We start from the raw sequence: 142,076 nt of genomic DNA, 5'->3' as shown, positions 1-142,076 counted from the left end.
AAAATAAGGAGTTTCTGAATTAAATGTTGATTGAGGATACTTATTAAAATATTCAAAGAAAATAGTTTGGCAGGCTGTAAAATGCCCGTAGAAGGTAACTTGTTCCTGATTCTTGCAAATGCATGAAATGCATAATCAGCTGGGAAAAAGGAAGCAGCTCCTGAGTGGAGCCCCCTAGTGGCCGGGATGTTAGCGACTGGGACGGACTTGGACCTTTCTATTTCCAGGTTCCCACAGACGTTCCAGTTCTGGACGGAGACACGAAGATTCTTGGCTGAATGATGGGGGTTTCTGGCGTGAACCGCCATTGCCAACCTGAAGCTCCCCTTCCAGGCAAAGGTATGAGGTCCGTCATGCGCTCTCCTTAAAGTCCATCAAGAAGAACCACTTGAAGCTTCCTCATCTTTCAGGCGCTCAACTCTGCTGTTCATTCCCACCTGAACGACGGAAGTTGAGGGCATTTGAAGGCAGGTGAAGATGCTACTTCCTGTCACTAGATCGCTTATATACTGCTCAAAAAAATAAAGGGAACACTTGAACAACACAATGTAACTCCAAGTCAATCACACTTGTGTGAAATCATAGTGTCCACTCAGGAAGCAACACAGATTCATTTCGACTTGTTTTAAGGACATGACATCAAAGTTGGATCAGCCTGGAGTTTGTTTTTACACTTTAATTTTGAGTGTGATTCCTGATCCAGACCTCCATGGGTTGATACGATTGATTTCCATTGATCATTTTTGTGTGATTTTGTCGTCAGCACATTCAACTGTGTAAAGAGCAAAGTATTTCATAAGAATATAGAATATAGAATATAGAAATAGAATATCATTTAGATCTAGGATGTGTTTTTTAAGTGTTCCCTTTATGTTTTTGAGCAGTGTAGTTTGGTTGGCGGCTGAGGATTGTTTTTTTGTCAGTGTTATTATGGGATGACCCGGGGTAGCATGGTGCTGCAGCGGCTAGCGCCCGACAGCAAGAAGGTTCGATTCCTTTCTGTGTGGAGTCTCCACATTCTCTCTTCTGGTTCCTCCAGCAGTGCAAGGAGTTCATTGTTGATGTATGAATGAAAGCGAATGGTTGTAGGTCTGAAAGGGTGAGTGGTTGTTTGCGTCCTTATCGATCGATAAGGATAAGCGGAGAAAAAGCGAATGAACAAATGAAGAGCGACCTCTGATTCCCATCAAACTAAAGCTGCGAAAAAAACTCATCCAGAGCGAGAAGAACGGTAGCTGAGAACCCAGAGCTACCGCATCTAACCGAAACAGTCTCATCATCGTGCATCCAATCAGGACTCAGAGATCCTGAGCTGTTCCCCCAGGTGTTGGCGAGAGACCCGCTCGACAATCGGCCTCAGCGCCCGGAGCACCGCGATGCATCCGCTCCAGGATGCGATGTATGCTGCCGAAGCCGGGCCGGTCCGAGGGGACGGAGCTCCAGCAGAGCCTCATCAGGTTGTAGAGCTCCAGGGGGCAGTTTTCGGGGCAGGACAGGATGTGACCGTCCCTCACATAGTAAATGACCTCCTCGTGGCCCATTCCGTAGTAGGGCTGCATGCCGTGAGAGAAGATCTCCCACAGCACCACGCCGTAGGCCCACACATCAGACTCGCTGGTGTAGCGGTTGTAGAAGATGGACTCGGGCGGCATCCACCGGATGGGAATGGCGTCATTCTCATTCGCCTTGTAGTAATCGGCGGAATAGATGTTCCTGGAGAGGCCGAAGTCGGCGATCTTCACCACCATCTCCTCCCCGACCAGGCAGTTGCGCGTGGCGAGGTCCCGGTGGACAAACTTGCGCTCGGACAGGTAGGCCATCCCGGCGGCGATCTGCTTGGAGATGGACAGCTGCTCGGGGCAGGAGAGAGGCCCCATCTCCGTCTCGGAGGAGAAGCTGCGGCCCGACAGGCTGGTTCGGCCGAGGGTCGGCGCCGACTGGCCGGGCGATCGGCGGCGGAGGAACTCATTCAGGTCGCCGTTGGCCATATACTCGAACATTAGGCACATGGGTTTGCCCACGGCACACACTCCTGTGGGGGAGAAGGAAAGGTCATACCATACCAGGCTGAGGTTCTTCTCATACAACTAGATCTGGGGTTCCACAACCAGTAACACCCAAAGAGCCATTCGGACCCGGTTTCCTCGGAAAAGAAAACATTGGGAGCCGCAATTACTTTTTGACGTGTAAAATAAAAGGTGCCGCTGTATATATTGCTTTTTATTACCTTTACACTTCGTATAAACAAGTGTGAAGTGTGTTGCTTCTGAAATTCCAAAAGTATTACAGAGAAAATTTTATTTTATTTATGTAATGAAGTCATTTTGAGCTTTGGGTTTTCAGAGCGTGTAGCGGAGCCTTGAATTACCTGAATTTCAAAAAATAAATCGGGAAAAAAAATTACTGTGTCCTTAAACAATAAAAAAGAAATATTTGCAAAATATCCTCATAAATATCTATTTTACCTGGTTTATGGGAATTCTGCTCCTGAACTTCTGCGCACAGCATCTGCAAATCGGGACTTTACCGACTGGCCGGTATATCGGCTTCCGCGAGTGTGACGTTATTTTGAGCGGCGAAAAATAATAAATATAATTTTATTTAATATTTCAAGATAACAATAATCTTCTAACTTAGAATTCAAAGTTATAAAAAGGAATTAAAACAAATGAAATACACTTCAATTAAATATTTATCATTTATTTTCCCAAGCCACTCGGTGCCGTAGTGTAAAGATGCTAGCAGGCAGCTAATGATAATGATAATGTTAATGATAATGTTGACAATAATAATAATAATATTAATGATGATTAGAATAATGATGATGATAATCATATATCCATGCTAATAATAATATATAATGAGAATAAAAAGACATGTCAAAGGGAGTTGAACACGTATATGTAGCTTTGTTTACTTGGATCCCTGTGTCTTGTTTACTTGTTTATAAATGCATTCCTTCAAGAGTCTCTTTCCTTCTCCCTTTTTATTTGAGTTGCTCCTCAGGAACGCGACCCTGTGCATGTTCCTTCAAGCCGCGGGGGAACGTCGGCGCCTACGTCCAAACCTGGAAGTGGCCAGAATGTTGCTTCTGTTTGTGGGAGATTCATAAAGTCAGGCTATTCAATGCTCTATGGTTTGCCTGAGGCAGGAAGCTGAGCAGTTAGTGAAATAAGTATGTTATTTCACCTTTATCTTTATTAAGCCGTAGTTACTTTGAGAAAAGAAGAAGAGCCTCATTTAAAAAGCAAATCCATGTGAAACTGCGCTTCAGTTCTTTTACCTTTTTTCATTTTATTTATCTACTAGCTGAAATGGCAGCGAGAGATTTGAACAATAACAAACCAAGATGACGCTTTTGGCAGGAGGATCAGGTTTGGAGGTCATGGACATTGTGGGGTGGTGTGTGTGTGTGTGTGTGTGTGTGTAGAGACGTCCATAAACAAGCGATAATTCAACAGAAGCCGACTTGTCTGAATGTTAGTACAAGGATTAAAGAAAACAAAATGCTTAACCCTTCAACAATCTGTTCAGCCATTCATTTGAACAAATCCTCACATGTTCCACATCAGTTGTGATAAAAAGAAAATGAATCATTAAAAATCTAAAAAAACGCCCTTCTATACTTTTTTGTAAAGTCACATGAAGAATTAAGCTAGATATCATCTGTATTGTTGGTGTTTATTATTTATTCTCCTTATGAATGACATTGATGAGGATTATGTTAATTTTTATGTTAAGTGAGCTTTTTTTGGAAATACCGTTAACTCATAAATTTTACATATCTCTACGGACACACACACACACCTACATATGAAATACATTTGTGTATCCATGAATGGATGCATTCATGTATGTATTTTTTATGCATGTAATGCTAGCGCTATATGTATGTATATATGGATGGATACATATATACATACATATGTATTGTGCATGCATACCCTGTACGTATGTATGTATGTACTTAATGCTACCGCCATATGTATGTATGTATGTATGGATGGATGAATGGATGGATGGATACATGTATGTATTGTGCATGCATACCCTGTACGTATGTATGTATGTACTTAATGCTACCGCCATATGTATGTATGTATGTATGGATGGATGAATGGATACATGTATGTATTGTGCATGCATACCCTGTATTCAAGATTCAAAGTGTTTATTGTCACATGTACAGTGTAGAAACGTGTTTCCCTGTACAGTGAAATTCCTAATTTGCAGTCCACAGTGCATTTGGATACATGCTGATAGGAAGAGTGTAAACATTATAAATATGATTATAGATATCAATATGAACAGTATGTATACATGCATGTATACATGTATGTATGCATGCATGCATGTATGAATTCTGTATGTAAGCACTGTATGTATGGATGGATGGATAGATGAATGGATAAGTACATGTATGTATTTTGTATGCATGCGAGTTATGTATGTATGAATGTATGAATTCTATGCATGTATCTATGCATACATATATGTATTACGTAAGCATGCACTGTATGTATGTTTATAAGTATCCATATCCATATCCTCCATGTGTTCCTGACAGATGCAGGATATTTCTGTGGCGCAGATCTGACAGACGAGTCCCACAGGGTATTCTTAGTCCTGAGGGTCAGGGAAATAATCCAATGAACTCCGGTTTCAGACACACCAAGGACCGAGCCACGCTTCGGTTTGAGATCGGTGAAACCGAACACAGCTCGTCAAAGGAGATACGGGAGCTCGATAGAGGAGGGGGTTTGATCAACATGTTGATTTGAAAATTTGCTTTTGAAAGCACACAGAATACAGGAATCTGTCAGTGTCTCAATGAAGGACCAAGTTTTGTGTTTCTTCTATTCCTGACTCCTGGTCTCAGATCTCCAGAAGTTGACTTCCAAATTCAGCTTTTTCCTCAGGAGGCTTTAAAGATGATTCTTTTATGTATTGGATTTCTTCTGGCTATCTGACGTAAACACCCTGATGTTGCTTTTGCACAATTGGCTGTTGCACAATGTCAAATCCAGCTAATGCGAAACACACACACACACACACACACACACACGCTAACCTAGGAGTCGCACGATGTTGGGATGGTCGAACTCGGCCATGAGCGCCGCCTCTCTCTGGAAGTCATTCTGCATGTCAGCCGACGCCTCCTCCTTCAGCATCTTCACCGCCACCATGGTGAAGGCCTCCAGGGGCAGCAGGGCAGGAGCTCTGTGGAACGCAGGCATGTTCAGAAATATGTTTTTGATTTCTCCCTCCCGTTTCAGGAACTTCGGCCAACATCAGACCTTCAGGGGAGGGTAGAACCTGGAGGAACCTAACTCAAACATGGGGAGAACGTGGATACTCCACACAAAGACTCCAACCGGAGAACGTCTAGCTTGGAGGTGGAGGTTCTGACCCCCTGCACCACATACCGCCCAGAGAGGGAACTAAAAAGCTGTAATTTAACCGAGGTTTTCAGCCCAAGCGGAATTAGCCAGTCAAACACACACACACACACTCACTGTATGTACATATAGATCCTTCCTGTGTTGCCTCCGAGGGGCAAAATAAAGTAAACATGTTGTTTCTCAGAGTTCTCAAACACAGAACGACACACATGGAAACATTTATTATCTCACCAATACACACACTCACAGCGTGGGATGGGAAGGACATTTACCACCCGCTTGGACTTCGTGCTCACCTGGAATATGAACCACGTGCACATGAATTAATATGAGCTCTCATTTCAAATCATCAGCTGAAATGATGTCAGCGTAAGCAACAGTACGAGGCTCAATCCAAAGACAAACACTGGTTTATGAACCAATTATGTTGCAGCAGAACTACCTACTTCGACTAACTGTCTTTAATATTTTGAATCATCTCCAGGTGTCACTTGTTCAGAAGGACCACCAACTACAGTGATCCCTCGCTATAACGCGGTTTACTTTTCACGGTTTCGCTAGTTCACGTATTTGCATGGTGCATTGTGTTCTGCATTCTGATTGGCTAAAAAGTCACTCCGCTTTTTCTCTACCTGTGCGTCAATAACGTCGCAGTTTAATATGTACACGTACGTAAAACAGCTTGCCGAATTTACATGACGTACGTGCAAATTCTCTTGCAATTTCGAGGTTCTCTGAAACCCATAATGTTGACAAAACGCTCTGGAGCGACAAAAGGGCCCAAAAGGCGGCGGAAGATGCTATTTATCGCAGTTAAGTTAAACTTCTGGACATGCTTCTGGAATTAATGAATCTGTTTGTTCCATAAAGAAGGAAGACAAAAACATAAGGACAACAGCGGCAATAAGTTTTGATAAGGATGTATAATAATTGTAAAAAAAAATAAAGGTTTCTACTTCACGGATTTTGCCTATCACGGGTTCTTTTTGGAACGTAACCCCCGTGAAAAACAAGGGTATACCGTACATCATGTTCTTCAATGCTCGCCTTTGAAAAAAATAAGGAACAGGTTTCCAGAAGCAAAGTGAGGAGGAGGAGGTTCATTATTTCTTTTCAGCTCTGTCCAAAATGGCTGTCCACGTGTAGAAGGTAAGCAGTTTGCTTCAGACTCCTGAACAGCCGGAAACGCGATTTGTCCAATCTGGTAGCCAGTTCAGTTCTGTTTTCATACTTTTTTTCTGATATCGAAGCGCAATTTTCAGTGCAAAGATCACGCAAAATTGGTCGTTGCCATAGCTGTACGAAAGGCTGACAGATCTGCCAAACAGACTGGTCTGTACTTTAGCTCCACGAAGGTTCATGTCCTGCTCCTCAACCCTCCGAAAGCAGTACAGGTCACAGTCAACTATCAACAGCTGGAGGAAGTGGACTTTGTCCACCTGGGTAGCACCATCAGCAAAGACCAGGATACCAACAAAGGCATTGACAAGGCCCAGAGGAGCTGTTCCAAACTCAAGAACGTTTGGAAATCAGAACAGAACTCAATGGGAACCAAGATCTCCAAGAGCAATGTTTGAATCCTGATGCTGTTTGGGTCTGAAACTTGGAGTTTTGTTAAGAGACATTCATAGTCGTGGCCTGTCCAATCTTCCGGCCAAACAACCTTCTGGACAAATAGACCTGATGTATCTGCATCATCCCAGAGATCAGGAGGAAACTCAGGTTGCGAGGACATGTACTTGGAATGAACGTGTGATCAGTTCGTCATTGGAGACCACGAGGGAAGAGCAGGCGTGAGCGTCCAAGAACAAAATGGTTTACATCCGTTACTTCACAGCTGAAAGAGGTGGGGATTGAAGGCCACGGGTTCAAGGGATGGACGAAGACCAGGAGAGGTGGAAGAGCCTCACTGCAACTTCATGCAACCTCATGTCCCACTGAGGTTCACAAGAAGATAAAAAATAACAATGGTGTGGGCTGTTTGAGTGATGAGGATTGTCATCTCCTGAAGGACATGCTCCTGTCACGAAGTGCTGGGGCGGACTCGAGCAGGGAACCACACTTCGGGGCAGAGATGGATGGGAAGCGCTTTTATTTGGTTGAAGTGGCCAGACGGGTTGCAGACTGGACAGTACGAAATGCAGACTGGACGGGTTGCAGACAGAACAGCAGAGGCTGGGCCTTACCAGTACGGGTTACAGACGGGACGAGTAAGGTAAGGATGAGGCCCAGGTCCCACAGTAGTCCGTGAGGACCACAATCCCCCGGCGCCAGGCAGAGAGTGCCGCTGCCCTTTATAGGGATCTTGATTAGCGGCATCTGCTGCAGCTGGCGCAGATTACAATGGGGATCAGCTGTGAACCCTGACAGCTCCTGAGATGCATCTCAAGCAGTTGGTGCCAACACAGGAGCAGCGTGGAAGTTGGGGGTTTGATTTTCAGGCCCAGGACATCAAACATCTGGGGCACTGGAGAACATCTTTACAAGGAATCATGGTACCTTCAACCAGCTAAGGAACGAAGCTCCGCCCTGGCCTCAGAGGCAAGTCTGAATGCAATCTAAAATACCACTTCAGATATTATTTAAAGAAGAATTAAAGATAAAATGTTTTAAGGTTTCTAATATTTTGTGTGTGTAAATGTAATATATACATATATATACATCTGTTCCTCTGACCTGTGGCGACCATGTTGAACCCCCAAACCCTCCCATCACCGTCTGCAATTATTATGTCAATGTACATTTAAACCTCGACTTAGGTTGAATTTGGTCCGTTAAAGAGCTTGTGATTCAATTTGCTGGTTCATCAAATGAATTTTCCCCATTAAAATAAAATCAAATGCTATTACTCCGTTACATTCCCTGGTTTTGTTACGTGTGTTTATATAAGATAAATGTCCAGTGGCCTCTTTGGGTAAAATTTTTTGAATTCCCATCGTCCGCTTCATCAAATCCCCGTAGTCAAATGCTCATTTGCTCGCTCCTAAGTCTGATCTCAGCTTGTATCACAAAGTTTCTCGTATCTCAGAGGACTTGAATATCAATGTTCTGGTAAGTCAAGGTTCCACAGCATATATCCTCCAAAGGATGCCCCCATTAGGATTACCTGGCCTGGAAGACCCGTCCGAATGCCCCCTCTCCGATGTCCCGGACATACTGGATGTTGTTCCTCGGGTACTCCAGGGCCAGCAGCTTGGAGTTGAGCAGCAGGGGAACCCGCTGGTACATGGGGTTCGGGTGCAGCCGGTCCAGGAGGAGCTCCGAGGGGAGAGCCGCCAACGCCGGGGCCTCCATGGCTCTGAAAACCAACGGGGGTCGGGTCAGGGGCCCCGACTAGACATGGTTCTTTTTGTCTCTCTTACCTCTTACTGTGTCTCCACTGTCTCCTGCGTCTACGGCAGGCGAGGACGATGATGGCGAGGAAAACCGCCGTGCCGGCGGATGTAAGGGCGATAACAATGACGAACATGGAATAAGCTGGAGAAGATGTTGTGGTGGTGGGAGGGAGCCTTGGGGGCGGGTGGGACCCTGATGACTCCACCCTCACCAGAGACACCGGGTCACCTGCACAGGAGAAACCAAGGTCCAGGTTTGATGGATTTTTGAAAACATCAGAACAAATTTCACCTCAAACGAGAGGACACACACAATTCTCTAATTTTCCATCACAAAACTCCAACCTGAGATCTTAGGATTCAAACAAGGATCTAAGATCAGCCTATTCTCTGGTGATTGGGTCAAGTCAAGTGGGCCGGACCATTAAAATAATGGCATACTCGGCAATAAATAACCAAAATATAATGTCTGTCCTCTGTTTTGGTGTAAAGAAGTACAAGGACATTAGGAAAATCTTGGAATTTAATGAACAATCCCTTTACAAAACATTTCATGAAACACCTCATATTTCCTTAGACAAAAGTGCAATTTACTTTTATCATTCACACGCATGCATTGCAATCACGTGATCATGCGATCCCACCGATTGTACAAAGGCATAAAACTTTAACAAGTAATCTGTATTGAAAAATATAATAATGCACTTTAAGATTAAATGAGACTTATAAAGAAAGGGATTTTTAAACCATTTACACATGTGCATATAAAATCTGAATTGAATCCTTTTAGGACAAGTATTCACCTGTCCTGTAAATGTGTAAATTTCATCCATGAAACATGCGTACACATACAATACATACTGAAAATATATGGGGTTGCATGAAAATTGAATTCCACCATAATCGTTTGTAGTGAAGCTGGTGACTAACTTTAAATTGCACATTTTCGCTAGTAATTAGCTAGCTGGCTTTTACCGCTACTTCACTGATTACTTAGCTATCATTTTTTTTTCTATTTTGATAACGACATTTTGGCTAGTGAGGGAGTAGCGGGGGGTTCGAGAACAGGGTAGAAAAAACGTCATAAGCAGCGGGTGGTGCATTGATAACGTCTGCTGGTCCGTCTCAGTGATGCAGATTGTCGTCTACTCTGACCAAAAATTCGGAAATTCGGAAAATTCTTGAATTGCATTTAATTAAAAATAAATAAATCCTTGTCTTTTATGCATTTTTTCACTTTCAAATTATCCTGCGGGCCCGGTCGAACCCCCTTGCGGGCCGGTTCCGGCCCGCGGGCCGTATGTTTGACACCCCTGATCTAAATCCTCCTCACCCCCAAAAAAGAACCTCCACGTCTTCATCTCTGCTACCTCCAGCTCTGCCTCCCGTCTTCTCCTTCTCCTCTCCGTCTCTAAACAATCTTTTCTCCACACGTTCTAAATTGCTTGCACACATTCCTCCACCTCCTCTCCACCCTCTCCATTACTCTAGATGCTTAAACTCTTCCACCTCAATTCATGTAGCCTCACAGTTCCTCTTGGATTTCTTTTCCTTGCCATGTCATACCGTCACTTCTTATGATGTTTCTCCACTTGCTCCTACTCCCACTAGAGATCAGAGTGTCATCTGCAAACAGCACGGTCCTTGGAGATTCCTGTCTTACCTCATCTGTTAGCCTCTCCATCACCACTGCAACCAAGAAGGGGTTCAGAGCTGCTCCCTGATGTAGTCCCACCTCCATCTTGAGCTTCTCTGACCTACCTACGTCACAGCTCACCACTGCATTTGGTTTCAAGAGTCTAATATTGTTTTTTCTCTGTCTGGTTGTGTTTGCTCATCCTGGTTCAAATGAAAATTGCAATGACTGTTGGCTGCATATGTTTGTATCTAACAGCTGAAAATTATCAGCAGGCAGTTCCCAGAATGCAACGCCCCGTCAGACACGGACAGGCTGGTCGGACCAAAACATGGAGCTCGCTCTCCAAATCTGGCTGGTCAAGCAGTTGTTCACTTCCACTTCGACTGACTGACTGACTCCGTACGTCGATGGCATCGTGCCGTCCATGTTCCCAATGCTGCAACAGGAAAATCGTGCTGACCATCAGCAGCCGTGTGGCGAACCACAGTGAACGGTGCGGCGTCACTGAGGGTGAGGAGTCGTAAAAACCCCTGCTGGAACGCCACCAAGGTTCAGGCAGTCGACTGATGTCATACCTCACAGCTCCTGCCACGGCACTGCTCACAGCAGCGTGACGACTGCCTGGCACCGGGAAGCAGTCTTCATTCAGAGCGACACGAGGCTGATCAGCGTAAATGGCGGAGCAGGCTTCAGAGAACGCTGACAGGATCTGGAACCGATGATGTGGTTCAAAACTATGTGTTGTTCTTGAGTCATGTTGGCCTCTTTAGCAGCCCTGCCTCCCTCTGCACACCAGACCCATCAGAACCCCATCTGAACGCACAACAGCACCAACGGACACAACCTCCAACCTCCTGAGCTATGATTGGTCAGCCGGTTTACAACTACACATCCAATGGTTTTACCGACTCTGGTCTGAAAAGGGCACATATGTCTTCTTTTACTTCTTTTAGCATAGAAGGCTACATCAGCCTAACATTGAGAAACAGCTATACATGTAGGTAATACAATATATTCAACAATAGATCCATCTAGAGCAGGGGCGCCCAATACGTCGATTGCGATCTACCAGTCGATCGCAAAGGCAGAGTGGCTAGATCGCATGGTATTAAAAAAATAGACATCGGCCTGTTATCCGTCCTCACTTTGGAACAGCCAGTCTGACCTCTGACCTTTTCTGGCACATGGATCATGCGCATACAACAGTGGTAAGTGCTGCAAAACTCAAGCAAGCCAGCAAGTTACCTATTTATCCAATTTACTTCTTTCAAACATAAGAAAAGGGATTCAAATGGGTCGCGGAGCTGGACCAAGTAAGAAGCCAAACACCTACCACCTACATAAGGAGTTAGAGGAGGATTTTTTTTTACTTTGTCATTTTCCAATGCTTCATATGCCAGTCTACCATCGCTATGCCGAAGAAGGGAAATGTGGAGCAGCATTTTTGGACTGTTCATAAAAACTATGACACCAACTTCCCTCCAAAAAGCGAGCTGAGGAGAAGAAGAGTGAAGGAACTACTGTCTGGACTATACATCCCCAGCTGATTCCATTCAGTACAAGTCATCAAAATAAGGTCATGACAAAAATATACATAGTTGTATTGTGCAATATGGGTTCATGCAGTTCATGCAAGGTACGCCAACATATATCGTACATATAAGCGTCTTTGTGTACCATGAAAAGCGCTATACAAATCGTATGTATTATTATTATTATTATATAAAGAATTCTCATAATATTATAAAGAAATATATTTTTACATATTTATAGATCATTTCGACTTGGACATTTTATAAATGCCCACTTTCACCTGATTGGTCCGAAAATTATTTTTCCAACGCAAATAATGTGTCTTCCTATGTCTATGTGGGCAGCGCGCCCATTCGATGGCAACGCATAGTGAATTAACCTGTGCGTCTGTGTATCAGAGTGATTAGTGATGGTTTGCGTAATACATTTTAATGATAAAAAAGTACTTGTATCTGTGTAAACAAACAGGCAGCTTTGTTTGCAGTGAAAGCAGTGAAAGCTTGCTATAAAGTTGCTGAACTCATCTCTAAAAACAGCCACACACCGTAGCAAAACATTAATACGACCTGCCGGCAAAATCATTGTAGAAAAAATGCTCGGCTCTGGCGTTGATAAAGAAATAGCCAGTTCTCTCAAATAATACCATTTTCAGACATATTAATGACATGTCTTTGGACATTGCAAAAAAGTTTTCTGGAAAAGTGGCACATCAGTGGGAAATTTGCATTGCAACTTGACGAATCTACAGATATTAGATATATTAGATTTCACACTAACTAAATTGAGACTGAGGTTTCATTCTAATTCGTTAAAAACTGTTTTTGACATATTTATTTGGTGGTTTTCCGTGGGATTTTTCTAATGTAAAATATGTGCCGGGGGCTCAGAAAAGGTTGGGAAACACCGTTCTAGAGGATTGCTTTCTCACACTGACTTACCTGTGAAGCGTTCACTTGCACCAGCAGCTGAGCCAAGAAAGCCGATGTGACCTACCTGGATCCACGAGTTCTTCTCCGCACAGCGGCACAGCGCAGTACTCCCAGCGTATGTTGGGGTTGGAGGTGTAGCACCAAGGCTTGTCGCTGATTCCTCCAGGGTTCCTGCAGTGGTTCTCTGACGCCCTCAGCTCTGGGATGACGTCCACAGATAGGCGGTGCTGGTGGGGAGCCTGGGGAGGTAAAATCATGTTGGAACCATTTTCACACAAAGTTCAAATCAAAGACCGAGAAATGAAATGGTGCTCTTATCAGAAAAAGAACTGATTGGAAACTTGACATGGTTAGCTTAGCCTGTGGCTAACCTCCAGATCTGGAGAAGGACTTATCTAAGGGAATCTGTTTCTTTCCCAGCATGTCAAACACAGAATGGATCAATGGGTTTTCACTTCTTTTTCATCTCATCAGGAGGAATCAAGATGGCGTTGAGAAGAATGAACCCTTTGTTTCGGGTCGCAGGGGCCATTTTAATAACTGCAAACTGCAGTGTTCTTGTAGCCCAGTGCCAACTCAAATATGGAACATCTGCTGTCTTCACCAGCAGATCCCAAGAGGTGTGAAGTTATGAATTGCAAAATAAAAAAAAGGCTCATTTTCCTGATCATTTCCCTGCACACCCAAATGCCGGTACTGATTTTCCTATGCGGCTTTTAGAGACGTATCCTTCCGCCGAGCCTCAAAGCAGTCTGACGACATCCTGGATCTGGGCTGGGCTATCACTCGTGACCTTTTTGGGGTAGAGAATGATTTGATTCACGATCCTACATTGATTTTACACGATGCCATCTTCCTCTGCGGCTGATATTTTTTCCTGAAGACGACAGCGTCAGTGGAAAATCTCGGGTAGCAGCTGCTTTTCCCGTGATGCCGGCGGAGCAGAGGAAAGGCTCCGCCTCCAGCTGTAAATCCATCAGTGTAATGATAGAAAGTGTCACAGATGATAATAATGCAGATTGAAAAGTATTTTTAGACGCAGAGGGGGAAATGTACAGCTGTTGTGTAGGTTTGCCATGAGTCGGCAGACAGCAGAACCTCATATCGGTTAAAGATGTGCAGGCGTGGGGCCCCATTGGCCCCTGCAGCTTCAGGCTCCCTTTGATTCCATACATGTTGGCTTAAAGCACACGAGTTCTCCTACATCTTGTTCCGAAATATGGGAGTCTTTTATTACCCTCATGAGGACTATGAGTTCTCTCCACCCGTTGTCCGCCCCGCAACAACATGGGGTCGATCTGCAGCTGATCCAGAGGCGACCACTGTTCTTCCTTGTGTTTGCTCTCATTTGCGTTTCATCAACATTTCATTTGATGAGAACTTAGAAAAGAAAAACCTTCTTAAGAAATCCCATCTACATAGGAGATGGGGATTTTACAGGTCCTTCCAGGCTGCAGCAATCGGGACTCACATTGGGGGTCAGAGAAGCAATTTCATTATTCATACATTCATTCATTCATTCATTATCATACATATTCATATATATTCATTGGACCAGGGACCTTCTTGCTGTGACGGAGAAGCACTAACCACTGCACTGTCATAGACAACCAATTCCTCTATTAAATTACAGATAAATGGTAAAAAAAAATTTAAAAAATACAGTTCAGATAATAATCATTATTATCATTGTTATATTTTGTTGTTATTGTTATTGTTGTTGTTGTTGTTGTTGTTGTTGCACACTATTATTATCAGTAGTAGTAGTAGAAGTAATATTTCATTAATTGATTTCTTATTATAACCAGGGACCTTCTTGCTGTGATGGAGAAGCACTAACCACTGCACTGTCATAGACAACCAATTCCTCTATTAAATTACAGATAAATGGTAAAAAGAATAAAAAAAAATACAGTTCAGATAATAATCATTATTATCATTGTTATATTTTGTTGTTATTGTTATTGTTATTGTTGTTGTTGTTGTTGTTGTTGTACACCATTATTATTAGTAGTAGTAGTAGAAGTAGTATTTCATTAATCGATTTCTTATCATAATTATTTCTCTTTTTTATCATTTCATTATTTTATTTATATTATTGTCTAAAGAACAGCTGTGTTTCAGATCCTGTTACTGACACTGTGTTTTCCTCAAATCCAAGTCTGGAATTATTTCTCTCCGTGAGAAAAACAAAACACTGGACTTTGAGTTCAGGATGAAAATGGCGCAATCAGCTCCGAGGGTCGGGGAGCCTTTCCAAGAGACATTTAGCTCAATCACACCATCATTACGCTAGCAGAGGAAATGAAGGCTTTGAAAAGGAACTGATATCCAATCACCGGAATGATCCCGTAAAGGGTCACGACCCCCTTTCGGACCCAACGTCCAATCATTTTGCAACCGACCAGCAGGTTTTCTTACTTCATGGACTTCGTCCCTCACGTCTGACCTTGTCCCTCCTAAAGCAGTGTCAGAGATGTCCTCCGACCCACCTCCACCCTTCACATCTAGAGTGACTCATCCCGAGGAAAACTACATCCACCTGTGGCTACGTGGTGTCTGCAGATAACTCACCGCAGACGGACAACACACACACACACACACACACACACACTCCTGGACAATGTTGTGCAAAGTAGAGGAGACGGTAAATCATGTTAAATGTTGCCTCAGATAAATTGTAATGTTTGTTAAGAGAAACAGGAACACACTTATCTGTGTGACTCAACATTGCTGCTTTTGTGTGTGTGTGTGTGTGTGTGTGTGTGTGTGCTTGTGTGTACGTGTGTGTGTGTTTGGTGCATCGCCAAACATGTTCCATGAGTTCTGTGAATGGAAATCCAAAGTTTAAATCACCATAGCATGAATGGAAACTATACATATGTAAGCATGGGTGGGTGTGTGTGTGTGTGTGTGTGTGTATGTCTGTGTGTGTGTGTGTGTATGCGTGTGTGAGTGGGTGAGTCTGTGCAGCATGTGCGTGTGAAAGCTAATTGCTTCCAGAGGCAGGATGTGACATGATGAGCCCCTCCTTCACTGCTGACCTAGCACACACACACACACACACACACACACACACACACACACACACACACACACACATACGTGCGCACACACAAACACAAAATCAAAAGTGTGTTGTAACACTTCAACCAAACAGACTCTCAATGAGACCCATAAAAACATAAAGGAGCATTTGGGCAGCGGGGTGTTTATGTGTGTGTGTGTGTGTGTGTGTGTGTGTGTATGCCTGTATGTGTGTGTGTGTGTGTGTGTTTGGTCTGTATGTGAGAAGGATTAGTTTTTCTGAAGTGGTGACAATCAAACTTCTAATTCATTATGAAGACTACCCTGCAGCCAGAGTCGCATCACCCAATTATTACATATCTGGAAAATTGTTTTGTTGTATATACCAACTATAAAAATATAAAAATAACAAGTTAACTGTGTTTTACTTAGAGATTCATTCATTCATTCACTACTTGTATATATATATATATATGTACATCTCGGGGTAATTATTCTGTCTTTAAACCAGGATAGCAGCCCCTCCAGGAGGATCCATCTGGAACCACATGCTCTTTAATGGCGTAGATTTGAATCCTCTCGAAGTCCAAAGCAAACTTTGGAAATAGAGGAGATCTTCTCTAATGTCTACCTCCTCTCTTACCTGAAGGTCCCAGGGCTGACAGGGAATTCCAGACCGCGTCACATTCATGCCACCCATGTAGAAACGCCCTCTATCGTTGTAACACGTCACTGTTGGAGCCAATCAGAACAGATCCAGGATCAATACGATAGCGTCCACGAGATGATTGAAGCAAGGTTGGTGTTCTGGACTGGATGGAGAAATAACTTCAGAACTTACCAGTGACTTCATCTGACTTTATGTCTGAAAGGTAGAAAAGAAGGAATCAAATGAGTGCAGTATATTGGGGGTTATGTAGTGACAGGGTGAGCAAGGGGGTGCGGGATTAAGCTGCACCCGTCAATCAAATGGCCATTCTTAAAAAAGGCATGCTAGCTAACAACGATGCTAATTCTTTCTAAATTTGCAAACATCACAAATTTTCATGGAAATCTACTTTATGTTGTCAGTATTAGCAAGTTGTTTCTTCTTCTCCCCAGGAAGATCAGGATCCTCGGAGCCTTACAGGTGAAAGTGATGCAAAATGGAGTCTTGTGTCGAAAGCCCTCTGGAGAACTCGAAATGTGGTGACCTCCAATGTGGACACGGGGTTCACGTGAAGCTAAAGGTTCTGGCGATCTCTCTGTTTCAGTCTTACCCAGGAATGGTACTTGAGTACAGGCCTCTGGGTCTGAGAGTAGACTGGGCAATGCCTGACATTTGGGCAACAGCGAAGCCGGACTTTGGGCTCCAGGTCTGTAGATCCCCGGCTGAAAGGAGCTGCTGCCATCCAGCGCCATCCACTCCTTGTGGCAGTACAGCTCCTTCACAGCCAGGCAGTGTTCCCTGGAGATGAAACAAAAAGACACAATTAGTCATTTTCAGTGGACCACCATGTCCGAAAAACCAGTGGGAGATACTGATGTCCTCTCCACGCAGCGGACAACTTCCCAACTGTATGACCACTTGCCAGAAATTTGGACTAAGATCAGGACAGAGGCAGAAGTTTGGTCACTGTGCACTAACTCATGTCTCTTTGAACAAAACCTACTTCTCCGAGCAGTCTAAATGTACATGTTTGCATTTACAAGGAACTGCTACTCGTCAGCTTCCATATAAGGACGTTTCCTACTGTTTATCATAGAGTTTATATGGAAACTACACTGCTCAAAAAAATAAAGGGAACACTTAAAAAACACATCCTAGATCTAAATGAATGAAAAGGAAGCTTCACTTATATGACAGAATCAAAGTGAAGTGCCCGCACCTGCAGACGGGTTTGGGTGCTGGTCCCAACCCAGATGGGTTACAATCCGGGAAGGACGCGTGGCAGAGAAGCGATTGCACGGCGGGGCTGCACAACACACTTAGTCCCTCCAGCTGTGCCCACCAGCTCTGGACCAGGTACTCCTGCAGGTCCTCCGGGTCCGGGAGGCTCGTGTTGAAGAAGACCAGTGAGCTGTCTCGCAGGATGCTGTGGCAAACGTCTCCACGGTACGCGCTGCAGTAGCCCGCCACACCTTTATAGAGTCTGAGGGAGGGAAGAACCACAGACAGGAGGTCTTTGGGAGCAGAGGAACTCTTTGCTTCAAAAAACGAGCATCTGCAAACAAATTAGCAGGTCGCATGGCCTTCGCCCAACCCTCTTGCCATTTGGAGTCATCCACTCAGCTAACCGTTATCTCACCATGCTTTTCCGCCACCGTCACTAGTAAGAGGCGGTAACCTGGGCCAATCACAGGGCCTCATGTTGAGACGTGCAACCATTCACCCTCTCGTTCGCAACTACGGAGTGAGAGTCTTCAATGGAGAACCTTCCGTCTGTGAGCCAACTGTTCTAACCAGGACTCCACTGCACTGTACCATCTGGGATCAGTAGGACATCAAGCATCAAGTTGTTTGAAAAATGTTCCTGTTATGGAAGCCCTGGTCTCAGAAGAGCAGGCGTTCCTCCGAATCGGGAGGTTAGAGGTTCAATTCCAAGCTCCTAGTGCATCTTTGGGCAAAGACACTGAACCTCCCAGTTTCTCCAGATGGTCTGATTAGCTCCTTGCATGGCAGCTTTGGAAGCGGTGTTAGTGCTGTCAGAGCAGGTAGAAGGAACGCAGATGTTTGCACCCTCGGCCTCTGGATCAGCCGCTGAGTCGCTCACCCCTGTTTTCTCACAGATCTGGATCGTTTGCTTTTACGGTCAGCGAGTTGATGTCCAGCAGGAGCCAAGTAGGAGCTGCTGAGGACTCTGAACGTGATGTCCTCATCTGAGGACTCTGGGTCGTGGAGGTCAAGTGAGTTGCTCCACTGTGATGACTGATGAGAGGGCAGCAGGAGGACGTGAAAACAGGGATTCCAGTGTCAGAATAATATGACTGTTCTTGGAAACGGCCTCTTCTCCATTCCAGATGAAGATAAAGTCGGACCTCCTGACAGGAGGGCCTTTTTTGCTGGACTGATCGTCATGTTTGTTCTGTCACAGGAGACCTTGATAAGACGATATTTAGATGTTTAATAAAAGCTTTGTGTTTATTATCTTCTCATGGTGGACCTGCGTTCCTCCCTGCTTGCATTCCCTGTCTTCTGATCCTTTGGACATCAGTGGACTTGAGTAGAACCCATGTATGCCATTGCTTTGGGACCTGACAGTGGCTGAATCTTGGATGAAGTCATGGTGGAAAACATCACGCCTTGCTCCCCTGTCATCTTCTGTATATCCAGTAGAACTTACAATCCCCAGATGTGGCCCCCAGGGGACTGAACATTATTTGAGGAACACTCAAAGCCTACTTGTAAATCCTTCTCCCCCCCCCCCCCCCTGCGCCCGGGTCCACCTTCATCAGCGTTCCCACGTCAGATGTGCTCCAGATGCAACAACAGTTTGGCAGATCATGAAGGATCACGCCGTTGAATCTGGTGGTTCTTCGGTTTGCTGTCTCACAGACCAAAACCTCCCGCAGAGGAGCTCTGGATGTACTGAAATATGTCTCTGACCGCGAGGCTGAGTGAGAAAAAAGGTGCTTCCTGGTATTGAACCTCCTCGGTCTCCAGCTCTTGTCCGGCCAGACAAGAGCATGTGTCTGGGTTTGTTGAAGATCTACCATAAGAACCAAGCACCATGATGGACCCTCAATGTTCAACCAGAAAAAGCTGTTTACTTCCTGGGATCTTCTTCTCAGTCCTCTTCATCCTGGGACCCAGAACTTCCTGCAGCTTTACTCACTGAACTCGAGGTTTAATTCATTCATTCCTTATATACACCACTTATTATTATTTTTTTTTTTTTATTATTATTATTATCCTTCACTGAGGATTGCGGAGGGGCGGGAGCCTATCCCAGCAAGGGCGAGGTGGGGTTAACCAATCACAGGGCTCCATATAGAGACATACAACTATACATACAACCATTGATTCATTCATTCACTGAGCATTCAGCACCTCAAATGAACCTCCTGCATGTTTCCGGAGTTTGGGAGGAACATTTAGAAACACACAGAAAGTATGAAATGAAATTATTTCAAATACGATTATTCAAGTACAATGTGAAGGCGTGTTAAAGAAAATCTAAAAATCACTATTGAATTTAAAAAACAAAGAGAAGGAGTTGCTAGCTAGCAGGAACAAGTTAGAGTCTAGACATGTATTATAAGAGCCAGATACTCTCTTACCTCCACTCTACGGAGGTGAGGCAGGGTCCGGAGGAGGTCGGCCGCAGGAGGACAAGGAGGAGAAGCGTGGAGAGCAGGAAGGACAAGGAGGTGATCCAGAAGATACAAGCCAGCCTTATCAGGCAGAGAACACCAAACATCATGCTCCTCTGAGGGGAACTGGCCTGAATCTGAGGGCATCTGGGGAAGACCAGATCTGGGGGGGCTCCGGGGAAGCAATGTGTGTGGTCAAGGCATATGTGTGTGTGTGTGTGTGTGTGTGTTCATAAGGTTCTCTCTGCAACCCAATGGGGGTGACAAGCAGCAGGTGAAGACACACAACCAGCAGCTATGAAAACATCACATTACGCTCACCATCGATGGTGACCTTTGCCGTTGCCTTGACGGTGTTGGCGCCGGCGTTGTGTCTGTTGGAGGCCAGGCAGGTGTAGAGCGCCGGTTTGTTGGCCGTCACCCTGAGAACGGAGAGGACGGCCTCCCCCACCAGGGTCTCCTCCACGGAAGCACCCGAGATCTTTCAGGGGAATAACAACAATCGGTACTTGAATGCAACATCCGCTTCGAGGTACTTCTCGCACGACAGTTGTCCTCAAACGGGGACGGTGTCGTCTCTATGACGACGACGACGTTGTCATTTCCCTTCGCTGCCACCGGGGGGCGCTCGCACATGACGGAGTGACCTCCAGCCACATGTCCTCACAGGAGGAGGCGAGAAACCTTCATAGAAAGCTGCTGAGTGATGGGAAAACATCGTGACAGCTCATACTCCCCAACTCCCTTTGTGAAATTATGGGATGTTTCTTCTAAACTTTGGTGTGGTGGTTAAGCAGTCCTATATATAAATATATAAATAATAAATGATTTACAAGCGCTGCTACATGGAATAACACTGTAACAAGCACCCAAGGCTATAAAAGAGGCAGAACAGGAAAACACTGGGGCTGTGTCCTTTGGGATCATAAAATGAAATAAAATAAAATGAAATAAAATGAAATAAAATGAAATAAAATAAAATAAGATAAAATTAAATAAAGTAAAATTAAATTAAATTAAATTAAATTAAATTAAATTAAATTAAATTAAATTAAATTAAATTAAATTAAAATAAAATAAAATAAAATAAAATAAAATAAAATAAAATTAAATTAAAAGTACTAGTAACCATGCCCACAAGTAGGTCTGTGGATTTCAACCCAATCCCAGAGGCGTGATACAGAGGTCAACCCGGAGATCCTGGAGCCAATCCCAGGTGAGGCTATGCAAGAGGCGGAGCTAAACCCCATCCCGCCAACGCCATGCTGCTTTTCTCTCTTCACACAAACAAATGAAAGGGGGATTTACGACGCTAACGCTGGAGTTCCTGTGAAGCTGTGGGTGACAGTGTTTTTACCACAAGCTACATAAATTACATCACACACACACACACACACGCAAAGAATTTACAAGTAGCACTGCATGTACTGCACTCGGGACTATTAAAGAGCCAGAAGTGATGTGGTCTGTCTGCTCAAAGCAACACACATGGAAACAAATCAAATAAAAATCACATGTATGTGTGTGTGTGTGTCCGAAGTCCATCTGTTCCAGGCTTGATGAAGCACCACACAGGTAGACGAGGTAAAAGAGCTTCAACTACCGGCCGCAGAGCTTTTGAGAAATCTGAATCTCAAATAGACGATTCACGATCGGTGTGCAGGCTCTGCACACTGCAAAGTCTCGGCCTCTGTACTGGATAATGTCTTTTCCTACCGTCCCCAAACATGACGCCTGCGGTTTCACACAGTCAGCTACCCGTCCAGGAGACATCACACGCAGGGCACATGGTGACACACACTTTTGCTCTGACATTTATAAAACAACCCCATTACTTCTTTCGGGGCTGTGAATTACTCAGGACATTGCAATAAATCTCTGTTTTCCTTCGTCACCATAATGAGAATACCACCCCTGCGCGTGTGTCTGTGTGTGTGTGTGTGTGTGTGTGTGTGTGAGGTCATCAGTTCTGGGCTGAAACAGCAGTTTCTGCGAGGAGTCTCCATGTTCTCCTCATGTCTGGTTCTCTTGGTTCCTTCTACAGTCCAAAAACATGTTGGAGGTTCATCGGAGACCCAAATTGTCCCGATGGTCGACGTCTACCATGATTTAAACTGTTACTTTTTTTTACGCTTCGAACACTGCTGCTTAAACAATTATGCGGTTAATTTATGGATTTATTTAGGCTGACAAGCTTCGTGCCGCCAAAACATTTAGCCTCGTCACATCAGACCAATGAAACTGCCATGAAATTCTGAGGCTGTTTAATTCTTACATTTGAAGAAGACGACATTAATGGTTTTAGCGCACAGGAAGAAGACCAAGATAGCCGTCAGCTGGAGTTGGACAAAGTGGGGAAAGAAAATGGATTGCTGAAGGGATGGGCTTTTCCTTGTGTTACCTGTTTTTTAATTTTTGTCATCAGCCGTGTTACAGGCACTGATCAGAAAAAAGCATTTCCAGAGCGTATTTGTGGATGTTTCCGGTATGTATTTGATTAAAAGTGTAAGAAAATCTCTCTGCTAGGAACCATTTTAATGTGAGGAGGAGGCGCTCACCTACTTTTACATGAAATATGCAAGTAAATGTAAAGAAACTTTGCAAACTGCAGGGGAGAAGAGACGAAATATTCAACTACACTGAGACTCGGTCTCTCAGTTCAACAATTCTTGCTGTTTTTGAAACACAAAAGGGGCTTCATAAAAGCTGTGCAGTGAACACACCACACTCATGCACGGTTGATAATATAAATGAAAGGCAAGAGAAAGTACTTGTAAACAAAGTACAGCTCTGGCTGAAACGCCATATAAACGCGATGAAATATAATAGGAATATGTGTCCCCCGACATGTGCCTGGTTACTGTCTTCCCCGTGATACAGCCATAATAGAGCCCGCCGTGCTGTGCACTGTGCCACAATTCAGATTTGGGTTTCGCCTGGTTTATATTCACAAGAATGAGCGTCTAACTGGAAAATGCTGAAGCTGCTTCAAATAAAATAAAATAAAATAAAATAAAATAAAAGCGTCTAACTGGAAAACGCTGAAGCTGCTTGTCCTCAGGGATCATAAGATAGAATAAAATAAAATAAAATAAAATAAAATAAAATAAAATAAAATAAAATAAAATAAAATAAAATAAAATAAAATAAAATGAAATAAAATAAAAGCGTCTAACTGGAAAACACTGAAGCTGCTTGTCCTCAGGGATCATAAGATAGAATAAAATAAAGTAAAATAAATAAAATAAAATAAAATAAAATAAAATAAAATAAAATAAAATAAAATAAAATAAAATAAAATAAAATAAAAGCGTCTAACTGGAAAACGCTGAAGCTGCTTGTCCTCAGGGATCATAAGATAGAATAAAATAAAATAAAATAAAATAAAATAAGATAAAATAAAATAAAATAAAATAAAAGCGTCTAACTGGAAAACACTGAAGCTGCTTGTCCTCAGGGATCATAAGATAAAATAAAATAAAATAAAATAAAATAAAATAAAATAAAATAAAATAAAATAAAATAAAATAAAATAAAATAAAATAAAAGCGTCTAACTGGAAAACATTGAAGCTGCTTGTCCTCAGGGATCATAAGATAGAATAAAATAAAATAGAATAAAATAAAATAAAATAAAATAAAAGCGTCTAACTGGAAAACGCTGGAGCTGCATGTCCTCTGGGATAATAAGATAAAATAAAATAAGATAAAATAAAATAAAAGCGTCTAACTGGAAAATGCTGAAGCCGCTTGCCCTCAGGGATCATAAAATAAAATAAAATAAAATAAAATAAAATAAAATAAAATAAAATAAAATAAAATAAAATAAAATAAAACAAAATAAAATAGCCAAGCCCTCAAGAAGATCTGTTTTTCTGTGATCTGTATTTCAAAATAATAAAAATAATACACAATTTTCAGCCGGCAACAGATTCTACCCAATGCCAGTGACCTGATACAGCCGGGATGTATGTACATATGGATGGATGGATGGATGGATGGATGGATGGATGGATGGATGGATGGATGGATGGATGGATGGATGGATGGATGGATGGATGGATGGATGGATAGAACCACCATCACTGGCAAAGAAATCAACATCTACATCATCAACATCATCTCTAAAAAGACAGAAATTGGTTGAGTAATAGACCTCACACACACACACACACACACACACACACACATGCACACACAGTGAATTGGAACACTCACGGTATTTCCATTCTCTAACCAGGTGATGGTGGGCACTGGGTTTCCCGTGGCGTTACACTCCAGGGAAACCTGGCTGCCGTAGGCCACTTTCTTCTCCTTCGGAACCCTCAGGATTCGTGCAGGAGCTGCACAAATATCAGGCCATGTGCACGCACACACACACACACAACGCACACACAGATTAGAAATAGCATTTCTCCGGTTGTAGAAGGATGATAATCCAGCAGTTGAAAGCCACACCTTGCACCTCTATGGTGACAGGCTTGGAGAAGGCCAACCCAAAGCTGTTCCTGGCCACGCAGCGGTACTGGCCCGCATCCTCTTTCTGGATGTGATGGATTTTTAGCGCTCCATAGTCAAGAATGGTGACCCTGGCGCTGATCTGAAAGATGATTTGGCGCATTTTCAAGATTTGATGATACAAACGAGGACACAGGTAAAAGAGTAAGTCCATATTGTCGCCAGAATCCTGCAGTTGAGAGTCTCACCTTTATCAGTTCGTCGTCTTTGAGCCACGTGACATCCGGCTTTGGGTTACCGAGGGTAACGCAAGGCAGCACCGCTTTGGATTCCACCAAAAGGGTCACATTGGTCGGATGTCGTTTAATTTGTGGTTCTGAAGGATATCGACAGACGGCGTACACAAGTGGCTCCTTAATCCGAAATGGCAGATATGTGCTGTTTCAAATCTCCAGCTTTGGCGAAAAAGAAGAACATACTCATCTTGAGCTGCAGCGCTCCGCAGCTCTTAGCCGGTTCTCCAATGCCATTATTGGCCAGGCAACAATATTCTCCATTGTCCGGTTCCCGTGCATGGGGGATGATGAGCATCTGTCCCTGCTCCCTGGTGACGTACCGGGTGTCGTAGTACCTGGAGGGATGAAGAGTTTGGTTTCTGCTGACTCAGAACTGCTTTGTCCAAAAACTAAATGCCAACCTGTTAAAGAATTGTATTTTAATTGAGTTTCCTCTGTTCATGTACCACCAGCAGTAGCAGTTACCGGTCCTAAGCAGCCCATTTTGGCTGGGGACAAATTACACGCCTGTCGCCGTGGTTACCAATGTTGGACAGACTTGTAATTCACATTGCACCAGTGTTTCCAGCAGGTTCCCTCACGAAGGACTGAAAAACTGGAGGTCACACACTACACGCCTTCTCAAACGGTCAGTTTAAGGCCCGTTTCTCTTTTTTTGTCCAGCCCGTCAAACTATTTTCTTTAAATATTTTGAGAAGTATTTTCAATTAATATTGACTTTAGAAACTCTTTATTTTTTTTCTTTTGTTTGAATTTGTATGGATGATTACATACAAAATTATGTTGGCATATTTATATGATCATGACGGATTTTTAAATGCCGAAATATTTGAATTGCAATTTTAAATTTGTTCAGTTTACTTGATATCTAGTTGGTCCAGGCATAAGAACTAAATAAAAAATGTGGCCCACCAGCCAAAATAATTGCCCACCCCTAGTTTGGATGGTAAACAAAAATGGTGGACAAACACGACTGTTGGTGTATCAATTATTTCAGTCCAGTTTGGATTAATCGCTTCTCCCCGCTTCTCTGTTCGCCATCGTCGATTTGATATTCGCATGCTTTATCATCTGACGCTACTTCCTGTTTACCCGCCTCCTCTTTTTTGAATGGCTGTTGGTTGCATGCGTTAGCGGTCAGGTAGATGATCAGCACACAACGCATCAAGCCGAAAAAGAGATTCAAACATGTTTGATTGCGAGTGCAATCATGCACTGATGGGTTTCTGTAAACACGCTAACTGCCCAACTAGCCGCTCCCACTGATCTCGAATAACCACGCCCTCTTTCCCAAACTAGCTACCATTACCGTCCCAGACCAGCGCTGACTGGAGTTGCTAATCCTGGCTAAATGGGGCCAGAATCCCTGCAGTGTTTCCCCAGCCCGGGCCGAGATGACCCAATCAGGAGCTCGGTTGTAAACAAACAAATAATATTAATACTGTGAGGGATTAAAGGTATAAAAATACACGGATGACCAGACAAATATATACTGCTCAAAAAAATAAAGGGAACACTTGAACAACACAATGTAACTCCAAGTCAATCCCACTTGTGTGAAATCATAGTGTCCACTCAGGAAGCAACACAGATTCATTTTGACTTGTTTTAAGGACATTACATCAAAGTTGGATCAGCCTGGAGTTTGTTTTCACACTTTAATTTGGAGTGTGATTCCTAATCCAGACCTCCATGGGTTGATACAATTGATTTCCATTGATCATTTTTGTGTGATTTTGTCGTCAGCACATTCAACTGTGTAAAGAGCAAAGTATTTCATAAGAATATTTCATTCATTTAGATCTAGGATGTGTTTTTTAAGTGTTCCCTTTATGTTTTTGAGCAGTGTACTTCTAAATTTGTGTCACCTCTGAAGAAGACCGAGCGGAGAGGAAAAGTTTGTTTTGTGTGTGTGTGTATGTGTGTGTGTGTGTGTGCATCTCACATGATGGGCTGGTTGTTCTTCGTCCATGTGATGTCCGCGGAAGGGCGGGACTCCACCTCGCAGATGAAGGTTGCGTTGTGGTCCAGCAGGACATCCACCGTCTCCAGCAAGGTGATGATGCGAGGTGCTGGGCAGAGAACATTCCAGGGTTCTGTTACCGGGGTCGTTATCGGGAAACAAAGGATTGTCGGAGTTTAACGAGAGGATTGTGTTTTATCTGTGACCCCGGGGGGACGTTCTGCCACTGCGGATCCTCGGAGCACATGGTTTCCATGCGCACGTCCATGCAGCCCTGCCAAGAACATCTAGCTATGGATGTTTTAAGAAGAAATCTGAGTTGGGTCTCAAAGTGTAAACAGCTGCATCCTTTCAGCCAAATTACTCCTGCTTTTCCTCCCATGTGACGGAGTCGTCTGTCTCCAGCTGCCGGCAGCAGCTCCGGGACCGAGTCCAAGGACTAGTTACGACTTCAGACATGACACTCAGGAGAAAGGGGGAACGTTAATACTTTTCTTTTTTATTTGTTCCTGGAAGTACAGCCGGACCGCTGGGGGTTCTCAGCCTCATATGGAGAATCATGAAGCTGCACAAGTGCTTCAAGAAGTACATCTAAGAGCAGGGGCTGCAGTTCGACAGTTGACTTGCTTCATATGTCATTCTAGAGTCCGTCAGTAGCTCTACCCTGTATCTCATTTCGACTGACGGCTTTTGTTCGATGAAAGTCCAGGAAGTCGTCCGCTCAGCGGATCCGGCAAAGAAGTCAGGTTTTAATCAAACGATCTCCATCCCAAGTGTAGAAACTTCACTCTCCTCTGGGCACGAGGGGTCAAAGTGGAAGCAGACTGAGGGTGGACTGATGTCACGTGTTGATGTATTTCCCCTCCGGATATGATAATGTGGACGGAGACTATATATGGGTTCTGATCGGAGACACGGGGGCTGCTTTCAACTCTTCACGACCCGTGGAAAGGAAGAGGAGGAATAGGAAACAGACCATACAGTAAAGTGGAAGGGATATGAAGTCCAGAAAAGAAAAAGAAGGGTTAGAGAAATGTCCGGGGCTTGGAGGGGCTTACTTTTATCTCCCGGTCAGACGTGAGGTTTTGCAATAACGCAGACGGGGCGAGCAGCCCACGTTTTTGCCTTCAGGCGCCGACGCCAGGTCCGATCACACCTGAGTTGGACAACTCAGCACCTCTTGGCCTTTGGGTCACGTGACCTGGAGAGGGCCAGATCCATCTTCACCGCTCAACCGGCTCTGTTGGTGTAGTTAGCGCTTTAGCATGTTGGCATGCTAACATCAGACTCGCAGTTTCATGATAATATCCTACTTTTTAAGTTCGTTGTCGTTTTTTTTTTCCGACTGGCAGCCGGTCAAAACGTTCCCAGAACTCCAACTCTAAAACATCTACCAGCTGCCATGTTAATTACCTTTGAATTAACTCAAATTCCATCCAGGTTTTTTCATGGAAAAGAAGTGAGCGCATGACGTTTCCACGCCGTACGAACCCCTGTGTCTGAAGGCGTTCGGCTCAAGGCTCTCATGTCGGGAAAAATAGCGTGGAGTTTAATGTGCGTGGTGACGCGTAGCCCTCTGCCCTGTGGGAGTCTGAGACGGCGGTTTCTATTTTTATTGCTACTTTCACTGCAGATGGACCACATCTGAGGGGAGGAGAAGCCACAGCGGCCCCTCTTCAGACCAGCAGTCTCACCCCGGCTAATCTTCCGAGTCGCTCCCAGTGTTCGGTAGAATCCACTTCCACAAATGGTCTGGTCCGAACCATCACCCCTCACTGCCGCTGCTTATACCTTCTCCGCTCCATCTGCAGTTTATGGTCTGGATTTGTTTTAAGCTTCCAGACGCACCAAACGGAGTATGTGTTCTTCAGTGGTGTGAAGGATCAGATGTTAGCAAAGGGAGTCACGGTGATCACGCCATCCAGGAGAAGCAGGCTCATGTCTGCCCACGGGAGCCCAGACCTTCTGTTGAAACAGGCCCCGTATTCAAACACCTCATGCTTGTTCCTCCGGAGTTCAATTCCATCTTCACCTGTGGGGTTCAGGACCATTTGTTGCCAGAGGAGAGTTCAGCTTTGGGACAAAGCATCATGTTATTGAGGATTTTTGGGGGTCAGAGACGTGAAGGCGTCAAATACCCTGTCCACACCTATGGCACTCAGGGACCAATAACAACGGGTCTGACTCCGGACGCACCCCAGGTCCGAGCCCAGAGTCTGACTCCGGGACCGGCTCAAGGTCCAACCCTGGGTCTGGCTCCCAGTCTGACCCAGTTAGCTTATTCTCCCAAGGTTAGCCCAGGCTTTGTGATAATTTCCAAGGAGCTACATGTAAACAAGTGATTTATTGCTAACCTAGCTTACAGCGACGCCGCAGGCTTCAGCTCAGGACAAGCGCTGTGTTGGGAGGAGAAGATGATTCACACATCGGGGCGAGGAGAGACCTGAGATGGCGAGTACCGTCAAGCGAAGTGGTTTGGAAAGTAATCTGACTACTTGGTGAATCTGTTAGCAAAATAGAAGTCCTCCATTCTTCCCATTCTTCCTCTCCTGTCTACACTTACTTCCCTTCAACAGTGCATGGTAGGAACCTCAGATCTTCTCTCATTGGTCAGGTTCACAGGGGGCATGGCTTGATCTCCGGCAGTATATCTCCGGGCATCCACCACTGGTATTTCTTTTACGAATATCAAAGCTGTTATTGCATAATTACAGCTATGAGCTTGTAGCTGTTAGCACTGCTGGCATTAGCAGTGCTTGATCACTGTCCCTTCCAAGCCTCAAAACTCACTCCTGCTCTTCTTCTCACCGTTCCTTTCTACCGCGACCTGTTGAGAAGAAGGCCGCCCACACTGAGCTGGGATCTGCCCGAGGTTCCTGCACAAAAGGTAGCGTTTCCTGGACGCTCTCTCCAAGTGCTTGCTCCTGGGGGAAGGTTGGGTTCCTGTAGATCCATGTTCCCAATACCAGAGGTGCATTATGATTTTTTTTTTCATTCATACATACATAGAACGTAACAAAAAAAAAAAGAATCCTGGACAAAACCCTGTCAAATAACATGGAATAAAGGCAAAAAGATTAGGTAAGAAAAATTCAGAATGCAGGGTATTTAACCTGCAGTGGACAAACGGTTATTTTTTGCTCGATTCAAAGAAAAGGCCGTTTGTCTCAACTGTCAAGAGACGGTGGCTGTATTCAAAGAACACAATCTGAATCCCGTCACAAAGGCAAGAATGATAGCTTGCAAGGCCAAATGCGAGCAGACGAACTCTCAAAGCTAAAAAGTGGACCGTTAGCTCAATAGAGTACATTTGTACGCCAAGCTCGGCTGAAACGGTCCTCTGTTCGAACTAGCTTTCGGGGTCGCAACTGATAGCAAGCAGCAGTGAACCTTTCACTGATGGAGAATTTGTCAAGAACTGCAAACAGTTGTGTCTGCAAGAAAGATTAATATTCCTTGGTGTTTTGTTTTTTTTGTGAAATACTTGAAAAGGGTTATTATTCATTATTATTCATTTTCTGTTTTTTTTTTTCCTGTCAAGATCCCAGAAAGGGTTAATTTTTGGTTGTATGTGGCTTCCTGGAAAACAGTAAATGTTTATGTTTCGACACCTCTGCGATTGTTACATTTTTTGTGACGGCCAGAGAAGGGAAAAGTTATTTTGCCCTCGCAGGAAAAAAGTTTGGATCATCTTAAAGAGTGTGGTCCAGACTTGCTCTGCATGGAAAGGCCATCAGACACCTGGGTTGGGATTCGGAGATGCATAAATAAAAATCTGCTTTGCCTCCAGAGTCCTCGTTCCGGTCCTGCCATCAGGGTCAGGGGATTGTTTATCTGCTCCTACAAAACATGTACTTTGCTCTGCTCTGCAGGCTCTGCTTAGCATGTGACCCAGAGGCTCTGCCAGCGCTGGACGCCAGCTCAGATGTCCCGACGCCCTCGGGCCGCGGCCGATATCTCCTGTTCCCGGCGGCACACAGCAGGTCCAGGTGGACACCGGGAACCAGAGGCTTGTCAACTGTTTAGCGATCGACAAATGCGGCGTGGTTTCACCCCGTGAAGGTCCATAAACACCTTCTCCTGTTCCGTGCAGGACGTGCTGAAAAGCAGCTGATGCCAGCTGGACATATAGGAGAGTTAATCCAGCGTTCCACTTGAAGGCTGAGGAGCAATTTGTATCGTGTTCTTTAAAATCCTCCCATGTTTGGATTGCTTTTAGATGTTGGTTCATCATGAGAAGATGGAGATGTGGTTGGTCCGGTGAAACACTGATGAACGAGTGAAAGCTGCCTTTTAGCCCTGACCCCGCACACACACCCTTAAAGCCAACCGGGGTGTGTGTGTCCAAAGTGTGTGTTAGCATTTTAGCTTTTAGCTACAATCAGCACAGAGTCCCAGTCTGGTATCTCCATTTTCTTACATCTCGATGTGTTTATGATGTAGGATAATTGTCCGAGCGTCCGATCTACTGGAGCTCTGCAAACAAACATCTCCACCCAAAGCTTCACGCACACTTACCCCGCTGTACTCCAGCCGCCAAGGAGGCCACGAGTGTCAGAAGGAGGGTATGGAGGAGCCGAGCCGTCATCCTGTCTCAGAAGGGGACGCTCCGGGGAGGCAGGGTGTCTTCAGGTGCGCCTCCAGATTGCAGATTCAGAAGATCTCCATTACCAGGGGGTTCTTGTTTGTTCACTCGCCGCGTGTCCTCGATGGACAGCTACGAGCTCAACTCTATGTGTGTGTGTGTGTTTTATTCTGGTGATGGACAGCAGCAGCTGCTAGCTGTCCTCATGTGCTGCTTGGAGGTCCGAGCCCTCCTAGTGGTGAAAGAGGGAACTACAGCAACATTGATTCACAGAACCAACCATGTGTTCTCTGAGCTTCTCCAGCCTTCTCTCCACATTCTCCTTCCTGGGTTCTCTGTCTTCCTCCCTCAGTCCAAAAGTTCTTTGGAGACTCAATGAATGATTGGCAGGCGGCCCTGTGATTGACAGGTGACCCGTCCGGGTTAAACCCCGCCTCTGGGCTAAAGGATGCATGTGATTGGCTGAATCTAAACCAGGTCCACCTTCATAGGTGAGACATGGAGTTCAATGTCCATGTCAGTTGAAGGTTTTCCATTTACAATAATGATAATAATAATAATATTATTTAACATACTGTATATGATTAGAATATGAGTTCATAACAATATGATAATATATTATAATCTTACAAATATATTAATGACTATCATATCTATTTATTTACATTCATTTTATTCTTCACAACTTCACTGTGACTGGAACAAATAGACACAGTCATCCTCTGCCAGGGGTTCAAGCATTTATATTTATTGCATTTTGTTTTTATAGACCTAGAAAAACTCTATGACACGGTGCCAAGAGAGGAACTCTGGTATTGTATGAGGAAGTCTGAAGTGGCAGAGAAGTATGTTAGACTGGTGCAGGACATGTATGCTACCTGTGAGGTGAGGTGTACTGTAGAAGTAACAGAGAAGTTCAAGGTGGAGGTGGGACTTTATCGACAGGCTGACAGATGAGGTTAGACAGGAATCTCCATGGACCATGATGTTTGCAGATGACATTGTGATCTGTAGTGAGAGCAGGGAACAGGCAGAGGAAAATCTAGAGAGGAGGAGGAATACATTGAAAGGTCCTCTGCCAGGGGTTCATATATTTACATTTACAGTCTTACACACACACACACACACACACACACACACGCACCGGGCAGGAGGCAGCCTTTGTTTCCACCTGTTGCCCCCCCACTTCTGTATGTCCTGGTTTTATTTTTGGAAAGGAATGGCATGTGGCAGCTTCTCTGGCCTCTTCCACCCGGCAGGGTGGAGGCGTCCACCCCGCTGCCGCCGCTGCTTTGCAAAAAAGAAGAACGGCAGAGAAGAAGAGAAAATTATGACTTTTCTGAATGGTTATCCTACACATGGGGTCCTCCATCCGACCAAGATGATCTTTTTTTTTTGCATTGGGAGCTGAACAACTGCGGTGCTCAAGCTGGCCACTAGGGGGCGCTGTAGAGCAGGATAATCCTCACAATGAGGTGGAGCAGGTGAAAGAGCTTCATCTCCTCCTCTTGCTTCGCCGCTCCCAGTTTTGTGGTCTCCTATGAAGTCACAGTACAATGGCCTCAGACGCTTCCTGGTTATTGGACTTTTACTGAGCCCACAACTTGGAGTTGACATTGTTAAATCATTTACAGGGTTCTGGTTCTTCCATCTTCTCTGAGGTTCTCCACCAGCACCAACCTGCAGAGTCTCCATCCTGGAGCCCTGGACCATCAGAAGCACCAACAATGGGCAGACTGCTAGCTCCCTCTGCTGACAGGGGAGGAGATACAGACCCACTGGACGTGGGAGGTTTGTGTGTTTATATACACACACCTACAAATAGATGAATCAATAATCCCTTGCAGGAAATTATACATTACATTAAAAACATGCATTTATTCATACATAATAGATCTGTAACTTAAACACACACACACACACTCAAAGGGCTCCATGAGTGCAAAGAGACAAACACTAAATAATAATTGCCACAACAGATAGATAGATAGATAGATAGATAGATAGATAGATAGATAGATAGATAGATAGATAGATAGATAGATCTAAAATCTACTACACATGTGTTCACCATACCCCCCCCCCCCCCGTTCTGCCTTGCCACGTCCAGCAATCATTAACCAGCTGCTCCGCCAGCTCACCTTTTATCACATGTACCGCCCTTTGAACTGATCCACGCATACACGCACAAACTCACACTCACACACAGACACACACAGACACACACATCTACAAGCAGACACAAAGACATTAGAAGTTTCCACACGTGAAGGCCAGTCAGGTAGGAGCGCTAGTGGCTTATTAATCCTGATATGTGATGAAATTAGTATTGTGTGTGTGTGTGTGTGTGTGTGTTGCAGCACGCATGTGTGTGCATGCACGTGTACTGATTTTTTTTTTTTTCAAGGAACAGAAGGGTGTGTCACCATTTACCTTTTAACCTCATCCTATCACCGACAATTTCACCAAAAATTTCACATTCAAAGCTTGCATTTGACTGTTTACATACGCTGTGTACATGAGACTGTGTGTATTTGCGTGTGTGTGTGTGTGTCGTGTGTTTGAAACACCGGTGTGTTTAATCACTTTGATTGCAAGGCGAGTTCTTGAGATGGTTTCTGGTCCTCTGAAGGGTTGTCAGATGGAGTACCAGTCATTTTAGCAGCATGCAGCTTTAGCATGGTGGGAGTTGGCAACCATGCTGCTCCTACCAAGAGCAAGTTCCAAATGGTACTTCTGTCCGGATCCCTAGGAAAACACCACAAGGCCAGAACCCTTCGAGGGGTTAAGGAGGCCAGAGATCCGTGGTATCACCATGGAGATGTTGAAGGAAGATGGGGAGTGCACAGTCCAGTGGATTCTACAACATCATCTAGCACACATGGGTGGCAGAGCAGCTTCCCATCTTGGCCTTCTGGAATCGTACAGACCAAAAGCTCATCTGCCACATGCTCTCTACACCTCCCCAACTGGCCCAAATGGCCACTAGCCAGAAGGCTCTATGTCAGGGAGTCAGGGAGTCTGAGTATCAACATCTCTTCATTGCCCTCAAAGATCTCAAAGCCACCTTGAAACCAGTTTGATCACCACTCCCTCTGGAACATCCTGAGGTATGTCAAAGGAGAAGGACTCCAACTGGCTCTTCATCAACAGTGAGAAGCCCCTGATCTAGTCACATGCATTAGTGATCATCTCATGGTGGGCCTGAAGGTTCCAGACATATCCATTGGCAACTACCATCTGGCTCTAGTATGGAGATGGCACTGTCCTGTTTAGCCCCTCCTTCCAACGCCACATACCATGTGGAGGTGAGCTGTGAGAAGACCAGACCTTTGTATGTTGTCGGTGGACCGGACCCTTAACCTCTGCATGTCAGATGTTGTGGAATTTGTTACTTCCTCCACCCTCACCAACATTGGTGACCTCAAGATGTAGATGTACAAGAGATGTAGCCTTGCAGCTGCAGTCTTGCAGTCTCTCAGGAAGACCCTCTAGTGCCACAACGCCTTGTCCTATGAGGAAAAGGCCCCAGAACCAGATCTTGGCGAAGATAATCAACAACTTACACCGCAAGGCTCTCACCCCAACATTGATTTGCGAGAAGGCACCTGCCAGCCCCCTGTACCACCTAGCATCACATGTGATGGCCTGAGCTTTGTGTTCAAGCACCCTCTAGAACATCTCACATGTGCCATCATATCACAAAACCACATGGCAAACCCTGCACCACACAGCTGGAAATTGTCGAGAAGGACCCACAACTTCCGGGGACTAACCTGGAGGACACACAAGGACACCTGGCCTAAGACCAACTCTGATGAGGTTGATTGGCTCTACACAAAAGGACAACATGTCTGACTCACTTTGCAAGGATTAGAACCCGAATTCACAACTCAGGCAACCATTAGGAACCAGGAGATTGGTAGAAACCAGGAGACCAATAGGAGCAAGGAGACCAGTAGGAACCAGGACACCAGCAGGAACCAGGAGACCAATAGGAGCAAGGAGACCAGTAGGAACCAGGACACCAGCAGGAACCAGGAGACCAGTAGGAGCAAGGAAACCAGTAGGAACCAGGACACCAGCAGGAACCAGGAGACCAATCGGAACTGGGAGACTGGTAGGAACCAGGAGATCAGTAGGAACCAGGACACCAGCAGGAACCAGGAGACCAGTAGGTGCAAGGAGACCAGTAGGAACCAGGACACCAGCAGGAACCAGGAGACCAATAGGAACTGGGAGACCAGTAGGAGCCAGGAGACTGTTAGGAAGTAGGAGACCAGTAGGAACCAGGATACTAGAAGGAACCAGGAGACCCATAGAAACCAAGAGACGAGTTGGATCCTGGAGACCAATAGGAACCAGGAGATCAGTAGGAACCAGGATACCAGAAGGAACCAGGAGACCAAAAACCAAGAGAATAGTTTGATCTAGGAGACCAGTAGAAACCAAGAGACTAGTTGGATCCAGGAGTCCAGTGGGAACCAAGGGACCAGAACCAAAAAAACACTCCAAAAGTACACAAACAACATCCCTGCTCTACACTTGCAAGGGGAATGGGTGGAGATCAACACCACAAACTCTGACAATAGACTGGGCCCCACCATGCAGGAACATGTAGGAACATTAGTAGCAGGAGCTCAAACAAGGGAGGTTCCACTTTGCCCACTCTGGCCCAGTTGGTAAAGTCCAAGTATTGATCTAGGAGCAGTTGACCCAGTCCAAGTATTGATCTGGAAGCAGTTGATACAGTCCACGTGTTGAACTTCCCCATACGTTTTAATGAAGGGATTATAGTTACAAGCAAAAATCTGAAGTCCATCACGGCTGATTGTTCTGCACAGCCTGCCGACAATCTTTAACATCTCAAATGATTGTGATCGTTGGGCTTCGAAAGTTCCAAAAGGGGGTTGTAGGTGAAGTTCTTCCATGAACAGTCCATTCATTCATCATTTGCTGTCTATACCTTGTTTGCTACACTCGGCGGGGGGCGGAGCCTATCCAAGCTGGGACTGACCATGAGGTTCACCCTGGACCGGTCCATCGCAAATACAGAGACATCCAACCATTCACCTTCTCATTCACACATCTGGACAACGTAGGGTCTCCAGTTCACCTCCTGTATGATTTTGGACTGTGGGAGGAACCTGGAGGAACCCCTTGCAGACATGGGGAGAACGTGGAGATTGTGGGAATCCAAGCAGGGGACCTTCTAGCTGTGAAGTGCCACCATGCTGCCCTTTATAGCGTAACCTGTCACAGCCCGGGACGTGTTCATCCTGCTCTTTTGAAAGGGACTTAAAACACCTCAGATGTCAGTAGGCGTTCCTCTTACGAGCAGCTTCTCCACCTCCTCTGACATGCCAGTGACTGTCAGATGTCACAGAAGGTCAGCAGACTCGCCACCGGCTGCTGTGCTCCAGAGAGGATCCGACACCTGCATGTTGAGGCTTGAAAACAAAACTGAGGAACCAGAGAACCCGCATGAAGAACCCTGTTGGCCGGAATGTTCTGGAAGTTCTGCTGCGCCGATACACCCATGAGTAATCTTGAAAGCCAGTCCAGGAGCTGAGCCAGTGCAGCAGGGTGTGTGTGTGTGTGTGTGTGTGTGTTTAAGAGTGGCGTGTCTCTGCAGGAGCCGAGACATAACCTTCCACCAGGTGTGTCTCGCCTGGAAGTTTCCATGGAAACCAGATCTTAACACATGGGAAGTGTAAGATGTCTGCAGAGAAGAGGAGCCACACTGAATGGAAACACTCCTGTGTGTGTGTGTGTGTGTGTGTGTGTGCTTATGTTCACAGAAATGCTAAGATAAGATAAGATAAGATAAGATAAGATAAGATAAGATAAGATAAGATAAGATAAGATAAGATAAGATAAGATAAGATAAGATAAGATAAGATAAGAACAACTTTATTTTTTCCGAAGGCAATTGTTGTGCCAGAGTTTCAAGCAAAAACATAACAATAATAGATAATAGTAGGAAGGAGGGAGAATAAGAAATACAATAAAATACACTGCTCAAAAAAATAAAGGGAACACTTAAAAAACACATCCTAGATCTAAATGAATGAAATATTCTTATGAAATACTTTGCTTTTTACACAGTTGAATGTGCTGACAACAAAATCACACAAAAATGATCAATGGAAATCAATTGTATCAACCCATGGAGGTCTGGATTAGGAATCACACTCAAAATTAAAGTGTAAAAACAAACTCCAGGCTGATCCAACTTTGATGTAATGTCCTTAAAACAAGTCAAAATGAATCTGTGTTGCTTCCTGAGTGGACACTATGATTTCACACAAGTGGGATTGACTTGGAGTTACATTGTGTTGTTCAAGTGTTCCCTTTATTTTTTTGAGCAGTAAATAAAGTGTCCAGGTTAAGGCTATCAAGTGTTTTAAGGTCTTAACAAGTACAAACATTTGAATATTCCCTTCGGCTGAACTAGCCTTTACGTGGATCGGCTCTGGATTATAATTGAGGTTAAGAAGTTGGCATCTTAAAATCCTGCAGAAGGAACGGGTTCCGTGGCTGAAAGAGAAGGTCAGGACTGTTGGCGTTAGCATCGCTACATCAGCCACATTAACATTAGCAGCTAACTAGCATTTGATTTAAGGTCATGCAGCTCTGGTTAGGAAACTTCTGGATGCCTTTTGAGGTGACAGGATGACATGTCATGCGCACACGTCAGGGTCACATGACCACGTCAGGGTCGGTGCTCACACTGACTTGTACACTCGCAGGGTGAGTCAAGAGGGCAAGGTGTGGAGGAAGAGTGATGTTGCATCTACTGAATACCTGAGATGTTTGGAACAGGCTGGGACAGAGCGATGGTGGCGCCTGGCAAGGAGGCGGCGGAGCGACTGGATGGGTGTGAACTCTGGTTTGCTGGAGGAGGAGGAGGAAGAAAGATAAAATCAAGAAGTAGAAGGGGGAAGAAAAAAGTAGGAGGCCACGTGGATCCCGGTTCCACGGCCTCCAACCGAAGAGTAAACACTCGGTTGGCGCTACTCTGTCATCACGGCTCTGGGTGGAGCACTGCTATTAAAAGTCAGACAGGAACAGAAGGAGGGAGAGAAAGTGAAAGAGCAGAAGCAGAGCCGGGCAGAAGGAAAAGAGAGAGAGAGATAAATATAACCCAACGCTTCAGTGAGAAGAGAAAGACTGGAGATATTTAAAGCCAAGGAGGAAACAAAGGAATGGAGGCCATGTTGTCCCAGAACGTAAGCTTGTTTAATCTCCGGAGGGAGGTGTGTGTTCACACACACCCTGCCGTGACGCCGCCTGCCGGTCCACGAGTGTGACCGCTGATGTGCGTTCTTCTCGTTCCTCCCTCAGGAGTAGCCTCCAGAGATGACCGAAGCGGCGCTCCTCCCGGTGATCCACGCCGGGGACGGCAGGAAGCTGTCCAGGTGGGTTTTTCTCGTTTGATGGCGGCGACTGAAGCGTTCGGGGACGTTCGCAACGCTCGCGTCTCACTCGCTGCTCGTTGCTTTTAGAGCCGAGTTTCTGTCGCTGCTGAACACCTACAACTGCTTCCTGAAGGACCAGACCCAGCTGCACCTCAGCTACACCCAGGTACGGCCTGTCCGGGTGTCAAGAGCCAGGATGATTATGCCACGGTTATTACATGTTTGTTACGTATTTATTACATATCAATGACATGGCTATTACATGTCGATAACATGATTATGACGTGACCATTGCATGTCCATTGCATGATAATTACCTGTCCATTACACTATTATTACACTATTATTACATGTTATTACATGTCTATTACATGATAATTGTAAAGGGATTATTGCACGCTATTCTTGCTTATCGACTTTCCCCAATGTAGCTTAATTGATCGGGTATCATCTTTTGATTTATAACATGTTGATAACATGTTTATTACATGCTAAGACTTTGTTGAGTAGATGTGAGCACCAGGTTCTTCCCCACCCTGGTCTTCATGCGAAGTTCTCCGTCAACAAACTCAGTGCGCTATATTCTGCGTTAACTCTGCAGCAGGAGGCGCCACTGAGCGGAAGTGCTTATCTGTCTCCTCTGAGGGGAACGAGGTGATGGAGTAAAACTTGTCTCTGTGACAGGGGGACGACGGAGACGTGGTGGTGGAGGGATTCCTCAACATCTCATGGGGGGTGAGACGGCCCATCCGGCTGAAGATACAGGATGAGAAGCAGACGCTGCCTTCCTCCCCCCTTATCTCCCCCGACCCCTCCTCAGATCCCTCCACGGACCCTTCCAGCCCAGTGGGCCTGTTGGGAAACAGGAGGTGGGTTCTCCTCGGATGAAGCCACCTGTGGTGCAGTTGAGAAGGTTGAGCTGGAGGTCTCTCCTGAACCAGGGAGGAAGTGGAGGGCTGGTCTCCTAAAGTACCACCATCCAACCTCCAGTTCAAAGAAGATCAGAATCCACATGGACCCAGAGGTCTAAAAAAGAAAACCGACAGTATGAATATGCTGAAATGAAGATGCGGAAGAAGAATATTGAAGAACGATCTTTTCTTCTTATCTCCAACGTGGAGCAGCAAAGTCCTAAGAATAGAGTTGGTGAAGTGAAAATCGGCACCTCCGAATCTGAGGCGATGGTCCTCAGCTGGGTGAAGGTAGAGTGCCCTCTCCAGGTCGGGGAGAAGATCCTGCCCTAGATGGAGGAGCTCTAGTATCTCACTTTCCTGTTGAGGAGTGAGGGGAGAACGGAGCCGGAGATCTACAGGAGGACCAGAGCAGCACCAGCAGTGATGAAGACCCTGCGTCAGTCCTGCATCAGGTGAAGAAGGATTTACCGCTGGATCTTCCTCATGTCTGGTCTCCAGCTGTGGGCGAAGACCCAAAGAAGATCATGGATACAAGCAGCCGAGATGAGTGTCCTCCTCAGGGTGTCTAGGCTCTCCTTCCGAGATAGGAGGATCCATCGTCCACTCTGCTGTGTCTCCAGAACGAGTGACGATCTCCACAGAAGGTCCCTCCGGCCGTCATCATGTCACTGACGGCGCGCTAACAGCACGTTAGCGCGAGAGCGCTAAAAGTGGTTCCCCTTCTTTGGTGAGCTTCTACAGTCTGAAACACCGAGTTCTGTCAGGAAAGATCCACACCTGACCCTGGTGTCTCCAACCTGCTGGGAAGTCCCCTTGATGGTGTTTTCCACCTGCAGTTGTGGTCTTCGGCAAAGTCCACATCCCAGACCCCCGCTGATCCTGTTCTGTCCGTCCTCAGGGGGATGACCCGTTGGGGGGAGTACGTGGACCTGCACCACATCGATGAGATGGCTGAGACGGCCCAGGAGGTGATCATCAGCGACCTGCTGCCAGGTATCTGGTTCTTTTGTCCTTATTTCTCCAGTGTGTGACCCCATGTCTGTTAATGGAGATGTTCCATCATCTGAGTGTTTCTTCATGTCACCAAGTCCTTTTCTTCTGAGACCTGAGCTTGGAACTGCACATCTATTGATGTATCATTAGGAGCAGCTGGTGATGCAAGTTAGCACTTCCACCTCACAGCCAGAAGGTTCCTGGTTGGATTCCCACAGGGGGGCTTTTCTGTGTGGAGTCTCCATGGTCTCCCCATGTATGTCTGCTTGGGGAGACCAGCTTCTTTCGTGTCCTCCGGGTTCCTCCCACAGTCCAAAAAAAAAAGGAGGCTAAAAACTGTTTACAATCCTGACCGCTTCAAACATCACTTGATTCCTCGGAACATGCATTACAAACATGTTGTGTCATAAATGTGTTATAAAGATGTTACAAAGGTGTTACGAACGTGTTATAAACATAGGCATTAAAAATGTGTTATAAACATGTTACAAATGTGTCGCAAACATTTTACAATGTGTTATAATCGTGTGTTAAACAAATTATAAACATGCTAGTAGTTTAGAGCACTTCATTATAAACTATCACAAATGTGTTATAAACATGTTATACATTACATTGTGTTACAAGCCTATTATAAACATGTCACAAATGTGTTGTTAACATATAAACGTGAACGCATTATAAACATGCTATAAACATCTATGCTTATGAACGTGTTATAAACGTATCACAAATGTGTTATAGACACGTTACAAGCATGTTACATATGTGTTACAGGCATGTTATAAATATGTCACAAATTTGTTGTAAACATATCATAGACACGTATTAAAACCACACTGTAAACGTGGGATGAGCGCATTGTAAACATGCTATAAAAATTTCACAAATAGGTTATGAACGCGTTATAAATGTATCACAAATGTATTACAAATGTGTTACAATGTGTAATAAATAGTGTAAACACATTATAAACGAGTTATAAACATATGATGAATACATTATAAACATGCTATATACATTTCACAAAGAGTGAAAGTGTTATAAACATATCAGAAATGTCATAAATGTGCTATTCACATGTGACAAACATGGTTAACACATCACAAATGTCTTGTAAACAAATTGCAGATGTATTACAAACAAGTTGCAAAAGAGTTATGAACATTCATAACATTCATTTGTTTCACAACAGCTACACTACAATTTTTCCTTTTATCATACTAATGTGCACTCCTGACCTCACTTGTTACTAAGACACTTATAATTTTATCACTTGTTTACAAAGACACTTTATAGTTTCACTGAGACACTTTTATAGTTTATTTTTATTTCTAATTCTGCCTTTTTCTTTTTATTATTTATTACTGTTATATTTTCTGTAACTCTGGCACAACAATTTCCTTCGGGATTAATAAAGTCGTTCTCATCTTATCTCTTATCTTATTCTATAAACAAGTATTTGCCTCCCCTAAAGCCCCCGCGGTTTACGAGAGCTCCACGCTGCGGCCGGCGAGGCAGAAGAACCCCGAGCTGGAGGCTGAGTCCAACCTTTTCCGTTGCATGAGCGACGCCTCGCTGGTGAAGAGGAGGAGAGGAAGAGGCAAGACAGCGGCGCAGAAAGAGAAGGAAAGGCAGCATCGCTTCTCCATCAATGGACACTTTTACAACTACAAGGTCGGCTTTTTCACAACCCACGCACTTCCGGCTGTTCTCGCTGTCGCACACACCTTATTCACCGGTCTGCCTCTGTTTTTTCCAGACGTCCATTTTCACCCCCTGCTTTGGCACGCCGACCAAAGTCCGAATAACCAGCAGGATGAGGACCGACCAGGTCATCGAGCAACTTCTGAACAAGTTTAAGGTGCGAAATTACAACCTTCTTTTTCTTTTCCCTTCAGTTTCTCCCTTCAGGGGTCGACCTCCTCCATCTAACACAGTTCTCTGCAATTCATTTTTTAAGGGGCTATGTGAAAAATCCGAACGGTGTCGAAGGGCTCCAACGATAACTTAAACTTAATTCTGCTCAATATTAGTTATGATTCATTGTTAAAAAGGTAGTGCATTAATTTTTTTGATAAGCTGCTAGTGGTTATCAGAAGAGTAAGCGTAATCTGTAAATATTCAAATTATGGTGTAGATCATTCCTTTAGAAGTAATTAACAGTTAAAAGAAAACAATCATTACATCAGTGTTCTCAGCCATTTTATTTTTAACTTGTTGAGCTTTACAAATGCTAAACATGCATTTTAACCTTCATATTATGTTAAAGGTCAATTTGACCCATTGACCCAATGGGTCAAATTGACCCTTAACATAATATGAGGGTTAAGGTAAGTTAAAGATATGCAATTGATCAACTTTATACAAAAAGCATTGATTTTTTTTTCGGTTCATTTTACTTGCTCAGTGACAGAAATCCAGTCTGGCTCGGACTTGAACAAGTGCATCGAAACGCAGCTTACAGCTGTAAGGTTATCATCGCTGATAGAGGATCTGGATCTGGATTTTAAGTCAAAGTCAGCTTTACTGTCAACATGCACCACATGTACCAGATATACAGAGGAATGGAGAAGATGTTTGTCACTTTCCCACAGTGACATGAAATTAAGAAAATAATGATAGAGTGCACATTAGCAGTAAATTGCACAATAAACAAACATTAATCTGTAAAGCGGGGCTGGGCAAACTACGGCCCGTGGGCCACATCCGGCCCATTGGCCTTTTTATCCGGGCCGCCAAAGATCAGTACAGAATTCATACTTGATGTGAATGACTGAATGATTGGATCAATGAATGTTGGAGCTCAAACAGGAGATTATTTCATATTTAGGGCTATTTGAGCACACTTGAGAATTTTCCTGAGCTGAATGACACGAATTAGTCTTTACTGTGGACATACTGACACACACGAACGGATACGGAAAAAACTGTTTTGCATGAAATGTAAGCAAACGTCAGAGCCATTTTCAAAGCAAATGTCGGACGAGTCTGATCTGTACGTTTTTTTTTTTTTTGTTTTGTTTTTTTTTTTGTATCGTATCTTGTGCTGACACAGCCCTTCTGTTAAATTTTGAAAGTCAATGCGGCCCCTGAGCCAAAAAGTATCATTGAAACAATGATAAGGCAGCAAAATAGGGCAGTATGGTAGCGCAGCGGTTAGTGCTTGTGCTTCACAGCTAGAAGGTCTGGAGTTCGATCAGGCATTTCGAGGCTGCGTAGGTTTTCCTCCTAGTATTCCGGTTTCCCCTAACACTAAAAAATGTGCAATAGGTCAGGATGAATGAGAGTGTTTTTGTGAGCGCAACTGTGGGACAAAGATGCTAATTAGCCCATGGGTACAATCCGGAGTGGTGTGTTTACATGCTTTTCTCATGTGTGTTCATTAACATGCACTGTCCCAACCAAATAAATAACATAGTAAACAGCATTAAAACCTGTAATGTATAATGTGTAATGTATTTGACTATAGCAGCAGTCATCTGTACAGTTGAGAGCAAAAACCAGTGAATTAAGTAATAGCATACAATGGCAGGTGAGAAATGAATTGGATTTAAAGGCATGAAAAAGTCAGTTTATATTATAGTATACAGTAGCAGCATGCAAAAATGGCAATCGTGCAAAATAGTGCAACACGGAGGGGGTTGGAGAGTGCCGGGAGATGCTGTCACCATGGTGACTGAGGCTGTTGGTGAGTCTCGTGGAGTTAGCTGGAGGCCTTGCAGACTGTGGCATCGAGGAGGCCTTGCAGACGAGGCGGATGCTATAAAATTCTTCCAGGGAGGGGATTGAGGCACCGATGACTCTTCCAGCTGTGCAACAGAACCCCTGCAGAGCTTTTCTGTTGCAGTCTGTGCAGCTCACGCCCCACACTGACACAGCTGGTCAGGATGCTCTCCATGTTGCCCCGGTAGAAAGTGATGGATTTGTTGAATTTCAGCACTTAGAATGCCCGTTCACATGTGTCCATCCATCCATCTTCTGCTGCTTATCCAAAGTCGTATTGCCGGGGCAGCAGCCGGAGCAGTGAGACCCAGACGTCCCTCACCCCAGCCACATGGTCCAGCTCTTCTGGGGGGGATCCCAAGGCGTTCCCAGGCCACTCTAGAGACATAGTCTCTCCAGCATGTCCTTGGTCTTCCCTATGGCCTCCTCCCAAATGCACATGATACCTCCTGCAGGATGCATCCAGGAGGCATCCTGACCAGATGTCCGAGCCACCTCATCTGGCTCCGCGGGGGAAGCAGCAACCCTCCTCTGAGCTCCAACCGGTGGCTGAACTTCTCACCCTATCTCTGAGGGAGAGTCTGGCCACCCTGCAGAGAAACACTTGAATCCGCAATCTCATTCTTTCTGTCACTACCCACAGCTCGTGGCCACAGGTGAGGATAGGAAAGTAGATCCACCAGTAAATTGAGAGCTTTGCCTTCTGGCTCAGCTCCTTCTTCACCACAACAGACCATTCTCCCCTCACTTGTGAACCAGACCCTGAGAAACTTGAACTCCTCTACTAGGGGTAAGACTTCTTCCCAGACCCAGAGTGGACCCTCCACCTGTTTCCAGTTGGGTATCACGGCCTCAGATTTGGAGATGCTGATCCTCATCCCAGCAGTTGCACATTTGGGTGCAAACTGCTCCAGTGAGAGCTGGAGATCATGGACTGATGAAGCCAACAGGACCACATCATCTGCAAAAAGCAGCCCTGGCAGAGTCCAACTCTCACCGGAAACGAGTCCGACTTACAAAAGACAATGCAGACAAAGTATCGACACCAATCATTGAGGGGCTGGACAGCCATTATAACGGGGTTTGGTACCCCATATTCCCGGAGCCCCCCCACATCTACCACTCACATTGCAGTTTAATATTCAGATCATTCATTAACGCAATCGCATCAGCAGCAAGACAAAGGTCTGCCAGCCAATCTGCATCTGCATTTCCCTTCTTCTCACAGAATTCCTTAATCTCCTTTCTCAGAGCCACCTGATAGCTGTGTGGTAGCTAATGTCACAATTTCAGTCTCAATTAACTCTAAAAATGCAACAGACTGTGATTCAGTGTTCTTGCCCAACTACTTTAGAAACAACTCCAGATGTATAATACAACTCAAAAATGACAATTTCTCAATAAACTGTTCGTTTAGCTTACTTTGTCTAGTGATTCTGTGGAATATGATACCTTGAAGCTTTGTTTGTGTTGCATTTTAGCGAGCAAAGCATCGGACTTCCTTGCACACTATTCTTCAGACAAGTTATGTTAAGCATGGTACACCCTACCATGTTTGGTCGTGTTGTGACAATTCAAATTGTAATCCTTAAACACTGACGTGTGAACCACAAACCTGGCACACCGCTTTACCTTCAACTTTAACTTCAATAAATATCTAGCACTCCATGTCTTGTTGAAAACATGACATTTTCATATCACTTTTTTAGCATAAGCTGACATTTTGAGGGTGAACCAGCATCACTTGTCTAAGTTCAAGCACGAACGATGTGTAAGTACACGCTAGGGGTGTAAATCAGAGCCATCATGACGATTCGATCCGATTCGATTTTTTTTTCGATACTTAAAAATGCCCCACGGTTCGATTCGATACGATTTTTTTTAACTACGATACGATTTTTTAATACGATATGTTTTTGGCCCTTTTCGAACTGCTCGCTAACTTTTGTGGGAAAAATGTACTCAGCCGGGCTTTTTCTGAACATTCGCCTTCAACAACACCACGCCGTCTTTTCAGGTGAGCCGACAAATTAGAAGTGTTGCCACAGTAGCGAACTTCAATTCGACATTCTTTACATATCGCCACATCCTTTACCAATTTTTTCCGTTTTTGCGGAAGCCGAAATACTTCCACACGAACGATTTTAAACCTACAGGAGTGTGTAAGTCCGCGTCCTTCTCAGCCATATCAATGTCCGCCTCCCGAATGTTTAAATGCGAGTGCTGTGCCAAAGAGGGTGTGTCCGCTGAAAGACTGTGCTGAAAGAGGGGAAGGGAAGCGAAGTAGGTGGAGACAAAGTAGGTTACCGCCGCCCGCAGCACGGAGGGAGAATTACGCCTCAGAGCAGACTGAAAATAGACAGGTAAAATGCATACATGGATCGATACTCTTGCGGACGTGTCGATGCATCGGATCGTCAGCTGTCGGATCGATATATCGATACATATCGATTTTTTTTTACACCGCTAGTACACACGTGTATCCAAATACAAATTAAAGCTAAAAAAGAACGGCACTGGTTTCTAAATCAAAGCAAGACCTTTGTAGAACATGAACGGAATACATTTTTTTCATGCAAGTTCTGATTGACCTCGCTCAGGCCGGACAGGAACGCCCAAAGGGCCGGATGTGGCTGCTGTACTCCAAGTAGCCGCACTGCTCCACTTGGGTTCCTCTCATTTGCACACAGTAAATTCTGTCTCGCTGCAACTAACCGTCATTCTCTCGAGTTTCCTTCACCTGCTCCCAACTCTCAAAACAGATCACAATGTCATCTACAGACATCATGGTCCATGGAGATTCCCTTCTTACCTCATCTGTCAGCCTGTCCATCACTACTGCTAACAAGAAGGGGCTCAGAGCTGGTCCATGATGTAGTCCCACCTCCGTCTTGAACTTCTGTCACACCCACAGCACACCTCACCACTGTCTCACAGCTAGCATACATGTCCTGCACTGGTCCAACAGTCATCCCTGCCACTCCAGACTTCCTTCTAATACACTTCCTCTCTCTGCACCCTATTGTATGCTTTATTTCCAGGGCTACAAAGACCCAATGTACTCCTTCTGACCTTCTCTGTTCTTCTCTTCCAGCAATCTTAAAGCAAATACTGAATCTGTGGAACTCATTCTACCCATTCTATGCTGACTTCTTCGTCTAGTTTTGACTATTTAATATTTCAACCTCAGCTTCATCGTATGGTGTCACGGGTCAGGGGGGTGGACTCGGGCAGGGAACCACACCTTCAAGGCTGAAATCAGGGTTGAAGCGCTTTATTTAGGTAGACAGGCAGGTAGGGTGTCACTGGCAATTCCCTGGCCCCGAGACAGAGTCGCACAAGGCTGGGCCTCACCAGGACGAGCCCCAGGCAGGGTGGCAGGAAGGGCCCCGGGCAGGGTCAAGGCAGGATCAGGTGGTCCACCAGGGAGTCTCATGGGGTCAGGGTCCGAAGGTCCAGAGGGGGCTCTCGCAGGGTCGGGGTCCAGTGGTCCACCAGGGGGGTCCCGGTCTACACTTAGGGTCCGGTGGTCCACCAGGGGGCTCTCGCAGGGTCGGGGTCCGGTGGTCCACCAGGGGTTCTCACGGGGTCAGGGTCCGAAGGTCCAGGGGAGGCCTGGGCCACAAGGGGGTCTTGGGGATAAACATGGCAAGGGGGGAGTCCAGGAGCCACGGCTGGGTCCGGTCGTTGCAGGGGTCGTGGGGATCCACAGTGGTCAGGGTTGTTGGGCAACCACAATCCCCCGGCGCCAGGCAGAGCGTGCCGCTGCCCTCTATAGGGATCTTGATTAGCGGCCGCTGCTGTAGCTGGCGCCGATTACGAATTGAACCCGGCTGTGAGACCCTGACATATGGCTCATCAGTAACTCCCTTAAAATGCAAACACAGTATTTACATAGTAATTTCACAGTGGTGTTTGTGCTGTGTTTTGACCTCAGATCGAAAACGATCCGCAGGAGTTCGCCCTCTACTGCCTTCACCAGAGCGGAGGTGAGCTCACACACTTGTTACCAACCAATGACTAACCGACCAATAACTAACCGCCGACCTCTGTGGGTAAACATGTGTCCAGAGAAGAGGAAGATGAGTAGCAGCGAGCAGCCGCTGTGGGAGCGGGTCCTCCAGGGCCCGTCCGATGACATCATGAAGATCTTCCTCATGGACGTTGATGAGGAGGAGGTCAGCGACGATGTGAGTGGAAGCGACCAATCACAGGGCAGCACCACGGTGGAGCTTTAACCTCCTCATAATTCTGCATTTTCCTCCTCATCTGCTCACAGGTAGCCCAGTACCTGAACCTGGAGCTCCCCATCCTGGAGCAGGTCCTACAGAAGCTCAGAGAAGAGGAGAACAGAGAAATCCAAAGGGTCGTCAGCAAGTTAGTGTCCGTTCCTTGTCAGATGACTGAGGAGGGGAGCCAGGAGAAACAAAATGGCGGCCAAAATACGCTGCAACCATACAGCAGGTAAACTTTAAGCATACTAACACTGTGTGTGTATGTGTGTGTGTGTGTGTGTCAGGTATCATCAACAGCACAGGATCCTGTCCCAGATGCTCAACCGTAAGGTTTCTCCTCACATTGAGACCAGCGTGTGACAGCTACTGATGGGACCCCCCCCTGGGACATCCCATAATAACTGGTTATGAATGAATGAATCCTCAGCTCTGACTCATCCAGGGTGATTTCAGGCTTCTTGTATTTTAAAACTGTAAATGGCTGTAAATAAATGATGTGGCTTCCTGGTGAAAAGGCCTGTGTTATTATTGCGTCATTAACCCAGCTCTCTGAGGTTACCACGGCAACTGGGATGCTTATGCACTATTTACACACTGAAGTAATGGAAGATATTTCTCCTGGAACTTTAGCTCTTTTTTTTTAGCAAGGTATTGTTCACAAGGAGTGCACCCATTATTGAATAAGGATGATAATGATAATAATAATAATAGTAGTAATGATAATAATAATAATAATAATGATGATAATAATAATAATAATAATAATAGCATAAATCCATTTATTTTTTAACCGTTTTTTTTATCAAAATATTGTTCACAAGGAATACACCTGTTATTAAATAATAATAATTACAATTATAATAATGACCCATTTATTTTTGAAATGGTCAAGTGATCAGGGTATCTGGAAGGTGAGCGGTCTGAATTAAGCCCCGCTCTCTATCATTGTCTGCCGGGATTGGCTCGTGACTCCCTCATGACTAGCCCAGGGAGTCATGTAAAGGACCATGTGACAAATGAGCACACACACACAAAAAACACACACACACACCTCACACGTGGAGCTGCAGTGATCAGTCTTCAGTGAAATGATCGCGTCCACTCTGAATTAACACATCTGTGAGTCCGAGGCAGAGCTTGCTGATAACCATGCAGACAAGGACTGGTGGTGTTTAGCACGTCTCCACAGATAGATGATAGAGTTTCAAGCTTCCACAGAAACTCTATCACCATCATAATGGCAAGCTAATCAGTGCTAACCAATACTAATCAATGCTATGCAGTGAATGCTGTGATCAACTGCCCATCATTATCTGGGTCTCCTTAAGAAGTTCTGGAGACCTGGACCTGGTCCTGGCCGGGGTCCTACTGGGTCTCCACTGGGCTTCCACCTCCACAAAGACACACAAACACACACACACACACACACACACACACACGAACACCTCAGAGCCCCTTATTGTAGAGAGTTTCCACAGTAACCAGCTGAAACACAAAGAAACAGTCGATCCTGGTCAGAAAAGGTTTATTTTGCTTTCAGAGTGAAGACATGATTATGAAAAAGTGAGGTACCCCCCCACACACACACACACACACCTCCCCGCCGTGTGCCCCCTGGTCCACACCCCTGGACTGGAATAAATAAAGATCTAACTAAGCCTGAAAACATCAAAATTTAAGAACTGCTTAATCGTTGTCATGTCAACCGCCCGCTGACAGGCATGGAACCTCTCTAGGCTTTTTTCTCTTGATAGGTCTTGCATTTGTGGCTTCGCAACTGGTGCTTGTTCTTCCGGGGGTTGAAGGTCACGTCAAAGCGGCACTGGAGCTGCAGCAGGGCGAAAAACACACACAGACCTTCACACACATGCATTCCGACTCCTGTCTGGTTGAAGAAGGATAAGGAACCACAGCCAGACTGACCTTCTCAGAGGTGCAGCTCTCAGCCTTGTCATATTTACAACTGTCTTTAGCCAGGACCGCCTTGATCCTATAGTTGATCTTGTTGGTCACCTGAAGAGGACACTTAGATGTTCAGCAGATGTTCAGCAGATGTTCAGCCCGTGCACGAGGTAAACGCCTCACCTGGCTCTTGGCAGAGATGATGGAGACCAGCTCGAAGGAGGAGAGAGACTCCTCCGTCTTCAGGGCAAACTGAGCCGCCTTCTTGACCTCAGCAGAGTCCGGGCTCCTCTTCACCCAACCACCCAGCATCTCCATACTTCCTGGGCACACACAAACACACGGGGGCTGGAGACCGGGCTCTGAAGGGATCATCTAGATCGGTGATTCTTAACCATAGGGCCAAACTTGGGCCCCGAGCGCCATTCTAGTGGGCCGCAAAAAAAAACTGTTTTGTACGTGTGGGCCGCGAGGGCTGCATCAGTCAGTTGTTACTTTAACCAGCTCCATAAATAAGGAGAAGACGCTCAGCTAGCTGTAAACAAACAAGATGGAGAAATATTTAAAACGAAAAAAATGAAGACGACCCCCCCGCCAAAAAGTAAATTTTTGCGCAAGTACAATCCCGACTTCATTAAGTACGGCTTCGTAAACGGAGGCAGCGAGTCAAAGCTACAGCGGCGCCGAGAGACCGAGCATCCGACGCTTGCGGGAAAGCCGGTGGAATTTTTCAAGAGAAAAGAAGATGGGCTGCAGATGCAGAAAAGATCGATCGTGACGCTGACTGGCAACTTTAAAAGTGCACTGAAAGCCAGCTACCTCGTAGCCGGACGTGTGGCTCAAAGTAAGATTATAATTTTGTGATGTCATTTTATTTGACAAGGTTTTTGCTTGGTAAACTGTAAGTGGGTTTGGTTTATTGAATTGAATTGAATACAAATCAAACCAAGAGTGAGATAATTATAAACCTATGCAGTGTATATATATTAAATAATACATATTAAATAATATATAATATAATTAATAATAATAAATAACATACATTATTTGAAGATACAGAGAATAGGGTTAGATGGAGAGAGTTGACTCGCTGTGGCGACCCCTGAAGGGAAAAGCCGAAAGAAGAAGAAGAAGAATAAATGACATATATTGAAATTATATTTAAATGGCCCTGGGCCACTCTGTACTGAAAAAAATGGGCCTCAGGGTCAGAAAGGTTAAAGAACCCCTGATCTAGATAATCTGAGAGCGGACCTGTCACTGAGGGAACCAAGCAGGTAAATGGAATGATGAGGTCTGAAGAGAGAGGAACTGAAGATACGGGAGGATGAAGGACCTCGGATGTCTTCATATGGAGACGTGGTGGAGACATTCCTCCAGCAGCTCTCACTGAAGACAACAACCTACTTTGTGTCTCTAGCCAGGAGAACCTTCTTGAGAACCTGGACTAGCTCTCAAGGTACAGGAGCTGCCAGGCTGCAAGCTGCCACCAGGGGGCGCTAGAGAGCCCAAACGCAGCATCACCATTCAGGGACTTTATCTTTGTACAAGACCTCAGCTGGTACGTCATTTTCCAACGGTCCTTTAACTCAACACTACTCTTATCTGTTTGCCCGTAGATGGTACATTTAACAGATTAAATTGTGTGTGTGTGTGTGTATGTGTGAGCAGATATGTATACTGCTCAAAAAAATAAAGGGAACACTTGAACAACACAATGTAACTCCAAGTCAATCCCACTTGTGTGAAATCATAGTGTCCACTCAGGAAGCAACACAGATTCATTTTGACTTGTTTTAAGGACATTACATCAAAGTTGGATCAGCCTGGAGTTTGTTTTTACACTTTAATTTGGAGTGTGATTCCTAATCCAGACCTCCATGGGTTGATACAATTGATTTCCATTGATCATTTTTGTGTGATTTTGTTGTCAGCACATTCAACTGTGTAAAGAGCAAAGTATTTCATAAGAATATTTCATTCATTTAGATCTGGGATGTGTTTTTTTAAGTGTTCCCTTTATTTTTTTGAGCAGTGTATAAGATCTGTATCCCACCTTCCCTTCCAGTTACCTCTACCCCGTCGTCGCGTTCCCCTCCCAGCACCAGAGAACATCCAGAGAACATTCAGTTAACATCCAGAAAACGTTCAAGAGACATTCAAGAGAACGTCCAGAGAAGGTCCTGAGAACAAGCAGCCTGTGACTCACTCCCTCCGAGCGGGCAGCTCCTCCTCTCCTCTCCAGCTGAGGAGTGTTTGGGATTTGTTCCTTTCCCTCCTAATGGTCCGATCCAGAGGTTTGGCAGAAGATCCTGCTGAGGTCTTCTCCTCACCTTTCAGGCGTTCCTCACAGAGAAGCCTCTACTCTCAGGCGCGCAAGAGGCTTTACAAAAGCAGCTGAATAACCGTTATGGAATCGGTACATACGGGCTGTGATGATCTCTTGTACCGGCTGCTCTTGAGCGCAGACCAAGACCAGGACCAGGACCAGGCACGTCAGCGCAGACAGAGGGAAGGCCATGGTGGTCACTGGAGCTCCACACAGATGGATCCCGGCAGATGAAGGAAGAGCAGGACTGGGTATGGAAAGCACACAAGCTCACAGAAGATCTCCTCCAAGTCAGCTGATAGTAAAAAAAAAAAAGGGACTCACCTGATGGAGCAGCAGCGAGGAAGAGCACGAAGAGAAGATCCCAGGACGGAGAGGACTCTCGTGGTGAACGCCGCTGCTGTCTCCACTATTTAAGCCCTGCTGGAATGTTGGGCCAGCTCGAGAAGACCACACCCACGCTGGCTGGAAACCACGTCATGGAGGGAGTGGTCAGGACTCTGGCAATGGTGGGATTAGTGTGTCAGCCCTGGGCTTTATGTGTGTGCTGTGGAGTTTGCATGCTTTCCAAAATAAAAGCGTGCTCCGGGACACGTGAGATGATTCATTTGTGCTTGGTGGAGCATCTACGCTTCAGCATCCTGCTACAGGTGGAGCTTGTTTGGACAGGTTTTTCGCTGTTATCACGCGGGGTTTGGTCACACCTAGGAATCCAGGGGCATTTAATGTCACTGCCCTCGGATGTTTGGCCTTCAGGACGTTCCTGGCTGTGGAGGAAGAACGAAGTCCAGCAATCAGTCCTCCATTGGAAATATATTCTGTGTTTTGGCCGAGCTTCTCTGAGTTCATCTCCAGCTTCTCTAAGATGTTTCAGACCAAAATGTGCGAAAAGAGGCAAAGTGTCCTCACATGGTTGGGATGAAGATCATTTCTTTGTCGTTCCGCTCGACGTTCCACCAAAACTTCTTCTGGTTACAGCTCCATCCCAGCCCAAGTGACCTCAGAAGATGTGGGTCCACGTGATGAGATCCTGATGTCCTCATCCAGGACGGCCTGTTCCAGGGCGGAAGACAAAGAATAGAAAACCAGAAGAGGTTATGTCTCCATACGAGAACTCGACAGAAGACTAGGCCAGCTGGAATTTGGACCATCGGATGGTTGAAGTGTTTTTTATCTTCTCCCTGCACTGCTTGGCTGTGTGAAGAAGCCTGTTAGCTGTTAGCTAACTCTGTATTTTGGTCCAAAATGTAGATCAGGGGTGTCAAACATACGGCCTGCGGGCCGGAACCGGTCCGCAAGGTGGTTCGACCGGGCCCGCGGAATAATTTGAAAGTGAAAAAAAACGCATAAAAGACAAGGTTTTTTTTTTTTTTTAAATTAAATGCAATTCAAGAATTTTCCGCTAGAATGCGCACTATTTTGGTCAGAGTAGATGACAATCTGCATCACTGAGACGGACCAATCAGCAGAGGTTATCAATGCACCACCTGCTGCTTGTTATGATGTTTTTTCTACCCTGTTCTCTACCTCCCCGCTACTCCCTCATTAGCCAAAATGTCGTTGTCAAAACAGAAAAGTAGTTAAAGGGTGTAGAATTCTCAAAGAAAAATGGACTACGTCCTATTTATTTACGGAGACGCATGGGAAACCTTCGTGCTTGGCGTGTTTGCAACAAGTTTCGTTATTTAAGGGATATAACATTCGCCGCCACTACGAGACTCGTCAGAGCGAAAAATATGACAGCTTGCAAAGAAACTGAGAAGAGATAAGATCAACGAATCGCTGGCGGGTCTGAGGAAACAGTCCACTTTTACCGATAGCCGAGAAATCAGTGACGCAGCGGTAAAAACCAGCTAGCTAATTACTAGCGAAAATGTGCAATTTAAAGTTAGTCACCAGCTTCACTACAAACGAGTATGGTGGAATTAAATTTTCATGCAACTCCATACATTTTCTGTATGTATTGTATGTGTATGCATGTTTCATGGATGAAGTTTACACATTTACAGAACAGGTGAACATCTTTCTTCCTTACATATTTAATAGCACTCTTTTTAGTTTGTAGGGTGTAAGCAGGGATTCAATTCAGATTTTATATGCACATGTGTAAATGTTTTAAAAATCCCTTTCTTTATAAGTCTCATTTAATCTTAAAGTGCATCACTATATTTTTCAATACCAATTACTTGTTATAGTTTTGTGCCTTTGTACGATCAGTGGGATCGCATGATCACGTGATTGCAATGCATGCATGTGAATGAGAAAACGAAATTGCACTTTTGTCTAAGGAAATACGAGGTGTTTCATGAAATGTTTTGTAAAGGGATTTTACATTAAATTCCAAGATTTTCCTAATGTCCTTGTACTTCTTTACACCAAAACAGAGGAAAGACATTATATTTTGGTTATTTATTGCTGAGTATGCCATTATGTTAATGGTCCGGCCCACTTGAGAAATGAGTTTGACACCCCTGATGTAGATGTTCCTTTGCGAGGCCTGGAAACCCCTCTGACAAGTAGCACGACAGAAGAACTTCTCACATGTCCATTTGTCAGTGCTTGCGTCCATTTTGAAGCATCTCACCAGCGTCCACGTGGGTTTAAAAAAAAAATACAAGAAGTATCTGGAATTGAGCAAGGCTTATGAGGTCCACCAACCAGCAAGCACCTTTGCGTTCCTTTGAACCTTAAGAAAACCCTGCCTCGGAGGGGAAGCTAAGATGGTTCTAGAAGCTGAGGTCCATGTTCCCTGGTCCCCCTGCTGTCCCAATCCACCAAGAAAAGACCTCGCACCTGAGAAGGTTCATTGACCTGCAGAAGGTTCCTAGTCATGACGTGGCTGATGTTATTCTCATATCGGTGTTCCACCTTAAAGCATCACAGCTGTCCGTCAGCAGAACAGTAGGTGGTGATTATTCTGACGTGCTGTGAACCTCGCAATGTTGTCTTCTGCTGCTCGATCTTCACCCCTGCATCACAAGGAAAACAACGGAGAAGCAGGCTGGGCCGGAGATAAGACCTGAGTGAGCAGACCCGGGGCCCTATCAGGTCTCGTTCAGCATAATCCTGTCCAGAACATCCAAGACCAGGAGATAACCCATCCATATCAGGAGGGGATTGGTCCTGATGTCATGCTGAATCTCCAAGGACAGAATGGGACGGGACGATGTTCTTGCTTCTCCTCTCCCTCAGATGGAGGCTATCAGCAAGTCTCCAGCTGGGGGTGGACTCTCTGACTCGGGAGAAGATGGGGTCCCAAAAGGAGGTTCACTGATCTGACCCAAGGGGCCAGAGAAGGTCCAAAGCTCTGGGTGGACATCAACCTCAACTGGAGACCAGGGTGGATTCCTCTGCTGGAGATGGACTTCTTCAGAAACGTCCTTCTGAAGACTCATCTTTTTGATCTTCATGCCAAAGCGGTCGTGTTTGAATAGCAGTACTTCATCCAACACAGTACTTAATCCGTCAAAGTACTGCATCAGCTGAAGTACTTCATCAGTCAAAGTACTGCACCAGATGAAGTATATTGTATGTGAGGAGTCTGTCACTTCGCTGTCATTGTGGAACATTTGTGTTATGTTAATGTGTGCGCATGTTTGTGAGTCTGTGGTTCTGTGTGTGTAGTGTGTGTGCAGTTCTGTGTCCGTGTGTGTTTGCGTGGTTTTCTGTTTCGTGGTTCTATCTCTGGTTTTGTGTGTGTGTGTGTGTGTGTTGTGGAGCGCCAGTCCCTGCGTCAGGATGTCGTGGGCCTTCTTGAGTGTGGCAGTGCCCTGACGTGGTGTTTGCTTCCATGTGCGTTCCAGTGTGTGTGTGTTTTATAGAGTGTGTGTTCCTCTCCAAACATGTAGATAAGTGGTATCTAGGAATGTCCCATCCAATCAGGTTTGATATTTTATCTCAGCAAACAGTTCTCTCAAGACAGAGCCATCCCAAGGACTCTGCTCCACAACGAAGGCCACTTACATCAGCAGCTCCATGGAGCTCCTCACACACACTTCTGGAACGTCTCAACCGACTTTGACTCCCAAGCAGACATGCTTTCCATCTCCATTGGTTGATTTAATATATATGTATCTTTTTGAATATGTGACTATCTGTGACAAATAACTACGCGTGTACAAACTCGCACTCACACTGTAATGGCAGAAAATGCCCTCCAGAGGGTAGCAGCGACATATTCCAGCCATGCAACAAGTGTGTGTGTGTGTGTGTGTGTGTGTGTGTGTGTGTGTGTGTGTGTGTGTGTGTGTGTGATGGATCAATAGCAGGAGACCAGAAGGTGATCAGAACATCCGTTCCTGATTGGATTTGCTTTTCCCCGAGTCCTATGAGGTTCCTGCTGTGACAAGATAGGGAGGTCAGCGGCAGCAGCTTAAAATGTGAAAATATTAATTAACTTTGATTTTCTTTTTACTCTTGGTGAAAACTATTTTAAAAAAGTAGTTGATAAAAAAAAAAAAAAAACAAGTATTAAAATAGAAACCAACCAAGACTCTTTAATATTTGCCATCTGTGAATCTGATGGACCACCCAGTGATTTTGGTTTACTTCTCCAGCCTCTGGCTTACAAATCACAAAATTCTGAAAGAAAAGCATTTGAATTTCATAGAATTCCTCTTGAGCTCCATCACAGTGTCGCTATGGAGAAGGGATGTAACAACAGGAGGTGGCGCTGATAACATTGATACATCCAGCGGGGATCAGAATGCAGTTGGACATCCAGACACGAAGACAGCCAGCTGCTTTAATGCTTTTATTTTGAAGGACACACACCTTTCAGATCGTGTTGCTGTATAACTGACCGGAGGCTGCAAAACACAAATTCCATAAATTAAAATAGAATGCAAATGCTGCAGAAACAGCCACAGGAACACCTCTTGCAACTTCTCCACATGCTGGAGTTCGGCGTCAGGAGACTCACCTAATGTGTTTTCCAAGGCAGGAAGCAATGTGAGAAGAAAATATACAGGTTTGATTGTTTGCTGAGTCATGCATTCCTCTCTCTCACTGAAGGCCTACAGCTACTTCTCTCACCCGGAGCTCCTAGATGCTCTCCAAAAGGTCAACATCTGCTGGACATTTCCAGAAATTGGTCTCATTTATGGATTCGAGGCAGTCCGAGGCCCCTCAAACTTGTTCCTACGTGACGTTTAGGTGTTTCCAACCACAGGAACGTGGAGACCCTATGGCTTCAATTTCAATGAGGGAATGAACCTCCACCTCTCGGTTCTGAGCTGAAGACCTGAACCCCCTCATCAACCTGAGAGATCCTGCAGACCTGACGGTGAAACCAGGACGACAGGCTTGACTGGAGAAGAGACACCACTTTGTCTGGAAGGACACTTTTCCACTTAAAACCCCACTTTGCAAGGTTGTGATAGATTCTGTCTCCGTAGAAGATGCTCCACTGGAGGATCCACTTTTCTACTTCCAGGATCGTTCCAGCGGGAGAACCCGGAGAACCCGGTCACCTCATGGGCTTGAACCTGGAAGCCTTTGCTGTGAGATGGGGCTACTGTTAGTTTTAGTGTAATATTTAGGATGTGATATTGATATTGTGATATTGTGATATTGATATTGAAGTGATATTAATGATCCATTTATGTCAAGTTTACGCTGAAGGTCCAAGGAATGTTTCTCTTCCGGTAAACAAATCTGTTTTTCAGACACGCCCCCTTTCAGGCCTTACATTGCTACTTTATCTCCCGTTTTTCTCTTCTGCTGCTCAGAACATGTAAACACCATCACAATCCCTAGTACTGTTTGGATCCATCACAGGAGCCTTGGGAGACCCAGTCACCCACAAAACAAACACTTCCGTCACAGTCACTCCTTCTTCAGGTGACTTCTTTCATTTTCCTTTATATTACTGAAAGAATAAAACTTCACGTGCCTGGCAGTAAATCGTTAAATCTAATCTGGTGTCTGAGGTGTCACATGACATTGTGTCAGAGTGATGGAGATGTTTTTCTGCTCCCATTTCCAAACAGCTCCTGAGAACGAGACCCTGCTGACATTCAATTTATTGTCTGCGTAAACAGCAGAGCCTTCGGTGGTTTAATGTGTTTACGTCCTCACACAGCCATCTGATAATTACAGCAACGGACCGGCACCCTCCTCCTGGCTGCCGCCATGAGACAGGGTCCACCACTAGGAGGCCTACTCCACCTCCATCCCATCCTACGCCACACAAACATGGATGATGGGCAGGAGCTCCACGTCTCAGTGAGCCAAAACCACCTCAGGGAGGACGTCTCTGCAGGAGGCGGGATTTTATTTGGGCTGTAAAGAAAAATGCTTGTTTTCCAAATGGCTCCTACATTAAATGTCCATTTATAAATATGAAGGACAAACAGTCCCTTCGTACGGCTTAGATTTGTCATTATGCTGTTTTCTTTTTCCTTAAGTCAAATGTACTCACTACTCACAGTACTTTTTTAATTTACATATTTATAATGATAATAGTGACAGGAATCTCCATGAACCATGATAGTTGAAGATGACATTGTGATCTGTAGTGAGAACAGGTAGAGGAAATCTAGAGAGGTAGAGGTATGCTCTGGAAAGGAGAGGAATGAAAGTTTGTCGCAGCAAGACAGAATATATGTGTGTGAATGAGAGGAACCCGGGTGGAACGGTGAGGCTGCGGGGAGTGGGGATCAAGAAGTTGGAGGATTTCAGGTACTTGGGGTCGACAGTCCAGAGCAACGGAGAGTGTGGAAAAGACGTGAAGAGAGGGTTCAAGCAGGTGGGAATGGGTGGAGAAAAGTGACAGGGGTACTATGTGATAGAAGAGTATCGGCCAGAATGAAAGTGAAGGTTTACAAGACAGTGGTGAGACCAGCGATGCTGTATGGACAAGAAAGAATTACAATGATATAAGGACAGGAGGCAGAGCTAGAGGTTGCAGAGATGAAGATGTTGAGGTTCTCTATGGGAGTGACCAGGATGGATAAGATCAGGAATGAGTCTATCAGAGGAACAGCACATGTTAGATGTTTTAGAGGGAAGGTCAGAGAAGCCAGACCGAGATGGTTCGGTCATGTACAAAGTAGGGATAGTGAATATATTGGTAGACAGATGCTGGAATTGGAGCTGCCAGGAAAGAACAGTTATGGACATAGTGAGAGAGGATATGAAGTTAGTTGTGAGAGAGGAGGAAACAGGAAATAGGATTAGATGGAGAAGGTTGGTTCGCTTTTGCAACCCCTGAAGGGAAAAGTAGAAATAATAATAATAATAATAATAATGACAATCATGGATGCCATCATTAATGTTGCTGTTATTACTATAAGCACAATTATTATTATTATTGCAATGTTATCATTATTACTTATTCTATAATTTAATGTATTTAGTTGTTTTTTGTATTTGTTAACATTCATAAGGCATTGCGAAATTACATTGTTATTGATGAATTCAGTCTTGAATCATCTGCCTGTTTGTGCCAACAACTAATGAAAGTCCTTGAAAGACAGATCTTGTGCTGCAGTCGGGTCCAGAAATCACAACCTATTTGCAACAATGGTTGAAGGTGTAAATGCACTCTTGCATGAAATGTATGATTGTGAACATGCATTTATATTCAATTTTACAAGTGCACATCTTACTGATATTCATACGTTACTAAGTAATTTGTAGATATTCTTTTCCTTTTGGCTTTTCCGTTCAGGAGTCACCGCAGCAAATCAACCTTCTCCATCAAACCCTATTCTCTGTATCCTCCTCTCTTTACCAGCTAACTCCCTGTGCAAACAGGAGCCTCTATCTATCCATCTATTTTGATTTTTCACCATGCTCTGGCCATTCTGGTGTGTGTCTTTACCCTGGGTGTAATTTACTTCTATTTAAAGTTAAATGTGACTGTTCTTCTCATACTGGCTGCTCGCACCAATTTATTTTTGGAGATCAAGATTTACTCTGTACATAAAAAGTTTTTCTGAGCGCTCTCACAGCTGTAAAAAAAAAAAAAATCTTTTTTTTTTTTCTTTTCCTGGTGCAGGAATTTTTAACAGAAAAGCTAACCCTGAGACTGTGGTTGAAGTTTGGAGAGAGGTCCTTCCTCCTCCATGCAGCTGCAGAAGCACCACCAGACCCATCTGTTCTGGGATCAGTGAGACCAGCTCAGACTATTTAATCCTTTCCTGTTAGGACCCGCCCATTTCTCAAATGATTGACAGCAGGCCTATCCAATGAGGGGGCGGCCCAGCTGTCTGGCCTCCTCTGGCTCCTCCTCTTGCTCCGTGTCCGACTTTGTTGCTCCCTTGCCCCGCTAGCTCGCCTCCAGTTCCGCCGGGAAGCCGCCGAAGAACTCAACCGGGGCGGGAAAAAGAAGCCAAACATGGAAGGCGACAACATAATTATGCCATTTTGACCCGGACGCTCTCCAAGGTCGGTGTTTTTGGTGTGTTTTTTTTAAAACTGTCGGAGGGGAAAGGAGGGAATCAGCGGCTAGGAGGCTGCGCGCGCCCGCGGTGGGGGAGGGGAAGGGGGGTAAAAGTTTATCCTCGATGAGTTCAAGGGACGGCGGACGTTTGGCTTCTCTCCTGCTGCTCGCCGGTGAAGTAGCTCCGACTTGTAATACCGGTATAAATCCCGCTTTACTTTTGATCCCCGGCTGCTCATGCTGTGTCTGATAACGGGCTCCGCTCAACTCTTACCTCCGCGTTTGGGTAGACCCTACCTGAACCACCCCGGCAGACGCACACCGTGTTAGAAAGGTTAACAAACTTTTGCCTCTGGATGAGGCTGCAGCGCATCCTTCAGCGACGGGAAGCAGGACATCATTAGTCTGTTTACTACACGGCCAAGAAAGTCCTAAACACAAGGCGAGACACAATGAGATGCATGAGCAGTGAGTCATTCTTCTTAATGTAGTGGACATCCACAGATCTTTGAGTTCCACTATCAGTCTGCTGTTAGTGTCACTTCTCGAAGGGTGGGGGTTCCACTACAGATGTGCATTCCTTTAGCCAGCCGAGTGATGGAGCCTTTAAATAGAGCTTGGCAGGAATGCAAACAGAGAAGGGGTGCCTTGGGGGAGGAATGGTGGTGGAAGGGGACTGGCAGGGACGGCGAGGCTGCACACTATTTTGTTGAAAGTAAGCGCAAAACCTTTATTGTTGTATCACAGATCGCATGCATGGTGTTGACCTAAGCTTGGAGGGGAGACTCATCTGCTTTGTTTCTGGCAGCACTGAACCGATCCCCAGCCATTTGAAAAGTTATCTAAAGAAATCAATGTATGGATTGATTGTGGGGCTGCGATATTTCCAATATTTATTCATGCTGAATGTATTTAATATGTAATTTTCGGGAAAAATTATAGATGGTTGCTCCTTGTTGGGGCGGCATGGTGGTGAAATGGTTAGCACTTTGGCCTCACAGCACGAAGGACCCTGGTTCGATTGCAACAAGGTGCAATTTGTGTGGAGTTTGCATGTCTGCTTGGGTTTTCTCCAGGTCCTCAGGTTTCCTCCCTCAGACCAAAAACATAAGGCAGGTTAATTGGAAAAAATTTGGAAAATTGCCCCGAATGAGTGAATGTTGTCTGTCTTTGTATGTGGTTGACAGTTGACTGTCTGAAATGTGACTGTTTGGGTTTGTCATCCTCCACCCAATGTGGCCGGTCCTCCAGAAATCAACGTCGACTCAACATTCGGTTTCACTCTGACTTGAAGAATAACAGAACAACAACGAAAACACGCAGCTTTGGCTCAAATTGCTCAGGCTGTTTAATAAACTGACAAATGTTAGACCAGGGGTGTCAAACTCAAATACACAGTGGGTCAAAATTCAAAACTGGGACAAAGTCGCAGGCCAACATTGATATTTTATGAAAAAAATCTTCCTCCAGATATAACAATAAACCCAAACAAGTTTTGCTTAAAAACAAAATATGGAACAAGCATAGCTTAATACAATATATAACTTAATATTGCAGACATGCAAAATCCTGTTTTTTGCCTGAGTAACAGGGTGCCAATATTAGCATAAGGTCGCTACGACTACTGTCAAAAGAGGAGAAGGCTTTTATGGGTCCTGTTGTGATTGTCTTACCAAAATACCAACAGAAAATTCTGGGATTTGTAGAAACATGCACTGTAGACAATCCCGGTGGGCCAGCTTTTATAGTCATTTGGTATGACTTTCGTGCCAAATATAATTACAGTGCGGACCAAAGTTGGCCCGCGGGCCAGAGTTTGACACCTACGGGTTAGACGAGGGGTGTAAAACTCATTTCTCATCGCGGGCCTCAATGGCCTAGGAAGATGTCAAGTGGGCCGAACCATTAAAATGATAGCATACTCAGCAATAAATACTCAGCAATAAATAACCAAAATATAATGTCTTTCCTCTGTTTTGGTGTAAAGAAGTACAAGGACATGAGGAAAATCTTGGAATTTAATGAACAATCATTTTACAAAACATTTCATGAAGCACCTTATATTTCCTTAGACAAACGTGTAATTTACTTTTATCGTTCACATTTATGCATTGCAAGTGATCGCACAAAGGCATAAAACTTTAACAAGTAATTGGTATTTAGTCATGCACTTTAAGATTAAATGAGACTTATAAAGAAACAGACTTTTAAACCATTGCATACGAAATCTAAATTGAATCCCTGCCTACGCCTTACAAACAAAAGAGAGTGCTATTAAATGTGTAAGGAAGTAAGTATTCACCTGTCCTGTAAATGTGTAAACCTTATACATGAAACATGCATACACTAACAGTACATACTGAAAATGTATGGAGTTGCATGAACAGTTGAATTCCACCATACTTGTTTGTTGTGAAGCTGGTGACTAACATTAAATTGCGCATTTTCGCTAGCAATTAGGTAGCCGGCTTTTACCGCTGCTTCACTGATTTCTCGGCTATCGGTGAAAGTGGACTACTGTTTCCTCAGACCCGCCAGCGATTCGTTGATCTCATCTCTTCTCAGTTGTCCTTGCAAGCTGTCATATTTTCGCCGTGATGAGTCTCGTAGTGGCGCCGAATATTATATTCCTTAATTGCCGAAACTTGTTGCAAACACACCAAGCACAAAGGTTTCCTGTGTGTCTCCGTAAATAAATAGGACGTCGTCCATTTTTCTTTGAAAATTCTACACTCTTCATCTACTTTTCTCTGTTTTGATAACGACATTTCGGCTAATGAGGGAGTAGCGGGGAGGTAGAGAACAGGGTAGAAAAAACGCCGTAACAAGCAGCGGATGGCGCATTGATAACGTCTGCTGATTGGTCTGTCAGTGATGCGGCTTGTCTTCTACTCTGACCAAAATAGTGCGCCCCTGGCAGAAAATTCTTGAATTGCATTTAATTAGAAAATTAAATCCTTCTTTTATGCATTTTTTCACTTTGTGACACTAGTCAGGCTTCTCTTCTTTCAAAGTTCCCCTGTTGAATCAAGCAGCAACAAAAGTTGACATTTCCGATCTTGATATTGCCTATTCTGCAAACCTGTTGCATCGCTGATGCTAAGATGAGATATGTTGCCAGTTGAACAATAAAGTGTTGGCCATAACACACCAATGATAATAACCTTTGGCTCACCCTCTCTTCACCTTATTCTGCTTTTTGGAATTGTTCCACTTTCTACTTAATTACCAGTAACTCACCAGCTTAAAATGCAGGAGTCAGATCCCAGTATTGCAGGCGTCACAGAACTGGAGATCTGCAGTCTCGAGGTGTTCTGTTGGTCCTGATTTAATGACCAAACACCTGGCCACTCCCTGCAGTGTCTCTGCAGACTGGAGTCTGTATCACAGTCTACCTGGGTGGCCTGCTTTGGAAGATGTTTTTCCATTTTGATCTAAAGTTGTCAGAAACTGGGCTCTGAAACGCCTATTCTGCTCTCCTCACGTTTTTACCACCGTGAAACTGTATGTACACAACAGGGTAAACAAGAGCTCCCGTGATTGTTTACCTTGGGGTGTTTTTCTGCCCCTGGGTTCAAATCTGAAGTCTCTATGGAACGATTGTGTTTTTGCCTCATAAACACAGCCGCTGTGTTTCTCATGCTGCTGCCCAACAATGGCTTAATGAAGAAAAGTGCTCTCTGGTCTCAGGGACTGTGCAGACTTCCAAAAACCAGGACCATCAAGCTCCCATCTTATGGAGAACAGTGGAGCAGTGTTATTCAGGCATGACTGACATCTGCACACATTGGCAGAAGACTGCACAGGGAGGCTGTCGATGCAACTGCAGCCATTTAAATATTACATAAAATACATTTATTTCAGGTGTATGCATGGGACCATGAACAATGGAGTTTTGTGTGCTTAATGTTGGGAAACCTATTAAAGTTTTGCACTGCTTGTGGATTTTAGGAACCGTGGCACAGTCAGGGTCGAGGACGTTACTTATTCCTAGAATTTCATGTAAAAAGGGAGGTTTCAATGAGGCCGACGCTCCCTTGAACACATTTGTGGAGGGACTTGCTGCTGCCCAGATAGCTTTTTAGAAGTGACCATGTCTTTAAACACATGCACGTGCAGATCTAAATGACTGGTAGCCCAACATTCACCCGGTGGTTTGATAAATACAGGCCCCAAACAATCCATCTCGATCTGGTTCAGACTGTTTTCTAACAGCCCAGCTCAGTAAAACTCACTCAGCAGCTCCTCTCAGTTCCCGAAAGGTACTTGTATTTAGTTTGCCTTCAGCTTCGCCTGATACCCTGCAGACAGCTCTCGCTGGCAGCACCATCTCTCTTCTTGGCCTGGCCAAAAACCACACACACATACACAGACTGGCTCCAGAAGACCTTCACAGACTCATACTGTAAATGACGATACGCACACACACACACACACATGCACAAATGTAATGACATGCACACGGCGCTCAAGTCAGTCCAAGCCTTCATACTCTCTTCTCCACACTCATATTTCTCTGGTCGGTCACATACACATGTGGGCCCACGGCAATCAACTTTAAATTAGAGAGAAAGCTCCTCCAAGAACCCGAGCGCTGTTTGCCAGGTCTGAGGCCATACTTTTCTCGGCGTGTGTGCGTGTTTGTGTGTGTGAGACCAAAAAGAGCTAGTTTTTGATATTGAACCAACTCCGAGGGGCCTCCATCAGGGCATTTCTTCTCTGCTGCTGCTCATACAGTTTATCCACTCAGACCTAACCATGAGCAGATTTTTGTTGTTCAAGCCATAAGAGTTTTGAGTCATAAGGTCCCAAAACTGTCCTGTCCCTGTCTCCTCCCGCCCTGGTTTGTTTTTGGTGTTATCTTTCCCACAGCTTCAAGCCACAAGGTCAGGCCACTGAGGTGAAGCCTGACCTCGTGGCTGAAGGCTGCGGTTTCCTTTGGGGTCAGCTGACCAATAAGGCTAGTGATAGTGTTATGTTAGCAATAGAGGAAGTGTACTTGTTAACTGAAGGTTTTCTCTCCAGGAAAAGGCCGGCGTTTCCTCTGCTTCCTAAAAAATGTCATCTCGTACGATGGCGATTGAGTGGGTGCTCATGAAAACGTGTTCGATGTGTCTTCGAACACTTCTGAAACAGATGTGATATAAATCACACGGTGTGTGTGTAAGTCTGTTGCGTATGTGTCTAGTTAAGGACAGCATGCTGTGTTCGAATCGATGTCAGCACTTTCAACACTCCTAAAGGAACTCATGTGGGTCTCCTGAGGTGTTTTATTCAGTGTTTGAAAAATATTACATTTTCTTCTCTTAAATCCCTTTTTTTAACCCCATTTTACCATTTTCTGTATTTTCTTCGGAATTTCACTGCAATCTCTCCCCAGTCAGTGAAAAAATGGGCAATAGTTTGTCTGGAAACCACAAACAGCGCCCTCTGAAATCACCAAGAAGTATTTAGAGAGACATTGGCTGCAGTACAGGCATCATGAAATCACCCTGAATCCTCAGGACATTAAAGCAAACAAATACTCCTTCAAATTTGCTCGAAATTGCCGAAATGTTCGGTGTGAAAGTGAAAAAAAAACACACCAATGAAATGTGGAAAGAATTTAAAAAGAGGGAAATAAATCACTGCACTATTATCAGCATTCATGTGTATCTGATGTAAAGATGCAGCAGATACGCAAGTCATTACTATTAGTGCGCACACCATAATAGTCCAAGTGGCCATTTTCCCAAGAAACCTTCATCGCATTCTCTCGGACTGTTAGTCCAGGCCTAAGGAAGAAATCTGATCAATTACCAGGTGGAGATGTGAATGTCTTTCACATCATTTGAGCTGAGCGCGCAGCTTGCAGCTCTCCACGCTTGTGTAATGGTCTGGATGTGTTTCTAAGAGGGATGAGTTCATAGTTGTTGGTAGGTTGATAGTGGCTGCCAATAGCATTCCAATTGATCCACCTGCGTGCCTGTTTTAGCCGGATTACACATCTCCCAAAGCTGAAGGTGGTTTAATGTGGACTTTTTGATGATACTCCCCTTAGGGAGCTTTTGTTTGGCGCCTATTTCATAGAAACCCAGGAAAATCCATATGTGGACAAGAACAATTACGCGGCGGTAAACCGCATCATTTCTGTGTATGTAGGGCTAATGTCTCCGTCCAGTACTGAAGTGTCCTTGAGTAACATTGAGTTTCTGGTTAGTAGCAGGCCAGCAGCTGGTGTGGAGGTCTCTTTCAGTGGGAGAGAGTGAATGAGGGAATGTTGTAGAGAGGAGAGGTGTCGCCTAAATAGAACGCCTCATTATTCCTGCATGTTGAGTGTGAAGTGGCAGAGGCTGTCAGTAAACTCGGGTCACAAATAACACATTGGACACCTTTATTAAAACAAATCCGCTAATTGTTTAAGGACAATTAATGTTTCACAGTGTTAAGACTTCAGGATCTCAGGGGAGTTGTCCTAAAATTTCTTTGGAACCACTCAAAATCTGCTAAGTGTGTTCAACATGAAAATCAATAGTGGTTTTATTCCTGGGAAAGTAGCCTGGTGGCAGCAGCAGAAGTAACAGTGACAGTCATTGAGAAGCGCCATTGGCCCGCTGAAGGTAAATGGTTTACGCAGACAGTTTAACCATTTTCGTGTGAAGCACCGTTTGAGGGACATACGTTCGGGAACTTGGATTGCTTGTGCTGAAAATAGATGTTCAAAAAAACTTTCCAACACTGGATCTTGAACAGTGTGCTTCTTTCCTGTGTACGAATAGTCTGTTGGATTGGCCGTGTGACCATACAGACCGATAAACCGTTGCCCTTTTATTATGCATTTCGCATTTGCTTGTGCCTATGTTTGATTTTGACCGACCCGGCAACATCTCAGAAAGTAACAACCGGCCTCAAATGCAGCTCTGCTGCTTTGGCCGGGTGGTGAGAGATACTGGATCCTCTGTGCTCTGATATTACAGCTTTGCTTTTGGAACTCGCAACATATGCCATTGAACCTTTGCAGCGAAAATCATTTCCATGGGTTTGCACTCTTTCCAATCAGTATACAGACTGATGGGTTCTCTCCAGGCTCTCTGTCCCCCCCTTCACTTCCAAAACAGTTAGAAGGTCCATTGAGGACTTAAAATTATCTGTAGGTGTGAATGAGAGAGCGATTGCTGGGAGGTTTCTGTATGTGGCAGAGTGATTGACAACTTTAACCCTACTCCTCGGCCAATGCCACTGATCGGGCCGGCCCCCATCACCCAGGTGTGCAGAAAAAGTAAAGTCTTTCAGTTCTGAGGCTGTGAAGGGGATGAAGTGTCAGTCCGACCATCTGGCAAATTTAAAATCCACAGGCTGATCCCTGAAATTGTGATTTAACGAACGGAAGAATTCTTTTTCCACTTCTATTCCAATGAAGTAGAAAAACACTATTACTGTGTGGTTTTCATGGGGATCCTAACCAAAAAGTAAATGTCTTAAGTTTCTAGTTCATGGACACGAGTCAATTCTTTGCTAAGATGGTGTTTTGACACATTTCACCTTTAGTAACGATTTCACCATCCTTCTATTTGCTAATTTTAAGAGGCAAGATTGTAATCTTGATTGATTTCAATTAATTGCACAGATCTCTAAGATACAGATAAGAAGCTTGTAAATGTGGCTCTGTTTGATTTGCAGCTGCTGGGGTTGCAGAATGTGTGACAGAGTTGAGTATCTTAGCACACAAATGATCTTCACCAGCATGCAGAAAGAAGCTTCCAGAGAACTCAGGCTCGCCAACTACAAAGCCCTTTGAGATGTTTGTTTTAAGGTAATTTTTAACAGTGAAAGCAGAGAAGCTCTGCATCCCAGGCAGAACAAGCTGGACTAAACAAACACTGCGTTCAGTTGGCGTGTCTCAGTACATCTCAATGAGTAAAGAGAGATTTAAGGACGCTATATTTATGTCGATGAGTCATAGTTTGATGAAGCACTATCACGTTTGATTCTTCTCCAGGATTTTTGTATGTCCAAGTAAAACATGACTTTGTATTGCATCCCACAAATACCACTTGATGTTGCATTATTATAATCCACCCCTTTCAAGTTAATATCAGGACAAAGAAGTACTGCAAGGCCCTAATGAAGAACTGTTTTGGAAACAGAAACGTAAGCCAGTGCTTGAAGGTACCCCTGACCAGATTTAGATGAACTGGTTCACGGTCTCCTCGGATCAGAGAGCCCGGCTTAGAGCCTGAAAAACCGGGACATGATTATAACTTGAACACTGTGAGTATTTGTTAAAGAAACCGTACAATCTGACTGTTGTCCAGAAAGAGTGTTGTTGACTGCAAGATTTCCAAAGGAAGGATTAAGGCATCAAAACTCCCAAGAATTACCCAATAGGTTAAGAAGTACATTTTCTGCTGGTATTATTGTCACATGCATGTTGGAGGTAGGTCGAGGGGCAGACTTAAGCTCTGGTAGACTCTGCCCTCTCCATGCAGGAGAGAAGAATCTACTTTGAATATGGATGTCTGCAAACTTGATTTTTTTTTTTTTTCCTTTCAGCAGTTGAAAGCCGTAGCAAGGCTCATGCATCCTTTTGTCTGTCCAAAGCTTTTCCACGTTGAAATCCATGACCCCCATTAAAGAAGCTTGTGCTTTTCATGTCCGTGTCTTGTTTGTTTGTCTGCCTGTTATCAGGATTACACAGGATACATGGCGGAGGGGTGGATCATTGGGAGAGGAAGAGGCATTCATTATATGGCAGATTCAGATCATGGGAAGCAACATCGTTATTTTCATTGGGGCTATTTCCGTATTTTACTCATTTTTTACTCAAGATTGGGAGTTAAGGTGTCGGATGTGGCTGTTGGCCCCAATAAAGGCTTGTAAATAGAGTGCAGTCAGCTCTTGTTATGACGGTGTGGCATTCTTGTTGATAGGAAAAGCCACATTTTCTGGTTTCATATCTCGGAGCCTTTGGCCATTGCATGTTGTCAAAGCTTTCTATCCCTCTGCTAGCTTAGTGAGGTAATGGCCCATCGACAACACTCCGCTTCATCACTTCACCATAAGCCTATACAACAGGTGGCTTCAAATTGGATAAACATCTTAACAAGAGACACACCAACCTGGGGGGGGACTAACCAGCGACCAGCGGATTCTAATGAGCACATCAAATATATTTGTTTTGTCTCTTGGTTTGAAGAGGCAGTTAGGAGCAATAATAACAAGTTGAACCACATCTGCCAATGAAGCCTTCACAACAATGGACATTCTAATCTTGTATCCATACAGCAACCGTTGCAAATTACCAATTCAAAATCTATATTGTTCCCAGTAGAGGGCACACCCCTCCTGCAGTGGATTATTTTTTAATAAATGTAGTTTAAATAATTGATCCAGGAGATTTGCATTGTGCACAGTGGTTTTGCAAATATCCATCACAGTAAATGATTTGGTTTGTTTCACGTGTCTATATTAGCTTTGGTTATTTTAGTGCCTGTAGACTTTGACCTTACTTGCCATTGCGTAACATGTCCTCTTCAAAAGACAACAACAAATGTTGAGGGAAGAGGGAACTCAGATTGATGCCACAAAACCAGAAACACTTATCATGTATTATGTGGCGCCGGACAAAAGTTGCAGCAAAATGGCAAAAAAGTGGTTCTGATGTAGCAGCCTTGCCTCATCCCTTTGGGTAAAAAAAAAAAAAATCTCAATAATTAAGAAGACTCGTGTTCTTATGGCATCCTGGGTCTATTTTGGACTGGTCATTCATAATGGATACAGTTGTCTGTTTCACTTATGCAGCGTCGACTAGGGAAGCAGCAGCCTGTCTCTTGTGCAGAATGTGTGAGTGATGTTGCATGGCTCATCACAAGGGTAACTTTGCTTTTAAGGGAGGATAAAGGGATGTTATCGAGCATCAGGAACATATCTGATTTGGCAGGTGGGTGACAGGAGGCCTTGTCAGAGATAGTTGTTCAGTAGATATTGCCAGGGAACCAACTTCTGAATGTAGATAGTATATTGATGCTAGTTAGCAGGCTTTTCCATGCACCTGCCAAAAATTTGAAGTCCAAAGCTTTTAAATATGCTATAGCATATTTTACATTCAAGCTACGATTACTAGAATCTTCCATGATGTGAAAAAAAAAGTCCAAAATGTATGTCGGATATGTAAATGTGCCAAAACACAACCTTAGTAAGTACACTAGGCTGATTGTTTTTGGTTACAAGACATAAGTGAAGTAGTTTAGGCTGAGCAGAAGCTCTTGTGAGCAGCTCTCTGGATGTATATCAACGGCTGGTTCTGGTTTAAGGCCATACAACGGCTTTCAACTCCAATATCTCCTTCCCTTTGAGGCTGTTTTGATCCTAAACAGGCCTTTTAGCATTACTCCTTCATCTCAAGACATGTGCACAGACACACACACACACCTCTGAATCAACAAACTTGGAAAGCAAATGATGGTGGCGCTCTGTAAATCGGCCTTATATCTGGCCTGACGATCGCAGGCAAGCTGCTCGGCTGGCAGACTGTTAGTTGGCCGTGTTTGTGCCGCAGAGCCGAGCAGTCTGACCAGGACCGTCTTCTTTATTGTGAGTGAAAACTTTTATTTTGTCTTTTTTTTTGTGTGGTTTGTGTGAAAGCCTGCTTCCAATAAATATTTCAGACAATGAGAGCTTGGCAAGGCAGCAAGCATCCCCACCTCTGAACCACTGTGGTGAAGTACATATGCAAATGGTAAACATAGTGTTGCTTTCAGTTTTGATAGAATGCTAATATAAACACTTCTGAATTTACTTTGTGAGGGAGGCTGGTTCTCTTTGAACTAAGGTACTACGTATGCAAATTTTACAGTGTAAAACAGTGTTTAAGGGCATTCATTTTGCAAATCTGCAATAGAATCAAACCCCTACGTGTCATTTTGAGCATGTTCAATCCGACAAGAACCCTTTTAATCAGGTACATCCATCGTTTGCTCCACAACCCCAGGTCCAGGTGATCCAGCTTTGGTTGCATGTTGCGCAGCTGTGGTTCAGGTTGGTCCCGTAATTGACGGACTTCATTCTGTTAATATATTAACATCTGCAAAAATGCCCTTTTACTATTTCACTAGAAAAAATGCCTTGATGCATCACAATGATCATATCTGCCTTGCTCCGGTTTCTAGGTGGCCAGGTTTGGTCTGTGTTCATCATAATGGCTGCCATAGCTGCTGATCTGAAATTGAGTGGTTATCCACCAGTGTTGTGTAAGTTTTCACAAATAAACAACCCGGTGGTGGTGACGGGTGTCATCGTTTTGGCCCAGATGTAGAATCATGGGGGTTTTCCTCCTCTGGTTCACTGTGTTTTCCAGGGATCCGCACACCGTTCTGTTCACCAGTGCGAGGGCGTTGCACCCTCAGGCAGACCTTTGCTTCTTGTTGGCCCTCAACTAAAGCTGTCAGCAGCGTTTGGTTAGATCTTCTACTGTAGGCCTAATTACAAGGTAGCTTCCCTATCTTCTATAGCACCCACTCATACAGCCTGCATGATGAGTTTTTGTTCTTGCACTGTGAGCCCTGTTGAGCGTACCCGTCTGGGCTGCTGTGTGAGCTCACATGGAATTTGCTGGAGCGTCTGCCTTCCTCTGAATAGTCACACTGTGCTGTGAACAGAGGTGATGAGCTTTTAGAATATTCACCGCACTCTGACATGTAGGGGGGGGGGGGGGTGTGTGCCTCCGCTCAATAGGTCCACTGTAGGTCCTACAGGTTACACACAGCTACTCTACTGCACCGTATGTGTGCCAGTGTGTGTTTTGCTTCAGACTCACACACATACGCACAGGGGCCGTTTGGTTTATTGAGCAATTTTGTTGCCTAAACCAGTCGAGAGGGAATTTGATTCAGGCCCATATAAATGCTAAGCTGTTTTTTAGCATTTGTTGTGTGTGTGTAATTGTGTGTGTGTGTTTGGAGTTGATTTTTGAAATGAAATGCGGTGGCCCACCAGGGCTAGCCTGCTTCACACTCACTTTCATTCCTTTTCAAGTGCAACGAACTGCATTTAATTGGTTTTGTCATATTTGTGCCACAGAAGTCCCGGAAGAGGAAGAATAATGATGTGCAGGCATAACACAATTAAAAATAATGTGATACTGGCGTTGATTAACTCAGTGGCCAGTCTGTTTATTGGATACCAGGTCAAATGTTTCCCAAAGTAGACTCAAATTATTTTATTTCATTTTGTTCATAACACAGGTCTGCCACAAATGTTATTTAAGGCGTCCAGTTGAACTTTTTCAGCTCCACTCTCCCACTTAAGTCCACTTCCTCCTCCTCCCTTTACTTGCTCCTTATCTGGATCCAAATCATTCCACCTTCTTTCCCTGTTTTCTCCTCTCCACTGGCCACTCCATGAGGTTTGAAGATGGATCTCCTCTGATACGATTTCATGCGACCTGCCGGTTCTACTTTTCTTCTTAGTCACTTCTCATCAGCATGGCAAACAGATGGGTATTTGTAGTCTCTTCAGGTACGCCAATTTTTTTCATCAGTCTTCATCAGTCACGTTTGTAATATACTCTTCTTGTGTCTGTGCCTTCAGCGACCCCTGTCCTCTGCTGCAGTCTGACTGGCAGGCAAGCATAGTAATGGGGAAAGCATGGAGTTCCCAGCAGAGTGACTCATTGCTCCAGGGAACAGGGGTCGGTTCGGTTGTGTGTGTGGGTGATGGTCTGTGAGTGTGTGTGGGTGGGATAGGGTGCTCGGGGGCAGTTTTAATGTGTGTGTGTGTGTGTGTCTGTCTGTCTGTGTGCACACGTTTGTGTAACTTGGACCTATGTGTTTCCCCGTATTTCCTTCGTCCCGAACACATGGCAGAAGCTGTTTGCAGGTCATCTGTGGGTGAATGGCAGAAGCGCACATAAAGCTCAAGTGCATAAACAATCTCTCTTGCCCCCCCACCCACACTCACACACACAAACACACACACAAACACACAAACACACAGACATCCCACCTCTGTTACTTTTTTGCATTTTTAACTAGTCCTTAAATGTAGACACCTTTTTCTGTCTGAAACCATTGGACTGTGTTAGATCTTCATTGATAGGCTTTGCTTTGTTCAGTATCCTGACATGGACTCCAGTTTATCCTCCTGAAGCTGCCTCGGGTCCTTGGGTAGTACAATTTCAGGAGGCTTTGATTTAATATGCAGATGAGATGACTCTGAGGTGACCCGTCAGTTTGGGGAACCACAAATTGTGATGGGATGAATATAACCATTATATGTCCAACATGGGGAAGAAGGTCAATGTAGATTGTAAGATGTTTTGGACTCTCTTCCTGTATTCTCCTGTGTTTCTCATTTTATAAACACTCATTTCAACTTTCCAAGGAGCTGAGGTACTCAGTGATAACATCTGCTCTCAAACTCTGCACATTTTCACCTGAAGGTCTGCATTGTTATTATTATCTTTTAATTGGACTGTATTTGTTGTCAAATGGCATTAAGTGTGTTTTTTGTTGTGATCTGTTTTACATCTTTCCCTTTGAGAAGCGAAAGGTTGGCCAAGTAACTGGGAGCAATTCGTTGTGAAAGTTATTTTCCCTGAGATTCTGTCTCACTGTCTCTCGATCAGTCGGCCCTGGAATGAGGTGTGGAATTCCTATTTCAGGCGCTCATTGTATTTGATTGTTGGGATAACAGTATTTCGTTTTGTGCAAATGACACCAAGACTTCATCTCCTATCACGGCAGCTGGTCCAGCCCAGGTTTCATAATTTCCCCAGTTTTTTTTTTTTAAAAGAAAAACAACATATGGCATGGGATCTCACTTTTGTCTTTTCAGTGTTGGTAATTTAATTGGTTAGTAAGGCAGCTAGGGTAGCTGGACTTCATCGGCTAAGCAGCTGGCTTAGTCCGAAACACCTCTAATTCCCCCAACTGTTCTGTTTCCACAAGGTTTTTGTAATATCGCAACTCCAGGTTGGAGGCTTCAGAGTCGTCATGGCTTCAGAGTTAAACCTCTGTGGTGGCGTCATAAAATGTTCAACCAGTACCAATGATTTGCCCTCTAAGCACTGAACAACCTCCAAATTGTGTTTACATGTTAGCTGTAGTTTGCACATTTAGCCTGATCAGCTCCACTTAACACTCAGCAAAGGTAAAAACTGTCTCTTTTGACAATTGTGATTATGTCTTGGAAAAAAGAAAAAAAAAAAACTGGCCAAAAACCTCAATCAGTAGGTTGGACTTTTGGAATCGCCGAACAAAATAGCTGAATGTGCATTGCTGAATGTTTAAGTGCATCAATGTTTGAACATCCTGCACTCTAAAAGCAGGGCGGAAGTTTCTCCTGGAATAGCGTTTTCTTTTAAGCAGGACAACATGAAAAGCAGTATCAAAAATTCTAGTGACCTCGCCCTCGTGGTTTTTTGACATTCTGAGTTCTTAACAGATCAATACACATATCTAATGAATTTGTCAATCAAATGGAAATAGCTGATCATGATTGTCCTTATGCTTATTTGCTAACATTAGACACGCAACCTTCCAAATGAGTTTTTCAATGACCAATTCAATTTTTAGAATGCATTTACCTTAAAATAGAATATTTCTTTAATCAACCCTACAGTGGGGAAATTTCAATTTCACCCACAGCAGAACGTGTATAGTGCAATAGAGATAGTTAAAAATAGTGCGCAACAGTAAGATATTTCGTATCAGAAAAAATACAAAAATCTATACAATAAAACCAAAAAAATCTAAAGTTTAAATATATTAAATATAAAATACAGTAACATTCCTGGAGGCCGCAGCGCAGGCTAGCAGTATATTGTGAGGGATATTTGTGTACGTTGAAGCATTGGTGTTTACACAAAACAGCAATCTTCAGCTTTCTGCTTCATGTCTTTATAATTGATCCCAGCAGTGGTGAGGCGCCAGTCAAATGCACATGAACATGCATTTATATAAACACACACACACACACACACATGCACACACACACGCACTAGAGACACTCATATACACATACGCACAAACAGGGTCTCACAAACCAGATCATCTATGTGGAGTGTGGCAAAGCAGAACTGGGCCGAGTTTTTTTGGCTTGTCAGGCTGTTGGCTTATTGACTTGGATGGAGCTCGGTACAGCCGTCGGCGTTTTTTTATTCATGATAAAATACTGTGTTTCATATGTTTGATATTCTTTTCCAGGCTTTGACAACAGGCCATGATGAGACACATGATGATCTATGGTGGTTAGAATGGACCTATTTGTTTGGTTTGCACAGAAAGCAAATTCCGAGTTGGAAGGCATCAGAGCACTAATATTTTAACCCCCAGATATCACTAGTGTAATCCTAGTATTTCTTTTTATATTCTCCATGTGTTTCCCCTTCATCTTTTGTCTCTGTGGCGTGTGTGTTCTTTCTGTTTGTTTCTGTTTCTGATGATGGGTTGGCTGTGTTGGGCTTCTAATTGATCACATAGGATGGATTTGTGTATGCATCTCGCTCTATGTGCCTGTGGCTTTGTTTGTCAGTGTGTAAGTCCTTGTTGGATAACTGAGAGCAGATGTGGGTGGGTAGGTGGGTGTATGTTTGAAGAGCCTGTCATTGGCTCATACAGACCAGATGTTTGTCGGGTCATCGTCTTCCTCCTCGCGCTACTAGCAGTACTGACTGTTCCGCTAAATTGTAGGCACTGAAGCAAATGGAATTTATCTGGTCCATAGGGCAATTAATTTGAAGAGTATGTACCTGACTCACACTCTCTGTGTTAAAACCCATATATTGACCATATATTGACAGATGTTTAGGTCTGTATACAGATGGCTGGGCGTCTAAAATAGGGCACTGTTGGGTATGGAATTTTCCAAGCAAAGGATACAATGTGCTGCGGTCTACAGTAATATTCTGGTACTGCCAGCTGACTCCAGTCCAAACAGTTAAGCATTGTTAAACATACTTCAGCACAGCCACGCATGTTCAGAGGTGAGATCACATCTATGCTAGATTTTTCTTCATGGAAAAGTTTCCTTCATCACCTTTTTTCAGTTCATTTACCGCTGTCCATTTAAACGAAAACTGGACCAGAAATATTGCCAAAACAGTTTTAACACTGTTTCTGATTAAGTGTTCCTCGGTCTTTCTTGACAGGGCACAAGGTGCACTTCTCTGTTACCAACCAAACATTTCCAGTAAGAATGGCTCAGCTAATTTAGCTAGCATTAAGTAAATTTTAGGGGTTGATGAAAAACTTGAAGCTAGGCAGTCATACAAATCATTAACAGTACATCTACTGTTTGTGTGTGAGCATACGTTCTTTTTTGACTCCACTTCGTGCTTGTGCAACATCACCATTAAGAGACCGCTGACAACCCTTTTGGGACTTTCCACACGGATAATAAATATTACTTATGTGGTGCAAATGGAATTGTCCTTGTGCTACTCAACTGGGCGATGTGCTACAGATTGCCTATCACAGATTATCTATAGTATACTGAATAGTATAGTATAGTATAGAGTAATCATATGACTATATTGGTCGATTCTTGGATGGGAAATGACCCGCCAGGACACTTCAGTGGCAGATCTGTATTAACCCTAACATGACCATGCTAGTATATATTTCTCATGATAGATCAGGTTGAAGAAACATGGCTAATTGGTTAGCGTTAGGAGGCAAAACTCATTGGCTTTTGGTCTATGTATCTGTCTCTGTAAGTGGCATTCATGACACGTTCTTTGACAGAATGTTGGACCTGGCTGCTGTAAAATCCCTGAGTCTGGAATTCAGAGTCTGACTTCTGAGTCTGAGTCTGGAACTCTTGAACTGTTACATCGAGCCTGCAGTAGAGGGGAAGCGATCTGTGAGACTTCCTGATGACTAATGTGTTTTTAATACTTGCAGCTTCACTAGAAATGGAACATCCTTAGAGAAATTACATTTTATTGGAGTAGTATGGATGAGGAGCTAATCAGTGATGCTTTGAGAGTGTCATGTTAGTAGTATCTTTTAAAAGCCAGTGTTTTAGCCTCTGCCAAGCAAAGTTTGACTAAAACAAGTTCAGCTAGCATAAAGTATGAATTGCAGAATTTTACAGTATAGATTGCCATCTGGGTTAGGTATAGGTGTACGTGACGTATTTTCTCCCGTGCAGTTTTGAGACGTGCATTTTGTCCAAACCAACTCGGAATTCTTTTGTAGTGTACTTCGACCAACAAACATCTAGCTATTTGCTCAGAAGATTTAGCGACAAACCCTTTGTGGTTAGTGGTGTGACTTTACTGGTCTTTTTGATCTTCCAGGGATTCTTCCAGATCTGCCCTTTCATTACCGCTCAGGCTCTGGTAACAGAACCCTGAAGGTTCAGATTGTGGCCGTGGTTAGCATTAGCACACGGTGGTGTTTACTATGGCACTGTCTGCCAGCAAACAGTCAGTGCAATGTAAACACCTGACACCTTGCTGCTTTCAGAAGTGGGTGCTGTTTATCTATGGGTGTGGTTAAATGGCTGTCAATGCTTTCCTTTCCAACATCACAAATACTGCAGGCCTGCAGTACTCGCTAACTCAACTATCCTTTAAGATTTCACTAAATCTTAGTAATTTTCCAACAAAATGAAAGAGGATTGAGAAGACGAAGCAAAGGCTGGCTTCAAAACACAGATATTAGCCAAACCTTTGGCGCTCTCGGTTGGCATACTTTTTTTTTCCCCATCCCAAAATAGTGACCCTGTATTCCATGTGCCAAATGTATTTCTGTATGAACATGATTATCTGTAACTCAAGCTTTCCTGAAGGAGCTGCATTTAGTGTTTGGTACCTCTCAGGACTGCAAAAAGTTTTTTTTTTGCCATGTGTTCAAAATGTCAGAACATAGGGAAACACACAGACACCAAGCAGCAGTTCTTTTTTATTTTAGAAGCCAGCTCTTTTGGTTTTCTCTTCAAATTTACCACAACCTTTAGTCCTTTTTAGATATCAATTTATCAAATAGTTGATTCATTTTTCCAGCTTTGGTTCCTCGTTCCAGTAGTAATTTGAAATAAGAAGTATGTCACTGGATTATACTATGGTACCTATTTATTTGGTTGGGACAAACAGACAAGAGAAGAACCAACCGATCAATCCAAATCAGTGTATTGTATTTTTGCGTAGGACTGAGTACTGACTTCTGTCATGCGGTTGCACATTCCTCTATGATGATCCAAGTCCCTCTCACTTTTCAGGTATGCATGAGTCTTCACCCCTGCGTTCACATTTTCAGCTTCAGTTGAGGCTCTCTTCTCTGTCACAGACTTGTTTGCTACCATAATAATGATAAACATTTAAGTGAGTGAGTGAGTGAGTGAGTGAGTGAGTGAGTGAGTGAGTGAGTGAGTGAGTGAGTGAGTGAGTGAGTGAGTGAGTGAGAGTGTGTGTGTGTGTGTGTGTGTGTGTGAGAGTGTGTGTGTGAGTGAGTGAAAAGCTGGCATATGGTAGCTATCTTGCCCTGGCGGCTAAACTGAAGGAAATTCCAGCGTTGTCAAGCTCAAGCCAAGATACTGCCGCAACTAACAGAGACAGACACACAGATACACGCACACGCACACGCACACGTACACACACACACACACACACACACACACAGCACTGCACAGTACAGGTTTGCAGTACTTATGCCAAGCACTTTTACGTTTGATCGCAGTAATGCGTTGATGGAAACTTCTGCTTTCAATAACAAGCCCAAAAGTGTTTAGTATTCTTTGATTGCTTAATGTAATTACTTAAATGATGTTCTCTCCCTCTCACACACTTGAAGACCTTGGTCTGCGGATTGGCTGGATATCTTATATCTTGGTACACACATGGCAGCCATTATTTCTTGTGTTTTGAAGTTTTGCCATGTTTCATGTTGTATATGGTAGGTTGGAGGAGTGTCAAGGTCTAATAACAGATTTTGAGAGTGTTTTGCAGCTCTTGAAAGTGCGGTTCATCGGGTCAAATGAGCATAACAGTCCTGATTTAACCAAATCACCAAGAAGAAGGTGAAGATGAAGAAGGCTCGACTTCAAACTAATCCTAAGCGGTTCAACCGCTGCATGAAGTCAACTAATAATCCAACAAGGCGTCCAACAGGAAAAATGCTATAACTATAGATGGAACTAATTGATGCTAAGTTTACCTGATGCAACTGTCTGGAAACTTTAACGGTGTGATGTAATCCATCCCCCTTCTGTTGTTAATCTGCAATTGCTCTTGATACTTTTCCCTGTTAGCCTACAGGACTTTGTCTGTAGTTTTAGATTCTAGCTGGAACTGGATAGAAAGGCTGTTGGATTGCATTGGTTTGTTGACTACGTTAGCCGTACGCCACCGATCCTCAAGGCTTTTTGTTTGATGTGATGGGATGGGCAAGTGGATACCGTTAGCCCATGAGGTATCAGGTCAAAAATGCAGAGGCAGAGGAATAATTCCTGTAAAATGTTTTATTACCAGAAAACCCAGGTCAAACTGTCACCATATCCGTGAACAAAACTTGCTAAGTCTCTGATATAAACTGAGAACAACTATATAGCAAGGGTAAACACATCAGACAAAATCAAATACTGGCTCAAAAATAACTTGCTCAGTCTGTAATAAAGGCAGCGAACAAATGGTAGCGAGGACAAACGTACTAGGCAAAATCAAAAACCTGACTCCAAAAGGGCCTCGCTAAGTCTATAATGAAAGCATAGAAAAAATAGCAGCAAGCACAAACGCACAAGGAAAAAGCAGAATCTTTCTTCCTCGACATGGAACAAGACTGTCAGGCATATAGGAGGCGACCAGCACCATTATCACATGAAAGGGGCAACCCATAATCAACAGAACACAAACAGCGACTTAAATGACAGTGGTGTGTCATAATGGCATTTCATCACGTTTAACAGATTGATCAAGGATATTAAAATTTAACAATACAATAGTGCAATCTGATATAGGAACAGCGGCGGCTTGATCAGGGCCGTCTCAGTCATCCCCGTGACGCTGCCAAGTTACACCGGACCAATTGTGGCGGGAACACAATAAATGTTCCCTTGTTTCCCGATGGCACCCTTTTGCCACCAAGTGATTACTTAAAACACAATAAAGAAGCTAAGCCTTTTCATATTGTCTGTCCAGCGTGCTCATTTCACTTTCTTGACCGTAGCGGTCACAAGTAATACCCAAGTGGCAAAGTTTGTTGGCAGCGCCCCGCTCTACAGTCTTGCACGTGAAACCGATTGCCCATATTGGCGTGCGCTTGTGAGTATGCAGGTATCCGTTTCCGTGAGTGCGCTTGAACAAAGCCTTGCGGGCATCAAGGCAGGGACATGTGCGGTCTGCCCGTGGCTGTCACATTTGGGGATCAACCAAGAAAAGAGCACCCCTGAGTCCGACCAATGGTGCAGTAGCTTTTTTTTTAATCTCCGAAGGCCATTAGTGGAAAAACAGCATCACTTTGGTAAAGTGAAAAGGATCTTATTGGAGCATGAAGTATCTGTAGGTGTATGTTTGACAAACCATAATCTATCCTGCTGCTAGGACTAAATACCTCCAAGGGGCAGAGATCAGTTAGAAATAACCTGGTTCTTTTGGCAGGTCATTACTAACTGATGTTTGTGATTTGATATGCAGATGTTTTCTATACATACAATATTTCTATCATTTAGTTTTCTTCCAGTGTCCCACCCACCCAACGTTATACTTTGCCTTCCTCATCAGTAATTTCTCCTGGTTATCGTCTTCTCCTATCTCCCGTGAAAAACACAAGCTTTCATTTGTTACTTCAGGTCCCTTCTTCATTTGATGTAATCAGGAAAATAGGTTTTCCAAAACATGGGGGTGAAAACAAGTCAAATTATAGCAGTCACCACGAGATGAAGACGCGCAGATTTAAACAGGAAAGAAGAGAAGTCACTTAAAGTTCTCTCCACATTGGTGAACATAGGAGTCGAAGACCAGTGACAAAAAAGGATCATTGCTCAACTCACTTGTGGGTTGTGGGAATTTTCTGAAGTTTCATATTAGAATTTCAGGTAGTTTGAAAGAACCACAATAAATTTCTTGACTGTTTCTAAAGCCCTGAAGGAGCAGCAACCAGCTCTGACAAAGTGTAGACCTTCTCAGAGAATTGTAATAATTTTACGTTGTCAGTGTTCAGACCAGTTTGCAGCTTTTGTGGGCCGAAGATGTGCTAATTGGTATTATAACTTGAATCACTGAATTCTCCACCAGAAAAAGCTTTATTTCCTTTCAAGAATTGGATGGTTCTTCCATGTGGGTCATTTTTAATGTCTACAAAAATCGACTATCAAAACTCATCCAAACTGCAGGTGAATGCAAAAGCTGTTAATCCATTTTTCTTATTTGGCGTGGACCAAACACACACACACACACACACACACACACACACACACACACACACACGCACATACACACAATAACACAACACCTTTTAAAGAGTAGTTTATCTGACATACACTGACATACAGGTGCAGTGAGACTCTGAAAAACAAACACGGATGTGTAACACACACACACACACACACACAAACACACACACACGTACTGTCAGTCAGCAGTTTGGTTATCTTGTGGAAAGGTCAGACAGACAGGCTGTGCAGAGGTTGCCGTAGCAACCAGGATAAACACGGGAGCCATTGTAGTCTGCGCCGTTAGCATGGCACACATCTTGGGCTGACCTTCTGATCTTGTTGGCTTAGTGCGTCTGCTCTTTCACACACACACACGCACGCAGGCACACACGCACGCACGTACACACACACACACACACACAAGAACACTGTGTTCTCTTAGTTTTTTATACACATAAAACACACGCACACTCTCTCTCCTTCTCTGATCCCATCCTGTCACCATTTCCTGAGTCTTGAGCACAGGTTTCCACAATGTCACACACAAGTACACACATTTACACACTAATGGGCAAATTGTGCAGGCAGAGGGCTAAATTAAACTAAATTAAACATAAGTCATTGTTAATTTTTAATTTATGACATAACCACAAATGACCTGTACTCATAAGCAGGATATCCTGCAATAATGTGTGCATGGGTGTGCAGGAAACTTTTCATGGAGACAATTTTACAAAGAGACTTGACTTCAACTTTAATTACCAATTAATGCTTCGCTTTTTAACACTTGACGGCTCCATTGCTCCATCGAAAATCCCTGTTTTCCACTCCTCTCACTCGTCCCTGTCTGTCTTTCTCGCCTCCTGGCTCTTGAACCTGACTGAATGTGCAGCAGCATGCATGAGTGGCAGTGACTCACCACGTGAGATTGTGCTGCTCTAGGAGGCCCGGCTAGAAGACTCACCAGAGTGTGCACGGCCCGGCATACTTTTTTCTTTTTATCCTGGTATGGTTTTGATCCTGAGGAAGAAATTGTCCTGCTGTACCACAGCAGCTGCCATGACTCCCCCTTCCCATCAATTGTTGCAGGAATACCTTGACTTTTCACCTTTTACTGTAGTATCAGCACTGGCTGGGAAGGAATGTTCCTCACCAGGGACCTTGAGCACACTCTGTATTTCTAATTATTTTCAATGGCTCTGGCTGTGGTTTTAGCTTTTGCTCCAACTATGAAAAATAAACAGACCTGATTTTTTATGGAAGTGCCTGGTCCTGTTTTGTATGTGCACATGGGTATGCTTGCTTTAAAAGTGCAAGCCAGTGACAAATTCGTGGATGCGGTATGTTGTTATGTTTTGCTTTGCAAGACTTATAGCTACAAGGTGACTGTGGGAGGAACAGCATAGGCTCTGGATCACACTGCTATATGAAAAGGAAGCACGTGGAAGTTTGAGACATCTCATGTGGACGCTGACATTCTGCTCTTCACAGATAAACAGAGAAACCCTAAGGTGGACAGATGGCTATGCACAGTGTGATAGTAAATCGTGGAGCACATGTAAATGAAGGACTGCAGGTTGTAATTTCACACATTGAAACTTAAAAAAAGCCAGGAAGTGTCCAAAAATCGGCGCTTATTATTTGAGAGCAAGAGATTGAACAATATCATGTGTCAATCAGCTTAGAAAAAGGCCCGAAGCCTTGATCAACTTTGAACTGTGTCAAGCAACCAAGGCTTTTCAGTCCCTGAGTCGAGCAAAGGTTTAAAATGCGCTCGAGACACGTAAGATAGACATGTTCTATTTTTAACATGTCAATAGAACTGTCGTTATGAGTGGGGGTGGTGGTGGTGGTGGGGGGTGACAACTGCTAGCATCCACATCCACAATCTATACAGTGTTATGTTAGCCGTGTAATAAAAGGGCCAAATATACTGCTATAAATTAATGAAAAATAAAATTCTTGCAATTAAAGATCATTAATAGGTGGTTGTCACTCCTCAAACATGACCAGGACTCCAATTCTTGTGTCGCAGTGCAAGTGCTACCATATGATTGTCATAATTTATGAAGAAATAGTGTTTACTGTAGCTTAAGAATCTTGTCGGATTATCTGAATCGGGAAGTGTCTTGAAAAGAAAAAACAAATGGACCAAGGAGCTGTTCACACATCACCCACCAAACCTGCTCCATGTCGTGGACTGCCGTCGGTCCATGCATTTGTGGCCATAATGCACCACGAGATGTCAGTACCATCATTGTGGAAGATCCTGCTTTGATATGTTAATGCTATCTCAGGCTCTGGTCAAATACTGCATTTGTATGCTCCCATTCTGCAGAGGGAATGCCAAGAGCCTGCTGGGGTTCAGCTTCATAGAACATGGTATGTTTAGTTGTTGGAAGCCATGATGAAGCTCAATCTGAAACCCCAGACGCTCTCTTGGTTTCATAAATTCAGTTCATTATCAGGAACTTGGCCGTTGTTTGGCGTGAACGTCTGCCAGGGTCAAGGTCATCGGAGAGCCGACCCCTTTCTGCTGCTTAGAGAATTGACAATATCAGATAATTGAGTATCATCTGGGGAAAATAAGGAGCCACGCAGCATCTGTGAGGAGAGGGTTCTGTTTATTAATCTTCATTTTCCCTCCTTTCAGACATTTATTTTTACTGGACTCCTTAAGTCTTCTACAGAACTCCTCGACAAATTGTCTTTCTTGGATAATGGAGAAAACGTACACACTAGGGATTTTCTCTTTTTTTGTCTCCAGTAAAACATTAGACTTGTGTGTTTTGAATCTGAATACACACCACGAGTGCCATTTCTTCTCCAAACACCAGATTCCAAACACAAACCCACATTGAAGACTATAACATTTCAATAACACATTTTATATTAGTGAATTGTGAGCCAGTAAAGACCACCGTGCTATGAACACACACACACACACACACACACGCGCGCACACACACACAGGGCTGATACCTCCATACAGGTGCAGCTGTGCAGGGCCACCACTCTCAGATGAAGAACATTTTTTGGGGACAGAGTACAGACTAAGTCTCTTCTCCCCGGGAGGGAGGACCAGTTAGAAGCCTCTTGAGTAATCTGAGACTGGACATTGATTTGAGGTTAGGAAACCTTGTGGAGATTAAAAAAAGGTAATTGAAAAGATAAATATTTTTGGAGGCTGGACCTGGTGCGGGATTACAGGAAGGCTCTGGTTGGTCAGCAGTAGAGCAGCAGAGGGGAGGAGGGCGAGCCCTTATAAACTATGACACTAATATGTTTACTAAACCTTGGATGTTCTGGCTGGGGGCCGGAGAGGGCTGCCAAGGACTGACTGCAGAGCGCAGCGAGTGCAGGGAAAGGTCTGAATAAGTCAATGACACTGATTGAAAGTGGTGGCCGCTGAGAGAAGCGTCTAGTGTCCCGCACAAACATGTCTGGGTCCATAGTTCTGAAAAACTCGCCACAGTTTATACAGCTGTCCAGGTGAATTTCCGCTGGATGGCCCTACATCTCGTTCGTGGCAAATGTTTTTAATGACCTGTATCGAAAAGATGGAGCCACCTCAGGTGGCTGTTGTGTTTGGTTTCTAAAGGAATGCTAGTTCTGAATCCACAGGTGTTTTTTCCGGGCTGAGCTGTGTGAAGTTGCAGTGCCGTGGTGGTAAATGTCACACTGCCATGCTACGTGGCACAGCAGCAGCACACCAAACACACTCCATGCTCCCCTATAGAACATGGAGAACATCGGACAACTTGCCCGACAACTCGAAGGCTCTTACTGTCTTTGTTACATCATGTCATGGGTCTGGAAGGAGAGCAAGGTTTGGAGTAGGGGATGTTCAAGCCCACGACCGACCTGCTGAATCTTGTTGTTATACTTTGTGAGGTGAAGAGAATTCCTTCCAGTGATTTTGGAGTGATGTTTTTTTCTGAATATATGTTCTATAATATTATATATAATATATGGATGCAACTCCCGTTTTATATTTGGATACTGCAAAGATGATGCCAATGCATATGAAATTTTGTTTTGTGAATACTTGCTACGTACAGAATGAAAATAAAGTCCGTCTAAGTTTAACGGCAGATGAAAAAGATATTCACTATTGACGCCTGTGCTACAGTCACAGACTTCAAGTAAATATCTGTCATTAATCACAATTTAATAGGTGTCAGACTGAACTTAAAGGCCATTGGTTTGAAATCATTAAACATTAGAGCAGATACATTCATCTTTTCACCTCTGTAAAATGTATCACAGCAAACCATGATTCAGTTTGTAGACCCCTGTGTGACTTCAGTACAACCTCCAGCTTGTAGATCGTGACACTAGCAAATACCCCGGTGGCTGAGCGGCCTTCCTGCCGGCTGCTGTTTTCGCTGATCCTGGGAAAGGAATTCTTAGGAAAGGACCTCATGGAAGAATGTTGCCGCCTCCATTTTTCTGGCCTAGACCAATAAAAGCTCCTCTTGCACACAATCCATTTACAGAAAGGACTAAAACAGCGTCTCAAAAGCGTGTCACCGGGATTATCCCTGAGATTAGAGTGTGTTTCTGGCTCTGGGTGGATCGACACTGGAAGTATCGGGCGCTTCTCTCTACGAGTCGCAGCAGTGGTTGTCCTACGCAGTGACAACCCTTAAGGAATTATCTTACTTTGGAGTGTAATTAGTTCCGTGACAGAGCTCCTAACTCAATTCACTCGTGCATCAAATTCAATTTCCCCATTGAAATGAATGTAAACGCAATTCATCCGTTCCAGCTCTCTTTTCTTATGTTGTTACATAAGAAAAATATACTTTGTAAATAAAACAATAATACACAGTAAAAGAGAATGTAAATATATAAAGCTGTTTTATTAAATGTATCTATCTTCAAGATCGGATGAAGATACCAGCGGCGACTTCATTTGGTGCTCTATCGCTTAACTTACCGGCCACACATTTAATGCTACAATGTGTTGCCAAATGTAACTTGCACACTCTCCTGCACTTTATGGCTAAACTTCATTTAGCGTCCAAGTGAACGCTGGTCGTTTTTTTAATAAGAACACACCATCCCCGATCGTCTTTGAACGACTTTTCAGACACCTCGTCCATCGATGTTTCCGCCATCCGCTACACCAAATCCCCGTAAACGTTTCCTACCTTCTCATCTCTTCATGGACGAGTCCACGACACAGAAACGTCGCTCATGTTTTTTAATGATTTTCTCTTGTCTACCTAGTGGCGGGCGGTGCGTCTGACTGTTTTTAAACACCACTAATGGACAGCGGCAGCCACCACATTGTCAAATGAGCCCTAACTCAGATCTCGGCTTGTATCACAAGGCAGAAAAATCCACTGAGCGACGGCTCGTCTCTGTGAAACTCCTAAGTTGATGCATTCATAAGTCAGAGTTCCACTGTATAGTTACCCTCTTTTTATAACTTTGGTCTCACAGTTTGACCATGTCTACTTTCTCCTGAGTATTTTTTTCTCCATCAGTTTCTCAGCAGAGTAACAGGAACGTCAATAAAAAAACAAAAAACAAAACCAAATCAAGCCAATTCATGACATTCTTGAAATCTATCCAGTCATATATTATGATTTCACTTGCGGATTTCCATATAATAGGTCTGCCTCTGGCTGACACTCTCGGAGCGCACTTTTAATGGTGTTATATTTGCTAAAGTCCAAAGTCTGCATCCTGTTTCACTCACACAACTGTCACACATTATTATCCTTATTATTTCATGCATGCTTTTCTGTCTGAAATTCACCACGCCGACAATTTGTGGCCACTTCTCAGGTGCTGTGACCTCGTGGCGGCAGAATGAGACAATCAGAACACGTCGCCCCCCCCAGAGGAAAGAATGATTATATTTATCTTATCTTTTCCACAAACAGATGATCTCTGTGTTTGGGTGGCCCGGCGCTGACATCGATGCTAAAGCCTGTTCATTCACCGCAAACGCTTGTAAGATTAATCTCTGTCTAGTAATTACACTGAACTGGTGAGAAATGTGAGTTTGTCAAATGAGCTCCTCTCATTTTTCATTTTTCCATGGCCAAATGGTGTTGAGTGCATCGTAATTACTGTGTGTTGTGTTTTCCGGTTGAATTCCCGAAACAGCCTCTTATTAGTTCATCTGTGGCTCAATTTGCTTTCACATCATTCTGTTTTTCTGCTGCACAAATGCATTATTTGAGTGAAGGCAGTGCTGCCAGTTCCCAGCCTCCCACGTCTTCCTGTGCCCTTTTTGAAGATGAACTCGTTCTGACGCTGAAACACTTCCAGTTTCTGTGCACAGGAAAGCAGCAGGCTCTTCCGCCTTCCGTCCACACTGTCCCACACGAGTCAAATTGAGGATTAATGTTTGCCTGTATCTACAAAAAAGAGGGTATCACAGGAGGAGTCATTGATTAGAACTGAATGATGATTTTTAGCACTTAGCTAGATGGAGAATTGTTCTCTTTAAGCCTGAATTCAAACGTTTGGCATCATGGTAGGACACAGACAGTGATGCCCTGGACTCATTCATTGGCAGTTCCACTGATCCAGGCCTTTATTTTAAAGTGTGTCAATTTTGATTTTTTTTTTTTTTTTTTAATTAAAAACATGCATAGCATTATAAAACGTGACATCCCTTGTGAATACTGTTTAATTTGTGATGTAAAAGAAAGGGTAAATTCTTCTTGGAAAACATATTTGGTGAGTCCATACCAATATATTAATACCACATGGTGGAGAAGGAACTGGAGCTGGGCGGAGTTCGTCCATAATCCACTGCGCCCCTCTAGTGCTTGGTGAGGTTTGTGTTCGTCAAACACCGGAGCACAAGGATCTCCCGCATGGCCTCCTCAGTTAGTTAAAGTCACCCCAAAGAGTGACCTGTGCTTTCCGTGGTGTTGCTTCAAAAATAGAATTGGCTTTCCCTCTTAAATGATACACAGAATCTGTGTCCAAACTGCTCTAAGTATTGCCAGGAAACCGTTATTAAATGCAGTATTGATTTCCAGCAGGTCGACGAGCTTCACACTCTGCGATCGCAACGCTCGTTGGTCTTAATAGCTCATGATTTTCAACTTTCTTTATTGCCATTTATTAACTATGCATGGCGCTTACTGAATATTTCTGCCTCTGAACCCCCTACCCTCACCCCAAAGTCCAGATATGGTGTGTAAGTGAACCCCACCATAAAGAGTGAAAAAGGATGTGTGATCCAGAGAGCTTCTCGACTTTCCCAGAACTCCAGTGCTCTTTGCCAGCTCCGTTCCTATGTGTCTGATGAGAGGCAGCTTTTGTGGTAAAGCATCAATCTCAAGAAGTGGATTGCGTGAACTCTCCCAATATTGAAATTATTCACCATCACTCAATCCCATGTGTCTGTCTTACACATTCCAAAAAGCTTCATGAAGTCAAACGCCACACTAATTGTTTCAAAAAAAGGACCTCCTGTGAATTTTCAGCAGGCCCCAAAAAAATCTATCATCTTGGGAATGAAATCAGTTACAGCCATTCAAATGTATACACAAGGTTAGAATAGAGAAAAAAAAACATTTGTTGCCCGAATTCGGACCCCTGCGGAACTCCACAAGAAATGTTTTGAAAGTTATGTGAGCCTGAGGTGTTTGTGGTCAGCAAAATTCAACCACTGCTCAGTGTATTAGATGCAGAATGGAATTCTGGCTGTTGTTGTTGGCGGCGGCCTTGCGCTGAATTTTACCCAATTCTGTATTTTCTGATAGAGAAGAATAAACATGATCCATGTTCTGCCATTTTTGTGGGTCAGTGTTGGCTCTTCTTCGTCTTAGAGAGCAGAACAGAATTTTTCTGTCATGATCAAAAATCCCCGCTGGATAGACATTTGTTACAGCCTCTTTCTTGAGAAATGGGGCTTCGTCACATAGTCAATTGCTGACACATCAGTGTTTATATGCAAAGGGTGTCTCCAACGCCAATAAAACACATTTACTTTTTCAAGATTGGCAGAACGCAAGCAGATGCTGTAGGAACAACCCAAGTGAGAGAGAGAGAGAGAGACAATTTTCCTATAGAATATAAATCCCCCCCCTCGCAGTGCAATATGTTGATGCTAGACCACACAGATGAATGTCTGGTTCCTATACTTGGTATTTGAATGTTTCATCAGAATCCTCCCGAGGGCAGGTCGTAACTGGAAACAAAGGCCGTGTTTTTTCCATCGGTGAACGCAGATAGAAGGTGAAAAACATGCTGGGACGCCTGGGACAGTGTCTGAAAGTGTCACTTCAGATGTGTCTGTTGAAATTATCCCCTGAGGCTTTCAGGAGCCTCTCGGCAAACCAAAACTCCACCACAGAGAGGAGGGCATCAGATTTTTGCGATTAAGTGAATTTTGTTTCTGTCATTCAAACATCTACATCTGCTTCCTGACGTGTTCCTTACCACCGATATCCTGGAGCGCAGAACTTTGACCCTCGATCACTTCACCTATACAAATTTTATCAAAGAAATTCTAATGGAAAAAACATAACATTGACATTTTCAGTTCTGTCATCGGATACTTTGCAGACGAACTGACAGTCTGAAGCAGCACATGACAACCTTTATTGATTAAGTTTGTGGGGTGACTCTCCTTAGGTGGACAGCTTGGGCTTAGGTGAGGGGTCACTTTTGTGCTGCCATCTTAGCTCTGGTTGATAAGAGATTTAGTGATTTATTTGCTGTTAATCTATATTAATACAGTGCTGACAGATGTGTTCTGCAGTGTCTGTTACACAGGGTCAGGGGCTGGAGCCAATCCCTGTTGAGATCAGGTGAGGGAGGGGTTTAACCTGCTAGTCACCGATCACCTGTTAGTTGTAGAGACATCCATCCATTCCCTATTGGTCGTTAGGAGTCTTCAGCTAACCTGATGACTAACAAGATAAGCCGAGCAGACTCGTGGAAAACATGGAGATGAACCTCCTCAGGCTGCAGTGATGACCCACGCACCGCTGTCCTCTTCATCAGACTGATTCCTCAGCGGCCTGCGAATTATTAGAGTAAATAAATTAACAAAGAAGTCAAACTACCCGGTTTTATATGTCCAAGATGTTTTCATTTCTTTTTGGAATGGAATCAAAAGTTTGGAGGGTCTGCGTTTTTTTTACAAGCACCAAAACAGATCTTTTAAAGCCAGGCTTCAAAGTAACATCCAACCAGCTGCTCATTATTAACAATTAAATCTCGTTGGAATGAAAATATGTTGGATTGCTAAGTGGAACCTTCAGAGGAGATACCTGCTCTGCCCAGCGGCCCACTGGCCCTCTGGCAGCAAGAGAAAAGCTCTAATATTCACAAAGTGGAAAGTTTAGGGAGCCTTCGCCAACTTCTTCCCCACCGCATTTCCTCCTCCACAGTCGAAAGTTCAGTCCCTGTAAGCCGCCCCCCATCCAGGATGATTATTCTCAGGTGTTTTGAGCGGCTTGTGTGTGTGTTGCCATCGGAGCGTGTCCCTCAGGACTCGGCGTTCTCGGTGTACGGGCCACATTGTCAGCAGCCAATCAGAGAACCAGGAATTCGGTCTCCGCCGTCAGCATTTGAGCCCTTTGAGGGTTTGAAAACATGCTTGATGCAGTGGTGACGACGAGCAGCCCCGTGCCTTTCCAATCATACACTCCTGGTTTTGGCGGCTGGCTCCGCCTCCCTTGGCTCTTCTGATTGACATGACAATACTGGAAGGGTCTGACCAAACCATTCAGGGTTTCTGGGAACAGATGAAACCAGTGGAAAAAGACGATCAGTTCCGACATGTTCTCAGTCAGCTTTTTTTTTTCTCTTTCAAATGGAAAATGTGTTTTTAATTTCAAAGGACTCGTTTAAACGATCGCACTTAAAGACTACCAGTTTTCTGCACCTTCTATGTATACGTTGTGCGCGTCTTTACACACACTGATTTAGGCACTGATTGGGATTCCAAGTGAGAACTCGCTATTACGAAATAACGCACGCAGGGTGGGGGGGAGAAATGGACGAAAAAGAGGTTATTTTCCCCCCGGCATTTTTCTTTCCATTATCAGGAAAAGGCAGTACGATGGCAGGGGAGCAGCTGCCATTCATGCTGCTCTAATTTGTTCAGCACAAAAATAACGACTAATCATTTTACCTTCTCCTTCCCCAACTCTCCACCCTCTCCAGATGCCAGGTCTTTGGTCCGGTCCTGTGTGTCTGACAGTCATCTGGTGTTTCTCCTGGTCACTGTGGATCAGCTGTGCTCAGATTCTGACCGATGAAGGTAACGTGCGGGCACACACACACACACACATGCGCATTAGAATGATGGACTCCTATTACTAATTTGGGTGGTCTTCAATTATCTGACCTCAAAAGCGGATGGAATCCAAAACTGCATGCTGAACGGAGATGGATAATCTAATGTTAACTACAAAATAGCTGCTTGCAGCTCATTTTTAAAAGGGAAAACATTCAAAAAAGCCCACGGATTTCTTCTTGGTCATATTAGAGTTCACAGCATTTTTGTTTCTTCCTGTTTTCAAGATGTTGTTTGACAGTTGGTGGCCCACTCCTAATGGAGAAATGTACTTGATGAGACGCCGAGATTGAAATTCTTCACAATAATTCTATTGTTGGCATCTCAACGTGGCCTGGTCCTGCTTAGTGTCTGCCTTTCTCTGCCTTGCGTTATTATCTCTGCTAAGTCAGCTAAATAAATCACTTTGGCAATAAAAACACTAGCCTCTGGCCCTCTGGGTAAAACTGTCAACTTTTTCCTTCCCATTAATTTCACCCTACAGCTGCTCCATAGGCCTTTTTATTGTTTGGAAAAGACTGAGTTTCATTCAACTTGCAGTTTCTTCATCCACCCCTGCCATCTGATCGCAGTGTGAGGAGAAACACGCTAGCCTTCCTCCACGCCATATTTTGTGCGAAGGCGCGGTGGCGTACGCGGGGACATGTACTTATGTGCTCATTTACCAGTGGTTTTATGTGTGTGTTCATGCGCACATGCCTGAGCCATCTTGCCGCGAGCAGAATCAGATACCAGGAGAACGTTGTGGGTTTGGGGAATAATGCGCCTCACTGCCAATAAAACATGAATACACATATTCACAGCGGCCAAATCTGAGCGCTCAACCAAGGCCCCAGGTAATAGACCCATACACAGACACGCAAAGGTTTTTGTGTGTGTGTGTGTGTGTGTGTGTCAGTGGTTGAGGAGAAAAGAAAGTGGGCCTAAAACTGGCGACAGAAATTAAGTGAAAGTGCTGAATAGAGGCAAGGTTGTAGCTGGGACAGGGCAAAGTATACGTCTGCACGCTGGGCTGAATTGAAATCGCAGACATTGCACAGATATTCATGCAGTGAGCTATTCCTGAATGAATCAGGTGGCTGTGGAGCTTCTGCCAGGACTCTGCCAGGGGTTGGCGGGGCGTTTACATCTCTCAGCTCACAGGCGAAGGGTTCCGGGTTCAAATCCCTCAGCTGATTCCTCCCATGAAGATGATCAAAAGTCAAAGTCAGCTTTATCGTCAATTTCTCCGCATGTACTGGACATACAGAGGAATTGAGAAGAGGTTTCTCGCAATCCCAGGTGTCATGAAATTAACAATATAATAAAAGTAATCAAGTGCGAATAAGCAGTTAAGTGTACTGTTACATTAACAGGAAACATTAAACTATGAGCTATGATGCACGTCTTCCTCCCACAGTCCAGAGGCTGTCAGCAGGGTCATCAAAATTGTTTGTACGTGTCTGTAAGAGGGTGGATTGTTGGATGTTGCTATGTGAGGTCATGTGATAGACAGGGATTTGTCCAGGTTAAACCCTGCCTCTTCCCTGTGCCATCCAGCCTCCCCGTAAGCTGGATAAATGTATAGATGATTATATGATATTATCATAGATGAATCTTAAATGAAAAAGCACCTACCAATCTACATGTTTTGCTCTCAGGCTGCAGGTTGAATTCCAGACATCTCCTGAACAGCTGGATAAATACTTTCAAACTTTTAAAATCATGCAATAACACCATTTGTGCTTTTTGCCTTAAAACTCCCTCATTTAAAACTCTAGACTTCAGCTTTTGCAGCACATTGGATCTGTGTGCGACTTCAGCACAGACAGCTAAGTTCGCCCTCATTAAAGGCTATCAGTTGGACGTCAAAGCTTAGTCAGACGTTATCCAAGAGCATTTCAATAAATTATACTCTACATTGGACAGAAGTTACACAGAGGAAGTTCGTGTATCATATGTGCATGGCACATATGATGAATAAAGGCTGCATTTTAGGAAATATGTTGCCTTGTCTTTGTAAAATATTGTCATATCAGCAAAGTGCTTATCGCAGGGGCTGCTGCTGCCTTCACTGACGCTGAGAATCGGGAGGGACAAAGGCTGCTCTTCCAGTTCAGCTGTAACGTAATGATGAGCAGTGTTTAGTATCGTCTTACTGATCTTTTACTCCATCTCCCTTTGGCATTAGCTTACACTCAGAGGCAGCAGTGCATTTCAGCTGGGTTTCATTTGCAACCTGGAGCGCTTGTTTTTCAGATATTTTTACTGAGAGATCGAGAACCTGGAAACTTAGTCATTGTTTATGTAGTAAATTGGCTGTATTTCTTGGAAAGAAGGAGAATCAGGCAAATTCAGAATCATCAGGTCAGACTCTGTTTTTAATGCAAAAGAAAAAATCTGCCCAGAAAATTATAATCAGGGCATCTCTATCAATGCCAGCTGTCTTTGTTTCTCAGATTGACTATTTGTCTCTGCTTCAGTGCATTATCGGATGATTTTGCTTTTTTCCCCTGTAAAACTAGCAAAACAAAGAATTAACTTCAATCAGCTTGTTTTGACTTTCCTATCTCGGCCTCCTCCTCTCTGTCTGAATCAAATCCTGAGCTCTCATGGAGTTGCTCTCCTTATGCCATCTGTTTTTGCACAGCCAGTGAAATAACGTGATTCTGGCCTCGGGTCACATTCAGGAAATACACTAGTAACCTTTGACCTCCTGAGACCAGGGCTTTTTGTCTAATATGCATCTTTAAAAATTGATGGCAGCTGTTTGGGATACAGAGTCCCAGGTTAGCAGTGTCTTTGCGTGTAGACATTTTGAGGATGTTGTGATGTCTGTTGTGAGCTGATGTTGCCAAATTTATCTTGGTGCATGAAATCACATCAGATGTCCTCTGACGAGTACAGCAACTCCAAACGCCATGTCCTTCAATGAGGTTGCAAGAGGTGGAAGCGGCCAACGCGAGCAGCCGTACTGCTTTACCTGGTTCTACCCTGAAGGGCCTTGAAGATCGCTGCACAAAGGTTCAAGATAAGTGTAGGCAAACAGTTTAATTAGATAATAACATACTCGAAGTTCTCCCATCAGCCTCTGCTCTTTGGCATTGAGCTAAGGGACGACAGATAGGCAATCCATGAAGACTGCAGAAGCTGGACACATAGTTGCCGGGGGAGGAGAGCACAGCGGTGAACGCTGCGTGGAATTAATGAAGGTGTGTGCTGGGCTCCTACACTGGCAGCCGAATGCCTTTTCCACTCGATCTCCTGTAAATACCAGCCTTCATAGGCCAGAGCCAAACCAAACATGCGCGCACATACAGTACACCCTCACATACTGCAGATAAAGTATCTACTTGGCAAATTACTGGAGGTACCCCAAATATTTATCCAGGTACACACTTCACTTAGTCCTGTGTCAAATTCCCATTAGCCCTCAGTTGTGTGTTTTCTCCTCCGCTCACTCCACGGTCACAGATTGTTCTGCTGATTAAACTCAGGAATCTTGCCGCTAATGGGTTTATGAATAATTTGTCGGGCAGTGAAGCTGTGAGGGCGACATCCTGCTGAGAAGGTCACTCCATCCTGTAGGTTTACTGTTCAGCAGAGCTCTGTTTGCCCAGCATCAGGCTGATTGTCTAAAAGCAGCTCTTGAGGAATTTCATCTGGAACAGTGAAGTTCTTGATAATGTTGAAAGCTGCTGCGTTTAAGGTTTCCAGCATTCATTTTGTGAAATGATCAATTATGCTGTTTCACAGTAAGTGATGTCTCATGTATGTCCCATGTATGTCCCATGTATGTCCCATGTATGTCCCATGTATGTCCCACGGCCGCTGTGATGTCCCCCAGTTGCCTCCATGTATGAAGAGGAACATGAGTGAAAAAGCTGAACGACCTGATGATTCCACAACAACAAAAACGCCGAAACAAAAACTTTGTCTGGTTCAAAAATGCAAAGTATGATGTTTTCCTTTGGTTGGGTTTCGGGTTTGTCAGAGCCGGTTAGAAACAACCATCTTAATCCTCTTTAGTCACTGAATCAGACAAATTAAGACAATGAACTAGAAGAACGACCAAGTTGTGCAACTTGATACCCACATATTTGAAAGTCGATTCATCTTACTTTCCACCCGGCCTTGGAAGAGCTGCTGATAGATGTTGGTCAGAGTTAATCACGGAAGAAAAGAACCGTGCCTTTGTCAGGAAAGCTGCCGCCTCCAAACCATGGAAAGCTCCTGCCGGGGAATGAGGGTGAGATTAAGGACCGACCTCAGACTCGGCTTTACGTGTTCGTTCACTCGGAGAACTCGAGCCGTGTTCCTTGGAGAGGCTGTTCAGACTGGGTGATAGCAGCATCCTCACCTCCAATAGTGAGGTGCTTCTATGCAACTTCAGAGGAACTCTCTCACCTTGTTTCCTTTAAAGTGTTTTTATAATATTTTTTCCCTGATTTTAACAATTTAAACCAACCCGTCTAATGCAGGACAACATCCCCATCCCCAACATACCCATCTCCTTCCCCTCTCCTGCAGCATTCAGGCGGGGTCAAGACCTTCTTGCCCCCCCTTAAAGTCTGAATTATCCATGGCCAGTTCCAAAAGACCTCTGACGTCAATAGCTCCTAAAGGCGTTGGTCTTCTGCTCCGCAGACCTCCTTCAATGCCAGTGTGCAACTACAGGTTCAGGGCTGGAGTTATAACAAACACTGATGACCTTCTAACCACAACTCCAGTAAGCCACTTCCCCATTGGAACTCAACGTCCCGAACTGGAATACCGGACAAATTCCTCTGGTGGGTTAAATTAGAGGCCATGAGATGATGGTCATCCGCCCAATCATTCCTGGTTCAACCGCTCTTGTAGTCTGGGCTGGTCTCTCCTACTAGCCTCGCAGATTGGCGGCAGGTGGTGATTGACAGCTGTGCTCCTCCCTCCGCCACATCGGCCCATAAATCTGACTGCAGATCCAGAGTTGGTCACTGATTGTTGCCTCAGACGTTCTTGTAATGAAGCACATCCTAGAGCAGGGGCGTCAAACTCAAATACACAGCGGGTCAAAATTCAAAACTGGGACAACCGCGGGCCAACATTGATATTTTATGAAAAAAAATCTTCCTTCCAAGTTTTCCTTAAAAACAAAATATGGAACAAGCACAGCTTAATACATTATATAACTTAATGTTGCACACATGCAAAATTCTGTTCTTTGCCAGTAGCAAGGTGCCAATATTAGCATAAGGTCGCTATGACTACTGTCAACAGAGGAGAGGGCGTTTATGGGTCCTGTTGTGATTTTGTACCAGAACACCAGCAGAAAATTCTGGGATGTGTAGAATTAGCGGTACATGCACTGTAGACTATCCCGGTGGACCAGCTCTAATAGTCATTTGGTATGGCTTTGCGTGCCAAATATAATTACAATGCGGGTCAAATTTGGCCAGCGGGCCAAAGTTTGACACCTATGGGTTCGACCAGGGGTGTCAAACTCATTTCTCATGGCGGGCCACATACGGTCTAGGTAGATGTCAAGTGGGCCGGACCGTTAAAATGATAGCATACTCAGCAATAAATAACCAAAATATTATGTCTTTCCTATGTTTTGGTTTAAATAAGTACAAGGACATTGTATTGAAAATACAGTAATGCACTTTAAGATTAAGTGAGACTTACAAAAAAAAAGGGATTTTTAAACCATTTACACATGTGCATATGAAATCCAAATTGAATCCCTGCCTACACCTTACAAACTAAAGAGAGGGCTATTAAATGTGTAAGGAAGTAAGTAAGTATTCACCTGTCCTGTAAATGCGTAAACTTCATACATGAAACATGCATACACTTACAATACATACTGAAAATTCATGGAGTTACATGAACAGTAGAATTCCAACATACTCTTTTGTAGTGAAGCTGGTGACTAACATTAAATTGCGCATTTTCGCTAGCAATTAGGTAGCCGGCTTTTACCGCTGCTTCACTGAGTTCTCGGCTATCGGTGAGAGTGGACTACTGTTTCCTCAGACCCGCCAGCAATTCCTCGATCTCATCTCTTCTCAGTTGTCCTTGCAAACTGTCATATTTTTCGCCGTGATGAGTCTCGTAGTGGCGCCGAATATCATATTCCTTAAATACCGAAACTTGTTGCAAACACACCAAGCGCAAAGATTTCCCGTCCGTCTCTGTAAATAAATAGGACGTCGTCCATTTTTCTTTGAAAATTCTACACTCTTTATCTATTTTTCTCTGTTTTGATAACGACATCTCGGCTAATGAGGGAGTATCGGGGGGGTAGAGAACAGGGTAGAAACGACGTCGTAACAAGCAGCAGATGGCGCATTGATAACGTCCCCTGATTGGTCCGTCTCGCTGATGCGGCTTGCATTTAATTAAAAAATTAAATCCTTGTCTTTTATGCATTTTTTTCACTTTCAAATGATCCTGCGAGCCCGATCGAATCTCCTTCGCTGTATGTTTGACACCCCTGTCCTCGAGGGTCTTCCTGCTCTGAGAGGGAGGACTTGCTGCCTCCCGGTGCTGCTAACAAGATTTTATTCTAAATCAACTTGTAGCCTGAACCCTCACCTGGGACCGCTTCGCCTCAAAAAATTCAACCAGGGGTTCACGTCCCACGAGTCCAAGGTTCTCTCCAGTCCCTCAGCCCAACACCAGCAGTGGCTATCAGACATGGGTGGATGGAAGAGAAAGTCTGCTGTCTGCAAGCCATCTTCTCACAACCTCCTCTTGTCAGATAGTTTCAGCTGTTTGTATCACACACATTGTGTTACAGACAACCAATTGTGATTGTCTGGTTTCTCCTGGTTGTCACTGAAGTCATCTCAGAGTAGGTCAGCGTGGAGCGACTTATTTAAATGACAATAGATCACGGAATAGAAGTTTCATGAAGCTCCTGGCCCAGTCTGGAGTCTGCAGGAGCTGACCTTGTACGGTCATGTTATTGTGATACCGCAGAGCCTCCTGTAAATAGTTGTCCTCAATTCACATTCACCAGGTGTGTCTGTGCGTGTGTGTGCGTGTGTGCGTGTGTGTGTTACCTGTCAGCCTGTCACACTCTCAACACTCTTTGCTGTCTGTTTACAGTATCAGACGTACATTACGGCCGTCTGGAGTCCAATGTGACACTGGCATGTGGAAAGTCACAAATGAGGTGAGGAAAAAAAAAATTCCTGTATCCCTGTGTGTGCGCACTGTAGCTTTCTTCTGGCTTTCTACATCATGTTTTATGTGTCACTCACTTTATCTAAAAATATGTATGGATTCCCAACACATCTGTGTGATTGTGGTGACTTTAGAGAGTATCTTAATGACCTCTAGGTTTAACATGACAACCTGCTAAAATCTTGTTTAAAAAAAAAAAAAAAAAAAAGCTGTTATTTCCAACACAACAAAGAAGGGAACCTTCTCATGACGAAACACAGGAATGCTCTTTGAGCAAAGAGGAAAGGCTGAGCTTTAACCAAAGTCACCAGTGTGACTGACACGTGAAGATTATTCAAGAGATGCGCCTGTTCACCCTCCTGTTAGTCAGTAAAGCAGAGTCTGCGTTCCAAACATCTGCTGCTATTAATCCCAGCTGGAAGGAGGCGGTGGTGAAGCCAGTCCTGGACGTTTAGCTATTTTAAAACACCCGTTGTCACACTGTTAATGTGAGAATTCCCTGAGAGGAGTGCTGAGGGCGAAGCTGCGAAATCATCTGAAAATCACCGGAATCACAAGGGCACATGTCGTTCTTATTTCATATCTGAAATGCGATCGTACATGTCAGCGTTGGACGAATTGCGGATCTGCTCGCAACTCCGCATCAATATCGAAACCTACTGAGACTCTGAGATGTTCCCAGCAGGACACCCGTGGTGTGGCACCTGAACCACAGCTCGGCGCTGCCGTGGCATCGAGTGGCTCCTGATGGATCTCTGGTCCTGCTGCACGTAGACCACTCCGCCCAAGGCAACTACAGCTGCTACGACGACCGCGGCCTCCTCTTCCGCTCCGTATCGCTCCGGCTTGGCCGTAAGTATAGCCGGCTCTGGGGTCACTGCCTCTCATCCAGCAGCTCTGATTGGAATTTGCCAAACAAACACCATTGTCTTGGCGCTTCGGTCCCTAAACATAGACACCGCCGGCACCTCCCCGCTCCGTTTGCTGCTCCTTTATTCACCAAGTGTCTTATCTCCGAGCATCAGAGCGCTTTCCACTTACCCTTTCTCATTTCATCTCATTTCTCTCTTAAGTGGTGACAATCAGTCCCGGGGGGGGAAGTCGGCCTTATCGGCCATCAAATAGACAAAGCGCTGGGCTTCCTGTGACTCAAACAGGAAGTGGCTTCTTAGGTGGGCTTCCTTTCAGGGGACAGCGTGCAACAAATAAGAGGAGGTTTCTGTGGAATTGGTATTTGAGCTCTTAGTCACAGTCCCGATGTCACTGAAGGACATAACCTCTTGTAAAACACTACAACACCTAAGAAGGGCCCATTGAAGAAGTAAAAACAAAAACATTGTCTCAAACATGACCCATGACTGACTCCGGTCTCCAGGTCCACCAGGGCTGCAGAGAATTTCCTGCCGAGTTCCGAGTCACTCACAAGTCCGCTGCTCCTGGGTGGAAGACGTCAAGACCTTCCTGCCTTCCAAGTACAATGCCTCCTTCAGGTAAACTGAAATAGCCACACATTGGGCCAGTGTAACACACACACACACACACACACACACTCACACACACAAACAGTGTTAAGAGTAATTGTAAGTGACTGTGTTGGACCCCAGTAGGCCTCTTCTTGCCAGCAGAGGTTCTTGCACTCTGTATGTGCAAGTAAACTGAAGGTCTTGAAGATCTTGGTGGTAGACACCAAACTCTTCAGAGGCCTCCTCAGCGTCGGGGCGGTTTTTGCCAAATGAATAAAAGGGTATGACGCCGTAGAGACACGTCGCCGTTATGCTGGCTTCTGATTGGTGGTTTGTTTTTCAGGGGGTTCATAAAAAAAGTTCAGACATGAATTTGTAAAATGAAGGTGCTTGAATTGATGGGAAGCAGAAGGTAGTTTTCCTGTCACCTGCCAGACCCTGGAGCAGAGTTGTGTCCTTCATGAAGTCAATGACACACTCCGTCCCGTCCCGTGTCCCAGCAGGGGTACGACTATGGAGTGGGTGCCGTGCTTGGTGGACGTCCTCCAGAAGCACTGTGACGTGGTGGAACCAGCCTTCTGGCAGACTCACCACTTCCTGAGGGTCACACAGACCAACGCCCTGGGCTCCAAGACCACTTTGGTGCAGGTCAAGCTGCACGAGCTGCGTAAGATCACTTACAACATACACAGTCATTCCTGGGAGGTGTGTGTGTGTGTGTGTGCGTGTGAGAGAGACTTGGTTCAGAACCCATGACATTATGACCAATAACAACAAAATACAGTTATTTAACACAACAGCGTCAGTGTGGTCCCACTACTTCCATTTATTAAGCTTTTTATTTATTTATTGTATTGTTTAATCAAAAACAGGAGCTCGTAAAAGTGATGTTTTTCAGAGCTTTATTTTTCAAAGTGGCAGAGCACTTCCTCTTTGGAAAAACACAACAAAACAGAACCAAACCCTGGTGCCTATTGATGCGGAGGCACACACACACACACACACACACACACACACACACACACACACACACACACACACACACACACACACACACACATCACCTTTTAGTTTCTTGTAAGCAACCTTGTTCTGCATCTTCTGTCTGAACGTCTTCTACCGTAGCTTCCTTCTGCCTCCAAAGCACCTCACATGTTTTCTCCAGCATGGTCTTCACTTAATCAAACAACTCACGAGATTCAGGCAGTGAATAGATTCACACCAGAAGAGATCTTTATTATTTATGATGTATTATTGTTTGGAAACCCATCTGTTGATGCAGTTGGACAGCGGTCCCCTCCTCCATCATATCCTTCACTTTTGGGACATACCGATCTCCCAGGAGAGGCTGAAAAATAACCAAAATTTTGAAAAAATTATATGAGAGGGAGGTGGTTTGAATCAGACTAGTTCAAACCCGCTTATATTGATTATTCACCTATATTGATTGATGGTCTGCGTTTGGTTGCAGTGACACCCGACCCCCCGGAATCCCTGATGGGGGAGGGGGTGGAAGGCTACCCCAAGAGGCTGATCATCGAGTGGAACTTCCCTTCCTCGTGGCCGATGGAGGACCCCTTCCCGCTGATATTCCACATCAGATACCGGCCGCAGGGGTCCATGTTCTGGTCAGAGGTCAGTATCCCTGGATTAATGAGATCCACAGCAGAAAGATCTAGAAGGCAGACGAGAAGAGACTCGGGGATTCCTTCCTCTGCAAAATCATCAACAATGTCAGATTGTCAGATTGGTGGGGCTTCACCGGCCCTGCCCGCCGAAGGAGGAGTCTTCTGGGGCGCTCAGAGGGTTCCACAAACAGACGCATTAAGGACCACTAGAGGAGCGGTCGTTTATAAATTGTGTTTAGCGTTTCCTCGGTTACTTGTTTCTTGGCCGTCCCTCAGAACTCACGCAAAAAAAAGGAGAGCTCCCGCTCGTCCTCGTGATGCGATGACTTTTCTTCCTGTCTCAGACTTCTGTCCCTCCTCCCGCACCCCGCTTGTGTGCCCTCTTCTCCAGATCTATTCAGAGAACAATTCTGTGGAGATCTTCGACGCCATGGCCTCCCACCCCCACCAGGTCCAGGTCCGGGCCCGGGACGGCGTCAACTCAGAGAGCATATGGAGCGAATGGAGCGCCCTGCTGTCCGTGTCTCCATGGGAGGGTGAGAACGCTCTCGGCGGCTTTGGGTTTTCCCACCGGTGACGGAGCCGCTAACCCCTCCTCTCCCGCAGAGAACAACTCCCCCGAGCCCGACACTGACTTCCCACCGGTCGGAGTGTTCCCCGCCTACTTCCTCCCCACCGACACGGAACCTGAGAGCTTCACAGAGAAGGCCGAGAGTAAGTAAGACCACTGCTGTGCCCTCGTGGCCACGTGCCTGCAGGCGTGCATTGGTTACTCGCCTGCGCATGCATCACTGTTTTTACTACCAGGGTCGTCGTGGTCTCATATATTACCAAGTCAGAGTCCTCTCCCTCAACTTAACAAGAAAAGCAAGGGATGAAAATGTCCTTGAGGGTCAAAGTGAATACAGTGGAAGCTTGACTTATGGGTGTCACGGCGAGTTCTCCGAGATACAAGCTGTCGCTCAGTGGATTTTCGGCTTTGCGATTCGAGCCGAAATCTGAGTTAGAAGTGATCGGAATGAGTGTTTGACACCGACATGGCCGCCACTCTATGTTAAGTGGTGTTTAAAGAGGGTTCTTTTTTTAAAAAGAGGAGTGGCATTTACTCTGTCGCTAAATGGACTTTAGCCGTAAAGTGTCGCAAAGTGTGCAAGTTACATTTAGTGATATTTTGTAGTATTAAGTGTGTCACTAGCAAGTTAAGTTAAGCGATAGAGCACCATGAAAAGCTCATCTCCGCCTGATCTTCAGGGTAAACACACTTCAGTCTTTACATTTTCTTTTAGTATGAATTTTTATTTTTCTTGCATTATTTCATATTTATACAGCACATTTTTCTTATTTAGAAAACATGTTATGAAGCCAGGGGTCTGTTACGGATTAGTAGCTTCTCAATTCATTTTAATGAGGAAATTGAATTTGACACACGAGCAAATTGAGTTATGAGCCGTGTCGTGGAGCAAAGTTAAGGTTCCACTTTACTCCTGGATTCTTCAAGTCTGGTCAAAAACCTGTCCCCCGTCTCTTTGTCTTCCGCCATCCCATCTTCAAACCTCCTCCACACGCTGGGAGGAGCTCCGGGCTGCGGGTTCGAGTCCCACAGGACAAACACGGGCTTGTGATTATTTTTAGTTCTAGTTTGGCTGCGGGGAGAGGAGCCGACCGTCGTTACCGTGGTAATAACCTCTGATGGTCATTAGCAGAGAGGGAGGAGAACAACCTGCACTGCAGCTGAATGTGAAAAAAACACACATGCAGAATATGTCCAGCTAGAGCGCGCGCACACACACACACACACTGTTTACAGAGGAGTGGTGTGTAGGGTTTTGGCAGCGCAGACCCATAAAGCAAAAAAGAAAGCCTTTGCTGCAAACCAGACCAGATGTCTCCAAGCACACACACTCACATTGTCCAGAGGTGTGTGTTTGTGTCAGATCGGGACTCTGAGAAGGTCTAAAACTCGTGTGTCTCCTCTCGTCCAGACCTGGTTCGCATCAACGAGGGCAAACTGGGTCTGTGGATTCTGCTGATTTTGTTCTCCCTGGTCATGGTCACCACCATCCTGTCCCTGGTTTTCGTGGTGTGGTAAGATCTCGTCCTTTCTCCCGGTCTCTCTTCGGCAGGGACGGAGAAGGTGACACGGGTCTGTCTCTTTTTGCAGGTTGAGGCACAAACGGCGTGACCAGGGGACCAAGCAGGAGCTCACCTCCATGGTCAAAATGAAGTCCGTGCCCATCTAATGTGAGACAACAACTGCTGCTCCTCTCCTCTTTCCAGCGGTTCCAGAATGACGTCTGGAACCTGCTGAGTAAAAGTCGTCATGAGAACGTGACGTCTGTAGGCATGTTTTCACTCTCTGATGTCAGCCAATCACAAACAGGTCAGATTAAGGCTTGTCCTGAAGGTCAGTGCCAGAACCCCCACACCATTCTCAGGTCTTCAGCTAGAAAGGTCTTCATCTAGATACCTACCTTCTCCTGGAGACCTGAAGACCTCTTTGTAACCTGGTCTACCTGAGATGGATGAAGAAGATGGATGTGGAGATCCCCCACTGGTTCCACACGTCATTCATGGCTGCATTCTCTCGCTTTCTGTGTGTGTGTGTGTCTATGTGTGTGTGTGTGTGTGTGTGTGTGTGTGTGTGTATTTTTAATGAAGCCGTCCCATAGGCTATCATTCAGTAGCATAGTGTGTCCTCCCTCCTGCTCCGCTCGCTCTCCTGTTGTCTAGATGGTGGAATGTGTACACGCCTCCTCTCCTCATTCAATCATGTCCAGTGTGTGTGTGTGTGTGTGTGTGTGTGTGTGTGTGTGACGGGGGCGCGGAGGCATCAAAGTCCTGCCATAAACAACATGCTCAGCCAGCATGTGATTAGCGGCCCAGAATACACGCACACTCAGAAATTATAACCCTATAAATATTGGTGCATATTTCGGCTTCAGCCATGTTATTTAGATCTGAGGCAGATGAAGGCAGTGTTTAATTAGAAGAGGATGAATATGTTTTTAATCTCCTCCTCCTCCACACAGGTCCATTTCAGACGTCTCCTCTTCATTGGCCCGTTCTAGGGCTCCTCCTCCTCCTCCTCCTCCTCCTCAGAAGGTAAACAAGCTGCTCGTCTCGATCAAACCTCGTCACCTGGGATCCGGTGGGTCCTTCAGCCTGGTTCCGCTCCACCGGCAGTGCACCGGTGCGGTGGGGGCTCTCTGCACCTTCACGGTCCCATCGGCCACCAGGAACCTGGGTTCCCTCAGCCCAGGCTCCTCCAGGGGGACCATGAGGATCTCACTCACTCATTCACTCACTCACACACACACACACACAAACAGAGCAGCTGCCAAAGCCTTCCTCCTCCGGCCTTGAAAGAAGACCTACCTTTCTTCTGCGGGACAACCTGCCCTCCAGCTCCGTTGGCGTGGACGTCATCCGCTCCCTTTACCGGTCTGCCCGTCCAGACTCAGCGCTGCCTAGGCGATGTCTGCCCCTCCCCGACATAGAAGAAGCAAACTTTGGGCATTAGCAGCTTCAGAGGGTCAGGAAGCCCTGACTGTTTGGGTGGAGTCATATATAGACTTTATTTTGCTAAGTACACCACATCTTTGTTGACGTGATTTATGTTTTTGTATGTATGAGTGTGTATGTGTGTCTTTGTGTGTGTGTGTGTGTGCGCGTGTCACTGCTTTTGAATCATCCCACCACTGTCTCTTGAGAGTGTGAAGGAGTGATACCCATGGGAGATGGAGGGATGATTGAAGACCCCGGCCTTTCACAGCCCACCAGCAGAGCAGGATGGAGGTAGACTCCTCTTGTCTGAACGGAGGAAAAAACATGGACATTTCGCATTCGTTAGATGACAAATATCAAGAGAAATACTCAACGTCAGAGTATAGATGGGGGATTTCAGATTTTTCTGAAGCCCCGGACAGCGTGGGGTGGAAAGTCTAATCAAGGCCTTCTCTTTAATGTTGGTGGAGCTGGAATGTCCAACCAAAGGGACGTCTGACCGGTGTTGTTCAAAGTGACTGGATCTGTGCATCATCACACCTCAGCGTGGAGTATGGACTGCAGAACAAGGATAGGAGGTCGGCTGGGTGTCCTTCCGTGCTACGGGGAAACCGAGGCCTTCCTGAGAGGTGGCGCAGAATCTATGCAGGAGGAAGTCCACGTTTCGTAGCGTTTGGTCCTATTATCTCTTGAGAAGTGTGAGCTGCAGTTCCAGTTGTTTCCTGCAGGGGGCGCTGCAGCCTTGACCAGGGTGAGCTGCTCCCATGGCGACATGGGAAAAGAGATCAGTTAAGCAGAGAAGTTTCCAAAAAAAAACTTAACTTTCCTCTAATTCGCTACCGTGACCCCTCCCCGCCTCCCTACTCAAAGGGACCCCATATAACTGACCTGTTGACCGTCGCCATGGAAACAATCAACAGGCACTAATGTGCACCAATAACTTCGGGAGATCCCGTTAGCTTCACACAGTGACCACGTATTTAGTGTAGTTTCGCAGGGGCTTTTGAGTGCTGCGCCCCCTGGAAGGACTTTCCCGAGGAGTCGGCGCTCCGAGGACCCAAATACCTCTTGTACAGAACAGCTCCTTCCCCGGTGCCTGCAGAACCCCCTGCCGAGGAGCACCGGACGCTCCCTTTTTATCCCAACACTCGCGTGGTTTCCTTTAAATCCAGCCCGACTGGTTTGGAGCGACGTGGACATATTATGCATGGATCCAGCTGAAGCTTTGTTTTGTTATATTGTAGTTTATCACATTTACAAATTATATTTCATGTATGTTCTTATAAGTCGTGTCCGTGGGGAGCTGAAATGCCCCCTGCAAAAAAAAATCAGTCTGTGCACCTGCACCGTGGTTCTCTAGCCGTCTGCTGAGAGCGTCCGTAGAACACAATGTGAATGGAGTCTCAGTTGAGAAAAATAGTTTTAGTCGCTGGGCCGAGTCGTCGTCGTGACAATTTGTCCCCGTTTTTGTGTTTTTCCTCCCAGTTATATGAAGCTCTTACTGTACAACTGACGTCGAGACGGACAAGCTGCTCCTCCAACTTTCTTTGCTTCTTCAGGTGTAGCCCGAGGACGAGTCCACTCGCGGCCTGGAGGACGTTTCTGAACTGATGTTGTCCAGTGTCCAAATCAGTCTCTGTCTTTAAATTCCTTCTAAAACTGAAAACACTACAGTTTTGTGTCCAGTCGAAGTGGTTCATGGAATAAAAAAAACACTTGGATCTTTTTGTTAAGTCCAGTAAATCAGTATAGTTCAGTGCAGTCCGCCTGCTCTCGTCCCCCCTGTAGCGCTATCCACGCCGCCAGCTCTCCCATCTCCTCGTGGTGTTCTCCACTCCCGGGCCTCCGTCCCTCTGCAGGACGTGGTGGCAGATGGAGCCCGTCGGTGTTTTTAATCTTCTCTGCCTCCTGCGACACTCAGGCATCCGTTGTCAAGACGTCCGGAGTCAGGTGTCCGTCTGTCCCATATCTTTGCTCCACATATGACAGATTTTACCATAAGCTGTATTTTCCTCCCAGTCCTTGTATTTTTCTGTGAAAAAATAAATCCTATTTTATCACGGCTGCTTTTACAATCTCTGGGACTTTCATCCACCAACATCTTGGGTCAATTTTGGACATGGTTGGTGGAAAGACACTGATATTTCATTTTCGACATAGATTATGAAGACCTTATGATTCATTGTTGCTCGTCGTTCCACGATTGGCCAATTTTTCATTGACACCTGAGTGACAGTGAATTTGCAGGGAAAAGGTCAACAGCAAAAGTCACTTAAATAACTATAAATGTAGGAAACATCAGACTTCCTGGAGAAGCCTTGCAATCTCTGCGTGAGCAGCTACCAGGCCACAGCTCAAGGCCCTGTGGATCAAAACCAAAATATTTCTTTTTTTCATGAATCCCAAACTTTTAACACTCTCACATTATTTGTCCATTGATTCTAAGAATCCAGGCGACTCCCTGTCCATCAGCCTCCCGATTCAAACCCACGCTATTATTCATTGATGTTTATGTTCGTAATGAATAAATCGCGTGTTTCACCTGTGATGCACTAACACACAAACACACCCAGGATATCATTTATTGAGATAAAAAGACCTACAACATTAAAACCTGTGATCCTATCCACAAACACTTTGCTGTTAAAATAAATAAATGACAAAGTCAACAAAGAACACAAAATAATTCTAATCAAGAAAATGAAAAGTGCAAAAAGGTTGGATGTCTTTCAGTTTGTAAACAGAAGCAGCATAAAGACGTGTGCCTGGACCTGAGAGGAGGACGTCTTTGTCGCTCACTCTTCATAAAATGCACTTTTAGCTCTTGACGTGGGTGTTGGCCAACGTTCAGTTGCTGCTGTGTATTCTGGTAGCCATAGCAACACCGGTTCCAGCCAGCCGGAGTGATAGCATTTTCCAAAGCGTCTTCTGCGCCTTCCAAGACATAATGGGTATTATTTCTGACATAATTACAGTCCAGCAGCTCGACAACAAAACAAACAACCGTCTGATAAATCAGGCAACTTCAGATCTCGACATCCCGGACCCGATTTACACAGAATGCACCGCTAATTGTCGGTCCATTCCGCTCACTGGCTGATCTCCAGTTTCCACTCAATAATACCAAGGACCGAAATCCGACATCAAATTACATTGTGAATCGCGAGGCTCACTGTCGCCACCCGGTGACAGCTTTAAAAACAAGAACCTACTAACTCAAAAGCGCCGAAAACACCCCTGATATATCGGTGTGAAGTTTGAGGGTGACCGTGATCAGATGCTAAATGACAGGAAGCCGAGGAGGCATGGATCAGCAGGTGACAGGAAGTCAAGATGTGACTCCTTGATCCCGACACCAGGTCTCGGGCCTTGGAGACCAGGGGATGGACAGTCACCACCACCACCGGGGTTTGGGACTGATTGAATGAATGAATGAACAAATAAATAAATAGATAAATAAATAAATACAGAGGCTGTCGGTAAAAACGAGGAGAGGAATGGCGGCGTATGATTGGCACTCGTCTGGAAAGCTGGTATTTTACAAAAGTTTCTGGCCTGAAAGCCGTAAATATTACTTCATTAAATCAAGGATCAAGTTATTTTTAGTTCCTCTGATGTCTCAGTCCCTCCCTCCGTCTTACCGGTCCACGTTCCTCTTATCGCAACCACCTCTGACTTCCAGCTCCGCCCAAGTGAGACGAGGTTTCGTACCCCTTCGCCTCGGCGGTCTTTAGACATCGATGGCCACGCCGTGTTTGCTGGAAATCACGTCCCTGGTTCCCGTGAGGTACATGAGCACTGAGCACAGGTGGGGCAGCGTTGCCGTGGTGCTCACGTACAGCCAGTAGGGGAGCGGTGCCGTGTTGCCGAACGGGCACACCCACAGGCCGTGGCGCACGGCGTCCCGGACGTGGTGTGTTGCCATGGAGATGAAAAGCATCCAGGGCAGGGAGCACCAGGCGTCTTTGAGGCGTCCGACCCACATGAGGAAGCGGAGGGTGAGGCAGAGGACGGGGATGAGGGAGGAGCAGTGGAGGGGAGGACGCTGGGGGAGGGACACGGCAGCCTGGTGGAAGACAAAGGAGGAGAAAGTTGGACGACGGCTGAAGGTCCTCATGGTGCTCGGGTTTGCTCGGGGGCAGGGTCTCACCTTGAGCGACAGCGATCCGGCCATGTAAAAGTGGTCCAAATCGATGATGGAGGCCAGGAGGCCGGCCAGCAGCACCTCATACAGGTCGCTTTTCTTCCTCAGTCCGATCACGACGGCCCACGACCACAGCCCCACCAGGCCGTGGGTGGCGTTGTCCAGGGCGGCTCGCACCCACAGGTGGTGCTGGACAGCCGGCAGCTGCAGGACGTGGTCCGCCGCCACGCAGAACACGCCCAGGCCCGCCGAAGCCAGCAGAGATGCGGAGCTGAACGTCTGCAGTAGCGCCTGGGCTTTCTCTGTCTCCACTGCCAGGCTGAGGGGCACGGGGCCGCCGTCCCCCCTAACGCCCACCCCTAGCAAGGGGGACGAGGAGGGGGACGAGTTCAACTTGGAGTAGAACCCTTGCATGTTGACTGCTGGCCGAGGCAAGGGGGGGCAGAGGCCGCTGACGGTCAGCAGGACGCAGGTAGACTGAGGAAGCAGAGAGATGAAAGAGGAGGACGGACAAACGTCACCATGACGGCAGACAGAAACAGAGGCACGTCCCTGGAGAGACGTGGGCAGAGGAAACAGCTACAGATCCCACATAACTCCATTAAAAACAAGAGCGAGAGCAGCCGCCTCTTCATCGGTGAGCCGTCCACAGCTCTCGAATCAGGATTCATAGAGACAGCCTGGCTCTCATATGCAAACCCTGATCTTGTCAAAGCTGCTTCCAAAGCCTATGCGGCCCCGCAGAAGGATCTAATCACACATCTCAACATGTCCCTCTATTTACTTTGGAATTAAAACCTCTGAAGGAACTCTCTTCAGCATCTTCACATCCTGGAGCCCTGGGCAATACACCTCCGCAGGGCTGATGCATTTTGTTTGTAATTTCTTTCCACTTACCAGACTCTGTTGTTGAATTAAGGACATTTAATATGTTCCAATCAAACCTAAATGTGATTGGAATTTAGTTCCAAAGCCTGACAAACAGTCTCACTCTGATATTCCTTTATAAACCCGCTTAGTCTATTTGTCAGCAATCTCCACCCTCTCAGACGCCGCATGAGTATAAATACACTATACTATACATACAATAAAATCAAACGACCAAGGAAACACTGGATCAATTTGAGAAAAAAAATATTAACTGAGCGTTGTAAATCTTTTATTTGTAAAAAAAAAAAAAACATGCATATGAAGATTCACACGTTAGTTTTTTTAAGTAGGTATAAGTGTTAAACCAGCACTGTCGTTAATTATGTATGTAGAAAGGTTGGACCTGCTTAAAAGGGTCGAGATGGCTCTTCATTGTCACACCAACATTAAACATTAGCTGCTGGTCCACCAGCACATCTTCAAGATCATGCTTTTTCTTTTAGACTGATGTTTGCTGGCGTTCTCGTGGCTTCATGTGTATTTTTAAAAATGAAAATGTGACAAAAGTAAGTAGAACCTAAGTGAAGCGAGACACACCAGGAGTTTTATCTTCCCATCCAGCTCACTATCAGTAACAGACTCTGCTGGATTTCTATTGAACTCGCTTGATATTCACAGAAAAATCCACCTGCCATTCATCTACTTTAGTGTTTGTCCTGACGAGGCCAAGTCATGTCGTCCCATAATAAACAGATTTGTTTGACGGATGAGAGCTGGAGAGCCTCTGGGATGAGAGGAGACCTCCAGGAGAGTTCTTCTGCCTCCATCACATTTGAACTCCGGGGATGGTGTGGAGAAGGATCTGCCTCTCAGGCGACTGACAGGAAAATATGTCTGTCGCTCAAGTAACAGAGAAAAATAGGTCTTTGTTTGACCCTCATATTATGTTAGACTGAACATAATATGAGGGTTAAGGTAAGCGACTGAGCAGTAGGCCGAGCAGAGGAGATGGATCGAGGTGGTTTCACACTGAAGTCCTAAGTCAGACGCCGGACTCAAACACCCCCGCGCTCCGCTGTCTGTTAGACACATTTATTTAGCCGGCGAGGCTCGGTTTAACAATTACTTGTATTTGTTTTCTCTCACTCGCAAGTGGACCGACATGAATAATTCAAAACATCCGGGTGTAAAGAGTAGAGGTGACAGCTAGCTGGCTAGCTAGCAGTTAGCAGCTAACATGCTAATGTGGCAGTGAGACGCAGCAGTGTGTAGGCGGACAGCGACTATCAGCGGCGGGGAAAGAGGATATAAAAAACGGGCCGACAGTCATCGGTAGGACCGAGGGACACTTGTTACACATCGAACACACCGAGTTGAACACAGCTTGGGCTTTTTTTTCCCCGCACCTTTCGCCTATACGAAGCCGAGAGATGGACGACACTCACCCCATTGCCCTGCTTCCAGCCGTGGATGTTCGAGTGCTCTTCTTCGGTGTGGAGCGTTCAGTCACCGGGTGACTCACTGCTGCTTTCCTGTGGACACAGAAGGGGTCGGCAACCCGTAACACCCAAAGAGCCATTTGGACCCGGTTTTCTCGGAAAAGAAAACACTGGGAGCCGCAGTTACTTTTTGTTGTGTTTTGCGTAAAAGAGGCGACCGGAAATATTAGAGTAGCACTTAGTTATTTTACTGAAGAGCAGAGCACAGGTGATGATAGCAATTCGTACCAACAGACATGAGCCCCGCCTACAGCGAGTCTGCGCATGTGCAGAGTGCAAGTAAACATATATGGTTAACTGTTCAATATTACTGTGTCCACAGTCAATATTCTACACTTTTTGACGTCTAAAATAAAGGTACCACTGTATATATTGCTTTCGCAATGGTGATGGATAGGCTGACAGATGAGGTGAGACAGGAATCCCCATGGACCATGATGTTTGCGGATGACATTGTGATCTGTAGTGAGAGCAGAAAACAGGTAGAGGAAAATCTAGAGAGGTGGAGGTATGCTCTGGAAAGGAGAGGAATGAAAGTTAGTCGCAGCGAGACAGAATATATGTGTGTGAATGAGAGGAACTCGGGTGGAACGGTGAGGCTACAGGGAGTGGAGATCAAGAAGCTGGAGGATTTCAGGTACTTAGGGTCAACACTCCAGAGCAACAGAGAGTGCGGAAAAGAGGTGAAGAGACGGGTCCAAGCAGGTTGGAATGGGTGGAGAAAAGTGTCAGGGGTACTATGTGATAGAAGACTTTCAGCCAGAATAAAAGGAAAGGTGGTGAGACCAGCGATGCTGTATGGACTAGAAACTGTTCCAATGACCAAAAGACAGCAGGCAGAACTAGAGGTTGCAGAGATGAAGATGTTGAGGTTCTCTTTGGGAGTGACCAGGATGGAGAGGATCAGGAATGAGTCTATCAGAGGGACGGCACGTGTTCGATGTTTTGGAGAGAAGGTCAGAGAAGCCAGACTGAGATGGTTCGGTCATGTGCAGAGGAGGGATAGAGAATATATTGGTAGACGGATGCTGGAACTGGAGCTGCCAGGCAAGAGGTCTGGAGGAAGACCAAAGAGAAGATTTATGGACGTAGTGAGAGAGGATATGAAGGTAGTTGGTGTGAGAGAGGAAGATACAGAGAATAGGGTTAGATGGAGAAAGTTGACGCGCTGTGGCGACACCTGACGGGAAAAGCCGAAAGAAGAAGAAGACACTTTGTATAAATAAGTGTGTAGTGTGTTGCTTCTGAAATTCACAAAGTATTACAGAGAAAATTAAATCATATTTATGTAATAAACTCATTTTGAGCTTTGGGCTTTCAGAGCGTTTAGCGGAGCCTTGACCTGAATTTTAGAAATAAATCGGGGAAAAAAATCACTGTGTCAGTAAACAATAAAAAATAAATATTTGCAAAATACTTAATTCCTATTATTACTATTCCTACTATTATTATTCCTATTAAATATTTAATTTCTTAATTCAATTCCTCTTCCCTCAGCCGCAGGGAATGTTCAAATCTTTGTAGTTAACAGTTAACAGTTAAGACAATTTATATTTCATTGTATTTCTTACTCTTCTGCCTTCCTACTATTTCTATTACTGTTATGTTTTGCTTGAAACTCTGGCACATCAATTTCCTTTGGGATAAATAAAGATGTTCTCATTCTCATTCTCTCATATCTTCATAAATATTTCTTTTACCTGGTTTATGGGACTTCTGCTCCTGAACTTCTGCGCACAGCATCTGCAAATCGGGACTTTACCGGCTGACGTTATTTTGAGTGGCAAAAAATAATAAATATAATTTTATTTAATATTTCAAGATCACAATAATCTTCCAATTTAGAACTGAAAGTTAAAAAAAGGAATTAACACAAATGAAATATACTTCAATTAAATATTTGTAATTTATTTTCCCAAGCCACTCGGAGCCGCAGTGTCGGCGGGTTGCCGACCCTTGTGCCTGTGTCTCCTCAGTCTGCAGGTCTGCTGCTGCTGTTTTTATTCTATTTTTCCTCTACTTGGCCTTTTGCTATGTACTGTTTAAGTTGTAGATGAATTTATTAGTCATGCATTTTGTGTCAATACCTGCGAAACATTTCACCTCTCATCTGAGAGCTGAAGTGTCTTCACGGGAAGAAAATCAAGTCAAGTTGCTACAAGCAGATTTCGACAAAAAGTTATTAATTAATTCATAACTTTAAGTCTTGTCTTAAAAGTTCTCAAAATGTCCCAGAAGCTAGGTTTACAGCTCAAGGAGCTTCAACTGTGGCAGTTGTGAGGTATTCTAGGCACGTCCACCTGGAGAAGGCTCAGAGGAAGAACCAGGACACACTGGACCATGACTAGGAACACCTCCGTATGGTTTTAGACCGCTACTGCAGTGAATATTGACCCTCTCGCATGGGCCCATAATGTCTCAAGAAGACTGTAAGCTTCTTGAATTGGACTAATTCAAACTCCTTTCCTTTCCAAAAATAGCCACATAAAAACACCTGAGGTAGGAAAGCAGGCTTGTGATCTCGAACTCCTGAGGAGGCCCTGGAACATGAGCTCAAGTTTGGAAGTTCAAAATGACAGAGGCTGAAAATGCAAACTGCCGTAGCAAGTTTTCCTTGCATTTTATCTTCAACTTGATGTGTCCTCCTCCGGGAGAAACTGTCTGTCGCGTAACCTCAAGACCCACCTCTTCCAAATCACTTACAACACCTACAGCCTTTCCCAATAATTGTGTGTATATCCTGTGTCTTCTGTCTTTCACTTGTAAAGGGTCTTTGAGTACCATGAAAAGTGTTATACAAATTTTATGTATTATTATTATTATTATTATTATTATTATTATTATAACAAATTAAACCTGTTACTCTAAGTGAAAGAGTTCATTATGTTTGTATGCTGGTCTGTTCTGCTGTGTGAAAGGAGAATTTCATAACAATACAACAAGGGGTTGCCACAGCAAATCAACCTTCACCATCTAACCCAATTCACTGTATCCTCCTCTCTCACTCTATTACCTTATCCTCTCTCACTACGTCCATAAATCTTCTCTTTGGTCTTCCTCAAGACCGCTCCAATTGCAGCATCTGTTTACCAATATATTCACAATCCCTCCTCTGCACATGACCGAACCATCTCAGTTTGGATTCTCTGACCATCTCTCCAAAATAATTGACTTGCTATTCCTCAGAACCTTAGCATCTTCATCTGTGCGACATCAAGCTGACACTGACACTTCTCCATCCATTCCAACCTGCTTGAACCAGTTTCTTTACCTATATCATGTAAAACTGTAAATATGTAATATATATATAATAATAATTTGCACAAAATGAATTTTTCTTTCACTTACTCCTGTTCCACCCAGTGAACGAACTATGCTGTGCACAGGTGAGAAGATCCGTGTTTCTCGCTGTGGAGGCGGAACCATTGGAGTGTCACTTGTTTCTCCGAGCCTTTTCAGCGCTGCACCGGTGATGTAACCTCCACTTCCTGTTCTGACGGGGTCAAACATACATGAGTTTCCCCAGAGCAGAGGCCGTTCTGCGGATGTAAACCAGCTCTTCGCGGCTCCTTGCTCGACCCAGGATGCTCCGAACTTTGTGCCGAGCCGGCGGGGCTCTCCTACAGGTACCTGCCCGCATTTGCTCCGCCACGGGTTTCCCATGCGTGTGATCCCCGCAGAACCGGCGCAGGCGTCACCCTCTTTCTAGCCAATCGGCAAATCAACCGGAGGCTAAGTTAGCTAACCTGTACGCTAAACTGCAGGCTAATATGCTAACACCGGGGGCTAGCCCGGAAGGCTAGTTTGTAGTTCTTTCAGGTTTGATCTTTTAAGAGAAGAGTCAACAACCAAATGTTTTTCCTTAACAAAAACAAATGTAATACCTTATCAGCAATTTCTACCAAGTCGTATCGTAAGAAGAGAGACCCAGACTATAGGTGGTGAAGTATGTGGGAAATTAACACAAAACATATATTTAGCAAAAGCATTGTTGAAGCCTGTGTGGTTTGTGGTGAAAATGTATATCCTTTCAACACAATCTCCTTAAAAATGAATAACTAGAGAAAGTGTGCGAATGGGCGATAAAGCTCTGTGCCTGCCCTGCATAAAGAGAACAGCTGATGGAGAAACACCACCTCTCACTTTTCACAAATCACTTGGTAATTTCACATGTGTCTTTGCAGCAAACCCAGCGAGCCGCCCCTTGGAAGCTTGTGACCCCTGCCCAGCAGCGATGGGCCTCCAGCCTCCCCATGAACACCGTGGTCCTGTTTGTGCCCCAGCAGGAGGCCTGGGTGGTGGAGAGGATGGGACGCTTCCACCGGATCCTAGAGCCGGTATCACTCACACTCATTTATTCTCAGAATAAATCTTGACAGATGTGAAAATGCGCTACCATGTTCTCATATTATACCTTTCTATTTTGCAGGGTTTAAACTTCCTCATACCCATACTGGACAAAATCCGCTATGTGCAAAGCCTCAAGGAAATTGTCATAGATGTCCCAGAACAGTCAGCAGTGTCTTTAGGTGAGAAACACGCAGTCCGTCACAGTTTGACAATGTTTTTCCCCACAATGAAAAACAGTAAGGATGAAACCGGGTAATTCTTTCACCTTGAGAACGACCAGGTTAATTGAGGGGAATTGACCAACAATGCCTCTCCCTCTTTATCCGATTCCTTCAGGAAACCACTCTCGGATACTTTTATATAAATGTAACTCATGTGATCTCAGTAAACCATTTCCACACGTTCACAGATAATGTAACCCTGCAGATTGATGGCGTCCTCTACCTGAGGATCCTGGACCCGTTCAAGGTGAGCACCTGACACATGTAATGTTTACAAAGTAGAAGGACTTCTAGTCATCTTGCTGATGGCATGCTCATTCCCAGGCCAGCTATGGTGTGGAGGACCCAGAATATGCGGTTACGCAACTGGCACAGACCACCATGCGCTCAGAACTGGGCAAACTCACATTGGACAAAGTGTTCCGGGTTGGTTTCTCACACTCTTCAGTTTCCCTGGAACTGGCTGCCTTTCCAATAGCTGAGTTTATTTAATTATCTGTTCAAAGGAAAGAGAGTCCCTCAACGCCAACATCGTTCACTCCATCAACCAGGCATCAGATGAGTGGGGAATCCGTTGCCTCCGATACGAAATTAAAGATATCCACGTTCCACCTCGGGTTAAGGAGTCGATGCAAATGCAGGTAAGGAGAACACTGGAAAAAGTAAGTGATCTTTAGGCTATAACGTGAATCTGCATGTTAGAGGTGAGAGATATTCACATATCAGAAGGATGGAAAGTGTCCAGCCTCTATGGCAGTCTGCTTGCTTTGTAAATATCTCAGTAGATTAAATTTAAGTTGTTTGCAAATATCCAATTTGTCAGAATTCCCATTCAAGTGAGCCAAATATTTTAGAATCCCCTTAAATATTTTTAAACCAAAAAATAAAACTCAAAACAAATCAGATCTCCTATGTGCTGGTCACACACATGGCATCGCCTTTGCCTTTTGGCATCCACGTCTTTCCTATAGAATGTCAACAAACACAGCCTTTCCTCCCCTGATGAGTGAAACCAAATGGTGTGTTTGAGCCCCGCCAACAACTGCCCTCTGCTCCACAGTGTACAAACATGCGTAATTAGGAGTGAACTGATGAGTGTGAAATGACTTCCGACTCTGCAAAGGTGGAGGCTGAGCGTAAGAAGAGGGCCACGGTGCTGGAGTCCGAAGGAACCCGGGAGGCGGCCATTAATGTTGCGGAGGGACGCAAACAGTCTCAGATCCTGGCCTCAGAGGGCGAAAAGGCCGAGCAGATCAATAAAGCAGCCGGTAGGTTTCATTTAAAGACCCGCAGGGGTATGCCTTTCTCTCTTGACAAGTCAAGTTCAATAAAAACATTCTTCTATTCAAGTGTGTGTGAGGTTGCTTGTGCTGACACGCTGCCAGGTTCCTCGGTGAGATCAAACCACCTCACTCCTTTTGCCCTATTTCCCCTTGTAGGTGAAGCCCAAGCTGTTTTAGCGAAGGCAGAGGCAAAAGCCAAGGCCATCCGTCTTCTGTCTGACGCTCTGACGGAACAGGTGAGAACGAGACACCGGAGGTGGAGCGTCCACTCGTTACGGCCTTTTTCTGATCATTTGAAATTTGACGTGCAGAACGGAAATGCAGCCGCCTCCCTCAGCGTGGCCGAGCAGTATGTGTCTGCTTTCTCCAACCTTGCCAAAGAGTCCAACACCGTCCTGCTGCCCTCCAGCGCCGGGGACATCAGCGGCATGGTGACACAGGTACGTTCCACTCCACGGCTGTCTGGGTGTTTCTGCACAACGCTTTCCAGTAACTGATGTGTTTCCTGCCCTGCAGGCCATGACTATTTACAGCACGCTGGCTAAGCCCAGTAAAAAGGTCCCGCTGGTGACACTCGGGGAGGAGAGCGAGGACGGCGCCAGCCAGACACCTCCGCCGCCGTCCCAATAACACGGGGACCAGACTCAGCCCAAATAAACTCAGCGCTGTTAACACAGAGCCAGAAGCACTTCATGTTCACCTTGACCGAAGTTCTGTCCGGACATAAGGAGCCGCGGGGCCGAGGGACGGGAGTCGGATCTGTTCAGGGGGGCAGTAATTGGCAGTGAAATTAGAAAATAAAGCTGTGAGTCGCCTGCTGAAGAAAACAGAGCGGATGCTAAATAACCTCTGGATGTTTTAGGATGCTATTGTCAGATTTATAAACAAGATCAGTGTTAGATCAGCCATTGGAAGTGAAGCTTCTGTCTGTTTCACTTTGTCTTCTCTTTCTTTGGGACCCAGGGTTGGGGGGTCACTGGGACCAGCAACTCCTAAGTTGCAGCACATCTCGCTGGACGGCTCAGAACTTTTGATTTGGCTGTTGGTGGCGTTTTATGCAAACCCACCACCGAACCTTAAGTCCTGCTAGTTTAGGTTTAATATGTTCCACGGATTCTCAGAAGAACATCCCTTTCAGCACCCAGTTGGTTTAAAAAGTTTACCTGCTCTTCATGTTTTTCCCATGACAAGATGTATTTATTGACTGAACAGCGACTTTCTTTTGTATTTTTGTCCAATGGAAATATTTCGCTAGTTCTTCCACTCCAAGGAATGTCAGGTTGATTCCTCAGACTTGTCAATGTGAAGGTTCAGATACTACACCTTCATGGGACAACAAGTCATGATAAAGACCTTCAGATTGGGAAGTGTGACTCGAAGAAATTACATTGCGAAAAAGCGATTTTTGATAATCAAATTTAGGCCTCTGGGATTAGATATCTGAAATAAAGGTGGCTTTAATATCTGTGACTCATTCATTTAAAAATATTAAAGCCCTGGCAGGTTCGTTTGGATACACAATACCTAAAGCTGGATTCCAATGTGCCCGTTTCAAATTTAAATCAGTTTCCCCGTTGTCTTCATCTGAATGTAATTCAATAAAAGGTTTCCACAGCCATGAAATACAAACTGGTGACATTTGAGCTTTTTTTTTTTTCATTTAAAATTCCAGATTCTTATTTATTTCGTGTCACAAAGAAACTGTTTGTTGATCTAACATGTCGCTTTAATTCAAATTTGAGTTTCGGTTTTAAGCTTTCGATCTGAGAGGAGTGCGTACCTGAAAAGCTAAATTTGGGTTTAATTTCCCCACGCTCACTGTTTCACATAGAAAACCATCCGCCGCGGACTTCCGGTCAGATCTGCGCATGCTCGCGGACCCTTTCCTGTTGCCGGCCGTCCAACCCCTCCGTACCTGAGTCCCGATGAAGGTGAGCGCGGCGCTCCCCCCGCGTATTGTGTCCCTGAGGCGGCTCCGGCGGAGCTAGTTCCGCCCACCCTCCTGCCGAGAGAGGACGTCTGCCGCCCGCTGCAAGGTCAGTAAGAAACCGGGAGTTAGCCGCGGCTAACCGGCGCGGCTAACCGGCTCGGAATGTTTCCGTCACGTTTCTTATACAAACAACTCACTTGTGGAGTCTTAAGAGGTAAGCACCGCGCCGGACTCACACACACACTGCATGCCGGCTTCACACACGCATCGACCTGAGGGCGTCCTCACACAAACACACACACACACCTGAAGCCAGCTTCACGCGTACACCTGACGCTGGCATCACTCACACTCATACACACCTGAAGCCGGCCTTACACACAGACACACAAGGAAACCTGTGAGCGGCCTCATATACGTACATACATACGTGCACACACACACACACACGATGGTGGCCTCTCATGTACACGCACACACGCAAGCCTGTGGGTAGCTTCTCATACACACACACACACACACACACACACACACACACACAGGCGCAAGCTTGTTGGTGGCTTCTCATATACACACACACACACACCTGAAGCCGGCCTCACACACAGACACACAAGGAAACCTGTGAGCGGCCTGACACACACACACACACACACATACACGATGGTGGCCTCTCATATGCACACACACACACACACACACGTGCACACACGCGAGCCTGTGGGTAGCTTCTCATACATACACACACACACATACGCACACACGCACGAGCTTGTGGGTGGCTTCTCATACACAAACGCACACACACACACACACACGCACACACACACACACACACACACTTACACACACCTGAAGCCTGCCTCACACACACACACACACACAGGCACACACTACGCCAGCTTCACTCACAAACACACCCGATAGCGGCGTCACACACACACACACACACACACACACCACACACCTCATAGGCCTCTCTCACAGACACATCTGAGGATGACCTCTCACACATACACACACACACACACACACGCACCAGTCTTTCACACCTGATGCTGGTCTCTCTGTCACACAAACATCGAAGCCGGCCTCACACACACTGCATGCCGGCTTCATACACACTTGAAGGCAGCTTCATGCACACTCAAACATATACACATACACAGCCCTGAAGCCAGCCTCACACACACACAATTACACACACCTGACGCCACCCTTACACACACTGCACATTGGCTTCACACACAAATACAACTGAGGGTGGCTTCACACACATATGCACACACACACACACACACAGAGGCCCACACAGACACTTTGGGCTGGCCTCTCATCTACACACACACACACACACAACTATGACGCCACATACACACCATCCTGGCGTCAGATGTGTGTGTATGTGCGTGTATGTGACTTAAAGCCGGCCTCACACACACACCGCACGCTGGCTTCATACAGAGAATACACACACACACACACACCTGGCGCTGGTGTCTCTCACACACTTGATGCTGGCCTCATGCATACACACCAGTCTCACATACTCACACACCTGAAGCCGGCCTAACACACACACACACACACACACACGCACTCACACACTCTTGACGGCACCCTCACAAACATTGCATGCTGGATTCACACACAAACACACCTGAGAGCGGCTTCACACACATATGCACACACACACACACAGAGGCCCCACACAGACACTTTGGGCTGGCCTCTCATCTACACACACACACACACACACACACACACACAATTATGACGCCAGCCTAACACACACACATACACACACATCGGACGCCATCCTAACACACACACACAACACACACTTAAAGCCGGCCTCGCACACACACACACACAATTATGACGCCAGCCTAACACACACACATACACACACATCTGCCGCCATCCTAACACACACACACAACACACACTTAAAGCTGGCCTCGCACACACACACCGCACGCTGGCTTCATACAGAGAATACACAAACACACACACACACACACATACACAAGCACACACACATACACAAACTGTGACGCCAGCCTCACACACATGCCTGAAGCCATTACACACACACACACACACCTGTGTCTCACACACTTGATGCTGGCCTCACGCATAAACACCAGTCTCACATACACACACACCTGAAGCCAGCCTAACACACACGCACGCATGCACATACACACACACCTGAAGCGGGCTTAACACACACACACACACCTGACCCTGGTGTCTCACACACTTGATGCAGGCCTCACGCATATACACTAGTCTCACATACACACACACACCTAAAGCCGGCCTAACACACACGCACACATACACACCAGAAGTGGGCCTAACACACACACACACACACACACACACACCCCAGCATACACATGCCTCTCTCACACACACACTCACCTGACGCTGGTGTCTCACACACTTGATGCTGGCCTCATGCATACACACCAGTCTCACATACAAACACACCTGAAGCCAGCCTAACACACACGCACGCATGCACACACACACACCTGAAGCGGGCTTAACACACACACACACACACACAATTATGACGCCAGCCTAACACACACACATACACACACATCTGATGCCATCCTAACACACACACACAACACACACTTAAAGCCGGCCTCGCACACACACATCGCACGCTGGCTTCATACAGAAAATACACAAACACACGCGCACACACATACACACTCTATGTCGCCAGCCTCACACACATGCCTGAAGCTGTTACACACACACACACACACACACCTGGCGCTGGTGTCTCTCACACACTTGATGCTGGTCTCACGTATACACACCAGTCTCACATAAACACAAAGCCGGCCAAACACACACACACGCATGCACACACACACACACACATACACACACACCAGCATACACAGGCCTCTCACACACACACACACACACCTGAGGCCAGCCTAACACACACGCACGCATGCACACACACACACACCTGAAGCGTGCTTAACACACACACACACACTTGACGCTGGCCACAAACACATACACCTGAGGGTGGCCTCTCACCCATAACACATACATACACATCAGCCTTTCACACCCGATGGCCTCTCTCTCACACACACACACCTGACGATGGCCTCACACACACACACATACCTGACTCTGGTCCCCTTACTGCAGCATGGTGTGTGTGCGTCTCCTGTGGCTACTGCTGTGGCTGAGCTCGCTGTACCTGGTGGGCCTCTACCTGTTTGTGGGCGGGTTCCTGCTGGTCCGCCTGGAGGTGAACCGGACGAGCTCCTGCGGGGACGTGCTGGAGCCCGGGCAGGGGGCGAGGGACTTCTGCGGCGTGCGGCCGCGCTTCGGCCGCGCCGTCCTCCTCATCATCGACGCCCTGAAGATCGAGTTCGCTCGCTTCGACCCCAACAACACGGCGCCGCGGCCGTTCGAGAACAAGCTGCCGGTACTGGAGCAGACGGCGGCGTCCAGGCCGTCCCATAGCCGCCTTTATCCCTTCAGGGCCGACCCGCCCACCACCACTATGCAGAGGATTAAGGGCTTCACCACCGGCTCCCTGCCCACCTTTGTGGACGTCGGCAACAATTTCGCATCCGGCGCCATCCTGGAGGACAACCTCATCCACCAGCTGGGACAAGTCGGTGAGTCCCCTGGTCTGGAGCCGCAGCAAGAAACCGCTGCCCGGTTCCTCTCCAGCCAACATCTGATGGGGGGCTCAGAAACCCTTCTACACTTTTGCCCCCTGAGCGCTAGGACCGGTGGTTCTTAACCTGGGTTCGATGGAACCCCAGGGGTTCGGTGGGTCAGTCTCAGGGGTTCGGCGGAGGTCAAGACACACATTGGTGATGACATCACCGGCCGCAGGTGATCACGCTACATAGCTCGGCCTATCCGTGCTGCGGGGATTTGGGCGCGCTCAGTTGTAGTTACTGTCGTGATGGTACGTCATGTGATTTCTTTCTTAATATTTTAATCCCTTCATACTGATTTTGTCGGGCAAAAAAAGAAAGCGGTCGGAAGAATACGTACAATACGGATTTTCATGTATGACGGAACGTGATTGGAATCGATGTCCTAACTGCATGATTTGCAAAGACAAGATGAGCAGTTCTAGTCCAGCACCGGCAAAACTAAGGGAAGGCTTCCTTCAGCTGCATGGAGATGGGAACTACAAGAACATAGCGCTTGCTGAATTCAAGGTGAAGGGAGCCAGATTCGATGAAAAGGCTACTCCGCCTGTTCTTTGTACCCATCAACGAAACGATCCTCGATCCAATAAAGAAGGGTTCGGTGAATGCGCATGTAAAACAGGTGGGGTTCAGTACCTCCAACAAGGTTAAGAACCACTGCGCTAGATGTTCTCCAGATTAGATCTGGACCTGCTATATCCAGTGCATCTCCAGGTCCATAGTTCGAGGAACCTTCGAGGAACTGTATTTTCACATTTCCAATGTGCGTTTCCTCCCAGGCAAACGCGTGGTGTTCATGGGCGATGACACCTGGGAAAGTCTGTTCCCCAAGAAGTTCTACCGCTCGCTGCCCTTCCCGTCCTTCAACGTCAAAGACCTGCACACCGTGGACGACGGCATCCTGCAGCACCTCTACACAACTAGTACGTTTGCGCTCTCTGCTTTGAACCTCAAACAGCTGGATTCTTCCCCGTCCCCGAGTCTGGAGAAGAGCAACCAGGATCTAGTGGTCCTGCTCGGTAGATATTAGCTCAACGCTTCACAGAGAGTTAGCAAGTGAAGCAGTGTTATGTACAAGTCAGCTAACTGTTAGCAAGTATTTGTTTCCTTGGTAGCATCTGCTGTGGGTTCAGGTGACGGTCAGGGTCACTGGGTCAGAACATGTATCTCCATACCTTCTAGCTGTGAATAGTGTTCAGCTTTATCCTGATGTTTGTCTGTCTCCCTGCTGACTGGGACAGTGGTGGGCGATGACTGGGATGTCCTGGTGGCCCACTTCCTGGGGGTGGACCACTGCGGCCACCGCTTTGGCCCCGACCACCCAGCCATGGCTGACAAGCTCACCCAGATGGACGGCGTCATCAGGTGATGGATGTCCGCCGCAGGCTACTTCTTAGAAGTGTTTGTGCAGTGGAAGCTTGAAGTTCCTGCTGTTCTACTGGTTCTGTGAACCTGGTTGAACCTCGAGAAAGAGCTCCAGCTGACCCCCTCCTTCCCTTAGGTCAGTGATGGAGCGTCTGGAGAACGACACCCTGCTGGTGGTGATGGGCGACCATGGGATGACCGACACAGGCGACCATGGCGGGGAGAGTCAGAAGGAGACGGACGCCGCCATCTTCCTCTACAGCCCCTCCCCTCTATTCCCTGGGCCACCGTCGCAGGTTGTTCCCGACGGCTGCAGTGGGCGCAACTCCAGGGGGCAGAACATGTATGCTAGTTGTGAGACAGTGGTGAGGTGTTCCGGAGGTGTGACAGAGAAGTTCAAGGTGGAGGTGGACTATATCAGGGAGCAGATCTGAGACTCTTGTTTGCAGTGGTGATGGACAGGCGGACAGATGAGGTTAGACAGGAATCTCATTGGACCATGATGTTTGCAGTTTACACTGTGATCAGTAGTGAGAGCAGGGAGCAGGTGGAGGAACATCAAGAGAGATGGAGGTATGCTCTGGAGAGGAGAGGAATGAAGGTTATTTGCAGCAAGACAGGTTGAGAGGCCATGTTACAGGGAGTGGAGACCAAGAAGGTGGGGGATTTTAAAATTCTTCAGTCAACAGTCCAGAGCAACGGAGAGGGTGGAGAAGAGCAGAGGTGTAGATACAGAGATTGTCTTTGGGCGTGAGGAGGATGGAGAGGATCAGGAAACAAATCAGAGTGAAAGCATGTGGTAGATGTTCTGGAGATAAAGTCAGACTGAGATGGTTTGGGAGGGGATAGAGGAGGGATGGTGAAGATCTGGGTGGAAGGTTGGAACTACCAGGTAGGACGTCGAGAGGAAGACTAGAGAGGAGGTGTATCAATGGAGGGAAGAGGACATGAAGTTAGATAGTTGTACTCAGCTGATGGTATTCCTGTTACTGAGGAAAAGGAGGGAGCTTTTTTCCTTTCATCAGATTTCATCGCCGTGTTGTGATCCCAACGAGGCCTTTATGCGCCGGTTGCCATGGCAGCGAGTCATTAAACACGTGTCTAAGTGAGAGTGAATTTTTCTTTTCTAATTATTTAATGGACGTTGGCCTTCTTAACCCGAGCAGATTAGTATTTAAACAACCTGCCAGTAATTCTGCTTTCAGGTTAATGCTGATTAGATTCGTCCATGCAGTCGTACTCCTCCTCTTTAATCTGGGTTTCAGCCCAACACACGGGCGTTCTTTGGTGCTCACCAGACCTGACCAGATGTTTGAGGACCAGAACTCTTCTCCATGCCCTCCTCTTGCAGAGCGAGCCAGATGTGGTGCCGCAGACGGACCTGGTTCCCACACTGGCTCTGCTGCTGGGGGTCCCCATCCCCTACAGCAGCGTGGGCCAGGTTCTGCTCCCACTGTTCCCCTCCCACGGCCAGGCGGAGGGCGCAGTAGGAGGCCTCAGCCAGCTGGAGGCGCTGTGGATCAATGCAAAACAGGTCAGCAGAACGGCTATGAATTGTATAATATGATCGATGGAATCGGACGCGTGTGTGTGTGGAAACAGCTGGACATTCTAGCTTGAAGATCTCCCTCTGCCGCGGCTCTGCTGCTACAGTCCCTCCATAGAGATGCTTGCAGAAGGTGAAGGTACAAACCTACTAGCAGTACCTTTTGCTCGCTCTAAGCGATCTCAGGCAAAACTGTTCTACTACCTCAGTGGTGGAACTGCGCTGATGCCCCAGATCAGGTTTGGCAGCAAGTTAGGCTATGCAGTGTGTGTGTGTGTACGTTTGTGTATGTCTTTGTCCAAAAAAAAAAAAAAAACCCTCACTAACCCAAGCTTACTGTTCTGTATATTTCCTGTGCATCGTGTATTTGCAAGTGTATTTGCAGTCCATATGTCCTCTATTGTAAGTCGCTTTGGATAAAAGCGTCTGCCAAATGCAATGTGATGTAATGTGAAGGTGTGATGCCTGTGTGTCTGCAGGTGAACCGCTTCCTGGAGACCTACTCGGTCCTGGCCAAGGACATCCCGGCAGACATCCTGGCTCAGCTGGAAGAGACCTTCTCCCGCCTCTCCGCCCGCCATTTGACGTGGGTGAAGGAGGGCCGGCCATCCTCTCCGGAGCTGGCCGCCTCGCTGCAGGCCTACCTGAGCGCCGTGCGGGACGCCTGCCGGGCCACCTGGGCCCGTTTTAACCCGCTCAAGATGGCGGCGGGACTGGCCATCCTGGCGCTGGCGTGCCTGGTGTGTTTGGTTGTGTCCGAGCTGTCCCTGGTGCTGGTCAGGGAGGGGGGCGGGGGGCTTAAAGCGGCGACGGCGGCGGGGCTGATCGCCGGCGTGTGCGTGGCCGGCTCTCAGCTGCTCAGTGGGCGCCGCCTGGAGTTGGAGTGGTGCCTGGCCGCCGCCGCCGCCATCTCCCAGCTGCTTTTCTTCTGGAGAGCCCACTGCAGTAGGCTGGCATCCGTGGTGAGGAATGGATCTCCAAAGGTCCCCCGCAGGGCGGTCCTGCGCCTCTTTGCCCCGCCGGTCCTCATCGCGCTCCTCCGCTGCGCCTCCCTGCTCTCGGACAGCTACGTGATTGCCGAGGGCCGCGTGGTAACCTTCCTGCTGTTGTCCTTGGCGCTCTGCATTCCCCTGCATCTCAACTGGGACGGCCTGCTCCTCCCCCCGACCCACGACCCCCCCAAGCCGGCGGGGCTGCTGCCGTCGACCGGCCCGCCCCAGCCCGCCGTCAGGCGAGAGGGGGGCGCCCTGCTGGCCTGCCTGGGGCTCCTGGTGGGCTGCCTTACCCTGTCCCTTTCCTTCCACGGGTGCCGGGAGGAGCAGGGCTCCTGCCAGCCCTCGCCCTTCCTCTCCACCCTATCCCGGGTCCAGGACAGCCAACTGAAGAACTTTCACTATGTCCTGTCTGTCCTCGCTCTGGCCGCGTGGACATACCTGCTGAGGCGATGCCTGCGTCACTACGGCAACCTGAACTCTTCAGGTGGGGCAGCGTTCACGGCGCGCTGGGTGTTGCCGCTGTTGTTCCTGTGCTTGGTGCTGCACTGGGCCGTCGGCGCCACGCCGGAGGACAGCTTCCGGAGCCTCGCTGAGCTAATCGGCCTGGCCCAGCTGGCCCTCCCTAGGGCCGCCTTCATGCTGCTGGGCCTGGGACTCCTGCTGACCTGGCTGGACCCCCTCACCGTCTTCCTTAAGACGAGGGCCGCGGCTTCCACCAAGGGCCTGTCCCTGCCGCCGCCACGGTACCGGGCCAGCACCGGCATCAGCCCTCAAGCCGAGCTGCACCACCTCATCCCCCAGATATACCAGCGCATGCGCCGCTCCCTGGATGATGGGGAGGCGAGCAGCGGCGGTGGCGAGGCGGACGGCAGGCCCGCGGTGGAGGCCTACGGACTAGGGACGGTCTACTCCGCCCCGTTGTTGCTGCTCTGCGGCCTGCTGGGGATGGGCCTCCTGCTGCTGCACCCGGAGGGAATGGCTCCGGCCTTTCTGCTGCTGCTGCTGGAGTCGGGGGCCTTGCTGCACATCCACGCCTCGGCCGCCGCCCTCCACGGCCCGCATGCCGGTGAGACACACCAGCTGCCGTTTTATCCCATTAACCTCTGCGTCAGGTTTCGGTTGTTCTGACCTTCCCGTCTCCTCCTCTTCACGTTCCCCTCAGGGGGCTTCAGCGTCCCTTGGACTCCCATCGTCCTCTGGTCCCTGGCTGCCACCCAGTTCTTCCACGCCACCGGCCACCTGCCCACCTTCCCCTCCATCCAGTGGGGGGCTGCCTTTGTGGGGTTCCCCGGCGGACACACGGGCACCGTGATCCCTGCGTCGCTGGTCACCCTCAACACCTTTGCCGCACACATCCTCTTTGCAGGTAGAGGTGCAGGGACCGTTCGCTCGTCGAAATCAGACATTTCTGCTGAATTGAAACCTCCTGCGACCCCTTACGAGGACGCTTCTTCGTCCCAGTGGTCGAATGAGCAAACGACTCCAGTCAGATAAATCTGTAACAGACTCCGACACCTTACTGTCAGGTCAATAGGTATTTGATCCTCATGTGATTTTGCAGGTTCTCCCACTTAGAAATCATGGTGGGGTCTACATCATTGGTGCATTTCCACTGTCAGACAGTCAAAAAAAAAATCACATTGCATGATATTTTATTTAACTATTTATTTGTAAATTAAAGGGTCAAATAAGTATTTGATCTCTTGAGTCAAACAATTTTAGTATTTGGTACAGAAGCCTTTCTTAACAATTACAGAGGTCAAACAGTTCCCGTTGGTCTTCACCAGGTTTGACATACTGCGGCAGGGATTTAGGCCCACTCCTCCTGACAGATCTTCTCCAGCTCTCAGGTTTCGGGGCTGTCGCTGAGCAGCTCAAAGTTTCAGCTCCCTCCAAAGATTGTCTATTGGCCACTCCAGAACCTTGATTTGCTTCTTACGGAGCCACTCCTTGGTTTTCCCGGCTGTGTGCTTCGGGTCATTGTCGTGTTGGGAGACCCAGTCACGACCCTTATGCAATGCTCTGACCGAGGGAAGATTTTTGCCCAATATCTCGCAATACATGGTCCCGTTCATCCTCTCCTTAAAGCTGCACTCTCATCCTGGCCACTGCGCTGCAAAACACCCGCAGAGCGTGATGCTTCCACCCCCATGCTTCACTGGAAGGATGATACTCATCCTTCTTCCTCCAAACAGGAGGAGTTTAGACCAAAAAGGTCTATTTTGGTCTCATCTGACCACAAAACTTTCTCCCACAAGTCCTCTGGATCATCTAGATCAGGGGTGTCAAACTCAAATTCACAGAGGGCCAAAATAAAAAAAAAGAACATTGTCGAGGGCCAGACCAATTTTTTTTAAATTAATTTATTTATGTTTTTATTATCTTTAAGATACAGTAAACAACTGTATTAGCCATCCTAATATATTACAATTGAATTTTTGCTTAAATACTGAAACCAGAACAGGTTTAAGAAAATAATAAAAACAAAAACTGTAGATGTCGTCACAGCGTTTTGACGCTCGAATTAAAAATGTTTTAAATCGGGCGTCAAGCATCAAGGCGTCAAACGCCACCCTTGCGCGACGCTCTGCGCCTCAGCGCGGACTCACGCTCTGTCGCTGACGTCGCACATACACAATGAATGGCTGCGCTGACGCCACCCAGCGCTTGACGCGTTCAATGTGTAGGCACCTTTAGCGGTACGTGCGCTGTATAACGGGCCCGGGCCAGATGTAATACATATTTGAAATCATCTCGCGGGCCAAATATAATTGTAGTGCGGGCCAAAATTGGCCCGCGGGCCTGAGTTTGACATGTCTGATCTAGATGGTCCCTGGCAAACTTCAGATGGGCCTTGACATGGACTTAAACGGGGAACCTTCTGCAAAATACATAATTTTAAACCATTACGTCTCAGTGTATTTCTGATAGTAGCCTAGGAAACTATGGCCTCAGTCTTCGGGACATTGACCAGCTCCCCCCATGTAGTCCTGGGCTGGTTCTTCACCTGTCTGAGCATCATTGATACCCCACAAGGAGAGATCTTCCATGGAGCCCCAGTCCGAGGGACACTGACAGCTCTTTGGTTTTACTCATGTTGGCTTCTATGCTTTTGACAGCCTGTGGGGTGCACAGGTGTCTTTAAGAGAGGTAACAACCTCCAATAGGTGCTACTCAAATAGAATGATTAGCATAGCAACAGGTCTTTTAAGGTCAGAAATCTGGCTGATAAGCAAGGGATCAAATAAGAATAAGAACAACTTTATTTATCCCGAAAGAAATTGTTGTGCCAGAGTTTCAAGTAAAACATAACAATAATAAATAATAGTAGGAAAATTGTATAAAACAGTAAAAAAAATAAATAAAAGGGGGGAGAGTCAGAAATAAAAATAAAACTATAAAGTGTCAAAGTCAAGGCTATAAAGTGTTTTAAGGTCTTAAGTACACAGATTTTGAGATTCCCTGCGGCTGAAGGGAGAGGAATTAAAAAGTCTGATAGCCTATTTTCTTAGTCTATAACAAATACCTATTTGTTAAATTGTTAAAAAGTCATACAATGTAAGTTCCTATTTAAATTATTTTTTTTAATTTTTTTTAACTTTTTTTTTTAAATTCTGTTTCTCAACGTGGAAATGCACTAACGATGAAAATTTGAGACCCGCTTCATGATTTCCAAGTGGGACAACTTGCAAAATGACAGAGCGATCAAATACTTATTGATCTGACTGTCACCATATCTGAAAAGGGACTGATCGTCTCATTGGGCTGAGAGAACTGGTATTCTTCAGGCTCTAAAAGCAATTAAAAATACCACAAACTGAGACCATGAGTCTCGGGATGTTTCATGGTGATATAAAATCCAGCAATGTATGATTTGTTTAAGTTATTAACAGATTAACAATATTAATTGTTAATTAACAAATATTAACAAATATTAATTAACAAATATTCCCCTCATCTATACCCGCTTTATAACAACATATACTCATCCAGCTCGGTTTCATGTAATGTAATGTCTTCTTCTTCTTCTTTCGGCTTTTCCCGTCAGCGAGTCAACTTTCTCCATCTAACCCTATTCACTGTATCCTCCTCTCTCACACCAACTACCTTCATATCCTCTCTCACTACGTCCATAAATCTTCTCTTTGGTCTTCCTCGAGACCTCTTGCCTGGCAGCTCCAGTTCCAGCATCCGTCTACCAATATATTCACTATCTCTTCTCTGTCCATGACCCAACCATCTCAGTCTGGCTTCTCTGACCTTCTCTCCAAAACATCTAACATGTGCCGTCCCTCTGATAGACTCATTCCTGATCCTCTCCATCCTGGTCACTCCCAAAGAGAACCTCAACATCTTCATCTCTGCAACCTCTAGTTCTGCCTGCTGTCTTTTGGTCATTGTAACAGTTTGTAGTCCAAACATCATCGCTGGTCTCACCACTGTCTTGTACACCTTTCCTTTATTCTGGCCGATAGTCTTCTATCACATAGTACCCCTGACACTTTTCTCCACCCATTCCAACCTGCTTGGACCCGTCTCTTCACCTCTTTTCCACACTCTTCGTTACTCTGGACTGTTGACCCCAAGTACCTGAAATCCTCCAGCTTCTTGATCTCCACTCCCTGTAGCCTCACCGTTCCACCTGAGTTCCTCTCATTCCCACACATATATTCTGTCTTGCTGCGACTAACTTTCATTCCTCTCCTTTCCAGAGCATACCTCCACCTCTCTAGATTTTCCTCTACCTGTTTCAACACTCCTCCCTTTTCAGCTTCCACCACATTGTCCTCTGCTCTGCCTTTTGTCCTCTTCATCTTCCTTGTCACCAGAGTCATCCTACAAACCACCATCCTATGCTGTCTGGCTACACTCTCACCTACAACTACTTTGCAGTCACTGATCTCTTTCAGGTTACCTCGTCTATACAAGATGTAGTCTACCTGCGTGCTCCTACCTCCGCTCTTATAAGTTACCCTATGTTCCTGTTTTTTCTGGAAAAAGGTGTTCACTACAGCCATTTCCATCCTTCTTGCAAAATCTACCACCATCTGTCCCTCGGCATTCCTATCCTGGATACCAAATCTGCCCATCACTTCTTCATCCCCTCTATTGCCTTCACCGACATGTCCATTGAAGTCTGCACCAATGACCACTCTCTCATTTCTGGGAATATTCTGCATCACTTCATCTAACTCATTCCAGAACTTCTCCTTCTCTTCAGATTCACATCCCACCTGCGGGGCATAGCCGCTAACAACATTGAGCATAACACCTTCAATTTCCAGTTTCAGACTCATAAGTCTATCTGACATTCTTTTCACCTCTAGGACGCTCCTAACAAACTCCTCCTTCCAGATAACTCCTACTCCATTTCTCTTCTTGTCAGTTCCATAATAGTACAACTTAAAACTGCTCCTAAGCTTCTAGCCTTACTACCTTTCCACCTGATCTCCCGGACACACAGTATATCCACCTTCCTTCTCTGCATCATGTCCACCAACTCTCTACCTTTTCCTGTCATAGTCCCAATATTCAAAGTCCCTACTCTCAGTCCCAGGCTTTCCTTTCCTCCTCTCTCTCTGTTTCCGAACACGCACTCCTCCTCTTGTTCTTGTTCTTGTTCTTGTTCTTGTTCTTGTTCTTCAACCCACAGTAGCCCAATTTCCATTAGTACCCTGTAGGTCATCAGTACCAATGGCGGTCGTTGTTCACCCGGTCCGCGACCGATCCGGTATGGTATAGTTTTGGTTGACTCGCATATTTGGTTTTGGCAAAAGTTTTACGCCGGATGCCCTTCCTGACGCAACCCTCTGCATTTATCCGGGCTTGGGACCGGCACAGGGAGACACTGCTCCGTGCCCCCCCAAGGCAGGCTTGGAGAGGCACGGGCCAGTGCCGCCCTGAGGCTGCATTTCATGTAATTACATTCATGTAATGTAATACTAAAGTATTACCTTACATTTGGCAGACGCTTTTATCCAAAGCGACTTACAATAGAGGACATAAGGACTGCAAATAACACTTGCAAATACAAGATGCACAGGAAATATGCAGAACAGTAAGCTTGGGTTAGTGAGTTTTTTTTTTGTTTTTTTTTTTGACAAAGACGTACACAAACGTACACACACACACTACATAGTACAAATAAAACTCGTCCATGAAGTTGAAGGTGGTTTCTCCTTGCGTCCCCAGCCGGCTGTCCCCTGCTGCTCTTCTGGCCCTTGGTCCGCGAGGCGCGCACAGGCCGGGGGGGACGATCCCTCGGGGAGGAGGGCGAGGACGCCGTGATGGAGATGAGACTGAGAGAAAACCCGCAGCTCTTCAGCTCAGCCCTCCTGCAGCTGTCGGCGCGCTACCTCTTCATCCAGGGAGCACAGGTACCAGCAGAGCATGACACTGCCGCCACAAGGTGGCCAAACAGCCACTCAGACCAGGGGGGGGGATTCAGACAAAGAACTCTTTACATCGCGTGTGTGTGTGTGTGTGTGTGTGTGTGTGTGTGGTCTCCACAGGTCTTGGCTTCGGTCTGTGCAGCTGCCATCCTCAGGAGACACCTAATGGTGTGGAAGGTTTTCGCACCCAAGTAAGTGCCTAAATGGATTTTCCCGCTGCCAACAGCTCACTGACAGGAAATGCATTGGAAATGAGTTGGAATTGCTGCTTCCTCTAGAGTTGCACGGCACCGTGTGTTAGCGAGCGTAGACCCTGATACCTGTAAACAAGCCTCGGGCAGCAACATGACTCTGGAGTATTCACCCTCCAGGAACAGACCAGGGTCAAAGGTCGAGTCCAAAACCGGAGAGAAAAACTCACAATCGGCAGAAAATATTCAACTTGAATCTTTGCATGCTCTTTCAACATTTTTTTTAATTTTTTTTTATGATGTCTAAGATGTCTTGCTCGTCCCCACAGGTTGATGTTCGAGGCCTCGGGGTTCCTGGTGAGCAGCGCCTCCCTGCTGCTGGGTGTGGCCTTGGTGCTGCGGGTGGACGCAGCCGTCGGCCGCTGGTTTAAGAAACTCATCCCAGACGCGTCCAGGTAGCTAACCCTAACCTGCTCAGCGCCGGCACAGTTCTTTCACAAGGATGTTTGGCTACTAAGAAGAGAAAAGAACAAAACAAGTGGAGTCTGATGTCCCAGTACCAATGCGGAGGTCACTACCACTCCAGCACCATGGAAGTATTTTTTGGTTTAACATGTTTTGGCAATAAAATTGCAAACTTTTTAAAAGGTCAGAGGCCTCAGAGGACAGGAGTTTAACCCCCCACCCTCCTCCCTGCATTTTCTGGATGTCCCCGACCTCCAGGGGGTCGTGCAGAAGGTCCGTGCCCTGGAAGCCGGCACAGTTGGTGCTTTGATTTTCACTGACATGTCCGGGAGCCGCCATGTTCCTGACCAGGCTCCTTCCAGCTGGAGCGTAAGGGGTTGCCGAAGGAGTGCTCGGCAACCCCCTCTGCTCCAGAGTCAGTGACAAAGATAATTCGTCAGCAGCCATGTTTTTTTTTGTATGCAAGAACCACAGCAGCAGGTCACGGCTCAGTGCTGAACAGGATATCAGCGCTAGAGGAACAGGAGCTCCAGTTGAGATGGTTCAGATGGACTCCCAGCCAGAGCTTAGCTTTGGGGTGTTTGGAACACGGGACCCTCCGCAGTGAATGTCTACTCAAAGTCTGGTGTCCAGACCAGGAGATTTTTATACCATCCTGTGTACTCAATGTTTTCAAAAAGTCCAGTTCTGGAAGAAAAGAAACAACCCGCCCGTGTGTCACCATCTGCAACAAATCGCTTTGGAGGTTAAATGACGTCAGTATGTTACCTGGCAACACTGAAGTCCAACCTGCACTCCGGTTCTGGCTGCTGTGGAATCTGAACTTCTCTCTAGAATCTGTGCAGCAGAGGACATCTGATTTCTACTTTGATAATGTTGAGATGTCCAATGCCGGGTTACTGCCAACTCACACTCCTCTTTTCTTAACCAATCTTTGGTACTGAATCTGCTGTGGTCCTTTTCACTTCCATTGTTACGGTGCATGTCTGGGATTTTATTCCTAACTCTGTGGCCTATTTGTAATGTTTGATTACTAACCAAGGAGGCATTTTCTAACCTCAATTAAACCTCTGTCTTAATTGCGCGTCACATGCCTCCCAGGACTGGGTGCTGGGCGTCAATCAGTGCTTTTTATGAGTGTGCACGGTAATGAGTGTGTGCATGTGAGCGTGCACCTGCATGTGTGCGCGTATGAGGACCTTTGCTCGGCCATCGGACTGAGCAGGAATGTCTTGAGCGGGTGGACCGCCAGCTGCTCAAACCCTCTCCTCAGGCGCACCTGCAGGGTGACACGAATGCCTGGATCGACCTGACATCCAGGGTGACTGGACGCTCATGGCTACTAGATGCTCGGAGTGGCCTGACATCCAGCATGACCGCGTGCTGTAGGCGACAGGATGCTTCGGGTAACCTGACACTTGGGACTACCGAAAGCCCACGGCGACTTGGCACTCTGGCAACTAGACAGCCAGGGTAACTGCACGCTCATGGCTACTAGATGCTCGGGGTGGTCCGAGGTTGACTGGAAGCTCTGGGCGACCTGACATCCAGGGTGCTCTAGGCAAAAGGAAGCTTTGGGCAACCTGACACTTGGGACTACCGGAAGCCCACGGCGACTTGGCACTCTGGCAACCAGAAGGCCAGGGTAACTGGACGCTCATGGCTACTAGATGCTCGGGGTGGTCCGAGGTTGACCGGAAGCTCTGGGCGACCTGACATCCAGGGTGCTCTAGGCAAAGGGAAACTTTGGGCAACCTGACACTTGGGACTACCGGAAGCCCACGGCGACTTGGCACTCTGGCAACCAGACAGCCAGGGTAACAGGACGCTCATGGCTACTAGATGCTGGGGGTGGTCCGAGGTTGACCGGAAGCTCTGGGCGACCTGACATCCAGGGTGCTCTAGGCAAAGGGAAGCTTTGGGCAACCTGACACTTGGGACTACCGGAAGCCCACGGTGACTTGGCACTCTGGCAACCAGACAGCCAGGGTAACAGGACGCTCATGGCTACTAGATGCTGGGGGTGGTCTGAGGTTGACTGGAAGCTCTGGGCGACCTGACATCCAGGGTGCTCTAGGCAAAGGGAAGCTTTGGGCAACCTGACACTTGGGACTACCGGAAGCCCATGGCGACTTGGCACTCTGGCAACCAGACAGCCAGGGTAACTGGAAGCTCATGGCTACTAGATGCTCGGGGTGGTCCGAGGTTGACTGGAAGCGCTGGGCGACCTGACATCCAGGGTGCTCTAGGCAAAAGGAAGCTTTGGGCAACCTGACGCAGGGGGCAACTGGATGGCCAGGGTGACTCCCAAGTTGACCAGGCGCTCTGGGCAGCCAGATACCCTGGGTGACCAGAGCCCCTGAATGACAGGCAACTTTGGAGACCTGTCACTCATGAGTACTGGATGCCCCGGATGACCTGACGCCTACAGTGACTGGACGCTCTAGCCGACCTGACGCTGAGCGACTGGACACCTGGTGGTTCCCCACGTTGATCGGATGTGTGAGGTAACTAGACGGCCCTGTTGACCTCAGGTACACTGGGTGCTCTGTTGACCAGATGGTCAGGGTGACGGTCCAGTTGGACTGGATGATGGTGTCTTATTCCTTTCCTGCTTTGGAAGAAAAAAACAAAACAAGTTTAATATAAATAAAGAACAAATGATTTTACACACTATGTTGCCGCTGTTCTGATTCCATCTTAATCGACTCATTTATGATCTACTCGTATTATATTATGATTACAAACAATCTTTTGCACAGAGCTGCTGAGTCCATCATCCAAGGTGCTACATCCATTTTTCCTGGGATATTCCGACATCTGTAGTTCTTCAGCAGCCAACCAAGCCATGTTTGCTTTCACAACTGGTTTTTTTTTGTTGTTTTTTTTATTTATTTTTTTGTTAATGGAATCCTGATGGTAGGAATCCTCAGGGATGGCTGAGCTGGTGGACCATGATGGAGGATGGAGACTTCCCCGCATCATGCCTCCAAAAGAAGGTGGCTGGTAAAAACACAAACCAATGAATTTGGGTGAAGAACAGCTCCACTTTGTCGTTTGTTACTCAGGGTTCTCCACTCACAACTGAAAACACCTCACAGGTGGATAACCAGCTGCACACACACACACACACACAGTGAGCCAAAAAAGTACACTGCTTAAAAAAATAAAGGGAACACTTAAAAAACACATCCTAGATCTAAATGAATGAAATATTCTTATGAAATACTTTGCTCTTTACACAATTGAATGTGCTGACGACAAAATCACACAAAAATGATCAACGGAAATCAATTGTATCAACCCATGGAGGTCTGGATTAGGAATCACACTCAAAATTAAAGTGTAAAAACAAACTCCAGGCTGATCCAACTTTGATGTAATGTCCTTAAAACAAGTCAAAATGAATCTGTTGCTTCCTGAGTGGACACTATGATTTCACAGAAGTGTGGTTGACTTGGAGTTACATTGTGTTGTTCAAGTGTTCCCTTTATTTTTTTGAGCAGTATATTTAGTAAGCAACCAATTGTGGTAGTTCTCCCACTTGATGAGAAAGGCCTGTAATTTTCATCATTGGTGCACTTCAACTACAAGAGACAGAATGAGAAAAAAAAAATCCAGAGAATCACATTGTCTGATTTTTAAAGAATGTATTAGCAAATTATGGTGGAAAATAAGTATTCGGTCAAGAACAAGAGTTTTTCACGATACTTTGTTGTATACCCTTTGTTGACAATGACAGAGGTCAAATGTTTTCTGTAAGTCTTCACAAGGTTTTCACACACTGTTGCTGGTATTTTGGCCCGTTCCTCCATGCTGATCTCCTGTAGAGCAGTGATGTTTTGGGGCTGTCACTGTGCGACATGGACTTTCAACTCCCTCCAAAGATTTTCTGTGAGGTTGAGATCTGAAGATTGGTTTGGCCACTCCAGGACCTTGAAATGCTTCTTTACGAAGCCACTCCTTCATTGCCTGGGTGGTGTTTTTTGGATCATTGTTATGCTGAAGCTGTATGGATAATGAACGGATGAATGTTTCCATGTAAAGCCTGAAGGCGACCCAGATGCCAACCTTAACCACAGCTTCTTTGCCTGAAGTCCACAGGATTTAAACCGATTTCCTTCCCCAAATTCCAAATCCCTGATGCTGCACTTCGAAGACATCCCGGGCATACCTAAGTCCTCTCCCTTCCAGACATACTTGGACCCCCTCCCGTCCAAACCAAGCTTTCAGAATCCAGCTCTCCCAGCTAAAATGTGATTGTTCCATCTTTAATTTTATTTGTTGGATTTGCCAGATGCCCAAAAACATCCCGTTGGTTGAGTGGTCGTGTCTCCGCAGAGATTGGTTCCATAAATAAGGGGGCTCATCTGAGATTATTACCCGGTATCCCCTCTCCCTCACCTTATCTGTAAAAATCGCTGCTTTGAACGGTTACCTGTGGTTTTTGTTCCCCCCCGGCATAATCCGTCATTAAACTGTCAAAGCAATCAAAATGCTGCAGCTCGGCGCCTCCGGTCTGCTCAGCCGTCTGCTGCAACCATCCGATAAAAGAAAGGAAAAGCAAATCCATTTCACAGATGGATTGTTGAGCTTCGGTGACCAGCGGATGGTACTTTGCTGTATTTCTCCGATGTCATGTTGAAAACATACTGCATTTCTGAATAAAGTGAGATCTCTGAAGTCTGGGCCGCGGGTTCGATGGCAGTAAATAAGCATCACGGCCCCTCGTTTTCTCGCATGAAGGCTCACAGCGAAGACAGTTAAGGACGGATTCTGCATAGTTTGCATTTGAAAGCACTGAAATGGGTTTTGTGCAAGAGTTGCCGGATCCTTTGTTTACTAAGACACTTTATACTTTATAGTTTCACTGAGACACTTTATAGTTTATAGTTTATCTTTATTTCTAATTCTGCCTTTTCTTTTTATCATTTATTGCTGTGATGTTTTCTGTAACTCTGGCACAACAATTTCCTTCGGGATTAATAAAGTTGTTCTTATCTTATCTTATCTTATCTTATCTTATCTTATCTTGACACAAAGAAGCAGCTTCATGGAAAGACTGCCAGTGGCTAGGCTAAGAGGAATGAGAAGGCAGATGTGCATCGAGGGCAGCCTCGGCAGAGATGGACAAGCAAAAGGTTTTTTTGGGGGGCAGAAGAACAGGAGCACAGCAGAGTCCGCAGATGTAGACTGACTTTTTCATTTGGTATCTTTGACACTCACGCTGCCCACATGAGGATTTTGGGGTTGGAGGTGGGGTTTAACATACCGTACGCAGCCATTCACCCTCTTTTTCACACCCACGATGAACCCAATGTGTTTTCAGACTACAGGAGGAAGTCGAAGAACCGACTCAGAGACAGAAACTATTGGGAGTTGAACCTGAATTCAGAGGGTTTAACACTGTTCCATTCTTCCTTTCTGGATTACGCTGTTATTGTTGTCATTACGCAACTCAGGTCAGCCAGGAAAGAAAAAAGATGGTTTATTTTCATGCCTGCTGAAGCACCGTCTGGGTCTGGTCCATTCCCTGGGTGGTAAACCTGCTCCTCCTCCTCCTCCTCCACATCTTCTCAACCCTCACTCCATAACTAAAAGTTATTAGTTATTCCAAGACTCTAAACATCTTAATGTATTTGTATTTTGAGTGGATATGAGTCAACATGGGGGTTTGAGGATATCACCCAGGCCCACCCTTTCAATCACATCCACTTCCTGCCTAGAGGGGGGAAGAGTTGATGCCACCTGATTGGTTCAGATGCTTTGCTTTGGCAAACAAAATGCCAGGAGTGTTTTCTCTGATGTGTTTGTGTGTGTGTGTGTGTGTGTGTGTGTGTTGATGGTTTGTCTCTGATGCTGGCAGGAGAAAACAAAACTCATCATGTGTGAAGAAGTGTGCTGGGCTTTGGAGAGGCTGAGCTGTTGTTTTGTTTTATTGAGTGAGCATCAATGACACCTGTGAACCCCAACACACACACACATGCACGCACACACACACACACACACACACACACACACGCACGCGAGCACTCACATAAAATTCAAATGAAACATGGTTTGGGCTATTTAGCATATTACTTCCTCCAACTGCCAGGTAATTCTGTGAAATCCTCTCAGCTGTTGCTGCTTCTGCTCTCGGGAATATTTTTCTTCTCAGTGACTCCTGAACATCAAACTATCTCTCTCTCTCTCACACACACACACACACACACACACACACATCCCAGATGCCTCCTCATTGCCCTGGAGTGAACCACATCTCCCTAAACCTCTTATTTGCTCCATCCTTTTCAGGCCGAGCTGCGTGGGGTCGAAGCTCATCTTCTACAAAACCCACCTTTTTTTTCAGGAGGAC

General features: G+C 45.6%; 7 protein-coding genes and 1 long non-coding RNA gene across 14 annotated transcripts in view; 4 read left to right on the top strand and 4 right to left on the bottom strand.

Annotated features, from left to right (window-relative positions):
* The window catches only part of musk (muscle, skeletal, receptor tyrosine kinase), a 32,824-nt gene extending 719 nt beyond the window's left edge, over window positions 1-32,105 (bottom strand). The window contains exons 1-17 of the mRNA XM_086170830.1: window positions 31,393-32,105; window positions 26,857-26,983; window positions 25,095-25,246; window positions 24,864-24,991; window positions 24,616-24,757; window positions 24,376-24,500; window positions 20,480-20,639; window positions 20,126-20,132; window positions 17,734-17,997; window positions 17,125-17,312; window positions 16,707-16,730; window positions 16,509-16,597; window positions 12,903-13,077; window positions 8,765-8,966; window positions 8,509-8,700; window positions 5,072-5,220; window positions 1-2,032 (exon numbers count right to left, since the gene is read on the bottom strand). The exon at window positions 1-2,032 is cut by the window's left edge and continues 719 nt beyond it. Coding sequence (XP_086026956.1) covers window positions 1,299-2,032; window positions 5,072-5,220; window positions 8,509-8,700; window positions 8,765-8,966; window positions 12,903-13,077; window positions 16,509-16,597; window positions 16,707-16,730; window positions 17,125-17,312; window positions 17,734-17,997; window positions 20,126-20,132; window positions 20,480-20,639; window positions 24,376-24,500; window positions 24,616-24,757; window positions 24,864-24,991; window positions 25,095-25,246; window positions 26,857-26,983; window positions 31,393-31,462 — 2,928 coding nt within the window. The 5' untranslated portion in view covers window positions 31,463-32,105 and the 3' untranslated portion in view covers window positions 1-1,298. The remainder of the gene's footprint in view (window positions 2,033-5,071; window positions 5,221-8,508; window positions 8,701-8,764; window positions 8,967-12,902; window positions 13,078-16,508; window positions 16,598-16,706; window positions 16,731-17,124; window positions 17,313-17,733; window positions 17,998-20,125; window positions 20,133-20,479; window positions 20,640-24,375; window positions 24,501-24,615; window positions 24,758-24,863; window positions 24,992-25,094; window positions 25,247-26,856; window positions 26,984-31,392) is intronic.
* Window positions 32,106-38,350: 6,245 nt separating this feature from the next.
* Window positions 38,351-49,262, top strand: rassf6 (Ras association domain family member 6). 6 transcript variants are annotated; one of them, XM_086170852.1, is made up of 11 exons: window positions 38,357-38,691; window positions 38,807-38,880; window positions 38,968-39,046; window positions 39,565-39,749; window positions 40,693-40,787; window positions 42,265-42,464; window positions 42,550-42,651; window positions 48,451-48,502; window positions 48,585-48,703; window positions 48,793-48,890; window positions 49,033-49,262. In XM_086170852.1, the coding sequence occupies exons 2-11, from the start codon at window positions 38,822-38,824 to the stop codon at window positions 49,106-49,108; spliced, it is 1,065 nt and encodes a 354-aa protein (XP_086026978.1). In that variant the 5' UTR covers window positions 38,357-38,691; window positions 38,807-38,821; the 3' UTR covers window positions 49,109-49,262. The 6 variants fall into 6 exon arrangements, 5 of the variants coding, with proteins under 5 accessions (XP_086026979.1, XP_086026977.1, XP_086026975.1 ...); XM_086170850.1 differs by having other exon boundaries at window positions 42,247-42,464; XM_086170851.1 differs by lacking the exon at window positions 49,033-49,262 and having other exon boundaries at window positions 38,354-38,691; window positions 48,793-49,022.
* A 994-nt stretch (window positions 49,263-50,256) lies between these two features.
* Window positions 50,257-53,416, bottom strand: LOC147221070 (uncharacterized). Its single transcript, XM_086170712.1, has 5 exons — window positions 53,304-53,416; window positions 53,078-53,226; window positions 50,834-50,973; window positions 50,672-50,761; window positions 50,257-50,576 (listed from the first exon to the last, which is right to left on the bottom strand). Exons 2-5 carry the CDS (start codon window positions 53,169-53,171, stop codon window positions 50,481-50,483), a joined length of 420 nt encoding a protein of 139 aa, XP_086026838.1. The 5' UTR covers window positions 53,172-53,226; window positions 53,304-53,416; the 3' UTR covers window positions 50,257-50,480.
* Window positions 53,417-53,654: 238 nt separating this feature from the next.
* LOC147221069 (uncharacterized) lies at window positions 53,655-56,076 on the bottom strand. The gene is made up of 3 exons (XR_015107907.1): window positions 55,773-56,076; window positions 53,889-54,032; window positions 53,655-53,746 (listed from the first exon to the last, which is right to left on the bottom strand). It is a non-coding gene; the product is annotated as an uncharacterized LOC147221069 (long non-coding RNA).
* Window positions 56,077-61,226: 5,150 nt separating this feature from the next.
* il11ra (interleukin 11 receptor subunit alpha) lies at window positions 61,227-108,810 on the top strand. Of its 2 annotated transcripts, none has more exons than XM_086170626.1 (12): window positions 61,227-61,370; window positions 92,869-92,965; window positions 100,076-100,142; window positions 100,839-101,005; window positions 101,529-101,643; window positions 102,117-102,283; window positions 103,088-103,251; window positions 103,636-103,780; window positions 103,851-103,958; window positions 105,227-105,329; window positions 105,406-105,485; window positions 106,274-108,810. In XM_086170626.1, the coding sequence occupies exons 2-11, from the start codon at window positions 92,869-92,871 to the stop codon at window positions 105,482-105,484; spliced, it is 1,212 nt and encodes a 403-aa protein (XP_086026752.1). In that variant the 5' UTR covers window positions 61,227-61,370; the 3' UTR covers window position 105,485; window positions 106,274-108,810. The 2 variants fall into 2 exon arrangements, with proteins under 2 accessions (XP_086026752.1, XP_086026751.1); XM_086170625.1 differs by having other exon boundaries at window positions 61,237-61,370; window positions 102,120-102,283.
* Window positions 108,811-109,316: 506 nt separating this feature from the next.
* Window positions 109,317-113,499, bottom strand: tmem267 (transmembrane protein 267). The gene is made up of 3 exons (XM_086170627.1): window positions 113,208-113,499; window positions 110,899-111,369; window positions 109,317-110,814 (listed from the first exon to the last, which is right to left on the bottom strand). Exons 2-3 carry the CDS (start codon window positions 111,304-111,306, stop codon window positions 110,479-110,481), a joined length of 744 nt encoding a protein of 247 aa, XP_086026753.1. The 5' UTR covers window positions 111,307-111,369; window positions 113,208-113,499; the 3' UTR covers window positions 109,317-110,478.
* Window positions 113,500-116,736: 3,237 nt separating this feature from the next.
* On the top strand, window positions 116,737-120,742 carry stoml2 (stomatin (EPB72)-like 2). The gene is made up of 10 exons (XM_086170732.1): window positions 116,737-116,887; window positions 117,446-117,598; window positions 117,691-117,790; window positions 118,021-118,079; window positions 118,157-118,258; window positions 118,339-118,473; window positions 118,956-119,100; window positions 119,272-119,351; window positions 119,427-119,555; window positions 119,632-120,742. The coding sequence occupies exons 1-10, from the start codon at window positions 116,846-116,848 to the stop codon at window positions 119,743-119,745; spliced, it is 1,059 nt and encodes a 352-aa protein (XP_086026858.1). The 5' UTR covers window positions 116,737-116,845; the 3' UTR covers window positions 119,746-120,742.
* A 227-nt stretch (window positions 120,743-120,969) lies between these two features.
* On the top strand, window positions 120,970-136,802 carry pigo (phosphatidylinositol glycan anchor biosynthesis, class O). The gene is made up of 11 exons (XM_086170420.1): window positions 120,970-121,151; window positions 124,238-124,716; window positions 125,544-125,687; window positions 126,006-126,129; window positions 126,266-126,425; window positions 127,481-127,663; window positions 128,155-129,736; window positions 129,833-130,036; window positions 134,863-135,047; window positions 135,183-135,253; window positions 135,583-136,802. The coding sequence occupies exons 2-11, from the start codon at window positions 124,239-124,241 to the stop codon at window positions 135,710-135,712; spliced, it is 3,261 nt and encodes a 1,086-aa protein (XP_086026546.1). The 5' UTR covers window positions 120,970-121,151; window position 124,238; the 3' UTR covers window positions 135,713-136,802.
* The last annotated feature ends 5,274 nt before the right edge of the window (window positions 136,803-142,076 follow it).

The sequence above is a fragment of the Fistularia commersonii genome, chromosome 23, assembly GCF_037954325.1.
Source record: "Fistularia commersonii isolate RoL2024-O1a breed Wild chromosome 23, RoL_Fcom_v1.0, whole genome shotgun sequence".
NCBI classification, from domain to species: domain Eukaryota; kingdom Metazoa; phylum Chordata; class Actinopteri; order Syngnathiformes; family Fistulariidae; genus Fistularia; species Fistularia commersonii.
Note: the sequence above shows the minus strand (reverse complement) of the source record. Positions and strands in the feature narration are given on the sequence as shown.

What these genes read in the sequence shown, in the direction of transcription:
- rassf6 (XM_086170849.1), top strand. Translation starts at nt 38,822, where the DNA reads ATGACCGAAGCGGCGCTCCTCCCGGTGATCCACGCCGGGGACGGCAGG. An exon ending in CTGCCTTCACCAGAGCGGAG is followed by an intron (nt 48,503 to 48,584) that starts GTGAGCTCACAC and finishes ACATGTGTCCAG; the next exon opens with AGAAGAGGAAGATGAGTAGC. An exon ending in AGGAGGAGGTCAGCGACGAT is followed by an intron (nt 48,704 to 48,792) that starts GTGAGTGGAAGC and finishes ATCTGCTCACAG; the next exon opens with GTAGCCCAGTACCTGAACCT.
- LOC147221070 (XM_086170712.1), bottom strand. Translation starts at nt 53,171, where the DNA reads ATGGCCTTCCCTCTGTCTGCGCTGACGTGCCTGGTCCTGGTCCTGGTC. An exon ending in TCATCTCTGCCAAGAGCCAG is followed by an intron (nt 50,762 to 50,833) that starts GTGAGGCGTTTA and finishes TGTCCTCTTCAG; the next exon opens with GTGACCAACAAGATCAACTA. An exon ending in AGAGCTGCACCTCTGAGAAG is followed by an intron (nt 50,577 to 50,671) that starts GTCAGTCTGGCT and finishes GCCCTGCTGCAG; the next exon opens with CTCCAGTGCCGCTTTGACGT.
- il11ra (XM_086170626.1), top strand. Translation starts at nt 92,869, where the DNA reads ATGCCAGGTCTTTGGTCCGGTCCTGTGTGTCTGACAGTCATCTGGTGT. An exon ending in TGTGGAAAGTCACAAATGAG is followed by an intron (nt 100,143 to 100,838) that starts GTGAGGAAAAAA and finishes TGTTCCCAGCAG; the next exon opens with GACACCCGTGGTGTGGCACC. An exon ending in CGTATCGCTCCGGCTTGGCC is followed by an intron (nt 101,006 to 101,528) that starts GTAAGTATAGCC and finishes TCCGGTCTCCAG; the next exon opens with GTCCACCAGGGCTGCAGAGA.
- tmem267 (XM_086170627.1), bottom strand. Translation starts at nt 111,306, where the DNA reads ATGCAAGGGTTCTACTCCAAGTTGAACTCGTCCCCCTCCTCGTCCCCC. An exon ending in CCGGATCGCTGTCGCTCAAG is followed by an intron (nt 110,815 to 110,898) that starts GTGAGACCCTGC and finishes GTCTTCCACCAG; the next exon opens with GCTGCCGTGTCCCTCCCCCA.
- stoml2 (XM_086170732.1), top strand. Translation starts at nt 116,846, where the DNA reads ATGCTCCGAACTTTGTGCCGAGCCGGCGGGGCTCTCCTACAG. An exon ending in GGATCCTGGACCCGTTCAAG is followed by an intron (nt 118,080 to 118,156) that starts GTGAGCACCTGA and finishes GCTCATTCCCAG; the next exon opens with GCCAGCTATGGTGTGGAGGA. An exon ending in GCAGATCAATAAAGCAGCCG is followed by an intron (nt 119,101 to 119,271) that starts GTAGGTTTCATT and finishes TTCCCCTTGTAG; the next exon opens with GTGAAGCCCAAGCTGTTTTA.
- pigo (XM_086170420.1), top strand. Translation starts at nt 124,239, where the DNA reads ATGGTGTGTGTGCGTCTCCTGTGGCTACTGCTGTGGCTGAGCTCGCTG. An exon ending in TCCCTGGGCCACCGTCGCAG is followed by an intron (nt 126,426 to 127,480) that starts GTTGTTCCCGAC and finishes CTCCTCTTGCAG; the next exon opens with AGCGAGCCAGATGTGGTGCC. An exon ending in TGGAAGGTTTTCGCACCCAA is followed by an intron (nt 135,254 to 135,582) that starts GTAAGTGCCTAA and finishes TCGTCCCCACAG; the next exon opens with GTTGATGTTCGAGGCCTCGG.